Source organism: Carcharodon carcharias, chromosome 16 (assembly GCF_017639515.1).
Source record: "Carcharodon carcharias isolate sCarCar2 chromosome 16, sCarCar2.pri, whole genome shotgun sequence".
NCBI classification, from domain to species: Eukaryota; Metazoa; Chordata; class Chondrichthyes; order Lamniformes; family Lamnidae; genus Carcharodon; species Carcharodon carcharias.
Genome location: NC_054482.1, coordinates 8,849,279 through 8,993,457, shown reverse-complemented (window position 1 = coordinate 8,993,457; position 144,179 = coordinate 8,849,279). Strand labels below are relative to the sequence as shown.

The window sequence follows — 144,179 nt, the reverse complement described above, 5'->3', positions numbered from 1 at the left end:
TTTGGTGAGCACAGTACACCATCTGATCCACAGCAGGTGGAGGCAGGGACATCGGAGGCTGCCAGCACTCAGAGGACTGCTGGAGGCCATGATTCTGTGGCATCTGAGTTGATGATGAACCTCTGGACTCGGTCCTAAATCAGTTGTTGGAACGGCAAAGATAAGTACGGGAACGTCAGGAAGGGATGTCAGCTGCACTCCTCACATTGCAACACACGATGGAGGAGTCCGTCTGCCTACAGTCTGAGGTGAGAGCGGCAGCATGCCGATGCACTGAGGTTCACACTAGCAGGATGGCATCTGCCATGGAGACCTTGGTCCAGGACATCGGAGCTGCACTGCTGCAGGAGCTGAATTCCAACGCTGAAGCACTTGCTGCGATTCATCGGTGTCAACGTGAGAGGGCTGAGGGGCAGATTGATCTCATACCCCCTTCCCCTTATCCTCAAGGAGTCAGCCAGGGGCCATTGGGCACCCATAGGGGGGAGGACCATCATCTTAACACCTCAGGGCCATACACCCAGGTGACTTCGAGAGTGTCTGGGCGATCCAGATCCCTTCTTCCTGTGACCCCATCAGCTCCAGCTCAATAGACTGAGGAGGGTGCACCTAAAGCAGGCAGGGGCCCTCCAGCTCTCGACTCTCCAGAGGACGCTCGCCAAGGTCATCACAGACAACAGGGCATAGCGGTCAGCAGACTGCCTCCACCTCCACTGTGTATGTCAGGGTCCATCAAGGTGTAACAGCAGACTAAGGAAAGTGAAAAAATATACTTTGGCATGTGTATATAATGTTCACAAATGTAAATAAACTCACAATCATTTCATATCTCTTGTCTATGCTTCCTTCTTATGATGAACTGTGTCACTGTGATACCTTGGTTCTTGCATCACTTAAGGCAATGGTCTTTATCCCTCTGTGCAGTGTGCTACCATCTCACCACAGCGAGTGGTCCATTTCAACATAATTAATGCCTGTCCTTTCATGTTAAGTGTGCTTGTGGAACAAACCTCATTCTTATGCCTTATAGGGTCCTGTCACATGCATCTTGGCTCTGTATGATTAAGGCAGAGGTGTGCCCCTATCTCATCTGCATTCTTGAATGGTGAAGGTATAGTGTTTAAAGAGAAATGTGTTCATGCATGCAGAAGGCTCATTACCATCCAACTCCATCTGCCCGCCATCTCTTGGCAGGGTTTTGATGAGGTGAGCCTATACTCAGAGCTTATGTGTGTGCTGCCCTCAGCCAAACAGGTTTCCAACATTCCCAATGTCAATCTGCTGAGCTCATCAAATCTGGGAACGCCTTGTCACCTCGAGGTGATGAAGCAATGGCACATTTGTTTGCAGGCGCTGAGATGTCCAACCTTAAGCATCTCTCATCCTGTAGTTGTGACTATTGTGAGAAGGGTCTCGTCACAAAGTTGGTAGACAGTGCTGTGTGCCTCATTGCCTTGACACTCCAAGAGGTTACTGATGCTACTTTCAAATGGTGATTTCTGGAGGTCAAAACAGCCTTTAGGCATGCTCTGGAATCACAAATTGCTACTTCAGGCAAGGCGTAGGGGAGCAATGGGATAGGAGTGAGTATGTGATGAAGCAGAACAGTGCTTCTCATTAGCAATCATGCATGCCCTTGAGGGCTTTATCTTGTCTGATCATTTTGGACTTCGCAAGGGCCAGGGCTGGTCACGAGGGCACACTGGCTGTGAGCCTATACTTAGAGGCATCTCAAGATCAGGCAACCAAGTGTCTGACCTCGTCATGCTTAGGTGCACCGCCTTCATATTAGGGTTAGGAGAAATACAGCTCAGGGCCCCGGACTCAAACTGCCAGATGCCAGTGTCATTTGGGGACTGTCCCACAGCTAACTGACTCATGCCTAAGTGCAGTCACAGCAGGGGTATTTCATCAGCTGCCTTGCCCCAAGTGTAAAGTTTCTGATTCACCATCAATGTAACACTTCATGCATGGCTGCATTGGTTCCGATGGGTCTCTATGAGGAGCCTTGCCAGATTGAAGGCAATGCAACTACTAGCCAACTGAGGATTGTGCAAGTGACCCTGTGTCTTGAAGGTGCTGTTTCTACTGGGATGCTGGATGGACGTGTGAAGAGGCAGCACTTTCTGACGTATGATGCCAGGACACCCTCCTCCAGGTTGCACCTCGTCTCAGCATGGACACTCACCCTTGAGGCTTGCTTATCCTTCCCGGCATCAGGGCTATGTGAGCGTTCTGTGCAATGATGCACAGTCATCTGGAAGCTCATGGGTGAAATTAGAGAAGTCACAATGCTGGTGCTCATGCTGGCCCATGATCGAGGTGGGTTGTCCAGTAGGATCCTCAGTACATCTCTTCATCCTCCTCCTGGAATCTGCTGGCTTCACAAGTACGCCTGTCTCTATGGCCCGCGCAATGGCCTTTTCATCTACATCCTTGGTTTCTAAGACTTCATCACCATCATCCCCTTTGAGATCCTCCTCATTGCAGGAGCCATGCAGCTCCTCCATCTTGACATCTGCCAAGTCCTCCTCCCTTTGCTGCGCCAGGTTGTGCAGCACACGACAAGGCCCGATGATGCGTGACACCCCCTGGGGAGTGTACTGGAGCGCTCCACCAGATCTGTCCAGACATAGGAATTGCATTTTCTGGACTCCACCAATGTCCGAGTTGCAGCATGTGCCTCGTTATACCTTTTCCCAGCAGGACTCTGAGACCATCGCATGGGTATCCTCAGCCACATCGTTTGTGGGTAACCCTTGACCTCAAGGAGCTATTGCTGCATTCTGTATGGTCCCTCAAAGATGTCAGGGACCTGAGACTTACTCAGGTTGTATGAGTCATGGACTCTTCCTGGGTATCTGGTGCAAACATGCATGATGAGTTTGTTATGGTCGCACACCAACTGCACATTGAGCAAGCGGTAGCCTTTTCCAGTACTGGACTGCCTGTTGCCAGGGAACTTTTCTAGCCACATGAGTGCAGTTGATGGCACCCTGCACCTGTGGGAAACCGGAAATCTCAGCAAAGCCCCGTTTGATCTCTGTCGCTGTTGACAAAATTGTAGGCCTTTGCAAAAGTGGTGTCTGTGACCTCCTGCATGCATTTGTGGGTGGATGATTGGGAGATGCTGCAGAGGTCCCCAGTGGAGCCCTGGAAGGAGCCACTGGCGTAGATGTTGAGTGCAGTGGTTACTTCCACAGTCACAGGAAATGGGTGCCCACCAAGTCCTCGTGGGGTCAAATCCTGCAGAATGTGGCCAATGTGAGTCACCAGACCCCTTGAGATGCTGAGGCATCTGCGACACTGGTTCTTGCTCACCTGCAGATAACACATGTGACGTCTATACCCCATTGTTCTAGCGAGCCGCCTACGAATGATGACTCTCTGAGGATCAGCCTCTGTGTCTGCAGGAGAACCTGCTGCCCCTTGGTCTTGAGGGTTCTGCTCCTCCCTTTGGTGAGCCAGACACCACCCTTGCCTTCTTCTCATTCTTCCCTCCTGCCTATAAGCAGTAATGCAGGCAGTGGTAACACAATGCTGCATCTTTCTGATGGTCTCCTCACTGCAGTATCAATGAGAAACACTCAAGAGTCAGCGTTTGTTGCCAAAGGTCCACTTTCTGTCAAGGAATCATTTGTGATTGTGGGCTCAAGGCCTGTTTATGCATGTTAGAGAGTACTGGTCCTTGAAATGATGTCCAGTGCGGGTGAGCATGAACGTTCACCACAAACTCCGCACCCTAGCTCACAGACTGACCGCTGACAGCTTTGGCCAGGCGACTAGATGTTCTGCTTTCAGCCCAAGCACTGGGCTCATCTTTATCTGAACTCCAAGACTGCGCTGTTTGGGCTAAACATGAGGGTGAATGCTCAGTGACTGCATGAGATTAATTTAGGGGTCTGGAGGCTTCTCCTCTATGGGCGGTGCATGGGCACATTTCCAGGGGATTCTCAAGCTTGTCCAATTGCCCAATAGCTCTGCAGTTCCATAACACTCTGGTGAATTATAAGGCTGCAAGCAAGGGGTTAAAACTAGGGGAACAATCATTGCCGCTGTGAGGAATCAGTGTTGCATGAATGGACATTATTGTTTCACTTTCTTGACTCCCTGCGTGTCAATTGAACAGCAGCTATACTGTCTCAGCTGTGCCTCTGTCCTCATTTTGGAACTATCATTTCAGTTAGGTGGCCCTTTAGTGCCGTCCCACAGCACCCCCACCCCCACCCCCGCCACTAGTCTCAGGACAACCTTCCCTACTTGTTACCTCCAACTGAAGATCTGCAAACTAACCTCGGATCCTCATGTGAAGCTGCATATTGTTTAAATCCTGTTGTGAAGCAGATCGTCCTAATTGCACGCCGACATGGGCTCTCAATCCAACGTCAAGGGATGATTCGAGCGAGCAGGCATGATAATGAGATGCTGATTTATGCTAATGACATCCGCAACATTCAGCAGCAGGAATTGTGGCCCGCTATTGACGGCTGAAGGCACAACCGCTTTCTTGCTCTACGTTGTCGTACAACAGGTTTTGTGCCTTCTTGCGAAATTTAGCTCTAGCGCTTGTCATGACAACTGCCATTATCGGGAGCGGAAAATCCCGGCCAATGACTCAAACGTTGATCTGCTATGGTTCAAGGCTCGATGGATGGGTTTGTAACTAAGGTTCACAGTAGCAATTAGCAATATACAAAATGTGAGGTGGTGTTTATGCAACGTTGCAATGCTCTATCAATTCTAGTTTTTCCTGTTCTTTAGGGATTTTATTCTGTTCATTTTCATAAAAAGAGAACCAAAGGTTTTACCTGTTTGGATTTCAAAAGCTGGACTTGCCAAACTGGTGCAACTCTCATCCATTGCTAATATAGTTATACTGTATATCTGACCACATGGGAGGTCTACGATCTCACAGTTTTCCTCTGTTGTGTTGCATGAATACCTGTCTCCATCCATTCCTTCTGCAATTGCGATGTAATTCACTGCACCGTCACTCCGCTCCCACAATACTGATGCTGTGTGTGTTGTACACTCCAAAGAAGCACTTACAATCTGGGGACTGCAAGGAGCTGAAGATATCAGAGGAACAAGACAAATAAAGGTGCAGTCAGTTTTTTTTATTTAAAATTAACATTGTAACACTACTCATTTGTAAATGTTAAAATGAAGTCTAAATATAATTATTTCTGTTACCATGACAATGATCTATACACAGGAATAGTAAAACATAAAAAATTAAAGAACCTTATCTTGTTACTGTGTAAATTGTCTGCTGTTTTGAATAATGTCTCCCTCATTAGCACAATAATTATATTACATGAGTCTAATCTTAATTGTTGCACTACTTGCTCATTGAAATTGTAAAGTCATATTGCTCCAGCCATAAGGTATGATGGACTGCTAGTCTTTTCCTACCATTATTTTCCATGTTCCTTTTGTAGACAATGTGGATTTTCAGAAGGTCTTTGATAAGTGTCTCCTGTGTCTTTTTATATAAAAGAAATTCAGGCATAAGGTCGAAGTGGGAATGTAGCAACATGTTTAGAAAATTGGTTGACTGACAGGACATTATAGGAAGCAAAGCTAGTGAACACTGGTTGCATTGGAGGGGATTTGGAGTGGTAAACCCATGGTCAATGCTAGGTTCATTTTTGTTCTCTCTCTATATAGGATTGAGAATGCCTGCTCAATGGAAGAACATTTGAATAGAGAACATTGGAGTTAATGATACTTTTGCTTAGTATTTTAAACTAATATATTGCAGTATATACAAGTTAACAAAGCATGCTGCAAGTTTCCTTCATTTTGGACTATATAGGGCAGCATTTCTCAGTAAATCAGAGTTACCTGTTTGAAGTTCAATAACTGAACTCTGGGATTGGTTGCATGTGCTGTCAGATGCTATGACATACACAGAATATAACTGGCCACAGAGTAACCTGGGTGTTCTACACGATGTCTCTGATGTGCTGCACAATGTGATGTTCCCATCGCCTCCTTCAGCAAAGGCAGTGTACAACAGTGCACCTTTACTATAGTCCCACGAGACCAAAGCTGTATTTAGGTTACAATCCAGTCTTACTTCTACATTCTGTGGATCACAAGGGACTGAAAATAAGATTGAAAGTTAAAATGGATGGAAGATGACAGAATAAAACCATCAGTGTGATTTCAACTAAATAAAGGGATGCATGAATTTACTAAATAGTTAATAATTACGTTGGAACTTGTCATTCTATAAACACAGCAACTTGAATAGATAATTAATCATATGCGTGCATCACTCATCACTGACTAAAACAATAATGATGGTTTGGTCATTGTTTGCCACATTGGCCTGGACTTTCATTCTCGAGATGGGTAGGGCTTGTCAGGAGAATTCCTGGCTTGGTCTGCCTGCTTTGGGACAAAGTGCCTGCAAAGGCAGGACCTTCATTGCTAGGGGCCGAGTGCTGGCCGCAGTCAGGCCAGCCAGTGCAGGAAGAAGTTTGGAAGCAGCCACAGGGGCTGCCGGGTGCCGGGGTGGACTGTTTAAAAGGCCCCACCCATGTGCTGTGGGAGTTTGTTCCAGTTAAAGTAAAAACACAAAGGACCTCCTGCCATCACCACTCACACCCCCACCCCCCACCCCCACCCCCCTCACTGTCCAGACACTCCCCATGCCCCATTTTGCTCTCATACTGGATGACACATGCAATGTAGCTGATGGAAAGACCAAATATTCCCCAAGGGCCAATTGTCAACAATCTATTCCTACTCACTGCACTCATAAATATCTGTCGCTGTGGAACAATTTACAGGGCAGCCGAATCCAAAGCTCTTGAATTTAGTGCAAATTTTGGTCCCGTGCAATCCAAATTTGTCTGGAACTTCCTTGAGGGCTTTCCCGATTGGCATTTGACCTTCAAAGAAAGATGAGTGGAAAATGTGGCTAGACCCAGCGAAAGAGAAGATTTCTGGTGTGTTTCTAAGGACATAAGAAATAGCTGCTGGAGAAGGCCGCATGGCCCATCGAGCCTGGTCTGTCATTCAATATGATCATGGCTGATCTTGGTCTTCAACCCTACTTGCCCAGCTGCTCTCCATATCTCTGAATTCCCTGAGCAAATAAATATCAGCCTATCTCAGCCTTAAATACATTCAATGATGGCACATCCACAACCCTCTGGGGTAGAGAATTCCAAAGATTCACAACCCTTAGAGAGAAGCAATTTCTCCTCATCTCAGTCCTAAATGATCGGTTCCTTATCTTGGAACTGTGCCCCCATGTTCTAGTTGACCCAGCCAGCGGAAACAATCTTTCAGGGTGGGATCATTCCAGAATTGCACTAAGTGCGGCAGCGGACTTGAAAAATGACGTTTTACCCACTGGGCGCAAAGGCAGATCTTCACGCCACATCGTCCCCTTCCCGTCTCATAAACTATGCAGTCATGGGAAACACGCAGTCTCGCCCGTGGGCGGCCTCCGATTTTCCCACTATGCCATTGCCTCGTCGCTTCCTCACTCCGGACACTGTTATTAAGCTGCAGCGGCGTGCACAGTTCTCAAAGTTTGCAGCCCAGGGCTGCTCCAGTGAAGATGTGGTCCCATAAGCCAAGAAGAATGCACACTCCCGATTCAGTGATGTATCCCTGGATGCCTTTTGGACGCTGTGGAAGCCCGCCGTGATGTCCTCTACCCCAGCTCTGGCCGCAGAAGGCCAATCAGTCTCACCACTCCGGCTTGGGAGGCGGTGGCAGAGGTGGTCAGTGCCAATGCCGCACACAAGAGGTTGGCCATCCAGTGCAGAAAAAGAATGACCTCAACCGTGATGCCAGGTTAGGGTGACCATCTCATCAAGCTCAACTCATCCACCAACAAGCCCATCACACATTCACTGTCATTTCACTCACTGCCAACTCAAGGGACATCACTCACTCTCTCACACACACCTTCACATCTCCATCTGGCCTCATCACCTCTGCAGATCGACCTCATCCCATCCATGTCTCCACTCAGCACACATGCACACCTAGCATCCTTCACATTTGGCCTGTCATGCGCCTTGTTCACTCTCTCTCCATCTGTTTAATGCAGGACAACATCATGCACAATCAATGGGAGAGGTCCCAGACCAGGGGTGGAGTGCCAGGCATCAAGGTCCTCACTCCATTCGAGAGCCACGGGTTGGAGCTGGCCGGACAGGATGTGGGTTGTTCCTGCGATGACAGTGAGGTCATCGGCAAGCATCCCCGTGAGGATCCTGCACCAGATCATCGCTCTGTTAACACTACCCTGAGTCCAATGTTGTGTGTGTAACGTGGCTGTCAAGCACTAGTAATCTGCAATTTCTCTCCTAGACACATCTGCCACTTCGCCCTCAGGCAACCTTGACCCAAACTCTGGCACCGAGAGCTGCTCAGATGAGGACCCTGAGGGCAGCACCTTTGAAGACCCATCACGGCACTTACCCACACCCTCCACCAGTGCAGTGACGCACACCTCGATGGAACCTAGATGTAGAGCAGACTCAGGATCACAATCTGGTCAGCACAGCACATAATCTGTTCCACAGTAGGTAGAGGCCAGGACATCAGATGATGAGTCTCTGGACTTGGTCCTCAATCAGTTCTTGGAGCTGCAAAGACAATCACAGGGACATCAGGAAGGGATGTCTGGTGCACTCCTCAAATTGCAAGGGACAATGGAGGAGTCCGCTTGACTTAAGTCTGACGTGCTCATGCCATCATGCACTGAGGTCAACACTGGCAGACTGGTGGTCACCATGGAGACCTTGGTCTATGATGTCGCTTCTGCACTGTTGGAGAGCTGTACTCCATCACTGAAGCCACAATTGATCTCCAGCAGTGTCAACACGAGAGGGGTGCTGAGCAGCTCGATCTCACTCCAGTTTCCCCTTCTCCTCAATGAGTCAGCCTGGGGCTGTTAGGCACCCATAGGGAGGAGGACCAGCATCTTGACATCCAGGGTCATCCACCCAGGTGACTCTGGGAATGTCCGCCTGATCCAAACTCCCTCTTCCTGTGACCCCATCATCTCCAGCTCCACAGACCGAGGAGGGTGCACCTGGTCCACAGCAGGACACGCAAAACAGGCCGGGGCCCTCCAGGTCTGCATAGGACATCTGTCAAGGTCATCACAGACAGGGCATAGCAGTCAGCAGGCTGTCTGCACCTTCACTGTGGATGTCGGGGGAACATCAAGATGTAACAGCAGGGTTAGGAAGGTTAAGATGTTGCACAGCCTGGGCGTGGGTGTTAATCACTCGTACATAATGTTCACTATGGTAAATAAATCCTAAGAATGTCTCCCTGCCTATGGCTACTTGTTCGGATGGGCAGTGTTCTTGTCACTCAGATGTGAAATCTTGGTTTCCGCACAAGATAAAGGCAGATGTCTCAGTCCAGGGCCTCTTCCCTGTGCAGTGTGTAACTTTCAGAGCAAAGTGATGGTCCCGGCCTCACACTCACTGGACACATTACTGGTGCCTGCACCTCGACGGTACTTGTCATTGCTGCCAGAATGTCGTGGGCCGGCGCCACAGAGTTCTGTCATTCTTTCTGTGTGCTCTCAGCACCTTCGAGGTGGGGCTGGCCCCTCTTCTCTTCAGCATCTGTGCCTGGTGACACGGTGCTCCTGAAGGGTACAGGTGATGAAGGCTACCAAAGGATCAGGTGCACTTAAAGTTTCAGGGCTGCATCTCCCTGATGTGACCCTGATCACAGAGCACAAGCGAGCTGCTGTCAGCCACACAAGAATGAAGCATTTACAGAGGCAATGTGAAGATCTATGGTGTGCCCTCACTGCATATCATTGTCCTGGAATCTTGCAATTCTTAGGGCCTCTGCTGTGTCTCTGTGACATGAGCCTGAGCACTGAGAGTAGGTGCACTGCCATCAGCCACACAGAAGTCAAACGTTTACAGGTGCAAGGTGAGGATGTCAGGACTGTCCTCACTGCTTCTTGTCATCATCCTCCATGAATCTTGCGGCTATTAGTGCCTCCATATGATATCAAGAAATGGCTGAAAGCACTGGATACTGCAAAAGCTATGGGCCCTGACAATCTTCCGGCAATAGCACTGAAGACTTGTGCTCCAGAACTTACCACGCCCCTAGCCAAGCTGTTCCAGTACAGCTACAACACAGGCATCTACCCGGCTATGTGGAAATTGTCCAGGTATTTGACCTGTACATAAAAAACAGGACAAATCCAACCCGGCCAATTACCACCCTTTCAGTCTACTCTCCATCATCAGTAAAGTGATGGAAAGGGTCATCAACAGTGCTATCAAGCAGCACTTGTTTAGCAATAACCTGCTCACTGACACTCAGTTTAGGTTCTACCATGGACAATCGGCTTCTGACCTCATTACAGCCTTAGTTCAAACATGGACAAAAGAGCTGAACTGCCAAGGTGAGGTGAGAGTGACTGCCCTTGACATCAAGGCAGCATTTTACTGAGTGTGGCATCAAAGAGCCCGAGCAAATCTGGAGTCAATGAGAATCGGGGGAATCATACCTAGCATAAAGAAAGATGGTTCCTTCCATCATAAGGTCAGAAGTGAGGATGTTAATTGGTGATTGCACAATGTTCAGCACCATTCACGACTCCTCAGATACTGAAGCAGTCCATGACCAAATGCAGCAAGACCTGGACAATATCCAGGCTTGGACTGACAAGTGCCATGTAACATTCATGCCACACAAGTGCCAGGCAATGACCATCTCCAACAATGGAGAATCTAACCATTGCTCCTTGACATTCAATGGCATTACTATCACTGTATCCCCCACTATCAACATCCAGGGGGTTACCATTGACCAGAAATTGAACTGGACTAGCCATATAAATGCTGTGGCTACAAGAAAAGGTCAGGGGCTAGGAATCTTGCAGCAAGTAACTCACCTCCTGGTTCCCCAAAGCCTGTCCACCATCTACAAAGTCAAGAGTGTGATGGAATACTCTCCACTTGCCTTGATGAGTGCAACTCCCACAACGCTCAAGAAGCTTGACACCATCCAGGACAAAGCAGCCAGCTTGATTGGCACCACATCCACAAATATTCACTCCATCCACGACCGACGAACATTAGCAGCAGTGTGTACCACCTACAAGATGGTACAAGAACTCACCAAGGCTCCTTACGCAGCACCTTCCAAACCCACGACCACTACCATCTAGAAGGACAAGAGCAGCAGATACACCACTACCTGGAAGTTCCCCTCCAAGTCATTCACCATCCTGACTTGGAACTATATTGCCAATCCTTCACTGCCACTGGGTCAAAATCCTGGAAGTCCCTCCTTCACAGCACACATGTGAAGATCTATGGAGCACTCTCACTGAATATCATCATCATTGTCCTGGAATCTTGCAACTTTTAGGGCCTCTGCCGCATCTCCATGTGGTGTACCTACAACACATGGACTGCAGTGGTTCAAAAAGGCAGCTCACTGCCACCTTCTCAAGGGCAATTAGGGATGGGCAATAAATGCTGGCCCAGCCAACGAAGACAACATCCCGTGAATGAATTTTAAAAAGCACACCTGCCTCATCTGGCCAGTGCGATGGCATCATCGTCGCCATCCTTGCCTCATCCCCTTTCATGTCCTCCTTATCGGAGGAGTTGTGCAGCTCTTCCATCACCTCCTCAGCCAGGTCCTCCCTCCATTGCAGCACCAGATTGTGTAGCAAGCAGCAAGCCACAATGATGCGCAACACCCTCTGGGGACTGTATTGCAGTGCTGCACCGGACCTGTCGTGGCATGAGCCTCGTTATACAGTCGATCTTCTGCAGTCTGAGGCTGCCACACGGGCGTCATCAGACGTGTCCTCTGTCTCCCCTTGTCCCCAATGAGCCAACCCTGGAGCCCCTGTGGGCCCTGGAAGATGGCAGGAATCTGAGACCTGCTGAGGATGTAGGAGTCATGGGCACTCCCTAGGAATCGTGCGTAGACTTGCAGGATGCGTTTGTGGTGGTCACAGACTAGCTGAACATTCACTTGCTGTTCACATATTGGACTGCTTGTTGCCACAGAGATCTAAGCGCCACGTGACAGCAGTTGATGGTACCTTGCACCTGCTTCCTGGCTATCCTGATCCCGAGCGAAATGCACAAAGCTCTGTGCCTTCATGAAGATGGTGTCTGTGACCTCCTGGATAGACTTGTGTGTAGAGGCTCGCAAGATCCCACACAGGTCACCTCTAGAGCCACTGGTGTAAACATTGGTCACCTTCACAGCCACTGGCAGTGGATGCCCTGCATGTCCCTGTGGCACCAAATCCTGCAGCAGCTGGCATATGTGAATGACCAGTTCCCTAGACATGTGCAGCCTTTGGTGACACTGGTTCTCAAACACATGCTGGAATGGCAAGTGTTGTCTATAGGCCCTGGGTCTAGCGAGTCCCCTATAAGCCATGGCTCACTGTAGATCTCCAGCTGTGTGCATAGGAGGCCCTGCCACAACTTCATCTTGAGGGTGGTGCTCTTCCCATCTTCAGCTTCGGCTGCATCTCAAGGGCTCTTCAAGCATGCCAGAGATTGCGGGCCAGCACATGGATGGCCAGTGTGTAGTGCACTTCATGGCTGTCCAAAACCCCTCCCATCTCTGCCCATTCCACTTGACTGATTGGTGGCAGCTTCGACCACTGGACTGCATGCTGTGCTCTCAGCTCAGGCGCAGGTATTCTCCTAACCCGCACTGCAAAGCTGCACTGTTAGCTTGAACCTTGAGGGATACTGTTCCAAACCTGAAGACATTGAAAGCGGGTGTGAGCACCTCCATGAGTGACTATACCATGGTCGCCTTTCACAAGGGGATTCCACAACTTGCCAGTCGTCCAATTGTTCAGCAGCCTCCTAAAATGCACATGAATTTGCACCCGAGGGGTGAAAAGTTCTGGAGCATTTGGTGGCACATTCATCCTTTAGTGTTGCTTAAGTGGGCAGAAATGCTTCAGAGGCCCAATTCCAAGCATGTCAATGGAGCTGCTGCTGAACGGTCTCAGCTGTGGAAGAATGCTCACTTTTGACAAACTTTTCCAAGTGCGTGGCTGCTTCACTCACCCTTCTCTCCCCCTCCCCCAGCATGCGCTTGTGTACTTGCATCAGTCTGTGCTGTCTTGCCCATCCCCCTCAACCCCTAGCTTCACCTGCACCCACACCCTTGCCCAGCATCGCACTGAAAGCTAGTTGGGAACAAGTTACTTGTCTGCATCCCCTCAAATGCCTCATCCTGGAAGCCCTATGGGCGATTCTCTGTGCAAGGTTGTGTGCACTCACCTTCGAGTTCCCCTCGAAGCTCAGCTTGCCAGGTGCACGCCTCTTAAAGGCAGTCATGAATCATGCCAATCTGAAGTCGTGCCGACATGGGAGGTAAATTTGGTGTAGTGTGGGGGTTGGGGGGTGGGGGGAGGTGTGATTGTAGCTTGCAAGCACAATGATGAAATGCAAATGCATTAAAATTAAGCTCTCAACATTGGATCCCTGTAAACATGGCCTGCTATCGATGGGCAGGGCAGACGGTTACAAACTGGGTTCACGACGGCATAAAACTGATTTCTGACTTTCCTGCCGTATTGTCTGCTCACGCCACCAAACATGCCCACTGCCAACAGGAGCAGAAATTCCAGCCTCAACACCATCCATGTCAAGCCCCTTCATAATCTTGAATACTTCAAGGAGACCACCTTTCACTCTTCCAAACTCCAAAAAATACAGACTCAATTTACTCTTACTCTGATCACGGGATAACCCTCTCGTCCCAAGGACCAATCAAGTGAACCTTCGCTGCTTCACCTCCAATGCAAGTATATCCTTCTTTAAATATGGAGACCAAAACTGCACACAGTATTCTAGGTGTGGTCTCATTGCAGCCCTGTACAATTGTAGCAAGACTTCTTTATTCTTGCACTCTATCTTCCTTGCAATAACCATTATTGCGATTAGATCAAAACCATTTACCTCTATATGTGCCATTAATTCATCTGTCTTATTGTGGATTCTCCACTCATTCAGATAAAGTGACTTTAATTTTATTTCCTTACAACTATTCCTTACATGGAGCTGACTCACTGATGCACTCGTGCTGTTAAACTCTCTGTCTCTTCATGTCCTACTCAGCTTGCCTTTACTCACATCGATATACATTCTATTGCTTCTACTTTTACCTTTGGATTTCTAAATCTCCCTTTACCTGTCCTCGCTTCCTCCTCTGTTAGTTTAAAGCCATTTTTCATTACTCCAACCGTATTTGCTGATGCACTCCCTAACTATATTTGTGGTATACACGCTGTTCTTTTCTTTCACATTCTGGTTACCATTACCTGTATCACTATCCTGGACTATTGCCTTGTCCTTTCACTTTAACTTTACAAATTTCCCCTCACGTGAGCCCTCTTCCCTCCACCTCATTATTTCGTTTCTTGCTCTCTCCACAGCCCTGGTCACACGATTCACTAGTATACTAGTCCCAGCAATGTTCAGGTGAAGATCATCCCAGTGGTACAGCTCCCTCTTTCCCCTGTACTGACACCAATGCCCCAGGAATTGAAACTCATTTCTGCCACACATTCAATTCTCTGTCTTATTTGCCAAAGTTACACTGCCCACTATGGAGAACCTCAAGTGGTTTCCAAAATTTGATGAATAAATTTAATAAATTTGAACATCAGCATAAAAGGGAGGAAATTGGACCCATTGTTTATAAAGGAGAAGGACATTCATGCTTGATACACCTTTCCACATTTGTGCGCAAACGCTTGACATTACATTGCCATAGAGAGACAGTCATAGCAAAATTTCAGCGCATGACCACATCAAAGAAAATGCATCACACCCAACAGCTTTACTAAGCAGCTCTCTAAGAAGCACAAAATGGGCTTTGCCACTGTTCTCCACCAGGGCATTCTGTGTTTCATCCTGAGAAGCTGCATCTTACACAACGACATGCCAACACTCCTGAAATGAACACATAAGACACGATCTCTCAGCCAAATCCTGCCTCACATGCATTCTCGATTGTGAAATCTGATGATTTTGCTGCTGCTGACAACCAACCTTTTGCATCATGGCTATACTTTTGTTTTAATTACATTTCAAAATTCCTGCATGTGAGTAAATGGGAAGTGGTTTGGTAAACTGGAACTCTTTGCTTGCTTCAGATCTAGATCATGTATTCAGAGTCAGCAGCATTGAGAAAAAAATGTTTCGTTGTAGATCTGTTGGATTCATTAGCCGGTTCTGCTTATTAGAATGGTCATTTTTTTGGAAAACCACAGAATGGAGGGGGCAAAAATACTGTCCCTTACTTATCAACTATATCAACTATATAATTTTCTAACCAGCATCCCAAATACAAGCATTTGCTTGAAATTTAGCTCGGTTCCTAGGAAAAATCTAGCAAATTTATTCTAGGACCTGGTTAAATTTTGTCAGACTGTTGTTATAGGCATCTTCATCCCATTCTATCGAAGGTACCTTGCTTCTTGTATCAGCACAATCATTTTGTGCTTTCTCGATAACTTTACCTCTGTCACAAATCTGATTCTGTCATTTTCCTTTAGTCTAATTAGAATCTGCTTCAAGGTGAATTTGTGCTAAAAAGGAAAACCAAGAGCTGAATCTTCCGGTCGGCGTGCGAGGGCAGACCCACACGCCAACGCGCGATGATGTCGGGCGTGTGTCCTGACACCGTTGCAATATTTCGCTTAGCAGGCGCGCGCTAGAGTTGGCTGAGTGCCCGCTGAAATGTCAATGGCCTATTAAGGCCATTAAGAAAGTAATTAAACTAGTTAAGAACGCTACCCGTCCAACCTTAAGGATGGTGGGCAGCCGAAAAGCGGGATGAGTTTTCCTGAGGCTTTTACAAAATCAATAAATTAACTTTCCCACCCTTACAAATATGTCCCAACTCATGTGACACTGTCACATGAGGGGACATGCTTAAGTAAATTTTTACACTGTCACATGAGGGGACATGTTTAAATAAATTTTCACATTATTTATTAAACTCTCTATTCAATCTCCCCAAGGCAGCTCCATGCCTCAGGGAGATTGCTGCATCCTTTCGCACGCATGCGTGAAAGAGCCCAGGCCCCGAATCTTCCTCCTCACCCCACCCGCACAGGTAGTGCTGAGCGCTATCGGCCGCGAGTTACGCTGGGCGGGCCTTAATTGACCCGCCCATGTAAAATGGCAGCACGCAGCCGATTGCGGGCAGCGATCAGCTCCGTGCCCGCTCACGCCCAGCCCGCCCGCCATAGGAAAATTCCAGGCCTAAGCTTTAATTGCTGTTTCTGTTTTTACTAAATTCAGTATCACGGAATCCAGAACTAAAGCTGTTCAAAATACTAATGTAATTGTGAGCACTGACATCAAACAATTCAGGACTTGTATCAAACAAAATTTGTGGTTAGTTGTCTCTTCACAGGTTTTTTTCCCTATTCATTTTAATTTATCATCCACCGTGCATTCCAGAATTCTACAGTCTCTTCAGTCTGTCCTGTTCTGAAATGTGAAGTGATTCAGACTAAAGTTTATCCCTGAGCTGCAGACTACACTGAGTATCTGTTCATATGTTTGCATTAACCTAACTGATGCTGTCATATTTTGAATAATTCAAGTTTAGAGGTGATAATTGTTCCTCCACTGTAGATAAATAGATTTTTAAGGTATTAATGGGTTAAGCTGGGATAATTGGATTCAACTTCATGGGGCGAATCTTTCCTATGGTGGGCAGGCTGTTTGGGACACACCCCCCCCATACTATAGGGAGGCGATTGTTTCAGCCAATAGTCATTGTGGAAGGTGGATCCTTCTTTAACACATGTGGGGATCATGTGTAGGATTTTTAAAAAGTTTTTTTATAAAGCACTTCCATATGCTTCCCTTCCCTCCCCAGGAGCCCTCAAGCCTGACAGGGCTTTTCATTGAGGTTCCTTGCATTACGAGTCCCCTGCTCGCCACTGGTTTATTATCAGCAGTAGCAAAATGAGGCCTTTAATGGACATTAATCCCACTGAAAGGCTTCATTCAATTGGCGCCAAGGTAGGATGGCCATTCACCAGCCTTCCCACCCTGAACTTAATCAGAGCAGAGGCAGGAAGGAGGTAGGGTCCCCACCCAGTACCCTCCCACCCATTTAAGTGCCACCTTTGTCTTAGGGGAGGGCATTAGGTTCCACCCATAGTTGTTGTAAAGAGCTCTGAATTATTAGAGGTTAAATTAGCCATTGGCGAGGTTTATAAACCAATTTGTTGGTTTACGTTTCATGTTTGTAAAAAACAGAAACTGATGATTTTCATAACAAATCTCTGGACTGTTTTTAACAGGTTGGCTCCTGATTTATGAAATGGTAAAATTGACTTAACTGCGCACTGAACCCCAAGTTATTCCTCACCCCCTGGTGTCTCCACATCCCAAAAGCATTTCCTAAATTATATCACTTCAAAAATACTACATTCACTGTGCTTTGGGACGTCTTGAGTTTGTGAAAGGCGCTACATAAATAACAATTTTTCTTACTTTTGATTTCAAATGCCACCAGTGTCACACTCCATCCTACATCAGAAAACATCTTGATCAGGATTTTCACCTTTAAAAATGGCGAGTGGGACCTAAATGTAAAAGTCTCGCCCCCATTTTGAACAGATCCCATTTTTCACCAATAGGGTAAAGAGGGCCGGGCATTGCTCACGCAAGAAGGAAAGCTGAACTTAGCAGGGCCACTTGAACTCAGTGATGATATCAAACAGACCTAATTTTTGCTGTCGCAAGGGTTTTAATCTGCAGCGTGGGAGTCACAAATTTTTAAGAGTAGACATAAATGCTCTAGATGGGCGGATAAAGTCTGTAGAACTGTCATGATATGAAGTTATTTAAACTCACAGCCCTTTCAAAATTAAAAAAAAGCTAGCAGCCTGTGTCAGTGAGAGTTGAAAAAACTCCATCCTAGCAGCCACAGTGGCTGTTTGTTGATGTTTCCTTAAGGGCTATCATTATGCCATTGGGAATGCTTGGCTGCTTTCCATTAATTACAATTATCTCAGCAGTGGGTGTCCTAATTTCACAGTTAGATCGACAGCTCAAAGAGGTTGTTAAAAATGAGCTGTCTTTGATGTAGGGTTATGAATAGAAGTTGGTGTGTTTTTATAAGGGATTAGGCACTTGAGATTTAAAGTTATGAGTGGGCTTTCATGAATAGGAGTGTTTTCTTATATAGTGAAAGCTGTAATAGGTATTTAGACCTTTATTTTGTTTCATCTCAGCATGGTTCCTGAGGTCTGGCCAGGGTGGACGCTGAGTGAGTTGGTATGTAGGATGTATGGGCCGTGGGTGGTGGGTGGGTTGGCATTAGGTTGGCATGGGAGTTATAAGGGACCATGGGGATAGGTGGGGAGTATGGGTTGGCATGAATTGGGATTAAGTTGGAATGGGGGCTATGAAGACATGGAGATGGGCGGGGGGTATGGGTTGACATTAAATTGGCATGAGGGCATGGAGGTGGCATGGGGGCTGGGTGGAGGGACCGATGGGAGGGTGAGGGATGAGGGCTAGAGGGCCTAAAATTTAACAAAGCAACTGGGTCAAAGTTTTAGTGAATGGAGGCAGGCCTTTGAAACAGCCTGTCTCAGCACTCAGCAGCCCCTGTGGTCACCTCCAATCTGCACCCAGCAGCAGCTATCCCACAACTGCCACCCGGAAAAAAGATCAAGCCATCCTGGGGAGTTTCTCCCGAGGTGGGTGCAGCGAGCCATGAAATTTTCCGACTTGCGCTACCTGCCTTGGGAGTGAAAATCCCAGCCCTCAAGTCAACTTTCCAATTTTCAACCCCTATTCTTCTGCTTTTGCATTAATTTGTTATTCCCACACACCCAAACTCCCCCACTACCCACTTGCATGAGCCTTCAGCCATCGTGGACTTGTTGCGTGGAATTCATTTTGACTTATTATCTCCTAACCTATCATCAAAAAACAATCCATAAAACATAGCTGTTAGACCTTGCCTTCACTCATAACTTCTCCCAATTCCTTTTCAATATTCATAATCCCTGTCCTAAAGAAGTGTTCAGGATGTCTTATTATGTGGAATGTTCTATATAAACCAAGCTGTCGTGGGAATCAATTGTACCAGTTTTGAATTATTCTATTCCATACAAAAGGACTTACCAGTTCTGAATTCAAATATAGAGCTGTGTGAAGTGTCACATACACCGTCCAGTGCTGTTAGAGTTAAATTATACATCTGCCCACAGTGTAGGTTGGTTATTTGACACTGTCTGTTGGCTGTATCACATGACACTGTGTGCCCATCACTTCCTTCTGTTGTTGCAGAGTATGACACTGCACCTTTAGTGTGGGTCCATGACACAGAAGCATCGTTTGTGTCACAATCCAAGTGGACATCGAGATTCTGTGGGATGCACGATACTGAAAAGAACAAAAAGACCAGATGAAGGGCATTTAACCAGCAGCTGCTCAACATTTTGTAGAATTGTTGTTCTGACTAAAATCTTCATGCAAATATATTTGAGAGTTTTCAACGGAGAACAGTAATTTAGGAAGTGCAGGAGTAAGGCTGATGCAGAAAATAGTGATGCAAGGAATTCCACTTACCTGTTTTCATTGTGACAGAAGGACTTTCAGCAGTGTCACATGAATCATCGTGTGCACGAACGGTGATGGTGTAGGTTTCTCCACAGTTCAGGTCAGGGATATCACACATGGTTTCATTAGCGCTGCATTGTTGTATATTGCTTCCTTCAGCAGTTGCAATGTATGAAATTGCACCTTCACTTGATTCCCATGAGACTGACAAATATCCATCATCACAGTTCATGAGAGTATCAACATTCTGTGGGACACATGGTACTGCAAAAAGAGAATTCATGAATGTTATCTACTGAAAAAGTAATGAGCCACAAATTCAGTATTCAGGAGAAACATCTTTACTAAGAGAATGTGGAACTCAGTGTCTCAGAGTGCTACTTAGTGAATACTATTGATGTATTTGTTGGGGGCTAGATAAACATATGATGGAGAAGGAATAGAAGCTCGTGCCAATAGACTTAGATGAAGAAAGACAGGAGAAGCCTTGAGTGTTGTATAAACACCAGCTGACTGAATGGCCTGTTTCTGTGCTGTATATCCTATATGATGATAAGGTACAAAAATGACAATGCTCCATCAAACATGTATGGGATGGATTTTATGTGCCCGTGCTGGGTGGGTTTTACACCGGGGTGGGTGAGGGGGCATGTAAAACTGGGCGAGAGCCAACCCCACTACCTTCCTGCCAGCCCTGAGTTCACCCCCCACCCCCCCATAACAGGGTAGGTGGGCAGGTGGTGAAATCGGCTGCCTGCCATATTTAAATAAATAATCAAGGGTCAATTGAGCTTGTTAACAAGCCAATTGACCCCAATAATATGCTGCTCACACCATAATACCGTTGGCGTGGGCCATTGTGTGGGAGTGGGCAGCCCGTTTTTATAAAAAGCTTTTTAAAAGGACAGGAAGAAAGGGGCAGTACTATCTTCAGGTGGTGCCCCTTATGCAACGGGGGACAGCCCCCCTAAGATATTACCACCCCCTATTTCTTCCTACCTGCCTAAACCCATCACCCGCACCCCATCGCACCCCCCAACCCTCCTCCCTAAACTGGCCCAACCCTCCCAGCCCAACATTCTGGACCGACCTTGCTACTCCCCAGGGTGGGACTCCCTCTCCATTGAGGGGCCGGAGTTCCCCTGTCAGGCAATTTAGACCACCCACACGACATTATGGCTGCGGTGAGGGCTGGCCTGGTATGAGGCAGCGTCCCGCTGACTTTGCTTCCGGAACAGCGAGCTGTCTGCCCCACGCATAACATGCAGCAGGGAGGCGACAGTGTAGTGGTATTGTCACTGGATTTGTCACTCAGCAACCCAGGGTAATACTCTGGGGACCTGGGTTCAAGTCCCGCCACAGCAGATGGTGGAATTTAAATTCAATAAAAATTTTGAATTAGAAGTCTAATGATGACCATGAAGCCATCTGGTTCACTAATGTCCTTTAGGGAAGGAAATCTGCTGTCTTTACCTGGTCTGGTCTACATGTGACTCCAGACCCACAGCAATGTGGTTGGCTCTTAAATGCCCTCTGAACATGGGTGATTAACGCTGGCCTAGCCAGTGACACCCACATGAATGAATAAAAAGTATAGATATTTTAGAACTTTTTTACCTTAAATTCTTGTCTAGAATTACCTGTTTTAACTGTAACAGCAGAGCTTTGTGAGCTGTTACATTGCATGCGGATTGCCTTTACAGTTATATAGTAGCTCAGTCCACAGTACACATCTGAGATCACACATTCAGTGTCTGTTGCATCGCATGAGGCCCAATGACCATTGCTTCCTTGGGCTGTTACAAGGTATGATTCTGTGCCATTACTGGGATCCCAAAACACTGACACATTATTACTTTCACAGTTGATGTGAGCGACCACATTCTGTGGGATACAAGGCACTGCAGAAAGAAGAAAACACAGGATAGAATTCATAAACCATTGTATTTTTAATGTTACATATATATGACTAAACATTGTTTGATATGAAATCTTACCAACAGAACAATAGCTATTTGCATATTTATAGTTCCATTAACATACGAAAAAGCATCAAGCTGGTTTCCAGAGGCATAAAGATATAAATGAATGCTGAGCAAAGGTGGAGCTATTAGACATGGTATAAGTTTGGTCGAAGCTCCTGAAGGAGAGCTGAGTGAGTGTACAGGAAGTCAAAAGGAGAAAAAGGTCCAAGAGTTAAAACAAAAAGTGAGATAGAAATAAAAGGCTTAGGTCTGGTTCTGAAACCAAAATGTGCATTCAAATGGATACATAGCAAATTTGGATTGTATAGGCAAGGCAAGAATGAGAAGAGATATGCCTTGGTCTTATAATGAGTCCCTTCATCTATATTCCAGGTGCCAAGTAATGGATGGATGAATAGTTGTTAAACTCTGTATACTTGGTATAATAATCTTACAATAAACTGCTACAATATATGGTTAATCAACTCTCTGTTGTGAGCTTTTGGTTCAGTATTCGGAAACCTACTTCCGAGTCAGAAGGTGCAATTTTGGAACATTGCTCCAAGCAAACGTGCTGAGATTGCCTGGGCCCCTGATCTGAATTCTAGTTTGGCATCCAGTGGAATCACTGGTAGGTGTCACTGGCTCCCCTTCATCATATAAGTTCTGGGAGCCCATAAAACCTTCTGTGCAATACAAACATACAATCACTTGAATTAAGAGCAGGAGTAGACTATTTGGCCCCTTGAGCCTGCTCTATCATTCAATAAGATCATGGCTGACCTGATTGTGGCCTCAACCCCACATTCCTTCCCGCCCCACCCCCGGTTACCTTCAACTCCCTTGTTAGTCAAGAACCTTTCTGCCTCTGCCTTAAAAATATTCAATGACCCTGCTTCTGGAGAAGAGAATTCCAAAGACTCATGACCCTCTAAAAGAAAAAAAATTCTCCTTGTCTTTGTCTTAAATGGGAGACCCCTTATTTTTAAACTGTGTCCCCTAATTCTAGTCTCTCCCACAAGGAGAAACATCCTTTCAAGTCAAGTCCCCTCAGGAGCTTATATGTTTCAATCAGATCACCTCTCAATCTTCTGAACTCCAATGGATACAGGCCCAGCCTGTTCACCCTTTCTTCATAAGATAATCCCCCCGCATCCCAGGTATCAATCGAGTGAACCTTCTCTGTACTATTTCTAATGCATTTATATCCTTTCTTAAATAAGGGGACCAAAACTGTCTACAGTAGTCCAGATACGGCCTCACCAACACCCTGTACAGCTGCAGCAAAACATCCCTACTTTTATACTCCATTTTCTTGCAATAAATGACAACATTCCATTTGCCTTCCCAATCACCTGCTGTACCTGCACACTAATACTTTCTGTTTCATGTACCAGGTCCCTCTGCCTCAGAGTTCTGCAATCTCCCTCAATTCAAATAATGTGCTGCTTTTTTATTCTTCCTGCCAAAGTGATCAAGTTCACATTTTCCCACATTATACTCCATCTGCCAATTTTTTTCCCACTCACTTAACTTATCTGTGTCCTTTGCAGCCTCCTCACGCCCTCTTCACAACTTATTTTCCTACCTATCTTTGTGACATCAGCAAATTTAGCAACCATACATTTGGTCCCTTCATCCAAGTCATTGATATAAATTGTAAATAGTTGAGGCTCCAGCATTGACCCCTGTGGCATTTCACTCATCACATCTTGCAAACTGAAAATGAACCTTTTATGCCTATTCTGTTTCCTGTCCATGCTACTATGTTATCCAATGCGCCATGAGCTCATATTTTGTGTAGTAACTTTTGGTGGGGTGCCTTGTCAAATGCCTTCTGGAAATCTAATACAGCACATCAACAGGTTCCCCTTTATTCATGCTGCTTGTTACTTGCTCAAAGAACACTATTAATTTGGTCAAACATGATTTCGCTTTTACAAAACCACGTTGACTCTATTTGATTGCGTTGAGGTTTCCTGCCCTGCAATAACCTCCATAATAATAGATTCCAGCATTTTTCTCTATGACAGATGATAAGCTAACTGGCCTGTCGTTTCCTGCTTTCTGTCTCTCTCTATTCTTGAACAGAGGAGTCACATTCACTATTTTCTAATTTGACGGGACGTTTCCAGAATTTAAGGAATTTTGGAAAATTAAAACCAATGCATCTACAATCTCAGCAGCCACTTCCTTTAAGACTCTGGGATAAAGTCCATCAGGGCCTGGGGACTTGTCAGCTTTGAGTTCTAATAATTTTCTCAGCACCCTTTCCCTGGCAATTGTAATTGTTTTAAGAATCCTTCCTCCCTTTCATCTCCTGATTCTCACTTATTTCTGGGATATTATTTGTATCCTCTACAGTGAATACAGACACAATCTGTTCAGTTCATCTCCCATTTCTTTATTTTCCATTATTAATTCCCCATTCTTACTCTCTAGAAGACAACGCTCACTTTACTTACACTTTTCCTTTTTAAATACCTGTAGAAACTCCTACTAGCTGTTTTTATATTTTTAGGTAGTTTTCTCTTGTGCTTAAAAATTTTAGTCATATTTCGCTGTTCTTTATATTCTGTACAGTCTTATGACACGCTACTCATCTTTGCGGAATTATACAATTTTTCTTTCAATTTGATACTATCTTTAACTCCCTTAGTTGGTCATGATGGTGGATCCTTCCCTTAGAGTTTTTGTTTCTCATTGGAATGTATCTTTTCTGAGTATTCTGCATTATCTCCTTAAATTTCTGCCACTATATCTCTACTGTCCTATTCCTTAACCTAATTTCCTGGTTCACTTTACCCAGCTCTGTCATCATGCCCTCATAATTGCCCTTATTTAAGTTTAAAACACTAGTCTTAGATCCATTCTTCTCTCCCTCAAACTATGATTACTGCTACTTAGGGACACCTTCACTATGAAGTCATTAATTAATCCTGTCTCATTGCAGATTACCAGATTGCTCTCTGATTGGCTCTAGAACTTGAAACTCTAGGAAACTGTCCCATAAACACTTTATGAACTCATCATCTAGGCTACCTTTGCCAATCTAATATGTCCAATCTATATGTAGATTGAAATCACCCATGATTATCACCCTACCTTTCTCACAAGCCTCATTATTTCTTCCTGTATACATCATCCTACATTGTGATTACTGTTATGAGGCATATAAACCACTCCCACAAATGACTTCTTACCTTTACTATTTCTCATCTTCACCCAAATTGATTCTACCTCTTGATCTCCAGAACTAAAGTCATCTCTCTATTGTACCAATGTCACGCTTAATTAACAGAGCTACCCCTCCACCTTTTCCTAGCTTCATGTCCTTCTAAAATGTCATAGAGCCTTGAATATTTAGGTCCCAGTCTTTGTCACTTTGCAGCCTTTTGTTGTGAGGATGTGTTTTTTTATAAAAGGATATAATTTCTAAGTTTTCTTTTCCTGACTGGATTAAAAAAAGACATTAACTGTAATCCTATTAAGACAATGGAGGACTGCCAGCCACTTGCAACATACAAACTTGCGTTCCACCAAGTGGGGTGAAAGGAATAGACACACAAACCCCATGCCAAGCGTGAAAGACCCAATCTCCTGTTGGATTGCAGTCTGTCCTAAAGCTTTTCCAAAGCTTTCTGAGATAAGACATCAAAATACAATTACCTGTTCTAAAAACAATGACAGCAGCAGATATAAATTAATCAAATTCCTCTGGAATATACAGCCAGCAGGACTTTAAGAACTGTTTACCAAGCCAGAGAAATCAAAGGCCAGAATGTTATAGTAAAAGGCTCCAAAGAAGTTGCATAGAGCTACACTCAGGAAGACAACTGAGCAAAATGGCTACAACATGGAATCACCACATGAAGACCAGCCAAAGAACACTAACCGTATATTCCTTTGTTTTAGTTTCTTCACAAACTGTAAAAAGATCTTAAAGTCTATCCTCTTATCCCAACATCTGTACTAGTGTGTGTGTGGGCCCAGGGAATGTGTGTAATGTATGAATGGTGGTTGTGGTTTATCTAGATTTCTTTATTCAGGAAATAGTTTCAAACAACTTATCTTGTTCTTTGTTTAAACTCAGAAAACTTATCTGACTAATTCTTTATAATCTGAAAGCATACATAGTGGGACTTCTGCAGTATTGGCAAAGCATATCCTCTCTAAGTTCAGAAAAAACCCTGTTATGGTCAGACCTGGCATGGTAGAATATGGGAGTCATTTTTATCCCTTCTCACATGGTCGTAACACTTTTTACTATTTTTGTAACTGTGATGGACTAAGACCTCACAATGTACATTTTTATAAAATATATTTCTAAATTTTAAAACTGGACCTTGACTGAACAAGATCCTTAAAATGACTGAACTTATGTCTGTGGCCCCAGAACAAAAGATGCCACTTTGGAGTTTTGGGAAAACTCACACCTCGTTATCTTTGAACAGTGACTAATAATCACCTGGGGACTACACAGCCCAACTTCAAAGACAGTTATACAAAGGCAATTTGCATTTGATGACCCAGCCTTGCCATCAGGAGACAGAGGAACTACTAAGACAAAAGGCCTCTCAAGCATTCATTTCAACTCCTAATGGCTGGGATATTTAGCAGTCTTTGAGACCTAGCTGAATTCCAGACAATGGATACACATCCTTTGCTGTAGACCTGGTGGAGAGGTGGGGGTCATGTGACCTAGGCCTCTGGCTTGTGCAACAAGTAATGTTGCCATTCTGAAGTGTAGCTCAGTCTTCTCTTTAACATCTGACTAGCAGCCATGCAGAAAAGATCTGCCTAGGTTGAACACCTGGCTTCACTTACACTGCTTCTGTTGGAAGTTCTGTGCCATCACCTACAAGCGTGATCCATCTCTGTGTACCTATCTCATCTTGTGAAGTCAACACCACTGGAAAAGTGAATTCTACATCAGTTTTCAGCCTGCGGACTTCAGTGAAGGAATACCTAATTGGATTTTGATTCTGGACTCTGGACCTCATGTGAATCAATATTCCCACCGCCCCCCCGCCGCTGGTCTCTGTACTGTAAAACCTTATTTTCTCTATCCCACTCTTTACTGTCTGAGTGTGGAGGTGACATTGCAAACCCTCCTTCCCACATTTTGAGTGTGTGCAATTAAACTAACCCTTTGAGTTCATCCTATCTCAAGTTTGCTGTGAAATTTTAATAGAAACTTGGATTGCACAAAAATCAAGGGGTTGGGGAAGTAGGCCACTGTTTTTAAAGAGGGAAACAAATCAAAACACCTTTTTGTTTACGGATGGGTAATGAGAGAAGAAATTAGTTCTGTTTAAATTAATGTCCCTGCTGTCCATAACATAACCTCTAGCCTTATCTGCTAATGCGCTCTTAGGTTTGTACACTCTGTCCCTTCCTGACATGCTCTGATCACCATTTCCCTTATTGCTACCTTGCTCTCTTGCCTTGTCTTCTCTACTTAATTTATCACATCTTCACAAACTTGATCCCTCGCCCCACTATTTAGTCTATTCTACTACCCTAGTTATATGACTCACCAGAATATTGGTGCCAGCATGGTACAGATGAAAACCGCCCCAAGGGTACAGCTCCCACTTTCACCAGTACTGGTGCCAGTGCCTTGCAATGGCCCAAAAGGCACTAAGCCCTGTGCCATTATGAGCAAGGCAGCATGAAAAGAGGCAATTTGATGATAGAGTTAACTGCTGGAAATAGGAGTTTTTAACTAAGCTTATTTTAGCAATTAGCAATATACAAAACATGAAGTGGTGCTTATTAAGATATCGTATGATAATGCCATTTGATTTTTAAATTTTCCTGTCTTTTAGGGACTTCATTGTTTTATTTTCATAAAAAGAGAACTAAAGGTTTTACCTGTTTGGATTTCAAAAGCTGGACTTGGTAAACTGGTACAACTCTCATCCATTGCTAATATAGTTATACTGTATATCTGACCACATGGGAGGTCTACGATCTCACAGTTTTCCTCTGTTGTGTTGCATGAATACCTGTCTCCATCCATTCCTTCTGCAATTGCGATGTAGTTCACTGCACCGTCACTCCGCTCCCACAATACTGACGCCGTGTGTGTTGTACACTCCAAAGAAGCACTTATAATCTGGGGACTGCAAGGAGCTGAAGGCACCAGAGAATTAAGATGGATTAAAGGCACAGACAGATTTTTTTTACTTAGATTCAACAAAGTGAATATGCAAATAAAATTTCAAAAAGTTTCAAAGTAATTCTCCCTGTTATCATGGAAAAATGTGCAGGATTTAGAGTACGCTTAATGGAAGACATTGGATGGTGTGAGTCAATTGAGGGACCTTGGGGTACTGATACTTGTTGCATATTATTATAGGTCTATGCACTAGTTAATAAAACATGCTGGCAAGTTACCTGTTTGAAGTTCAACCACTGAACTTTGGGATTGGTTGCATGTGCTGTCAGATGCTATGACATATACAAAATATAACTGGCCACAGAGTAACCTGGGTGTTCTACATGATGTCTCTGATGTGCTGCACAATGTGATGTTCCCATCGCCTCCTTCAGCAAAGGCAGTGTACAACAGTGCACCTTTACTATAGTCCCACGAGACCAAAGCTGTATTTAGGTTACAATCCAGTCTTACTTCTACATTCTGTGGATCACAAGGGACTGAAAATGAGATTGAAAGTTAAAATGGGTGTAAAATGATAGAGTTAAATCATCAATGTTAGTTCAAATAAATAAATGGATGGCCGAGTTTACTAAAAAAATCAATAATAGCATTGGAACTTGGCATTCTATAAGCACAGGAACTTTAATAGAAAATTAAAGTATGCAGTGTGTCCAGACTTCATACAAATAAACACCATAAACGTAGACCTGCATTAATTCTGTATTGTAATAGCACTAACAAATGACTTTTTAAAAATTCATTCATAGGATGTGGACATCACTGGCTAGGCCAACATTTATTGCCCATCCCTAATTGCCCTTTGTCATAGGGCATTTAAGAGTCAACCACGTTGTTGTGGGTCTGGAGTCACAAATAGGCCAGACCAGGTAAGGATGGCAGGTTTCCTTCCCTAAAGGACATTGGTGAACCAGATGGGCATGACTAATGTTATCTAAGTGACTAGTGAGTCATATTCACATGTGGAAACTAAAACGTTCTCCAAGATAAAAGCAAAAAACTGTGGATGCTGGAAGTCCAAAACAAAAAAAAAACTACCTGGGAAAACTCAGCAGGTCTGGCAGCATCTGCAGAGAGGAACACAGTTAACGTTTTGAGTCCGAATGCCCCTTCAACAGAACTTCGGACTCGCACGCAACAAAAGCTAAATTAACAAAATAAAAATTTGTGCATTTAAATACTGCCTGTGAAATGTAATATTTCATTTGTTAAGATGTCACAAAATGCTTTATGGAAATGAACAATACCTGCGTGTACATTCACCACTGCACTCTGAGGACTTTTGCAGATATTGTCTGTTGCTAGAACAGAGATTATATAATATTCACCACACTGCAGGTGTGGGATTTGAGCCTTTGTATCTCTAGTGTTGAATAAAGCTGTGACTCTTTGACTATCTTGAGCAGTCACAGTGTATAACTTTGCTCCATCAGTGTCATCCCACGAGAAGGATACTGCATTCGAATCACAATTCAGCTCAGCTTTTAGATTCTCAGGTATGCACGGTGCTGTTTAGAAATTACAAATGAATATCAACCCTCTCTCTCTGTCCTGTGAGTATGCAGAATAAACAAATGCAAAACTATTTCCATGCTAGATATTATTTAAGCATTAATAGTATTACCTGTTTGGGTTTGGACAGAAGTACTTGAAATACTATTCCGACCATAACTGAGTGTTGTTACAGTTATGTTATAGGTCTGTCCACAGTGTAAATCCAAAACTTCATAGTGTGTCTCCTCTGTGTTGTGTGAGCGTGTATGTCCATTACTGCCTTCTGCAGTTACTTCATATGACACTGCTTTATTAGTCCGTTCCCATAATATTATGACTCTATTAGAATTACAGTTCACATTCACAATGATTTCACCTGGGGAACATGATGCTGTAGAAAAGGAAATATAAATATTAATGTGCACTAGGTTAATACTAAAAAAATTGCTTTGGTCAAGTGATCCTGCCAGCAGCTCATGGAACTTAAATAACTTTGATAAAGCATTCATATTTATAATTGTGTTAACTCAATACAGAAGATGAGTTTTAGGACCACTAAATTTCAACTCAAGATTCTGGGTCACTATGGTCTATACCCAGTTTGAGCTCTTAAGTCTACAAGTGTTTTCTCTGAAAGTTAAATCTTTGTTTTAATGGTGCCAGGTGGACATACAAGGATATGGATCCTGGATCTCTTGCTTTTTGCTGATATCCACAGTGAGTGAAAGTTGCTGAAGTGCAGGCTGAAGGGGGATGAAATCAGGGGAACGTGGGGCTGTGCTCCTGCCGCTGTGTACAGGAGCGCCCTGGGGCCTCACTGAAGGATGACAGCTCCCGGTCAGCAGGCAGGTACGTGTGCTGTTCAATTAAGTTGGCAGGGCAGTGGTTTTGTGTCCCGGTTTAGTTTTGGTTGAGATATCTGGTAGTCACTTATGAATAATTGCCATTTGAGCCAGTCCAGTGGTGGCTGTACCAGGGCCCTCTCTTTATACTTACAGAAGAGAACATTGTTTTGTAGGTCATTCTAATTCTCATTACCTCTGGCTATTTCATTATTCCAGAACCCGTGTAATGCAGCCTATGAATAATCCTTATACTACATGGGGGAAAATCAAAATAATAAAGGCTCACATTGAGTTTGTGGAGACTGGAGGACCATTCCTGCTCTTACTGACCCCACAAGAAACAGCAAGAACTCACCTTCGGGATCCACTTCAGCCAGACAATTACCTGATGCTGGCCGGAGTGAGCACTGCTCATGCTCCATCCAGCTTATTCTACAGATAGCAGCCCAGAACCTAAGTACATCTAGGACCCCATAAACAAATCAACAACTACAAATGTTTACATAGCATCTTATATAGCACCTTTAACGTAATGGCGCATCCCAAGGCATTTCACAGGAGCATTATAAAACAAAATATGACACTGAGCCACATAATAGATCAGATGACCGAAAGCTTGGTCAAGGATTTAGGTTTTGGAATGTCTTAAAGCAGAAAGCGGAAATTTCCTCCAATTAAATCATGGGAAGACTGAAGCCATTGTTTATTCAATCTGTACTCCAAACAGAGGTGAGGTGTGTACAGAGGGAATTCCAGAGCTTCAGATCTAGGCAAAACCAGGCATGGCCATCAATACTGGAGTAATTATGATTGGGAATGCCCAAGAGGCCTGAATTAGAGGAGCACAGATATCTCAGAGGGTTGTGTGGGTGGGGGATATTATAGGTATAGGGAGGGGCAAGGCTATGGAGGGATTTGAAAACAAAGGTCAGGATTTTAAAATCGGGAGTCAATGTAAGTCAGTGAGCATAGGGGTGATTGGGGAATGGGATTTGCTGCGAGTTAAGACAAGGGCAGCGGAGTTTTGGGTGATCTGAAGTTTACAGAGGCTAGAATGTGGGAGACCAGCAAGGAGTGCATCGGAGTGGTTGAGTCTAGAGATAGCAAAGGCATGGATGAGTGTTTCAGCAGCAGATGAAATGAGACAGGGATGAAGCGGAGCAATGTTACAGAGGTGGAAATAGACGGTCTTAGAGTTGGCACGAATAAGAGGTCAGAAGCTCATCTCAGGATCAAATGCAAAACCAAGATTGCAAATAGATGGGCTTAATTCCATACTGTTGCCAGGGAGAGGGTTCATACGAACATACAAACAAGGAGCAGGAGTAGGCCATTCAGCCCCTCAAGCCTGCTCTGCTACTTAATAAGATCATGGCTGATCTGATAGCAACTTGAAATCTGCATCCCACCTACCCCCCGATAATCTATCACCCCTTTGTTTACCAAGAATCTATCCAGCTCTGCCTCAAAAATATTCAAAGACTCTGCTTCCACCATCTTTTCAGGAAGAGGGTTCCAAAGACTCACAGCCCTCTGAGTGAAAACGTTTTGCCTCATCTCTGTTTTAAATGCACAACCCCTTATTTTTAAGTAGTGGCCCCTAGTTCTAGATTTTGCCACAAGAGGATACACCCTCTCCACATTCACCCTGTCATGAACCCTCAGGGTTAAGTCACCTCTTACTCTTCTAAACTTCAGCAGATACAAGCCTAGTCGGTCCAACCTTTCCTCATAAGACAACCCACCCATTCCAGGTATTAGTCTGGTAAACCTTCTCTGAATGCTTCCAACGCGTTTACATCCTTCCTTAAATAAGCTGACCAATACTGTACACAATACTCCAAATGTGGTCTCACCAATGCCCTGTACAGCTGAAGCATAACCGCCCTACTTTTGTATCCAATTCCCCTCGCAACAAATGATAACATTAGCTTTCCTAATTACTTGCTGTACTGCATACTAGCATTTGTGATTCATGCACTAGAACACCCAGATCCCTCTGAAGCTCAGAGCTCTGCAATCTCTCACCATTTAGATAATATGCCTCACTTTTATTCTTTCCTGCCAAAATGGAATATTTCACATTTTCTGACATTATACTCCATTTGCCAGATCTTTGCCCACTCATTTAACCTATGTATATCTTTTGTAGCTTCCTTATGTCCTCTTCACAACTTACTATCCTACCTATCTTTGTGTCATCAGCAAATTTGGCAACCATCCCTTCAATCCCTTCAGCCAAGTATTTTATATAAATTGCAAACAGTTGAGGTCCCAGCACTGATCCCTGTGGCGCACCACTCGATACATCTAGCCAGCCTGAAAAAGACCCATTTACTCAAGACCCCTGAACTCTCTCTTCCATCCTCCCCATTTTTAAAATCGCCTTTTATCAATATTCATTTTCATTTTTTAATTTTTATTTTTTATCCACTTATTTTTCTTTTTATTTATTTTAATTTTCATTCATTGTTTTATCCCTGCCTTTTACCCTATTTTCAACCATTTTTCCCACCATTGTCCCCTCCCCCACCCCACCTCCACTAGGACCATCTGTCACTTGTTCATGTCGTTCTTTCCAGAGTGCTTACCCTTGTCCTGCTATTATCACATTCTGCTTTCTGACCTTAATGCCACCATCAGCAACTCCTTTAGCCAGTACCATTACCATTAACACCCACTTTGTCCTTTTGTTCATGACGTCTTTGGCAATCTCTCCTTTGCCTGCACCTATCACTGGACATCTATAGCTTCACCTGCTCTACACCCCCCCCCCCTTAAACAGTATCACTTTTGTCACGTTTTTACTTCTCTTTAGCTCTGAAGAAGAGTCATGCGACTTAAAACGTTAACCCTGTTTTTCTCTCCACAGATGCTGTTAGACCTATTGAGTTTTTCCAGCTTTTTTTCAGATTTCCAGCATCTGCAGTATTTTGCTTTTAGCTCAGTACTGAGGCAGTGCTGGTTGTCCAGTGAGACTTTCTCCCAGGCTCACATCTAATCTGGGTGAAAGCTTACCTAGCAGCGGGGAGACGTTCTTACCAGCACTCATCTTATAATAAGTGTTGAAACGGATTAACTTATCATTCATTTCAATCTCTGTTTCGAGAGCTTGCAGTGAGTAAATTAATTGCTCGGTTTGCTTACACGACTACACTTCAAAAATAATCTCTTGACTGTGAAATGTGTCAAGGTGTCCTGAGAAAATGAAAGGTGTTTTACAAAGTCAAGCTTTTTTTTTCCATATTACCTGTGCGAATATCAGAACTGGAGTTTTGGATGCTGCTGCTGCAGATTTCACCAGATGCGAGTACAGAGATGCTGTATATTTGGCTGCAGTGAAGATCTGGGATTAGACAGTGTGTTTCAGATGTGGTACAGGTGACTGTGTGTCCATCGCTCCCCTCTGCTGTTGCAGTGTACGACACTGTGAGATTACTCGGCTCCCATGTCACAAAGGCTGTGACAGCATCAATATCAGCTCGTACATTCTGAGGGGGGCATGGGACTTTTGGGAGGAGGAAAGAGAAAGATATCATGAATTAGTGATATCAGTACAAAGTTTCAATGGTTTCCTTTGATGTCAAATTCAGAAAATAAACACTTAATGACGAGGTCCATAGTAGCCATGCCGTAATTAGATACCCATTCGGGAACATTGAAATATAATTTCTGATTGGGTCCTGACTCCGTGGGTGGATTGCTTCAATTTGCTGAGAAAATCAGCAGTTGAAGGAGGAAGTGTACCTGAAAAAGCACTCTGACGCTGATCCTCTTTCTCAGCAGAGCAAAATGAATCAATGGAATTGTCCAACTTTAGTGAACATTTAACCATCAGAAGATGTCTTTCATTTATTTTGATTGGGTCTGACACTGGTTGGGTGTTCTTTTTGTAAATGTGTTATTTTAAACTGATAAAATATTTATGTCATATCACAAACTTATGAGAGAGGGTGTTAGGTCCAACACCTATGATTCCTCTTGCCAGAGTATTTTAACTGTCTTGTGAATCATTCCAGGGTCTCATGAATGTCTTGATGATCCTTAGAGGATCATTGTAGAGACTGACCACTCCTTGGGTGATGAGGTACGTCTGGACAGCAGTTCTTAATTTGCCTTTCATTCATTCAGAACTGCATTCCTTTGTATTGATTTAATGGAAAATAGTGCACCATTTACCATTCATATGCCATTTCACGTCTTACATATGGCCTCTCTCATTTATCGCTTTTTAATCTCAACGGACCCAAGTTCTTTCAGACTTGCACATTAGGCAGTGGATTGTTTCTTTCTGCCCTGGTGGAAGAGCTGCTGGAACTGGATTGTGCTGGTTGCTACACATGAAACGTCAATCAGGAGCTAGCGCCATCGGACAAAGTGAGCCCAGCTCATGAATACCACTTACATCAGCTCCCTTTACCACCAGTCTTTCGACCGCACTGCAGAAGCGAAGTCAAGCCAGCACCCTGCTGCTCAAAATGAAAGGGTCTGCATAGCTTAAAAGACAAGTAGCTGCATATGGTGGCAATAGAAAATGATTGAACCTTTTTAAATATTAGAAATGCTTTTAACACATTTTTTTGCAAAAAAAATATATAGGACAGGGAGCTGAAAATACAAGGTTTGAAAACCCAGTAGGGAGGCAGGAAATGGAATCTGAGGGCAACTGGCAGTGTGGCATTCCCCCTAATCCTCCACTTAATGGCTTTCAAAGTAATTGGAGCACTACCTGTTGTACCTCCAAGTTCCCATTCCCAGGGGTTGACAGCAGGCAGTGGCCAGCAGGTTTTGGCCAGCGTTGCCAAAGGCCCAGAACAAGGCAGAGAACCACCCACCATCCTGCATCCCTCTAACCAAACTCTGCAAGCACCAACACAGATAGAAACAGAGGATGCAGTTAATGGGCACGAGGAGTTGCACAGATTGATTCAAAATGCAAATGTGGGAAGAAACAATTAAGTGATGGTGACCCAGGAAGAACACAACAGGACAGTCTCAAATTAACTTTTAAAGAAATTTCATTGCTAAGTTTGCAATTGAACCAATCAGGCACATAGACCTCCAAAACTAATTTCACAGCCCATGCTTCTGAGTACTGAGTCTCTGTTCTGAGAGTGGTACCTTGCCAGGCTGCCACTTGTGTTGGATCTGTATGGATTTGTGTTGGCAATTTACAGGTGCAGAAATTAGTAATGGGGGAGATGGCACCTCTTTAACCCATTGACTATTGACTATTATTCAGTTTTTAAAAATGCACAATTTTATTTAAAATCTGCAAAAATTATGTCACTTTGTATTTTGTTGGTTTCTGATGTCTTGTTTTTATCCACTGTGTGAACCGATTCTGTGGCAGAATATAGGTGCTTGCTGCTTTTGGATGAACTGCGCTAGTAATCTGTAGTTTCAGAGATAGTTATTTTTAGCTCCTCAGAGGGAGGAATGAAGACATTTCCATGAAGGCACATTTATCAAAACATCCATTTCACAAGTGAAAGGATTGTATTTAAACAATAGGACATATGGTAAGAAAGAAGAAAAGCCATAAGTAGCAGCAACTCCTAGCAGCCAGTGGTCACTTTTATTCTACAGTGAAAGATACAGATTCAGGTCTAGTTCTACAGCTATGTTAATGAGGAATCTTCACTGGTTATTGTGTTGTGTGATAATGGATAATAATCTATCAGGAGTTGTGATCTGGAATGTACTGCCTGAAAGGGTGGTGGAAACAGATTCAATAGTAACTTGTACAAGGGAACTGGATAAAGAAGGGGAGAAAATTACAGGGCTGTGGGAAAGATCAGGGTGAATGGGTCAAATCGTATAGCTGGCACAAGCATGATGGACCAAATAGATTTGTTCTATGCTGTAAGATTCTGTGATTCAAAGTACTGAGAAATATACGCTAAATTCTGCTAATTTTAATCACAGAGTTCAACTAATTAGATGAGCAACGGGATTTTGTCCAGCACGTTTTGTGACAGGTCTGCAAGCAACCGGGCCCTGCTCCGATAACAAAAATACAATATATTATTACTGGAACAACAGCAGACATTTGCAGGAGCTGTGGGTTACTAGGCTACATGGTGTCAATAAATGTGGTAAGAAAAGATGTTCTTGATCACAGAATGATAGAGAAAGGAAGAAGCCATTTGGTTCATCATGAATGTGCTAGCTGTATGGTAGAGATATCCAACAAAATCCTACATCCCTGCTCTTTCCCCATGGCCCTCTATTGCTTTCCCCCTTCGGTACTTATCCATGTCCTCTGGTTACCAACCCTTCTGTCACTGCAAGCAGTTTCTATTTACTCACTCTATCAAAACCACAAATGATCATGAATACCTCTGTTAAATCTCCTCTTAATTTTGGATTGCACTAAGGAGAACAACACCAGCCTCTTCAGTCTCTCCAGATGATTGAAGTCCCTCTCCGCTGGTAGCCCTGGTAGCATCCTGGTGAATCTCTTCTGCATCCTCTCTAAGCCCTTGACATCCTTCCTAAAGTGTGGTGCCCAGAATTGAACACAATATTGCAGATGAGGCCGAATCAGTGTTTTATAAAGGTTTAGCAACTTATCCTTGCTTTGTACTCTATCCCTCTATTACAGGACCAACATCCTTGCAGGGAGGCTTGCTAGTGCTGCTGTGGGTGGAGTGGAGGTACAGTAGAGGGTGGTGCACAACCAAATATAGAAGAGAAACTAAGTCAGTCTGGAAGGCAGAGCAAATATAGACCTGTTAAGGCGCAAGGGAATAATACAAGGCGGGTTGCATCTATTTTAATGCAAGGAGTCTTATAAATAAGGCAGATGAATTGAGGGCATTGATTAACACATGGGTATATGATATTATTGCTATCACAGAGACATGGTTGAGGGAAGGGCAAGACTGGCAGCTCAATATTCCAGGATAAAGAATCTTTAGGCATGACGGGGGTGGGGGTGATGTAAAAGAGGAGGTGGCATTGCACTATTGATCAAGGAGTCAATTACTGCAGTGAGGAGGGACAGTATCTTAGAAGATTCCTCAAATGAGGCCATATGGGTAGAACTTGAAAACAAAAAGGGAGCAATCACTTTGCTGAAAGTGGACTATAGGCCTCCAAACAGTCAGGGGGAGATAGAGCAGATATGTAGGAAAATCTCAGAGAAGTGTAAAAATAATAGGGTAATAATAGTAGGGGATTTCAACTTCCCCAATATTAACCGGGATTGTCTTAGTGTGGAAGGCTTAGAGGGGGAAGAATTCTTAAAGTGCATCCGGGGGAGCTTTTTGAGCCAGCATGTAGAAAGACCTACAAGAGAAGGGGCAGTACTGGACCTAATCTTAGGGAATGAAGCTGAGAAAGTGGTAGAAGTGTCAATGGGGGAGCATTTCGGGGATAGTGACCATAACTCTGTAAGATTTAAGGTAGTTATGGAAAAGAACAAAGATGGACCGGAAATAAAGGTACTGAATTGGGGGAAGGCCGATTTCAATATGATAAGCCAGGATCTGGCCAAACTGGACAGGGAACAGCTACTTGTAGGAAAGTCTACATCAGACCAGTGGGAGTCATTTAGAAGGGAAATAGTGACAGTTCAGGGCCAACATGTTCCCATAAAGGTGAAGGGCAGGACCAACAATTCCAGGGAACCCTGAAAATATCAGGGATATAGAGGATTGGATAAGGAAAAAATAGGAGGCTTATGGCAGGTACAAAGGACTGAAAACAGTGGAAGCTCTAGAGGAATGTAAAAAATGTAGGGGGGAGCTTAAAAAAGTAATTAAGAAAGCGGAGAGGGGGCATGAAAAAACATTGACTGACAAGATAAAGGAAAATCCTAAGGCATTTTATAAATATGTTAAGGGCAAAAGGATAACCAGGGAAAGAGTAGGGCCCATTAGGGACCAAAGTGACAATCTGTGCATTGAGCCAGGGGACATGGGTGAGGTGTTAAATGGTTACTTTTCATCTGTATTCACTATGGAGAAAGACGATGTAGGTGTAGAAATCAGGGAGGGGGACTGTGATATACTTGAACAAATTAGCATTGAAAGGGAGGAGGTATTAGCAGTTTTAGTGGGCTTAAAAGTGGATAAATCCCTAAGCCCAGATGAGATGTATCCCAGGCTGCTATGTGAGGCAAGGGAGGAGATTGCAGGGACTCTGACACTAATTTTCAAATCCTTCCTGGCCACAGGAGAGGTGCCAGAGAATTGGAGAACAGCGAATGTGATACCATTATTCAAGAAGGGTAGTAGGGATAATTACAGATAATTACAGGCCAGTGAGTCTAACATCAGTGGTCGGGAAACTATTGGAAAAAATTCTGAGGGACAGGATTAATCTCCACTTGGAGATACAGGGATTAATCTGGGATAGTCAGCATGGCTTTGTCAGGGGGAGATCATGTCTAACAAATTTGATTAAATTTTTCAAGGAGGTGACTAGTTATGTAGATGAGGGTAGTGCAGCTGATGTAGTCTATATGGACTTCAGTAAGGCTTTTGACAAGGTCCACCATGGGAGAATGGTCATGAAGGTAAGAGTCCATGGGATCCAGGGCAATTTGACAAATTGGATCCAAAATTGGAAGCAGAGGGTGATGGTCGAAGGTTGTTTATGTGATTGGAAGCCTATGATGAGTGGTGTACCATAGGGATTGGTGCTGGGACCCTTACTGTTTGTAGTGTACATTAATGATTTAGACATGAATATAGGACGTATGATCAGTAAGTTTGTAAATGACATGAAAATTAGTGGTGTTGTAAATAGCGAGGAGGAAAGCCTTAGAATACAGGATGAAATAGATGGGCTGGTAAGATGGACAGAGTGGTGGCAAATGGAATTTAATCCTGAGAAGTGTGAGGTGATGCATTTTGGGAGGACTAACATGGCAAGGGAATACACAATGAATGGTAGGACCCTAGGAAGTACAGAAGATCAGAGGGACCTTGGTGTACATGTCCACAGATCCCTGAAGGCAGCAGCACAGGTAGAGAAGGCGGTTAAGAGGCATATAGGATACTTGCCTTTATTAGCCGAAGCATAGAATATAAGAGCAGGGAGCTTATGTTGGAACTGTATAAAACGCTGGTTAGGCCACAGCTGGAGAACTGTGTGCAATTCTGGTCGCCACACTATAGGAAGGATGTGATTGCACTAGAAAGGGTGCAGAGTAGATTCACCAGGATGTTGCCTGGGCTGGAGTGTTTCAGCTATGAAGAGAGACTGGATAGGCTGGGGTTGTTTTCTGTAGAGCTGAGAAAGCTGAGGGGGGAACCTGAGAGAGGCATACAAAATTATGAGGGGCATAGATAGGGTAGATAGGAAGAAATTTTTCTCCTTAGTGAAGCTGTCAGTAACCAGGGGGCATAGGTTTAAGGTAAGGGGCAGGAGGTTTAGAGGCGGTTTGGAGAAACATTTTTTCACCCAGAGGGTGGTTGGAATCTGGAACACACTACCTGAGGAGATGGTAGAGGCGAGAACTCTCACAGCATTTAAGAAGTATTTAGATGAACACTTGAAATGCCATAGCATACGGGGCTATGGGCCAAGTGCTGGAAAACGGGATTAAAATAGATAGCTGCTTGATGGCTAGCATAGGCACGATCGGCTGAAGGGCCTGTTTTGGTGCTGTATAACCCTATGACTCTATGATTAATAAAATCAAGGATCACATTTTTTTTTAATAGCCTCCTCCACTTGTCCTGCCACCTGTAGACCCCCAAAGTCTTTCTGTTCCTACTTTGCCTTTAAAATTGTTATTGTGTTAATGTTGCCTCTCCTCCTCCTCCTTGGTTCTTGGTCTGATTTTTCTGGACAGTTCAGAGGTGAAGAGGTGACTGATTTTCAAAGAATAAACACATTGGTGAGGAAAATACATACATGGCTGTAAGCTCACCCCTAGGCTTTGCCCACGCTACGTCCATTAGAAATGTTTCTTTAGTTACCTGTTTTCATTGTGACAGAAGGACTTTCAGCAGTGTCACATGAATCATCGTGTGCACGAACGGTGATGGTGTAAGTTTCTCCACAGTTCAGGTCAGGGATATCACACATGGTTTCATTAGTGCTGCATTGTTGTACATTGCTTCCTTCAGCAGTCGCAATGTATGAAATTGCACCTTCACTTGATTCCCATGAGACTGACAAATATCCATCATCACAATTCATGAGAGTATCAACATTCTGTGGAACGCATGGTACTGCAAAAAGAGAATTCACAAACATTCCCTACTGAAAAACCACTATAAGATATAAAAATGGCAATTATCCAACTAATGTGTATATATTTTAGAATTTCTTATTCCAAATTCGTGTCTAGAATTACCTGTTTTAACTGTAACAGCAGAGCTTTGTGAGCTGTTACATTGCATGCGGATTGCCTCTACAGTTATATAGTAGCTCAGTCCACAGTACACATCTGAGATCACACATTCAGTGTCTGTTGCATTGCATGAGGCCCAATGACCATTGCTGCCTTGGGCTGTTACAAGGTATGATTCTGTGCCATTACTGGGATCCCAAAACACTGACACATTATTACTTTCACAGTTGATATGAGCGACCACATTCTGTGTGATACAAGGCACTGCAGAAAGAAGAAAACACAGAATAGAAATCATAAACCATTGTAGATTTAATCCTGCATATATATGTCTGAAAGTTCCTGGATCAAACATTAGTGCATTAGAATGAGCTGTACAACAGAAGCATTCAAATTTTGATTAGCATCTGATAGGATTAACTGCTGAATGGTTATGTTTGTAACTAAGATTAACGATTAGCAAAATACAAAATGTGTGGTGGCGTTTATTAATATACAGTTTGATTATGTTAAATCAACTCTGAATTTTCCTGACTCCTAGGGACTTCATTCTATTTATTTTCATAAAAAGAGAACTAAAGGTTTTACCTGTTTGGATTTCAAAAGCTGGACTTGGTAAACTGGTACAACTCTCATCCATTGCTAATATAGTTATACTGTATATCTGACCACACGGGAGGTCTACGATCTCACAGTTTTCCTCTGTTGTGTTGCATGAATACCTGTCTCCATCCATTCCTTCTGCAATTGCGATGTAGTTCACTGCACCGTCACTCCGCTCCCACAATACTGACGCTGTGTGTGTTGTACACTCCAAAGAAGCACTTATAATCTGGGGACTGCATGGAGCTGAAGATACCAGAGGAACAAGATGGAGAAAGGCACAGTCAGTTTTTTTTTTACTTAAATTTAATCTTGTGCATCTGAAACTGGCATTTAAATATTTAAAATGAAGTCTAAATGTAATCATTTCTGTTACCATGGAAATGAACCATATACAAGAACAGTGAAACATCAAAAATTAAAGATGTTGGGGTTGATTTTAAGTTGCCGAAATGGAAGCAGGCACTTAACAGAGACCTCGAGAGGTTCAAATGAGTAACTCCCTGAATGTGCAACAGCTGGCAGATAAAACCAGGAAAACATTGAATAGAAATTTGAATTTTATAAAGTGCAAGGGTAAAGAATTACTAGTGAATTTATATAAAATACTGGTTAGGCCACAGTTAGTTTTGCTGGTCCATTATAGAAATAATAGCAAAGGCAAAGGGGGCTAAATTCGATAGCCTGTTGAAACTAGGCACAGGGATCATAATGTATGATTAACCCGTGCCCGTTATCAGCAATGAAAGTTTCAGTTTTATGCTGTCTGCTGTTGTAAATGATTTCAACACCCAGCCAACACTGACCATGCTGTTGATTAGCTAGACGCCTGAGCAAGGGGCCAACATAACTAGCCATCAGTCAAAACCAGCCTCTCACCAGCACAGCATGGGAGGGAGTGGGCACCAAGTTTTCCGATGCACTGGAGGCCTTGTTGGAGGAAGAGCAAAGGAGGAGAGGTGTTCTGTATTCACAGGGGACAGGACAGCCCTCCGGAAGCACATTCAAAGGCAGTGGGAGCACACAGCCACCAAGGCCAACGTTGGGAGTCAAGTCCTGAGGACTGAATGCAGTGTCATTACAAGTTCAATGGCCTCACACAAGTGAACAATGTCAGTGACTGTGTCCTCAAATGCCATATCACACCAACTAGCCTCAGGCACTGCTCAAATCATCACATCCCCATCACTCATCTACCAACAACCGCCATCAATGACCTAACAGTCATCCGCTCCACCTCACCCTCACACACTTCACACAGCCGCAAGCCTCACCCCCACATCACACAGCTGGCATACACTGAGAAATTCAAGCACATCACCAAACAGATTGCACAGGCCCCATTGAGGTCAGACATGGAGGCGGAGGGGGCCTGAAAATATCGGCCCTGGCCAGCATGTCACTTTCCCAAACGTGCTCCTGGCATCATCCACCTTAGAGGAGGCAGGTTCGGGGCCCGGCAGCCAATTAGGCTCATTAAGAACCTTGTTAAGGGCAGTTAAAGGAGACCCAGAAGGATTTTCCAGTCAGCCTCCAGTTGCTGATGCAGCAGTGGGTAGCTTAGCTGCCTGGAGGTGTGCACCCAGGGTACAGGTGTAGCCAAAGGTTGCTCTTTAGTAGAATACTCCCCACCAACACTGATGGCACGGCTGATTTTATTTTAATTTTTAAAAGAGTTGGCAAGAAGTCACCTCCATTTTGAAGCGCCCTTTAGGTTACTTACCCTTTATTGCAGCCTGCTGCTCCTCTCAAGCTGGAAGACCTCTGATTGGCCGTTCAGCTTTGAGACCCTGCCTGCTACACTTAAAATCTTCAAGGGGAGAATTCTCGTTGGGGTGGAGGGGGTGGGGGGGCGGTGTTGGGCAGGAGTGGGCACCGGCGGGCAGCCGATTGCCACCCGTGATCAGTTGGGCGCCGCCATTTTACATGAGCGGGCCAATTAAGGCCTGTCCAACGTGACGCACGCCTGGAAGCGCTGAGCGTCCCTGTGCGGACGAGGGGGGTTGCCTGAGTTGGGGGGTGCGCTCTTACGCGCACGCGCATGCAAGATGCAGAGATCTCCCTGAGGCCTTAATAGGCCTTTGACAGTCTGGTGGGTGCGCAGCTGCTGAATGACTCGTGGTGTTATCGGGACGCACGTGCACCATTTTAGAGCCCCACCTCTGCTCGCCGACCTGAAAATTATGGCTCAAGAGTGACCATTCCTCCCCCACCCCCCCGTCCCCGCCGGGAAAGGGTTAGGGTTCCAGAAACAATCCCAACCCCTAACTCCCAACCGCACAGCAAAAATTCAGTCCCATGGTCTGCACTGATACACCTCTCTCTCTCGCTTGCAGGGCAACCAAATACAGCAGAGGCTAAATAGAAGGGTCAGGTATGTCTGTATATCCTGACCCCCATGGAGAAGAGTGTGCTGGTGTACGCAGACATCCATTGGTGAGCCATGGCCAGCAGAGGAGATCAAGCCATCGAAGGTTATGGTATCCTCGTATCTAATCCTTCTTCTCACATCCCAAATCCCGCTCATTGCAGACTTCCTTCTGATTTAAAAGCTGTGGATGGTAATTCTTACTTTCCCCATTCGCCCCCCCCCCCCCCAACCTTACCTTTATGTCTTTCTTTCAGTTACCTAAGAAATGCAACCTGAACATGTGATGAAAGAACAGCAAGAGGACAGTGACGATGAACACACACCATCACTTCATACCATACTCACATCCACCAATTCAGATACTGGCATTGTGCATATCTTAGAGGATTGCACGGAGCTAGCATCTGCTTGTGGTGAAACACTGGGCACAAGTGACCCACTGACAGGGCAGAGGACAAGGATAGTGCAGGTGACAGATCCCCAGAGGGAAAGATCACACGCAGACCCTGCAGCAGAGGGCTCAGATGAACTTCGATGGGGTAGGCCACTGATGAAGGCTGATGGTTATGTACAAGGAAATGGTTGGTGCATTAGGCAGCTTGTCAGAAAGCCTGCGGCCAAAGTTAAGGAGAAAGGAGGGGTTTGACACCGACTTGGCAGAGGGTAATGCACAGAGCTTGGAGCACAACCTTTCCAGCACGGAGGTGAGGACAACTCCATCTTTACAATTTGTGGATCCAACTGCAGTGCAGCAACTGATGGTCAAGGCCTCAGCTTCCATTGCAGCATAAGCAGTTTCCAGCAGAAGTCTGTGTGCTGCAGTAGAAGCTCAGGCTGCTGTCCTGCAATCCAGGCACTGGCATCGTGGTTTGGGATTACAAAGGGGCTTGCAGGATATCACAGCAATCCTGTAATCTATCCTCCAAAAGATTACTAGAGGGGGAGTGCCAGCAGGTCTCTGGAGTATGAGCCTGCTGTCGTCTCTCAAGAAGACATTTCCTGTCCTCTCTCCAGTGCCACTCTGCCAGTGGTCTTGCTGTTGCCTATTGGCCAGCCAGCCCAGACTGCCCATGTTGTAATGGCACAGCCTGCAACCAAGCTTTCTCATCCCAGAACTGTTTAAGTTTTCCCTCCAAGGCTACCTGGAGTCTCTCCCACTGAAAGCCAGCAGTCATGCTGCAGCCACTGCATTAGCGCTGTGGAGAAGTACTGGGTGAGCGTCACGGTGGCGTGGTGGTTAGTGCTGCTGCCTCACAGCTCCAGGGACCAGGGTTTGTTCCTGACCTTAGGTGTAAGTCTGTGTGAGTTTGTATGTTCTCCTTGTGTCTCCCTGGGTTTCTGCCAGGTGCTCCGGTTTCCTCCCACCATCCAACGACATGCTGGTTAGATGGATTGGCTATGGGAAATTGCCCCTTAGTGTGTTTGTGTGCCCTGTGATGGACTGGTGCCTGGCCTGAGTGTACCCTGCTTAGTGCCCTTTGCCTGTCAGGATAGGGTCCAACTCCCTGTGACCCTGAATTGGATGAAGTGGTTCAGGAGGAGTGAGTGAGAAGTACTTGGTGAGGTAAAATCACATTGAAGACAGGCACTAAAGGAATGAACAAGGGTGATTTATTGACATATGCAATATGGCATGGATAGGTTTATAAATTTGGTTTGGAATGTTTATTTTGCTTTGGCTATTATTTTTGCATTGTGGCCAAGTGGGCGCAGTGATGGTCAGTGACAGAGACAAGATAAGGGATGGAATCTTGTGCCCTCCGCTGTGGTAAGTTTGGCGGTGGGGGGGGCTTTTAATAGGATGCGAGGGTGGCCTGTTGGGGACCTGCCACCTTCCTGCCTCCAACCTGATTAAGTCTGTGGCGAGAATGCCCGGGGATAGCTTTCTCATCCCACTGCTTTTCCAATGAGATCACCTCTCATTCTTCTAAACTCCAGAGAGCAGGCCCAATTAACTCAGCGTCTCATCCCAGGAACCAGCCAAGTGAACCTTTGCGGTACCACCTCCAAGGCACATATATCCTTCTTTAAATATGGAGAGCAAAATTGCACACACTACTGCAGGTGTGATCTCACCAAAGCCCTGTACAATTGTAGCAAGACTTCATTCGTCTTCTACTCCAACCCCCTTTCAATAACTTGAACAAAAGATATTGAGCTGATTGTACTATAGCAAAATCTTATTTGATTACATAACATTATCAAATGCTCGTACCAAAATCCATCAGTTTGCACATGTACTTTTCACATTATAGTGTACCAATGTTAGATTTTTTTTTATACTCTGTACAGCTTACTAAGTTAAAATAGTTCTTTGCCATATTGATATATAAAATAGGCTGCAAGTTACTTCATTTTGGTCTACATAGGGCAGAATTTGTCAGCGAAGTAAGGAGTTACCTGTTTGAATTTCAACCACTGAACTCTGGGATTGGCTGCATGTGCTGTCAGATGCTATGACATATACAGAATATAACTGGCCACAGAGTAACCTGGGTGTTCTACATGATATTTCTGATGTGCTGCACAATGTGATGTTCCCATCGGCTCCTTCAGCAAAGACAGTGTACAACAGTGCACCTTTACTATAGTCCCACGAGACCAAAGCTGTATTTAGGTTACAATCCAGTCTTACTTCTACATTCTGTGGATCACAAGGGACTGAAAATGAGATTGAAAGTTAAAATGGATGGACGATGACGGGATGAAACCATCAGAGTAATTTCAAATAAATAAGAGAGCAAATTAATTTACTAAATAACCTATCTAAAGCAACTTGTCATTATAATAAAAATGAGAAGCAAAATAGAAAATTAAAGTATATGTAAACACATCAATTAATTGACAACAATAAATACAATAAATGGAAAAGTAAAGCTGCTTTAATTCTGGAATGTAAGAGCTTTAACATTGAGCATCTGACTAAATAGTGGGATGTTATGTCAATAATGTTATGACAATATTGACAGCAATTTTAGCTGTTCCCATTAATTTTGACTACAGGAGTGGTAATGTACATTAAATATAATTTGCAGAGTTGACCTTCCATCATGTTGGTAAGATCATTTGTAATTTTGATTTTGTGTGAGAATTGGGGGTGGTTAACACGATTATTATTGTTTGATTTTTAACCACGACTAGTTATATTAAGTGACAGAAAGTATGAAGACACTTGGCCCAAATTTAACTCTATACAAGAAAATGGGTTCTGAGTGAGTTAAAATTTTGCCCAAAATTTGTCTCAATACTGAACACACAAGAACACCTTAACCTGAGACCAGGGACTCAGGGACAGAGAAAATTAGCAAATATTAAAAAAGCAATTTATCTCTCATTTCAAAACTGATTCACTAGTTCCTGGTTCACAGTTAACACAATATCTCCTTACAATATTGTATTGTGATAATAAACCACAATATGTAAAATAGGTAATCGAAATGTTAAAAAAATTTGAGGTTTCTGTAAAATAAACAGAGTTTTCTTCAATTGCAATTTCCAAAATCACAGGCAATGAGGGATGTTGCAATATCTGACAGTATGACTCTGCACATTTGATATGCACATCAAGCCAATGTTTAATAGAAGGCCTTTACATTAATTGTGCGAGCAGGCCTGTGTGTGCTGTTTGCTCTGCTTCCAGAGAGTAAAAATGTGCTATAGTGTATTTCACTTATTTAGCTCATGAAGATCATTATATGTTTTGTAAGTACAACTCAAACTATACTGAAGGAACTGAAGGACTTCAAATATAATTAGGTGACCTGGATTCAGGAATCTTTGAAACTATAAACAATGTATTCCAAACAGTCAACAACGTAACAAGTAACTTTAGTTACGGAGTCTCTAAAATCATTTATACTACTGCACTGTGCATAGGGACCCATTTCCCTATGAGCATAAATTTAAAAATGAACAAAATCACACATAGCATTTAAATACTGCTTGTGGATCCAAAACTTCATTGTTACTAAAATTAGAAAACGCTTTAATGTGATGCATGGTACCTGCATGTACATTCACCACTGCACTCTGAGGGCTTTTGCAGATGTTATCTGTTGCTAGAACAGAGATTGTATAATATTCACCACACTGCAGGTGTGGGATTTGAGCCTTTGTATCGCTGGTGTTGAATAAAGCTGTGACTCTTTGACTATTACGAGCAGTCACTGTGTATAACTTTGCTCCATCAGTGTCATCCCATGAGAAGGATACTACATTCGAATCACAATTCAGCTCAGCTTTTAGATTCTCAGGAATGCATGGTGCTGTTTAGAAATTACAAATGAATATCAATCCTTTCTGTCTTGTAAACATACAGAAAAAATAAATGTAAAACTATTAACACAGTAGATATTAATTAAGGTTTAATAGCTTTACCAGTTTGGGTTTGAACAGAAGCACTTGAAATGCCATTCCGGCTATAACTGAGTGTTGTTACAGTTATGTTGTAGGTCTGTCCACAGTGTAAATCCAGCATTTCATAGCGTGTCTCTGTTGTGTTATGCGAGTGTGTATGTCCATCGCTGCCTTCTGCAGTTACATCATATGATATTGCTCCATTAGTCCGTCCCCATGAGGTTACTACTCTATTTGAATTACAGTCCAGGTTCACAATGATTTCACCTGGGGCACATGGTGCTGTAAAGTAGAATTTCATTAACACTTGAAGAGGTACTTTGATAAAAGTATATTGACATAAATGGATTACGTCATGCTGATCATATAATTAAAATCAAATGGTAATCTCTTTGAACAGACTAACTATTCATTTTGATGCTGTATGAAATCTTCTTTGAATCTATCCAGCTCTCTTACTTTTTCCAAATTGTTAGAAGACTATGGACATTAGGGTAGGTAGGTATCTATTAATGCCACATAAAATGGCATTCAGCGGAGAATATCTCAGTAATAACCATCTACTCAATTTTCCCTCCTCCCACTACATTGAACAAAGGACCAACAGTCCCTTCACAGTGATATGGGAAAAACGGCAAACTCAAGAGAAAGTTATGGGCATGAATCCACCCCTTAGTATAGCTGGTGAACTAGCTCAGTGCATCACTGACCTGATGTCACTGGACACTGAACACTAAAGACCTCATGAAATAATCTCAGTGGCCAGTTCAAGTGGAAAACACAAATATATGCATCGGTAGCATTTTCATTATATCTTTGTGCTGGATGTTCAGCAATAATTTTAAGATATTAGTTCAAACCTAGGGAAATATCGACAATATCACTTGGAAAAAGTTTAGACAAAAGCAACAGCATCTACTACCATAGCTACTGTTCAGCCAAATGGAGTCTCAGTTCAGGCAGCTCCCAGCTTACCCAGGAGTTTGCTCAAACCTTCCCTGAACATAATGATTGATGCAGTTCTTGCAATTCAAAATAAGTCTTTCAGATCCAGCAAACAAGAAGCACTCATACGCTTGTGGTTACGGTTATGACTGTTACTGATGAAGAGGACCTGATGGAGTAAAGACTATTATCCCTCCACTAGTTGCTAGATGTCCAACTTTGGCAAGTTTGATATTGTTCTCATGATAAAATTGAAGTTAAGTTTATCACAGAATATCTTCATGCAGAAGAGGCCCTTCAGCCCATCAAGTCTGCACCGACATGTGAGAAACACCTGACCTACCTACCTAATCTCATTTACCAGCACTTGGCCCATAGCCTTGAATGTTATGACATGCCAAGTGCTCATCCAGGTACTTTCTAAAGGGTGTGAGGCAACCCGCCTCCAACACCCTCCCAGGCAGTGCATTCCAGACTGTCACCACCCTCTGGGTAACAAAGCTATTCCTCATATTCCCCCCTAAACCTCTTGCCCCTCACCTTGAACTTGCGTCCCCTCATGACTGATCCTTAAACTAAGGGGAACAGCTGCTCCCTATCCACCCTGTCCATGCCCCTCATAATCTTGTACACCTCAATCAGGTCGCCACTCAGTCTTCTCTGCTCCAACGAAAACAACCCAAGTCTATCCAACCTCTCTTCATAACTTAAATGTTTCATCCCAGGCAACGTCCTGGTGAATCTCCTCTGCACCCCCTCCAGTGCAATCACATCCTTCCTATAATGTGGCGACCAGAACACATTACTGTGAGCACACAGTACTCCAGCTGTGGCCTCACCAAGGTTCTATACAACTCCAACATGACCTCCCTACTTTTTTAATCTATGCCTTGATTGATAAAGGCAAGTGTCCCATATGCCTTTTTCACCACCCCACTAACATGCCCCTCCGCCTTCAGAGATCTATGGACACACACGCCAAGGTCCCTTTGTTCCTCAGAACTTCCTAGAGTCATGTCGCTCATTGAACACTTCCTTGTCAAATTACTCCTTCCAAAGTGTAACACCACACACTTTTCAGGGTTAAATTCCATCTGCCACTTTACTGCCCATGTGACCATCCTGTCTATATCTTCCTGTAGCCCAAGACACTCAACTCACTGTTAACCACCCGGCCAATCTTTGTGTCATCCGCAAACTTGCTAATCCTACCCCCACATAATCATCTCTGTCGTTTATATAAATGACAAATAAAAGGGGACCCAGCACAGATCCCTGTGGTACGCCACTGGACACTGGCTTCCAGTCACTAAAGCAGCCTTCTGTGGCAGGATTTGAACCAGGGTCCCCAGAGCATTACCCTGGATCTTTGGATTACTAGACCAGCAACAATACCACTATGCCATTGTCTCCCACAAAGCAGCCTTCTGTCATCACCCTCTGTCTCCTACAACTAAGCCAATTTTGAATCCACCCTATCAAATTACCCTGTATCCCATGTGCATTTGCCTTCTTTATGGGCAGGATTTTACTGTCGGCAAGCAGGGGCGGGGCCCGCTCACTGATGCTTAAAATGACACGGGATGATGTCGGGCGGAACCCCTGACATCATCCCGCCCCATTTAAATTTTCAGGAAGGCAAGGGCACAGCAAAATCAGCTGCGGGTCCATCGCTCTGTCAACGGCCAATTGAGGCCATTGACAGGATCAATTAAGCAATTAAAGGACCTGCCCGTCCAACCTTAAGGTTGGCGGGCAGGCCAGGAGTCCAGGCGGCAACTAGAAAAAACATGAAACCTCATCCAGCGGCGGGAAGAGGTTTCATGTAGGGTTTTAAAAATTGTAATAAAGTTGTTATGGAAATTATGAACATGTCCCAACTCATGTGGCATTATCATATGAGGGGACATGTAAGGGATTTTTTTTCTCTATTTTTAATATTTTTAAAAGTCGAGCTGATCTCCCTGAGGCTGCACTTAGCCTCAGGAAAATGAGTGCCCTCTTTCATGCGCATGCGCGAAAGAGCTCACTCTCGATTTTAGGGCTTCCCCCCACCCGCTTCCCAGTGGATGTCGCACTGGGCGGGCCTTAATTGGCGTGAAAATGCTCGCTGGCAGTGATCGGGTCCGTGCCCACCTGTTATTGGGTCAGCTCCGCCCACCCAACGAATGGAAAATTCAGCCCTCTAAGTCTCACGTGGGACCTTGTCAAAGGCTTTGCTGAAATCCATATAAACTACATCAGTTGCACTACCCTCATCTATACACCTGGTCACCTCCTCAAAAAATTCAATCTAATTTGTTAGGCATGACCTCCCTCTGACAAAGCCGTGCTGACTATCCCTGATCAAACCTTGCCTCCCCAAGTGGAGATGGATTCTCTCCTTCAGAATTTTCTCCAATAGTTTCCCTACCACTGACGTTTATATTAACAAACAAGTCCACTTTCAGACTCCATAAAATGTGGAGAATAGAAAGGTTAGTTACTCTGCAACATTTCACATAATGCACTGACGCAATGCAACACCCTTTAAGAAAATCTCTCATAATCCACAACCTTTTCTATGAAAGTTATTATCATGCCCCAGCTTCTCAGTAACATAGACTCCATCTTTAGCAGCTCTTCATAAGATATTCCTTTTTTTTATAGGCAATGTACACCTAAGATGTCACAAGTATTAATAGTAATATATACATCATTACCTGTCCTAATATCATAACTGGAGCTTTTTTTGCTGTTGCATTTATCATCAAAGCCTTGAACAGTGATGGTGTATGTTTGACTACATTGAAGATCTGAAATTTGACAGTTGAATCCAGAGGTGGTACAGGTGTCTACATGTCCATCGCTCCCTTCTGCTGTTACGGTGTATGAACCTGTGTGATTACTGGGTTCCCATGATATCAAGGCAGTATTATTCTCACTATAAGCTTCCACACTCCGAGGGGCACATGGTACTTGGTGGAGAAAAAACAGAAAACAGAAAAATATATGTTATAATTATATCATCAGGGTACCAAGGTTCTAATTAAATAAGACAATGTTGGAGAATAAAGACTTAATGGTGTGCACCCTACTAGCTCTAGAGGATTGAGATCCCATGTAGAGAGACTGCATTTGAATCCGAATTTGAATTTAGCTTTTGAATTAGAAGCAAAATACCGCGGATGCTGGAAATCTGAAATAAAAACAGAAAATACTGGAAAATATTCAGCAGGTCTGGCAGCATCTCTGGAGAGAGAAAAGGAGTTAACCTTTCAAGTCTAATATGACTCTTCTTCAGAACTGGTTCCAAAGAAATTGATCTCAAAATGTTAACTCTGTTTCTTTCTCCCACATTAGCTTTTGAATTCACTGGGATCTTCACTAGCTTAAGAACCAGCTGCTTTTACTGGTAGCGCATTTTGTGAACTGGGGGGTGGTGTGGGGCTGGTGCCAGAAAGGAAAGAGGGAAGTGGCAGAGGAAAGGCAATGTTCTCCAAATGGTTGCTTTCTTCCCTCCTATAAAGTAAGTTTCTGGTTGTTAACATAGAATGCAATGAATAGCTAGAGTATGGAGACCATCAGTCCAGATTATTCCAAACTGCCCACGAAATAAAGTCACCATAAAGGCACTATGCATTTCATTAGGGAATCTTCTCTAAGAAATCCACAATGCCTGACACAGCTTGAGAGTGATGAGTAACACAATAAGCATTTCCAGGTCACATGCAGCATTGTCCAAAGTGAGGTAAAAGCCCCTTTATTCTGTCTTAAGCTTCAGCTTTAGAGGAATGCTACACTACTATGATATTTGCACTTCCCATCCCAGTCACCTTTATGTAATTTTGTACTATGGACTCATGCTTGCTGGACAGCACTGAGTGGCTAAATGTGTTTCACTCAGTCTCTTAATGCTCAGCTAGATTCGGATCAAGGTTCCAGAGATGAGAGTACAGTATTCTAACACACTGTGCTACTCATTCCATGTTAAATAGGGAATTGAGGTAGAATTATTTTACACAGGGAGTATGATGGCAAGTTGGCCATCACAGAAGGCCATTGAGCAAATAGACTCATGAGACAACTAACCATGTTTCTTGTAGAAAAGAAGTTGAACAATTATTACAAGGTAGGTAAAGATCTGTTAAAAATGTCATATGCCTTTTAAACCAATTGACTTTTCTTTTTCCTAAGATGTTCTTTATTGTTATCTTTACATGTCATTGTTTTCTTACATCTTCTACATCCCTTTTCAATCCTCCTTTTGGCAAACTAGCTTTGAAGTTAAATACCTGACTGAATTTCCATAGCTGAAGAGGGTAAGGTGCTACTGCAATGGCCAGCCCATGCTATCACAGTCACTGAATAACTCTTTCCACACGGGAGATGGAAGATTGCACAGCTTGTGTCTGTGGTGTTGCACGATAGTCTGTCTCCATTGTTCATCTCCAAAAATGCAATATACGAGTCAGCTCCATCACTTTCCATCCACTCCAATGATGCCACATTCAAAGCACAATCCAAATGAGCATCGACAAGCACTGGAGCACAGGGAGCTGTAATAATTCAGCAATTGCAGAAAAGAAGTATTATTTGCTATTCTGTGCATTAAAGATTTCTGCTAATTATCAAACTTTCATTTTTGACTGCTAAAGTTAGGTTTCTCTAATTAAAATGAGGTGATTTTTGATGGCCTTTGGTGATGGATAAACTTGGTTCCAGATAACAGCATTTGACCTTGGGCACAATCCCATTCTCAGCTGTGCATTGGTGCATAATATGGTAGGCAAGGGGTCAAGAGAAGCAAGGACTGCTAGGAAGTGGAACACAGTATCATGGTACAGAATTTTAAAAAGTATAGCCACTGGACCTTGAGAGAAGCACCTATTTGATAACACCGAGGGAAAAGGCAAAAGCAGCGGCTGAGAAATTTATTTCTCCTGGATTTGGTTCCCAACCAGAAAGCTGTATTGGTAAAAGACTTTTTGTTTGTCCAATCAGAAATCAGGGCGTGCCTTTAAAGGATTGATATAAGCTGGTTGAGTGTGCCATGAATTTCTGTTTTGTAATCTGCACCTTGTTCACAAGTGCTAGTTCCAGTATAAGGTAACAGCCTGAAGTTGTACTCTGAAAGTTGCAGGTCATGAGCGGAACAGATACTATCACACGGGTACATCCCGAAGCTCCATTACTTGGTTAAACCTCTTCATTCATTATGGTTCAGTTACATGACACAAGCTTGCGAATGCAGCAGCACCAGGATTTAAAGAGCATGGACACTGCTGCAAACTACCTGGGAGGAAAAACCTTTCAGGCATTGAAAAAACTATGTGCTTTCTTATTTTCTTTGAACAAAATATTGGAGGTAGGGTAATAAGCTATTTGACCAGCTGCGGGCAATATGAGCCATATGATGAAACCTTCAGGAACATGACTAACTAGGGCTGGCAATGCAAAGCAGAACTCTAGCCCAAAATTCCAGAAATACAGGAAAGTCTCTGCAGAAAAAAAAAACCTTCTTGGTGGCGTCTCAAAAATACAATGGTAAAATTTTTAGTTAAATTTAAAATCTTTTCCAGATTTTTTTTGAATTTCTTAAGTTACAAACCTCATTTATCTTTCTTTTGTATTGTTTATATTATGTATTATTTATGCAGCAATAAAATCTGCTGAGTCAGAAATCAAGATAGAACCAGCTTGAAAAATATTTCAGTAGGTTAATTGGTTGACATTTTGTGCTTACTCATCACTGATTGGTAGTTATTTCTCCGACATTTAGTAAGTTAACTGAGGATTGGTTCATTTTGCAGATGATATTGTTTGCTGATTGGCGCTTTCCTAGCTCCTTTCTGCCTATTTCTTGGCAACTGGGCTACCTTCAGTGAATTATGATTGAGTATGATTTCTTTTCTTATGGATTATATTTAAACTAATTAGGTACAACTGTGACAGACATAGTCTATGTGGGAAACTTTCTATATGCACCCATGCACTAAAATATTTACTTCCTCCTCTTTAAGCGTGTAAATTGCTGAATGTGTTTGCAAATATTGGTGGATTCCTAGTGAAGAAGGACCCCAAGCCTAGATGCACCTCTGGCGTAGATGGGCACAATACTCTGTGGATTACACCCAACCATAAATTACTGATAGAAAAAAAAATGGAAATCACAATATGTGAGAAAAACATGTTAAGTCCTTGTTCAATGCTTGTCTATGGATTTGTTAATGCAAAGAAATGATGGGCTAAATCCTAAAGGGTGCCATATAGAGAAACTTTTCTTTCAGAATATCCAGAAAAATTAGATGTTAACGTGGGAATGAATGTGAGAAAGGATGAGAATGGCAATTGAACAGAGAGTATTGGATTAAGTAATATTAACCTGACTCTCAAATATGGTTATTACTTATTTTACTACGCAAAACATTAAAATGAAACTGGAATGAATTAAATTCATCAACTAAGGTCTAAAATAAAATACTTTTGCGAATGCAGCAGCACCAGGATTTAAAGAGCATGGACACTGCTGCAAACTACCTGGGAGGAAAAACCTTTCAGGCATTAAAAAAACTATGTGCTTTCTTATTTTCTTTGAACAAAATATTGGAGGTAGGGTAATAAGCTATTTGACCAGCTGCGGGCAATATGAGCCATATGATGAAACCTTCAGGAACATGACTAACTAGGGCTGGCAATGCAAAGCAGAACTCTAGCCCAAAATTCCAGAAATACAGGAAAGTCTCTGCAGAAAAAAAAAACCTTCTTGGTGGCGTCTCAAAAATACAATGGTAAAATTTTTAGTTAAATTTAAAATCTTTTCCAGATTTTTTTTGAATTTCTTAAGTTACAAACCTCATTTATAAAATACTTTTACCTGTTTCAATTGCTGCAAAACTCTTGGAGGGTCGTAAGGTATTGCACTGTTCATTGAACCCTACTATGGATATGTTGTATATCTGGCCACATTGTAAGTTTGTGAGTTCACAGTTTGTGTCTGTTGTGTTACAGGAATGTGTCAATCCATCACTAGTTTCTGCAACCACAGCATATGACACTGCTCCATCACTGTTATCCCAGAAAACCTCAATAGTATCAGCATCACATTCCAAGTAAGCAGTTGGATTGATTGGGTCACACGGTGCTAGATAATGCAATTTTTCATAAAAGCAAGTTGTCAAAACAAATTATTAATATTTGCAATAAAAATCAGTTACAGTACATTATGTTTTGCACCTACACAATCACAGGTAACATTGCATGCTGTGTCAGATAGAGCGGTGTACTTTCATTGTACAAGCAAACTTGATTTTTTTCTAGTGGAAAAGTGCTTCAAACCCCTTCTAGTACTAAACTAGTGAATTCTGTTTAAGCACTGAAAAAGGCATTTGGAAGATAGAAAGATGCTGACCTGATTTTTATTTGTGTTGGCTGTCTAGATGGATTTGTTGCATACGAAATTTATATATTTTCTAATAGTCGTGAAAGCCAGCAACTACAAAGCTGCTTTCAACTTAGAAATAGTTGATCCCCATAAAAATATATATTAAAAAGCTTGCAAATGCATGTATTTCTGACTAAAAAACCTTACTTCCTGTTGTCATATTTTGACCACACTTTGCATCAACTTTTTCCCTTATATATTCTAATGTCCACATGTCACCTTTTGGAATTGTTTTTTAACCATTCTTCTATGAAAATTATTTGGATATAATTTGTATTAAAGTGTTGCTTTAAAATTGATGTGAATTGATAGATGTTTACTTACAGTTACAAAAGGGAACTGCTGGCATAAAGAGGTGATAGATATGCCAATAGACTCAACTGAGAGTCAATATACAGTCACTGAAACTATTTCTCATGATGATTTAAATTAGGATCGAGATCCATTATCGGGTGTATCTTGGGCCTACCTGTTACATTAACTAGTTTAAAGGTCTCAGCCTCTAAATGGAACAGTATTTTCAATTATACAAAACACCTCAAGAAGTGCATATGTGCTTAGATCCATCATCTGAGTAAATAGAAAATAATTAATTCTGAAAACTTTACCTGCTTTGATTTCCTTTTCTAAGCTTTGTAAGCTATTGCAATTTTCATTATGCGCTGTCACTGTCACATTGTACCACTCATCACAATGCAGATCAATGATTTCACACCATGTATTTGATGTGATACATGAGTGCTGGTGCCCATCTCTGCCAGCAGCGCAAGCCGTGTATAATATTGTACCATTATTGGAATTCCAGGACACCAATGCGATTTTAGTAGTGCAGTCCAGCACAGCATCAACATTCTGTGGGGTACATGGTTCTGAAAATATATCCATAAATCTCATTAGAATAAATCTGAAATCAGCCTCATTGAATACTGTTTATTGGAGGTCTTGTGGCGCAGTGCTAGTGTCCCTACCTCTGAGCTAGAAACTCTGCTTTCAAGTCCCATGCCATGACTTGTTGACAATGGAAGGGGTATTGATGACTTGGTTCAACGGGTTGATAATCAGCCTGGAAATCCTCCCACCACCTCCCCATTCTTCCCCAAAGGAAACAAGAGTGTGTGTGAAGAAAAGCCAAAAAAACACTGTTTAATCAGGATGGTGTTATGTACTGTTGGCCTGAGAATGGATTAGAATATTTACACTTGTGCCTGGCCTGATATGAGGCCAGAGTCTTTGGGTCAGGGTGTGGGGTCAGGCCTCGCTCGTCGACGCGTAAAGTGGCGCGTGGTGATGTCAGGCGTGCGTCCCAATGTCACTGCGTGTCATTCCGATTTTCAGTTCGGCAGGCACACACCAGAGTCAGCTGTATGCCCAATGAACTGCCAAAGGCCTATTAAATCCACTTAAATATCAATTAAAATACTTAACGGAGCTGCCCATCCAACCAGGCGGCCTTCGAATTTATCATGAGACCTCATCCGTGGGTGGGATTGAATAAAAGTTTTTATTAAAGTTCACTGACATGTCCCAGCTCGTGCGACACTCTCACATGAAGGGACGTGTCTTAAAAAGTTTTTTTTTCCTTTATTTAAATTATTGGTAATGAAACTAATCTCCCTCTCTCTGCGCCTCAGGGAAATTTCTGCGCTCTTTCACGCGCATGCGCAGGCCCCGAGTCAGCCTACCCCCACCCCACCCCACCCAACCGCTCACACAGGGAATGCCCAGCGCTTCCGGGTGCGCGTCACGCTGGGCGAGCCTTAATTGGCCTGCCCACGCAAAATGGCGGCACGCAGCCAATTGCAGGAGCCGATTGGCTGCTTGCCCGCCCATGCCCGCTCCCGCTCAGCCCCCCCCCACCAAATGGGGAGAAAATTCTCCCCTAAGTTTCCTGTGCTTCGACTCTCCCTTCAAGAGCTCAGGGGTGTTTCACTCACACAATGCTGAAATTGCAAGCTTGCCAATTTACTCAGGATGCATAAAGTTCAAATTTATAATGGTTAAATTCCCCAGTAATTCCTGTGCATTAATGTGGGATACTTTGTGTCTATCACAGCGTAGACATTTACTGCCCATCCCTAGTTGCCCTAAGATGGTGTTGACCCAGCTGAGCGGCTTACTAAGCTGCTTCAGAGGGACTGGAAGTCACAGAGACAAACTGGAGCAGGACAGCAGGTTTCCTTTGCTAAAGGCAGGGTTCAAGATACATGGGGGGTGGGGCACAGGGAAATTCACCCATGTAAGCCCCCAAAGAGCATGGGAAAGTTCAGTCATGGGGCCAACCAAGGAAAGAAAAGTCACCCCAGTACATGGAAGTGATAGAACCTGTAAGGAGCTGCTCCTCCAATCACATACTGTTTCGCCACTGTACTTGCAGCTGATAGGCTGAGATAAAAAGCCTGTGATTGGAGGAACAGCAGCGTATCAGCCTGAACAAAGGCAGTGAGAGGGGCTGCGAAGGAAGAGTTCCTCACTCTCTGTTTCCATAGTTCTGATATAGTCTATATATTTCATGACTTAAGTGAACAATTGCTTTCATGGCCCATGTTGATTATTTTCTATTATGGACTATTTTAATCACTGAAAGGAGGTAATCAATCACAAGTGGAACTCCTGGAGAAGTTAAATCTCAGTAAAGTTTATTTTTGGTAGCAGTCTAGTTGTTCTCTTTTTTTTATTACTTCTTTCAGGGCATCACTGGCAAGACCAGTATTTGTTGCCCAATCCTAATTGTCTTTGAACTGTTTGACTTGCTAGGCCATTATCAGAGGGCAGTTAACAGTCAACTGTGTTGCTGGAGTCACATGTAGGCCAGACTAGGTAAGGACAGCAGAATCCCTAATGGCAATAGTGAACCAGGTGGGTTTTTAATGATCACTATTACTGAGACTAGCTTTATATCCCAGATTTATTACTGGATTTTAAATTCCATCAGCTGCTGTGGTGAGATTTGAACCCATGAACATTAGCTTGATCCTCTGGCTTACTAACCCAGTGACTTCACCACTACATCACCATCTCCCTGTTTGTTATCTGCATTCCACTGATTATATTTCTTAGCAGCATAGGAGTTAATAGTTCTGTGAAGTATTTGATCACCGATTTATATCCCGAAAGTGGTGAATCCTAACTTTATCAAGATATTATTCAGATCTTGGCAAAGGATTTATTCACTAGAGCATTAATTTGCACATACACAGAAACTGAAAAGTACCTGTGGTGATATCAAAGTTACGGCTTGGTGTACTGTCACAAGAATAGGCTTGCGCAATTACGACTATAGTGTATGTCTGTCCACAAGTTAAGTCAGACATTTCACAGCTCCTATTTGTAGTTCTGCATGATTTTCTGTGGCCATTGTTTCCTTCTGCAGTTGCAATGTACAGCGCTGCTCCACTGCTCTGATTCCACGAAACTAACACAATAGCAGCCGCACAGCTCAGATCAGCTTCAACATCCAGCGGTGCACACGGTGCTGAGAAGTACCAAAGAAGAAAATCAGATCACATTTTATGCACCAAAAATAAAAGCATCTTTGTGCACCCAATCAGCTGCAAAATAAAATGTTATTTATAAATCAGTGAGGTATAAGGCTTGAGTTGTGAAAGCAGCCATAGAAAGTGTGCTGCTGCATCTTGATGTTACTGTTATGAGTGCTCCAATTTTGTTTTATAGAGAGAATGTGTGTCTGAACAATAGCGTCAGAAGGTCCTATTGTTGATTGTTATGCTGAGCTAGCTGATCTCAACTAATTACAATGGGAATGTTCTTACAGTTGAAGTACCCGCCAACATTCAGCGCCAAGGCTCACAGATTAGAGAATGCTCACCTGGGTCAGGTGAGAAAAGGTACCAGGACCTATGAAACCATACCTGAACAGCAGTCAACATGTTTAGGAGAGGTGCCTAAACCTTTGTGCCTCCTCTCTCCCTGTCCTCCTTTCACACCCTATTTAACATCCACCTCTTTAACCAAGCTGTGTCGCGCTTCCAAATGCCTTTATCTTTGGTTCAGCATCCATTATTGTGCTGATGTATCTGTGAAGCACTTTAGGTCTCTTTTTTTTACATGAAAGGTACTATATAAATGCAAGTTGCTATTGTTGTTCTTTAAAAGGTCCAAATGCATTAAGATGGATTGTCCATCTTTCATAGAGTCCTCCTGATTTTCATTCATTGATTTCAACAGGGCAGAAATCAATGGATTCTACAATGGGTGGGTGATCTGTTCTGATAGTTTCCTGCCTCAGCAGCAAAGTTGGAAATTGCTCCCGTTTTCTACACATCTGGCTCTTGGTCCATGTTACTTTCAAATGCATGATCTTACCACTGGCCACCTTGAGTGGATAAAGTGTTCCAGTGTCCAGCACTGACATGTTTCACCTTCATGAGGTCAAAATCAACAACATTTTTAAAAAGGCCTTTTAAGTAATTCAGATGTGTACTCCATTCATTATATTAAACTGTTGAGAAATCTGATTATAAAACATAAAGTATCCTATATATCAAATAAAACTGGTGTGAGCACTCCTATGACTTCCTTGGCAGATGCCATATGGGATACTCCTGAACAAACATCATAGAATTTATTTTGCAAAAGAATGTGACCTTCTGTCTCACCAGCCCAAAATGGTTTTACAATCCATCAGATTAATTGATATGCATCTTTATGTCATCACAAGTAAGCATGTGTGAAACAGAAATTTTTTAAATATCTGCACTCAACAACTATGAAACAATGTTACTGCAGTAATGGTGTTGAATTTGTTATATTTTGAGTACTTTATATTGACTGTCCAATCTATTGGATTATTTTCCAACTATAACAACCTTTGGCAAATCCATGTACAAGTGGTGTATATTTTCATTACATTTTAATAAATAATTTAAAAGTATTTTTGTTACCTGATTGGATTTCAAAAGGATCACTTTGTGCGCTGTTACATTTTCCATCCAGTGCTTTTACAGTTATATTGTATGTGTGACCACAATGCAGTTGTCTAATTTCACAATGTGTGCTTGATGCATTGCACCAGTAAACGTCTCCATCTTGATTTGTTGCTGTTGCGATATATGACACAGCACCCGCACTCTTTCCCCAGGATATAGTGGCAGAACTGATATTGCAATGCATAACTGCTGTGACATTGGTGGGGAGACATGGTGCTACACATTGGAAAACATAAATACAGAAGTAAGGTTTTAAATGACAAGCTAAGCACAGTAAAGTACAGTCTCTAATTTCACAAATAAAATAACAAGATATGTATTATATTAAAAGTTTTATATCTTCACAGAACTTTTCTCAACTTTTCCCATTATAAGTTCCTACGTCTGCGTTTATTATGAGAATTGCCTATGTAAACTTGTCACTGTAATTATACCTTCTTGCTGTAACACCTCTTTTTCCATCCCCTAGCTCTTTAGCTTCCGGTACAGAGAAACCCCTGTCTGCAACCAACTCTACCATTCTGTTTTCCAAATTTTGCTATTTAATAAAATGTCAAATCAAAAGCCTATGAAATAAGGACAAAATGTGTGACTTTGGGCGGGAAATGGGCAGGAAATCTGTTGTTTTCTGTCCCAGTTATGGGTACTCATGGTACCAGTACCCAATTTCACCTAAAAATTGCACTCGGGCTGGAATTTTCCTGTCCCCAATCAGACAGGAATGAACGGGGCCCGGCAAACAAAATGGCCACTGAGCAGTGAGGCTGGAGGTCCCGCCTCCCTTTCTGTCCTGCGTCATTTTCCCGAAGTCAAGAGAGGGAAGGGGGCCCCGAACAGTTCCGCTCCCATTAAAAAGCTCATTCACATCATGGCATGCTCATTAAAGAGTGTCTTTGGAAGGTTTTATGATTTTCAGCGAGGCAAACAGGGTTCAGCAGCTGTTGGCCCCCAGAAGGGAAAAAGCAGTAAAAACTGGGAAATAAGAATACTGATCCGAACTGGTCTTGCATACCTTAAAATGGAACGCCAGTAAAAACTGGGAAATAAGAATACTGATCCGAACTGGTCTTGCGTACCTTAAAATGGAACGCCAGTAAAACTGGGAAATAAGAATACTGATCCGAACTGGTCTTGCGTACCTTAAAATGGAACGCCAGTAAAACTGGGAAATAAGAATACTGATCCGAACTGGTCTTGCGTACCTTAAAATGGAACGCCAGTAAAAACTGGGAAATAATACTGATCCGAACTGGTCTTGCGTACCTTAAAATGGAACGCCAGTAAAACTGGGAAATAAGAATACTGATCCAAACTGGTCTTGCGTACCTTAAAATGGAACGCCAGTAAAAACTGGGAAATAAGAATACTGATCCGAACTGGTCTTGCGTACCTTAAAATGGAACGCCAGTAAAACTGGGAAATAAGAATACTGATCCGAACTGGTCTTGCGTACCTTAAAATGGAACGCCAGTAAAACTGGGAAATAAGAATACTGGTCCGAACTGGTCTTGCGTACCTTAAAATGGAACGCCAGTAAAACTGGGAAATAAGAATACTGGTCCGAACTGGTCTTGCGTACCTTAAAATGGAACGCCAGTAAAACTGGGAAATAAGAATACTGGTCCGAACTGGTCTTGCGTACCTTAAAATGGAACGCCAGTAAAACTGGGAAATAAGAATACTGATCCGAATTGTTTTTTTCCTTCTGGGGGTTTTTGCACCAGCTGCATGAAGGCAGGAACCATGAGATGGAGGTAGGAAGAGTTTATAAAAGGTAAACTAAATGGTTTAGCCTTCTTTACAGTTAATCAGAAAATTACGAGTATTGTGTCATGATTTGCTATAACCTGTTCATTAAGGTGAGTCATGACAGTGCTGTGAATAGAAGATTTAGCTACCCATTAAGCAATGTGTTTTCTAAATTTTTACTTGACATTAACAACAACTTGTTAATTAACAACACTAGCATTCTGTGTGATGAGCAATGAACAGCAACCTGGTTGCTCATGACAGCTCTTTTTGGACAGCAGTGGGGTGGTACCTGTGTGGTTACTTACCCATCCTCTGGAGAGATATGAATAGCAGCATATGAATGGGAGTTTTTTTCTCATAAGAGAAGTGGACATTAAACCAGATTCTTGCTGTTAATTATATCCTGGGCCTGAATTTCACGCTTGGCATATGTGCCAGGTCGGCAGGGGTGGAAGCGGTTGTGGAATCCGCTCCTGGCCATGGTTGCGTTGCAAACGTGTTTTCACGCTGGATGGTCAACTAAGGTCCGCCCAGCGTGAAACGCACCCTCTCAATGGTTGGGAAGGGCCGGACGAGGGTGGGAGACTATCGGGCGCCGGGTCCAATGGTGACCAGGCGGGCACTTTCAAACCAGCGGAAGTAGCTCCCTGAAGGCTGCCAGGAGACTGGAACAATGGCCTTACCAGCGGTTGGAAACGACAGGCGGGAGGGCAAGTCGGGTGGGCACTCGGCCCCCACCACCCCCACCCCCGTTTCTTGGACAAATGCCTCGCAGTCCTCATGGAGGTGGTCAGTGTCAGGCGGGACACTGTCGTACCCAGGGATGGCAGGAAGAGGCCACTGCACCTGACCAAAAAAGCCTGGGAGGAGGTGGCAGCCGAGGTCAGCGGCCATGATGTTGTGCGGCACACAAGGGATCAGCGTCACAGAAGGTTCAATGATCTGCTGTGCTCGGCAAGGGTGAGTACAGTGTTGGCAAGGATCAGTGTAGTGAAGTGTTAAGGGCTGTCCATCCCCCCATGGAGCTCAGGGATGTTGGAGTCTGCGTGCCAATTGTCACTGATACCAAAGAGGACCAAGGGCATAAGCCCTAGCTGCTTGGACTGAGTGACTTGGGGCTCGAGAGCCATGACTCAGATGTGCCCTGTGAGGTGCTCCTCAGGTGGGGTTGGCCAGACTGCAATGCCGCTGCAGGTAGAGAGTGAACCAATCAATGCTCCTCTGTCCTTTCAGAAGAGAAGCCATAACACCATTCAGAGGTCAAGAACAGGTGGAGGTCCCCCACACCTCCTCATTCTGACCAAGTACAAGATGGATGTCTTGGAGCTGGAGAGCCACCACCCACCTTGTTCAGCCGGTCATGGAGAGGCAGGGTCTCTGACGAAGGTAAGAGACCTTACCATCGCAGACAGAGGTGAGTGAAACAAAAACAAAAATACCTGGAAAAACTCAGCAGGTCTGACAGCATCTGCGGAGAGAGATACAGTTAACGTTTCGAGTCCGAATGACTCTTCATCAGATCTAAGGAAAAATAGAAAAGAGGTGAAATATAAGCTGGTTTAAGGGGGGGTGGGAAAGGTAGAGCTGGATGGAGGGCCAGTGATAGGTGGAGATAACCAAAAGATGTCACAGACAAAAGGACAAAGAGGTGTTGTCGGTGGTGATATTATCTAAGGAATGTGCTAATAGGGACATTAAGGATGGAAAGCAAGATGAGCAAGGGACAGATAGCCCTAGTGGGGATGGAGTGGGGGGGTGGTGGTGGGAATCAAAATAGGCTAAAAGGTAGAGATAAAACAATGGATGGAATACATTTAAAAATAATGGAAATAGGTGGGAAAAGAAAAATCTATATAAATTATTGGAAAAAGGGTGATTGGAAAGGGGGTGGGGAAGGAGGAGAGAGTTCATGATCTAAAGTTGTTGAACTCAATATTCAGTCTGGAAGGCTGTAAAGTACCTATGGGATGGAGTCCTTACAGGAAGTGGGGTGTGAGGAGCTGCAGCCGAGGTAGCTGTGGGAGTTGGTAGGCTTGTAATGAATTTTGGTGGACAGTCTATCACCAGAAATTGAGACTGAGAGGTCAAGGAAGGGAAGGGAAGTGTCAGTGATGGAGCATGTGAAAATGATGGAGGGGTGGAAATTGGAAGCAAAATTAATAAATTTTTCCAGATCCAGATGAGAGCATGAAGCGGCACCGAAGTTTACAGCGGTGAGTGTGTTGGATTGTGCAACCATTCTTGTGTAGTCTCATCATTAATGAGAGCTTCAACCCTGGAGTCCCCATTGATCATTGAAAGACAAGGGCACCATGATGTAGATCTCCATTGTCTCATCAGGGTGCCTGGCATGCACAGTGACAGTGTGATGACTTAAACTAATGACATCATTGTTCTCCCCGGAACCACTAGCTCGCACACAAACGCAAGACCCCAAAAAGTCACCCTTGATGCCAGAGGACCACTGAGCTTTAGAAGCACCTGTGTTACACCCCCTCCCTCAACCAGGCACCAATGCAGATACCAGCACCTCAGTGGGCATTAGATCGTCAGCTAGAATGCCACAGAGTGGTGAGGGCACTTCACACTCGCTTGAGGAGCAGGCGGAGGCAGAGAGCGCCCAGGGCGCTGGCAATTGGAGGACTGCTGGAGACCAGGGTGATGCTGAACTGAAGGCAGGTAACAAGCCCCTGGAGTCATCCATTAGGCAGCAGATGCTGGATGTCCAGCGGGATGTGCGGGAGGATCTGGCGGAGATCCCTGAGGGTATGTGTGCCATGGTCTCTGTTGTGGAGGAGTCCATGTGCAGCATGAGCACTACATTGACCCTCATGGCCAAGCGGGCTGCCTCCTCCATTGAGAGACTGGCAACTCTCATGGAGAGGCAGCTCCAGGAACAGAATGAGGGGTTCTTGGGGTTGTGCTCGGACCTGCAGGCCCTCACACAGGTACTGAGCTCAGGTGGTCAGTGCCAGTGTGGGAGATGGAAGAGGCACCCAGTATCCCAGCTTGGTGTCCATCCATCAATGGTGAGCAGGGAGGTCCAGAGCGACCTCATGTTGGCACGAGCGGCTTGTCGTCTCTACGGGCTCCTCTCAGGGTGCTCTGGATGACGACAGCAGCTCCTCTGCCCCTCTGCCAGTGACCGTGGCATCTGATGAGGCTGCAATGATCGGGGAGATGCCAGCCAGGGCACTGGCCATTCCTTTCCAGGCGGGACCAGCACAGGCTCCACTGGCCAGAGGACGACCACCAAGGTCATCAAGGCCAACAGGACAGCAGAGTCAGCGGGCTGTCAGGGGGGCAACAAGATGCAGCACTCGCGCACCATGAGCACAAGAGGGACTGTTCACAGGTGACCTTCTATTCTGCCTTGTTTTGTTAATGTGTTTACTGGTGTGGCTATTAACACCATATATTGTTATGTTCATTTGATGTGAGTGCCAACATGATATAAATTTTGCTTCTGGCTTAATGGCCTGAGTATACTTCACATGTTTTGTAGGTGCAGGGTACGCCAGTATCTAATGCTGGACGTGAGTGGCTCTAAACTTTATTGCACAGGCACTGAGTGGACTTTGGGTTCAAATGAAAGGGTCATTTCAGACATCCTGTTTGGAGGCAGCCCTGGCATGAGGTGGGAGCAGATCTTTGACAGCCTAGCTGAAGGAGCGTTGGATCAAGGCATCCCTGGTGTCCCTACCTTCCTGAAAGATCCAGAGGTCTGTCTCCATGCCCTCAGCATTCCCCTCACTGGGCTCATCTTCTGACTCACCACTGGATTCATCCTCTGTGGGCTGTGCAGGTGTGTTCAGTTCCTCTTCCTCCAGTGGGTCCCCCCTTGCCAGCGCCAGATTGGGGAGAACGCAGCATGCAGCCAAATCAGTGATACCCACACTGAGCGGGTACTGTAGTGCACCCCCTGAACGATCCAGGCATTGGAAGCGCATCTTCAGAAGACCTATGGTCCTCTCTATCACTGCCCTTGTGGAGGAATGACTCCTATTATAACGCTGCTCTGCCTCTGTTCTTGGGCGGCAGAGAGGTGTCAGAAGCCACCTCTTCAATGGATAGCCCTTGTCACCCAGCAGCCATCCATCCAGCCGGGCTGGAGCACTGAAGAGCCTCGGCACCTGGGAGTGTCTGAGGATATAGGTGTCAGGGGAGCTGCCAGGATACCTTGTACACGTTTGCAGAATCAGCATGTTGTGGTCACACATTATCTGGATGTCCAACAAGTGGAAGCCCTTCCTGTTGACGAAGAGACCTGCCTGACCCGCTGGCGCCTTGATGGCCACATGTGTGCAGTCGATTGCATCCTGGACACAGGGGAACGCAGCAATTGCTGCAAAGTCTCTGGCTCACTCAGCCTGGCTGGTCTCGTCCGGATGGTAAAGAATAAATATCATTACCCGCCTGAACAGAGCAACAGTCGCCAGCTTGACACAACTGTAGACAGGTGTTTGGGACACTCCACTGACCCCTGGAAAGAGCCAGAGACATAGAAGTTGAGGACAACTGTGACCTTCAGAGACACTGGCATGGGGTGTCCACCCACACAGTCAGGGCTGATCTCAGGCCCAATCATCTGACAATTGGAGGTCACAGTCTCCCTGGAGAGGCGGAGCCTCCTTCGACATTGCACCTCAGACATGTTGAGGTAGCTGCATCGCTGCCTGTAAACCCTGGCAGCAGGAAAGTGGCATCTTCTGCAGCCCCTTCCACCTTGGACTACCTGCTGGCCCTGCGCCCCTTGTGCCTGCGCCTCTCCTCCCACAGGTCCCTCCCCTGGAAGCTGCATTGGGACACCCGGCCTCCTCTCCCTTCTGCCCCTCTCTTCCTCCTCAGAGGAGGTGCCTCCAGCGGAGAGCACAATCCCCATTCCAAGGGTTACACAAGGCTGTCTGATACCTGGAAGGATCCACATAGTCAAAATCATCCAGGGGCCTTGGAGACACCAAAGAGTCCTGAAGTGAAGCCTAGAAATGTTAAGAATGAAGCCCCCAAACAGAAATGAACCTGTCAAGTTCAAATAAGCAACCAGCTACAAACTATCTCATAAGCTCCTTAGTACTCACAATGGCAATCCTGCTGACCCTTTTTATCCCACCCTTGGACGTGGCTTTGTTAAAAGTGGGCTGCCTACCTGCCCATTTTGCCTATTTAACAAGCCCAAAATCACCCGGGAAACATTAAATCGAGTGCAATTGGCTTTTTAATGGCCTTAAGTGGCACTTTAATTGTTGGTAGGCACAGCTCCGACACCCACATGCACCCGCCGATCTGAAGGTTTCTCACGTGCGAGATGATGTCGGGATGCTCGCCCAATGTCATCTCGCACTATTTCACGTTTGTTTGGGTCAGGCACACGCCCACCCGTGAGATGTAAAATTCTGGCCCTAAATTCTGCCAACTGGTAAGCTGTCAAGTAAAAAAACCAACATTGTAAATGTGGAAAAGTCTTGAAATGAATTTTTTTAGAAGTACATGAAATAAATGCTAAATTGCATTTTACAGTATCATAAGTGTAGCCATGTAAAGTAAATAACAATTTCTAATTTTTTAAGTACTTTTGATTGTTTTGATGTTTTCAGTTTAGATAGCTCCTGAGATTAACAGTTCTGAAGTCAAATTGTTGATTTGGAGGATTTAGGGGCTCTTGAGTATATTCCAGCTTTTATAATAGGATGTGAGTTCATTTGTTTATAAAGTGAATAAGGGATGGGTGGAGGGTAGGTGGGGATGAATGGGGGGTGGGGTGGAGATGGGTGAGGGGTATGGGGATATATACAGTCCATCTAATCTTAAAATACTTTTAAATACATTTTGAAGCCTTCGTTCACTGCTAATTCCATCAGGAGATCTGGGCTGATGTATTTGGGAATGGATGGGAGTGGAGGTGGGCCTTTTAACCTGCCTGTTCCAGAGTCAGCCCGCTTCCACTCCTTATGCGGGTCTGCCGGAAAGCAACAGACCCACCTCCAGGCCAATTAAGGCCTCAACCCTGGGGAAGTCCCACTTTCTGGCAGGCTGGCAACTCCGGCAGGATTGGCTCGGTTTGGCTCTGCCAACTGATTCCCACCTCCATTGGGAAAATATGGCCCTTAGTCTTTACTTCGTAGGGATAAAAGTCAACTTCAATGGGTGCAAAAACGGGTGGAAATGAATTGGCTGTTCATTTAATGGGGTACGGTTGTGTGTTATTGTTACTGGTGTGGTAACCCAGTGGCCTGGACTAATAACCCAGAAAAAGTGAATTGAAAGCCCATCGTGGCAGTTTGAGAGTTTGAATTCAGTTTTAAAAACCAATCTAGAAATAAAATAACTCTGGTGTTTGAGAGTGTAGTTATCTGATATGTAAATGTACCTTTAAGACAAGTATTATAATGTAAGGTCACATGATCTTATTGTCCAATAGCAGAGTAGCGCAGGCTATCTCTCTGTGAGAGAGTCTTGAGTTAGTCACTGATGAGTGAAGACAGAGTTTTATGTTGTGAGCACACAAGTGTAGTTGTAAGCTTAGTTTGTAAATAAACAGCATGTGTTTATTCTAACGATGATCTCCTAATGTTCTCTGTCCCTGTACCAACTCGGTCAGCCCGAAGAAAGTGTGCAACCCAATCCTTTAATCCCAACAAATCAAGGGCACTGGGTCCAACAAACTGGCAATGAGAGTAAAAGCATGAAAAATTAGGGGGAACAGCAAGGTAAAAAGCAGGAATAAAATTAAGGAATCCAGAAGAATTGAAATAGGGTTGTACCTCGCACGGTAGTCAAAATTTCACCTCTCTTCTATTTTTACTTAGTTCTGTTGAAGGGTCATTCGGACTCATAACATTAACTCTGTTCCTCTCCGCAGATGCTGCCAGACCTGCTGAGTTTTTCCAGGTATTTTTGTTTTTGTTTTGGATTTCCAGCATCCGCAGTTTTTTGCTTTTATCTTAGTCAAAATTTCCTTCTGAGCATTGAAGTGATCCCCTCAGAGCGCCCCGCAATTTGGAAGAGTGGAGCCTTTCGATCCAACCTCAGATGACTGGTCTCACTACGTTGAATGCCTCCTGTTCATCTTCCAGACAAACGACATTGAGGGAGGGGAGAAGAGGCGTGCGATCCTTCTGTCCACGTGTGGGATTAAGACATACGGACTAATTCGGAATCTGTCGGCGTCCAGTGCCCCAGACTCGAAAAGTTTTGATGATTTCTTGAACCTTGTAAAAAAATCATTACCAGCCCAAGCCATTGGTGACGATGCAAGGGTTTAAATTTAACTCAAGAATCAGAGCTGCGGGGGAGACAGTTGCTTTTTATGTAGCGAGTCTGAAGCAATTAATTGAATACTGCAAGTTCGGTACTTCAGTCAATGATTATGGTTAGAGATCGGTCGGTGTGCTGTATAAACAAAAACGCGATTCAAAAGTGGTTGTGGGCTGAATCAAATTTCCATTTTCAGAAGGCATTGGAAATTGCTCTTGCAATGGAAGGTACAGTGCAAATTGGCGCCATCCTGCATGTTGGGTGGGGAGCCTCAACCATAAAGAGTGCGAAAGTGCAGAGCTCTGCTCCGAAGTGGGAAGCAGCCACCGCTAGCAGACAAACTAAAAAGGAAAACTTTCCAGCATAAACATGGCATAATAGTGACAGAGGTGGAAGCAGACAGCCCTGTAGTGAAAAACAGTTTAAAAAGATTGAATGTGTTTTTCTGCCGTTGAAATGGATGCATCATGAGAAGTTGTAAAGAGCGAATCAGGCAGACTTTCAGACAAAAGCAGAAACTCAATGAGATAAAGAGTGTTGAAAAGCCTGAAGTAATAGATGCTGATATATATAATTTGAAGGTAGGGAAACCAGACCCTATCTATGTAACCACGACAGTGAATGAGAGGCTTCTCAGAAAGGAAGTGGATACCTGAGCAGCCACTGTGGTGATTGGTGAGCACACATTCAAATACCTGAATCGTGGAGAATGTAAGTTGAATTTAGAAATAACTGATGAAAACTTAAAAACTTACATAAGAGAAGACATACAAGTCAAGATCATGTGTGAAGTCACAGTAAACGATGAGGGTCAAACAGTGAGATTACCCTTGATGGTAGTAGCAAGCGAGGGACCTAGTTCCTCGGATGAAACTGGCTGAAATGAATTAAATTGGAATGGACTGAAATCTTCCAATTGAGCACTAATAGGTTAGCACAGCTACTACAAAAAAATGCATCAGTTTTCAAGGAACAGCATGGAAAAATTGAAGGGCTACAAGCAAAAATTCATGTAGCTCCAAAGGCAACACCAAGATTCATGAAGGCAAGACCAGTACCTTACACAATGCGGGATAAGGTAGACGCCAAACTGGACAGATTAGAAAAACTTAGGAATGATACAATCAGTACAATTTTCAGAGTGGGCAGCTCCAATGGTACCTGTTCTCAAACCTGACCGAAGCATTAGAATATGTGGGAACTATAAATTAACAGTTAAAGTGGCAAAATTGGATAGACACCCCATACCTAAAATAGAAGATTTATATGTGGAAAGGTCTACATGGAGTTAGATATGAGTCATTCCTCCCAGCAATTGGAGTTAAAGAAGGCATCTCGGAGGTTTGTCACCATAACTATACATAAGAGATTGTACCAATACACCCGTTTACCATTTGGCGTATCTTCAGCTTGTGCCATATTCCAAAGAACCATGGAAAGTTTATTACAGGGATTGCCCAAGTTGTAGTTTATTTGGATGATGTTCTCGTCACTGGACTCACTGAAAAGGAGCATTTGGTGAACTTGGAAGAAGTTCTGAAACGTTTATCACGGGTTGGGGTGAAATTGAAAAAGGAAAAGTGCATATTCCAGGCAAAAGAGGTAACTTACCTGGGTCACAAGGCAGGTTCACAAGGCCTACATCCAACTGAAGAAAAAGTAAAAGCCATTAAAGAAGCCCCAGAACCAAGGAATACATCCAAACTTAAATCATCCACGGGGATGATCAATAACTATGGCCGTTTTTTGCCTAATTTGTCGACAGTACTGGCACCACTGTATTACTTGCTCAAGAGAAACCAGAAATGGTCATGGCAAACAACACAAGAAACTTTCACAAAAGTGAAAAAGTTGCTACAATCTACACTGCTAGTACATTTTGACCCAAAGAAAGAGCTGATATTAACGTGTGACACATCACCTTATGAAGTGGGAGCAGTGCTTTTCCAGCAAATGGATGACAGATCTGAATGACCTGTAGCATATGTGTCGAGAACACTCGGTACTGCAGAGAAAAAGTACTCACAAATTGAAACAGAAGGCCTGAACATTTTCAGTGTTAAAAAGTTTCATCGATATGTACATAGTCACCATTTTACTATTTATCTACAAAACATTATTAGGACTATTCGGTAAAGACAAGGCTATACCCGCTTTAGCCTCAGCAAGAGTACAAAGATGGGCGTAGATCTTGGCAGCATGTGAGTATACTTTTATTCACAGACCCAGAAACCAAATTGCAAATGCAGATGTAAGTACATGGATGTTCCAATTCCTCAGGAAAACATCTTGTTATTAAACTTCCTGGACTCATCACTGATATTTGCTAAACAAATTAAAGATTGGACGAATCGAGACCCAGTCTTATCCAAACTGAGGAATCAAGCTCTTTATGGTTTGTCACAAACACAAGAGTCTGATGAAATGAAACTGTATTTCCAGAGAAGATATGAGATAACCAGCCAGGAAGGTATCTTATTGTGGGGAGCACCAAAAGGATGAAAACCATTGTTATCTGGGCTTCACAGTGCACATCCTGGAATTTCCAAAATGAAGGCAATAGCACGTAACTGTATGTGGTGGCTGGGAATGGATGGAGAAATAGAAAACCTAATGAGAAGTTGTATCCAGTGTCAACAAGTGCAAAAATTACCTGCAACAGCCCCATTACACACCTGGGAATGGCCAGGAAGACCATGGGTATGAGTACACATTGAATAAGTGGGACCTTTTATGGGAACAATGTTTCTCCTTATCATAAAATCTCATTCAAAATGGATGGATGTATATGAAGTGAGGTCACCAACATCTTCAGTGACAATAGACAAGCTACGACAAAGCTTCGCTATAAATGGATTACCTGAAGTGCTAGTATCAGATAATAGAACAGTATTCACAAGTGCTGAATTTAACCGACTTACAACCCTCAATGGTATTGTTTATGTGAAAACATCTCCATACCACCCTTCTTCAAACATACTCGCTGAGAGAGGAGTTCAGACGTTCAAATCTGGTATGAAGAAATTATCTGGAAATTTGATTAAGACTAAATTAGTACTATTTCTTTTCCATTATAGAATTACCCCTCATTCGACAACACCTGCTGAATTGTTGATGAAGCGCCGTCTCCGTTCAGGACTGAGCCTAATGATGCCAAATTTTGGGGGTGTGGTTGAGAGAAAGCAGGAAAGTCAGAAAATGGGACATGATTGTCACAGTGAGGACAGAACATTTAATGTAGGAGAGAAGGTATTTGTGGAAAACTTTTAGAGAAAGACCAGCACGGTTGTTCAGTGAAATAAGTGCCGTAATGGGACCTCTTTCCTACTACGTGAAAGTTGAAGATTGAATAATAAGATGTGTGGATCACATACGAACTGGAGAAGCCAAATATCCAGAAGCGATTCCACTGGTGTTCGAGACTGAATCAACATTTCCTGTTGAAAACTCAACCAAGTACAAATGTATTTGAAAGGTTGACTGTACCTGAAAGAGTCGAAGAAACAAATTTACAGGTACCTGTGGTAGAACCTGAAGCTCACACAACTTCAGTAAGGGGGCCTCCAAAGCAAACTTCAGAAGCTGTAGAGCTGAGACGTTCTACATGCATAAGGAAACCCCAGAGAGACTGACTTTGTAAATAATTGATCTGTGTAAATAACTTGATCTACTGAAAAATTGTAAAATGTATTTTTCAGTAAAAGTGCAGGGATGTAGTAATCTGAGATGTAATATACCTTTAAGACTAGGAAGGTCACATGATCCTAATATCCAATAGCAGAGTAGCACCAGCTACCTCTATGTGAGTTAGTCACTGATGAGTGAAGACAGAGTTTTATGTTGTGAGTACACAAGTGTAGCTGCAGAGTTTGAGTTTGTAACAGCATGTGTTTCTTCTAACAATGATCTCTGGATGTTCTCTGTCTCTGTGCCAACTCAGTCAGCCCGAAACAAATGTGCAACCTGGGTCCTTTAGCCCCAGCAAACCAAGGCCACTGGATCCAACAGAAAGTGACCATGAAGTTGGCAGATTGTTGTAAAATCCCCAACTGGCTTGTTAAAGCCCTTTAAGGGAGGAAACTTGTTGTGGAACCCAGTCTGGCCTGTATGTGACTCCAGTCCGACATCAATGTGGCTGACTGTTATACTATCCTTTGAATTAGTCCAGAAAGGCATTATTATCAGTTGTACCAAACCGCCAATGTTAAAGCCTATCACCATCTTCTCAGGGAAACTAGGGACAGCAATAAATGCCAGCCCTTGCCAGCGATGCCCATTTCCTAAGAATGAATGGAAATCAGACAGGGTGTGTACCGGCTAGCTAGTCCATAACCACTCAATTTGCACCCGTGATTATGACGGATTTCACTCCATCCCTCGGCCATGGGAGATGGACTAGATTATTAAAAAATACATTATGAAGCTAACAGTAGAGAATACAGTATAAAGTGTAAAATTCATATTCTAAATCATTCTTCTGTTTTTATCTTAAGCTGAAGAAAACAGTTGTACCAATATTACACATCTGTTGGCTATGTCGAATAGGTGTAACACTGCAGTTTACAGTGGTACTGACAATGAAAGTATTACCTGTATGAACTCTGAAACCAGAATTCGCTGTACTCTCACACACCTCATTAGCAGCTTTGACACTGAAGCTGTATTCTTGGCCACAGTGGAGCCCTTGGACTTCACAGAGTGTGTCACTTGTATTGCATATAACATTATGTCCATTGTCTCCTTCTGCAATTGCAATGTATGACTGTGCCCCATCAGTGTGTCCCCAGTAAACTGAAGCACTGTTTTTGTCACAGGCCACAGAGACGTCGACGTGCTGTGGAACGCATGGCGCTAGTTACATGAGGAAAAGAAAAAAAAATGCAGACATTGAAAATGACAGACAATGAGGTTGATTTATATTAGTGAGAGATGTCAACTCATCAACAATGTCCACCACCGCTGATTCAAGGCGGTGATAGATTCTTAATAACATAGAGGCAGAGCTATTGTACTTACCTACAAGTGCTCTGTCTATTTGTGTATCGTTTAAAGCACACACCCATCAACTGTAAATAGTGATGTCCACTGATTGTGAAGTTTCAAAATCTAGCTCAGCTTTTTTTTCAGTGACATTTTATGGTGAGGCAAATTCTAATGCTATAATGTAAAATGATGCTTAATAAAAAGGTACCAAATTGAAATACCAGAAGTTAAATATGCTACCTCATCCTCATAGATAATGCTTAGGTTTTCTTATTTAATTGTTTAGTTAATGCATACATTGTAATTTGTTCAATGTATATTTTGCAAATCATTTCTTAAAAAGATAATTTTTGTCCAAAGGCCTGTTCGAGGTGTCAGTGTTACAGGCCAGCAATTATCTCTCTGGAAGGGAAATAGTATTTTACTTTGCCTCATTTTAGCAAGGTATATATAGCACATTAATTTGATGTGATGCATGGCCTAACTAATAATAATAATAGTAGAAAACACTAAAATATATCACATTTGCCATGTATGTTGTGCATTCTTTAATTGGGAATCTCCATTCTGTGACACACAGTCATGTCTGTTACTGCATACCTTTACCATAAGATGGAGCTTCATAAACTGCAGCTCTCCATATTCACCCTTTCAACGTCACTAATGTCACTTGCAAGGAAATTTGTTTGTTTTGATATTTCACAGGCAAAGCCATGGAAAATCCTTTGATAATGGGAGCATGCCCTCCCTGACTGTTATATTGCACCTTTTAATAATTGCAAATATTTGACTGGGTAACTTCTTTATGTGATTCCATATTTTTGTTACTGAATTTATCAAACATAGGTGCATTTTGTAGAGGTTGAAAGCCTCCTGTGCTTCAACTCTGTTTGAACATACATGCACATTTTCATTCCCGAGATATATTGCTGCAAACAGAACATTTGCCCTTCTACTGAACTTATAAAGTGAATGGGATGCATCCAATCCTTTCAGAAAGTCATCCCCACCTGTTTGAAGTTGAATGTTGTGACTACTATTACTCCCGCAGGTCTCAGACACTGCTTTCACTGTTACTTCATATGTCTGCCCACACCACATCTCGGGCAGGTCACAGTGCGTTTCCGTTGTGTTACACCAGGTCGTGTGTCCATTGTCCGTTTGCGCTCTTGCAACATACAGTTCTGCCCCATCGCTCTGTTCCCAAGTCACGAATGCTGTATCACTTTCACACTGCAGAACAGCTTCCACAACCCCTGGAGCACAAGGTGCTTCAGAAACAAAAACATCGCCATAATAATTCATAACAAGGCCCACTTCACAATGGCTCTGTAATTTCATTTTACATGTAAGTCTCCTTTTTAAATTACAGCCACTAATAAAGCTTGATCAGGAAGACAGCTGTAAAATGTGCCAGTGAAGACATACACTGGCAAGAGGAAGGAACAATTTATTTCAAATGTGTTAGACATTAATGGGTTTTCTCTGGTTTCATTATATTCACATTTCCAATTACATTCCTTTCCTATCTGTTTTGCCTTCCAAGTTTAACCATGAAAATCCCAGCTTCTGTTCTTTATAATCTGCAAGTTTTGACATGGTCAATCCAATTATATTTATATATTAATATATTATACAAATGAAGTGTAGAAACTGTATGGGTAAATGATTCAAAACAGTGTTATGTGGACCACATTGATTCATCAGAGAGTTGCCAGCTGCTACCTGCATGGCCCACGCAGGTTTCCTTATTGATATCATTGAAGAAACCTGCAAAAGTCATGCAGGTAACAGCCGGCGACACTGGCTGCCTCGGGGGAATCAATGTAATCTACATAACACCGCTTTGGAGCAGTGCTATGCAGGCTCATTTCTAGCTCCCTGTGTCAACAAGGCAACACTTTTATGAAAATATATATAAAAATATATATTAAAAAATGGCAAATATTGGAAATACCCAGCAGCTCGTCAGAAGGGTTACCACTGAAACAAACTTTTCCCACTATGGATGCTGACTGCCTGTTCTCAGCATTCCCTATTTCTGTTTCACTGAAATGTGCCCAATTTGCCATCTCCATGTATAGATCCAGATGGCAGGGATATTGCTGCTGAGTCTACTTCTGTCCTCATGCTACTTCTAACACTGGCTAATGATCAAGAATGGAATCTAAGCTATGCTTTCCCCTTTCCTAGCCTATGCTGAAGTCGATGGTACTACGCAGGCTGAGACCAACTAATGCAGAATAGATCAAGGCAGCACATAATACCATCTTGGTCTGGATGGCCAAGTGTCTTAGCAAGTAGTGTATTTACTCTCTGCATCAAAATGGGAGCAACAAAACACTTTCTCATGAAGATTACACTGATTTAATTAATAATTTAGGACTACATTCTTCTCAGCAAAAGCTTTCATTTAATTTCAGTGTTTCACGTTAGATTGAAAAGTTTGAAATTGAACCATGAATATTTAATATTTAATTTTTTTCATTTAAAAATGCTTTTCTTTATCATTAGGTAATATTTGAAAGCATGAGACTGTTATTAGAGCCAGACTATTACCTGTCCCCATCTGCTGGCCGTAACTTCCAGAGATGTTACACATGTCGTTGAGTGCTAGAACAGTGACAGTGTAATTGTGACCACATTGCACAGACACTAATTCACAGTTGGTGCCTGTTGTCATACAAGAATCCATGTGACCATCATTTGCTTCTGCTGTTGCGATGTATGTCAGTGCACCATGACTGAGATCCCATGACACTATTGCAGTTCTTGTCTCACAGTCAACATAAGCTGTGACATTCTGGAGATCACATGGTGCTGAAATGTGAACAGGAAACATCATTTCTACTAGACACAAAGAAGATTATAGAAAATGGATATTTTATTACCTTCTTGCACCAGATGTAGCTTGTTAAAAGACAGTTTCAAAATAATGTGATTTTACTTGCATGTATGCTATTCAGTATCATAAGTTTCATAAAATTGGATTGGAAATAATTTGAAGTGGTTATTTGTTATATTTACCTATAAGCTGGATAATGGGATTGACATTAATGCTATATATAACTAAAATAGAACAGTAAGCCCAAATGGCCCCAGGGATAGTGCCTTACTTTGAATCTCTCTCAAGTTCTTGCTAAATTCTGCTGTCTGTCTGTCTCACCCTCTCTCTCTCTACACACTTATTCTCTTTTCTTTAACTCACACTCATTTGATGTACACAAACACACTGGGCCTGACTGACTGACTGAGCTAAATTCTTGCTCATTGTCTTTAGAAACACTTTTTATCCCTTCAGTTTGACAGCAGATCACATCAGTTGGCAATGAACCAGCCAACTGGCTTAGCAGATGCAGGCTTAACGAAGGGCAATGGTTTAACATTTTATAGCTTGTTAATGCAAAGAATTTAGCTAAAATCATACAAGAATCTAATTTGTGTCATGTTGTCAATCTATAATTATACAAATTAATCCAATCAGTATTCCAAAGATATGATTCAGCTAAACAATCACAAAAATATATTCCCAATCCCAATCATGTTTTATGCACTTATCGAAACAGAAGTAAGGATCTTGGACATTGTTCTGCCCCTTTTCCCCAAGACTCACATCTGTTGGTAACTAAACAAACTTTTCCATTTACATGCTGGTTTTCCTGTACTCCCTTTCACAAAATTGGTGAGGATTTGGTTGGGGGGGGTGGGGTGAGGATGGGGGTGGTGGGGAGACCAGGGGCTGGAAGAAGAGAATCTGAACCATCTTCTGAGATGACTATTTATTTTCCCAAAAATATCCTCTTTGGATGTTAACCTTGGTCTTTCAACACCAGATCAGTGCTTATGTTGGCATTTTTACGATTTTGCTAGTTTGGGTTGTTAGATATAGCAGTCCATTGTTAAGAGATGAGTAAATCTCACTACATCAAATTTTGGCGATATACGAGCTAAATAATGCAGGTTTCAATTTTGCATCTGATCAAGATTCAGTGCAAAGCTTTGGATTCTGACAAACTCAAATTTCAGTTCTCAATTTATACTCTGACTTAATTTACATACAGGTCTTGTCAGGTTTGCACAGAATTAAATACAATTTTACAGGACAGGAACAGGTCAGTCAACCTTACTGGTCAATGCCAGCGCTTTTATGCTTCACCCATCCCTCTTCATCTAACCCCATCAACATTTCCTTCTATTCCTTTTCTCTCATGCACTTATCTAAGTTTCTCTTAAATATATCTATGCTATTTTCCTAAACTGGTTCTTGTGGAGTCCCACTGTCTGGGTATCCTAGATTCCCTATTGGATTTATTGTTGAATACCTTACAATTTTGATTTTATAGTGTACCCAAAGATTATGAAAAGTAACATGTATTAGACAAAAAAGCTGTTTTTATTTATATATCATTTGTTTAGTAATGCAACTTGAATGTAAAGTAATTTTACCTGTTTCAATCTCAAAATGTGAACTCTGGGTACTGTTGCATGTTTCATCCATGGCTAATACACTGATGTTGTAATACCGGCCACATGCCAGATCTGTAATGGTGCAATTGAGATCAGTGGTGCTACATGACACTGTGTGCCCATTCCTTCCCTCTGCAGTTGCAACATATGATATTGCGCCATTACTGTGCTCCCAAAATAGGAATACTGTATTATCGTGACAGTCTACAGTCGCATCCCCTATCTGCGGAACACATGGCTCTAGAGTGGAAAGAAAACACAATTTATGTAATTCACATTTTTTCTAGTGACTCAGAGGTTTCCCATTCTTTTGTTTTGTTCCTCTGCCATGCATTTGTAGAGGGTTCAGTTGAAGCACTTCAGCCATCCTGTAACATTACTTGGAAACTGGCTACAAGGTGATGGAAGAGAATTCTCTGGAGGTACCTCGACTTCCTATTTTCCCTGTCAAGGAATGGCTAAAATTGGGAATTTATGGAAGATCAAAAGTGTAAACCTATCACTTTGCTCCACATACAGCTGTGGTATTTACATTAAGCTCGAGAGAGGGTTTGGGGGTTGAGCTATTGGCCCCAGTGGAACCCAAGCAGTGTAGAACAAATAAAATTGGGCCTATTGACTTTAAGGAGAATTTGACCAATTTATTCCACTTAGTCAACCCATCTCCCAGTAAAGAGGTGGGGATGCAACTTCATCACAGGATGCTAGTCAAGTTCTTTTATTAGTGTTGCCAGAATATACTATCTGCTTGCTCTTTCACTCCCTATTGAGGAAGCTCCCTCACCACTGCTTAGTGTGTAGCTTAATGGATCAACTCATTTACTAAAATGAACACTTAAAGTTTGTCAATGCACCTAGACTTTGGGTCACCAGCCCACCAAAAGCTATTTTTATTTACAGAGTGATCTTAATTATTACAATGTATATTTCTGTGAAAGGAAATGGTTATCCAAATAGCAAATTGGCTGATCTGAAAGGGAACAACGTGCATGAAAAAGTGTTTCAAAAAATACTTTTCTTTACCAACACAAGATAGTAGTGTGAAAAGAAAAAGAATAAAGCTGCGAATGGTGGGAATGTGGAATGAAAAGAACTGTGGGAAATACTCAAGGTGTAAGGTAGCATCTGAAAAGATACAATAAAAAATAAGTTGGAAGATAACTCAAAGGCCATCTCAGTCAGGTTGTGAGAAGACATTAGAAAGACAAAAGGAGACTTACAAGGTTTTTCGTTTTGGAGCGCTGACATTTACTATATTCGGCCCGTGACATTTATCCTTTGTTCTAATTACTCTTCAAGTTCTAAGAAAAGTTTTAAATATTAACTTTCCTCTCCTTTTTTCAGATGCTGATGAAGCTATTCTGTTTCCTCAGCTTTTCCTACATGTATTCAGTATTGCCTGTTTTATTGAAATGTATGTTATCATTCGGTCAAAAATGACACCTCTGTTTCAGCCCTTCTCTTTCCATAAATAAACAAAAAACACCTGAAGTGCTTTTGATAAAAAGTGTTGGTTTGGTCTCTGTTGGTTTTCTACATCAACTTTATTTATTTGCCTCAAACACATTTGGAATGAAGAAGAAGCTAAATACCTGTATTAAGCTGCAGGCTGGAGGATTGTGAGCTAACACAGTTGTCATTTGCTGCTTTCACTGTTATTGAATATGTGCGGCCACAAAGTAGCTGTGTGAATTCACACTCGGTGTTTGTGGTGTTGCAGGAGACTGTGTGCCCATCACTCGTTTCTGCTACTGCGAGGTATGATGTTGCTCCATCACTTTGCGCCCATGATACTGACAGACTGTTAAAGTGGCACTTTGGATAGGCAGAGATAATCTGTGGGGCACATGGTGCTAGCAATTCAAGAGAAAAAGAGAACATAAGTTTTGATGGCTAAATCGTAAAGTTATATTGGTATCTCTTAATAAGTTTGAATATGTCAGCAGTAAAGATAAGGATTTTTTTTAAAATAAGCATTGTTTGCACAAGTAATAAATAGTGCTGTAAAAATCTTGCATTGGACCTGAATTTTTGCACTGATGGACGAGCTCTCTGTCTTAGTGAAAATGGAGAGGCACAAATCCAGAAGTCCTGCCCATCCAAAACACAGGCCCCACAATTGGGGGAGGTGAATGGGGCAGGTTCTAAATTGCATATCTGTGATTCATGGATATAACTGCACATGTCAAAGTGCAGCTGCCTCAGTCAAATCTGATTTCGGCCAGTGCATGTCCATAACATGACTGGTGCACTTTATACCTGGTAGGAGAAGGTCTAAAGCTGCCAGAGTTCTTTTGGGAGGTAGGGTATCCTTTTGCATATGGTCCCAGGATATCTTTGGATGAGGTCAGGTGCTCTTTTGGGTTGTTAAAAGTAGACATGAATGCACATCAAAAGTGCACACACTTTTTGGAACTGTCAAGCTCATTGGAACTGTCAAGAGAAAAATCAAGGGAATTGTCAAGGGAACTGTCAAGCAAACCATCAAGTGGTCAAGGGATTTAAATCTCCTGCTCTTTAAAGATTTGAAAAATCTATCTGCAGTGCTTAAAAAAAGTGCTTGCTATTTCACTCTGTGCCATCATTACAGGATTATTGTTGCATGACTGATTTCACAACATTTCTGTATCACAGTCGTGTGCCTGTCAGTTCACAGTTTGACAGCTCCAAGTGATTACAAACTCTTTGAAGTGGGACTGTGAATCCCATTTTTATAAGGGATTAAGGGAAGTTAAATGCAGTGAATGGGTTTTTTTTTAATCAGAGTTTTTTTGAAATAGTGAATTAATCAATAGACACTTAAGAATTTTATTTAATTTCAGTGTCGGTCCTGAGGTCTACCCATGATGGATACTGGGTGAGTTGGGCATAGTAGGTGTAAGGGTAGTGGGTATAGGTTGGCATGAGGTGGAACTAAGTTGGCATAGGGGCTATAAGGGGCCAGTGGAGGGTTGGGGGGGCATAGGTCGCCATAAAGGATATGAGGGGCCATGGTGGGTGGATGGGGGCCATAGGTTGGAATGGAGCGTATGAGGGGCCATGGGCGTGTGTGGGGGAGGAGCTGAGGGATGAGGGCTGCAGGGCACTTCTGGTTTATTTTTTTTTTCATATCTTTGCAGCACCAAAGCTGGCCTTTAGCCCAGCCTGCCTTTGTACCCAGCAGACTCTGAACTCTTTACTATGAACACTTGTCCAATGACTCCCCTTTTCACCAACACATGCACCCCCCAACCCTGCCTCCCCACCCCACCCCCCCCCCCGCCACTCCCCTCCACCCCCTCCCCCAACCCGCCCCCTCCACCCCCTCCCCCAACCCGCCCCCTCCACCCCCCACCCCACCCACTCCCTGGACTGAAAATCTGAATTTCTGGGGCACTTTTTCCCTGGTCAGGTTTGTGGAGCCAGGAAATGCCTTGACTTAGCACTCCCGGCCCGGGAGTGAAACTCAGGCCCAGGTTTCTTCCTTTCTACCATGCTACGTATATTAAAAATCAGATTTGCTCGAAGAAAATGTCACAACTCGTTTTGATACAACCACCCCAGAGTATGGACAGAGTGTTGGGTCATGTGTCTGAGGGATGGCCTGAGAGTTTTAGTTAAGCCTTTAACCACTGTCCTAAATATACAGTGTGATTGTTTTTATTCACTTAATTACTCCATTTTTGATAAATCTGTTTGCAAGTTTACAGCCTAAGCCAGAGTCTGGTGAAGTGTTTAAAAAGGGGATTTCCGTTTAAATCTTAGTGTCACGCATTATCTAGATATGGGACGGGTAAACATGCACTTCATGTCATATATGGTAGGACCTGGTCTGAACTGCTGGCCTGAGAAAAATATTGGGATATGAAATGTAACTGTTGAGTGAGGCAAGGGAGGAGATAGCAGGGGCGCTGGCAATAATTTTCAATACCTCTCTGGCCACAGGAGAGGTGCCAGAGGACTGGAGGACAGCCAATGTGGTACCGTTATTCAAGAAGGGAAGAAGGGATAAACCAGGGAACTACAAGCCAGTCAGTCTAACCTCAGTGGTGGAGAAATGATTGGAAGCAATTCTGAGGGACAGAATTAATCTAAACTTGGAAAGGCAGGGATTAATCAAGGTCAGTCAGCATGGTTTTGTTAAGGGGAGGTAATGCCTGACCGATCTGATTGAGCTTTTCAAAGAGGTCACCAGATGTGCAGATGAAGACCATGCATTTGAAGTAGTTTACTTGAACATCAGCAAGGCTTTTGATAAGGGACTGATAAGGAAGGTAAGAGCCCATGGGATCCAAGGCAATTTGACAAATTGGATCCAGAATTGGCTGAGTGGCAGGAAGCAGAGGGTGATGGTCGAGGGGTGTTTTTGTGACTGGATGCCCGTGTCCAGTGGGGTTCCACAGGGATCGGTGTTGGATCCCTTGCTGTTTGTGGTATATATAAAGGATTTAGACTTGAATGTAGGAGGGTTGATCAGTAAGTTTGCGGATGACATGAAAATTGGTGGGGTGGTGAATAGTGAGGATGATAACCTTCGATTGCAGGAGGATATAGACAGGCTGGTTAGGTGGGCGGATCAGTGGCAAATGGAATTTAATCTGGATAAGTGTGAGGTGATGCACTTGAGCAGAACAAACAAGGCAGAGGAATACACGATGAATGGTAGGACCCTGGGAAGTACTGAGGATCAGTGGGACCTTGGTGTGCATGTCCACCGGTCCCTTAAGGTAGCGGGACAGGTAGATAAGATGGTTAAGAAGGCATATGGGATTCTTGCCTTTATTAGCTGAGGCATAGAATATAAGAGCAGGGAGGTTATGCTGGAACTGTATAAAACGCCGGTTAGGCCACAGCTTGCAGTGCAGTTCTGGAATCCACATTATAGGAAGGATATTTACCAGGATGTTGCCTGGGCTGGAGAGTTTTAGTTATGAGAAGAGATTGGATAGACTGGGATTATTTTCCCTGGAGCAGAGGAGATTGAGGTGGTGGCATGATTGAGGTGTATAAAATTATGAGGAGCATAGATAGGGTAGACAGGGAGGAACTTTTCCCCTTGGTGGAGGGATCAATAACCTGGGGGCATTGATTTAAGGTAAAGGGCAGGAGGTTTAGAGGGGATGTGAGGAAGAATCTTTTCACCCAGAGAGTGGTGAGAATCTGGAACTCACTGTCTGAAAGGGTGGTAGAGGCAGAAATCCTCATAACATTTAAGAAGTATTTGGATGTGCACTTGCGATGCCATGGCATACAAGGTTATGGGCCTCGTGCTGGAAATGGGATTTGAATAGTTAGGTGCTTGTTTGACTGGCGCAGACTCGATGGGCTGAAGGGCCTTTTTCTGTAGACCTCTATGACTCTATGACTAACTAATCTCACAACAGAGTGAACAGTGCAATACCTCTTTCAAGATTGACAACAGAACTTTGGTTGCTGCGACACTTTTCATTGACAGCAGTCACTGTTATTGAGTACTCCTGACCACACAGTAAATCTTTGATCTCACAGTTAGCTTGTTGTGTGTGACATGAGCGTATTAGCCCATTGCTCCCTACAGCTGTTGCTATGTATGACACTACCCCAGTGCTGGAATCCCATGACACTGAAGCAGCATTTGTAGTACAGTCCAGGTGAGCATTCACTGTCTGTGGAACGCAGGGAGCTGCAAGGACAGAGAGAAAGATGGAAGGAAAAAGACACAATTAAAATATGCAAATTACAATTTGCAACGAATTTAAATATATAAGTTTGGTATAAGTTCAGCTCTGCAAATTTGGTGTTAATTTACTTATTTATAATCAGTCAATCCATAACTACTTTCAATCAGAGGGGAGTAAGAAATAAGAGCAGGAGTCTTGTCGACCATTCAACATTATCATTGCTGATCTTTTGTCTCAACTACACTTTCCTGCCCATTGCCCATGACTTGATTTGCTTCACTTTGGATCTGCTCAAAATCCTTCTCTATTGTACCATTGTATTCAACAGAGTTTGGTTTTGTAGAATTGCATTCTTGCTGCTGTGTGCGGACCAGACTGGCACTCAAAGAAGCACATTACACAGACAAACACCTCCCAACTGATGGAGAACGTCTGGAGTGAGAAAGTCGGGGAAAAAATGCAAAATACAAAAGAAGAGCTGGGGAATAATTGGCATCAGAGTTTCTTTTCAAATTTGGAACCAACTGCGGTGAGAGAGGGCGGAGCTGCAGATCCCACAAAGGCTTACTGGGTAAATGCACCATGGCACTGAGCTACTCAGACCGCAATGTTCTGATTCACAATGTTTATAAAAACAAGTCCAGATTCTGCCTTGACTATCATTTCCATGCCTTGATCATTCTTTGTGTGAAAACTGAACAAGCTGGGCTTTTTTTTTCTTCCATAAAAGGGAAGGTTGAGGTATGACCCAATAGAGGTCTTTAAAATTATTAAAGGGTTCAATCTGTAAGATGTTTGGAGATGTTTCCATGTGGAGGAATCCAAAATTAGGAGTCATTGTTGCTGATAATTCCAATGAGGAATTCAAGAGGTTGAAGAGGGTTGACATTGTGGAATTTGCTACCAGATAGCACAGTTGAAGAAGGTGGCATAAATGTACTTGAGAGAAGCTAGACTCATGATTGGGAAAGGAGTAGAGAGATATGTTGATAGGATGAGATGAAGAGGATGGAAGGAGAATCATTTGGAACATAAACGCTGACACAGACCAGTTGGACTGTTTCTGTGCTGTACATTCTATGTAATTCTACACAGGTACATCCTGATATCAGTTATCAACTTACCTTTTACCAGTTTCTAATTAAGTCTTTTAACCATATATTATGTTAAACCAGCGTTCCAATTTACCTTTTATACTTTTCCCAGTAACTCACAGATCTACCTACTCTTCTATCAAACTTCTTTTGGTTCTCTTCAAATTGAAGCGTTTGGAGTTGGTTCAGACGTGATGGCCCAAATGGCCTCCTTCTGTGCCATTAAGATTCTGTGAGTTCTAGTATTTTCTTACAATTCAGCTTGCTGACAATAGGTGTTAGCCTCATGGTCCTTCTTAGTTCCATCTCCAGAATTTGAATGCTTCTCTTGTGACTGTTGGAGTATTTGAGCTGGGGCCTGACCAGACCACTATACAATTTCAGTGGGATGGACTTGCATACTACTGATTTGTAAAAAATGCTCAGCATTCTCTTAGCTTCATTGACCCATCGATGGCTTGCTAAACTCAGCCAGCACAACAGCATAGCAGTTGCAGATCTGCAACTGGTCTCATGGAAAGGGAAAAAGAATCATCCAGGGATCCCACTCCTAATAGCACTCTAATAACCTGTGCTGTGCAGTAAGATGCTAAATGAAGAGAGGATTATGGCCAACTGTAATTCTCTGTAATGGTTTTAAGAGCCTGCTGACATTCACTGCCAAGGGGTTCTGGTAGTCTGATGGAGTCATTAGCTAAAGAGATTCAATCCCTTGTCAGGAGAAAAATACTTGGGGAGGAGATTAATGACCAAAAGAGCGATGTTGGCAGAAGAATTTACTACAATTACCAGAGTCTCACAGCTTGTGTTGAACCAGAGCACTATTATATGTTTGACAAAGTAAGTTTTGTATTATCAAAGCCAACTATTATTGAATATTATTAGTACCTGTCTTAGTCCAAAAATGTGAGCCCATGGAATCTCTGCATTTATCACTGGCTGCTTTTATAATTATTTTATACACCTGGCCACATTGCAGGTTTGTGATTTGCCAGCTTGTTCCTGTGGTACTGAATGAAGTGTAATATCCGTCACTTCCTTCTGCAGAAACGTGGTGTGATCCTGCTATGTGGCTGGCTGTCCAGGTGACTAGGACAGCATTATTCTCACAGCTCAAATTACCGGTAACGTTCTGTGGATGGCATTCTGATTTAATTCAACATGTGGGGGGAAAAAATGGTGCAAATAAATTCAATGAGTAATTACAATGCAAAATGTGATGACTTTCCGTGCGGTAAAAACATATATTTTTCCACCATAATACATTTGAAGATTGCCTAAAGTAAATTAGCTTTGGTCAAGCACTTTACCTAAATTCACAGCTGGATTTATAATCTGTATGTGGCCCACGTTTTGGCTACTCTCACAGGTTTCACCGAGCGCTCGCACAGTTACGGAGTAATCCTGATCACACAGTAAATCTTTGACCTCGCAGTTAGCTTGCCCTGTGTTACACGAGCGAGTCAGTCCATTGCTTCCTTTGACTGTTGCTAAGTATGACTCCGCCCCAGCACTTGAATCCCATGACACTGAAGCAGTGGCTGTGGCACAGTCCAAGGTGCCATTCACATTCTGTGGAGTGCAGGGAGCTATGAGAAGAGACAATAAAATTAAATATCCATTTTAATTCCAAATAAGCTAAAAAAAATCTTGAATCAGGTTTCCAATAAAAACAACATGCACTTATATAGCATTTTTAACATAATAAAATGCCCCAAAAAGGTTCATAGGAGCATTATCAAATACAATTTAATACCAAGCCACATAAGGAGATATTAGAACAGGAAAAAACATATATTTTTAATATTTTAAGGAGCATCTTAAAGGGGGAGAGAGTGATCGCCAGCTGCAGAGATTTAGGGAATGAATTCATAAGCTTAGGAACTAGTCATCTGAAGGTACAGTTGCCAGTGGTGGGTGAAAGAAATCAAGGATGCACAAATTGGCAGAATTGGAGGGGCGCAGGATGCTTGGTGACTTTTAGGGCTAGAGAAAGTTGGGGAAATTGTGTGTGTGGTGGTTGGGAGGGGGAGGGATGTAGGGTGGGGTAGGTAATGGAGGGATTTGAACATGGAAATGAGAATTTTAAATATCAGATATTGTGACACACTCCCTCTCCTTTAACACAAGCCAGTAATGACAGCCTGGTGATGCAGAGCTCTTGATTCCTCCCATGAATGGCACCCCTTCTCCTCTCTTCACTCTGCAATATAAAGCAGAGCTAACCTCTCCTATGCATGAAGTGGTCCCTAGAGCTTGCACTGTCTTGCATATAATCACCTACATGTACAAGGTACCAATTAAAAGAATCAACACTGAAACGAAAGAGCTTTCAGGTCTCTGACATAATCTGGAGTGGCAAACCATTGAGTGACCACAGTTATTCATTGTCATTGTAAATTTCTTGGCCTTTAGAGTACAAACCACTAGGCTTCTCTATGGATGCTTTCAGAGCTACTGTAGGATAACTCCTTGTTAGAATGCTTCTCTATTGTCATAGTCAAAACAATCTGGGCAAAGAAGATCACAATAAAAAAGAATGGTTTTGGGACGCTGTGTGGATTAGCAAGTCTGTGAAATTTTCAGGTAAGGTATCCGTGAAATCCATGGAACGACTAAATAAAGAATTTTGATTTTCTAATAAGAGTGCAATTAGCTTACCAGAATTAAATTGAATTTCTGCTGTTTTGGAATGGTTGCATATGTCATTTTTGGCTACCACTGAGAAATTATAGGTGAGGCCACATTTTATCTCTGAGATTTCACAGTTGTTATCGGTTGCGTCGCACGAAAAGTTGGATCTGTCGCTTCCCTCCAGTGTTGCCGTATAGGCGAGTGCACCTTGGCTCTCGTGCCATGTCATCAAGGCAGAATTGGTGTTGCAGTTAACATGAGCACTGATGTTCTGGGGGATGCATGGACCTAGCAAATCACAACATCGCATATTTTATACATTAAAGTTTCATTGCAGAGGATATATGCACTATAAATAATTTAAGTTCTATCAGAGTTGGCAATCAGGTTAGTCTACATTAAATGCTGTCATGTATCCAAGGTGCAATGGAGAGCCATTGTAAATGAATGATTAACGTTGACCTAGATTAGCATTTTAAATAGATTTCATAGGTTAGTTCCCTCAGAACTGAGAACGTGACTTCAAAACTTGCCAATGTACAAAAACACAGAGAAATTGTTGCATTCTCTGATGGAACTGCCTCAGGGTTAAACTTTTAAGTGTGGTGGAGGGTATTCAACATGCAACTCTCGCTTATTTCGAAGCTAGTGTTGGGGGAACCTTGTCGGAGTTGTTGCATCATTTGACAAAAGTCAGCTTTGATTCAAAAGGCATAGGCTTCATGGTTGAAAAGATGACCTCTGCGTAAGACTGGCGGAGATGCTGTGATTTTAAAAGTACCTTTCACCTAGGATGGTTTACACAACAGGATATCATGCTGAATTGGACAAAAACAATTGATAAGTAGGAATTGCCCTTGTAGCAAGTGCCCTCTGTGACTTATACGCTATGTTATCTTTGAATAATTTACTTTGTGATTATACTACATACACATGTAACTTTGTACAATAAAAAGCTTTTCTATTATGAAAGGAAACACTTTTTGATGGAGCTTGGATAAAAGTCCAGCCTATACATATTAAATGATGGTTTTATGTTTATTTTGTGGTCTTTAAAGATTCCACGCTAAATGGCTAGATAATGTTAAACGTTTCCCAATGAATTTACCTCTATGGCACACTACCATCACCCCTGGCACTAGTTAATGCAAACAATGAATGATTTTGATAATATTCCAGTGAGTTAGAGGAGGAATTTTAACTCCCAAAATGGGTGGGTTTGGGTCAAGTGGGAAGTAAAATATTTTAAACCCAAACCTAACCTGCCTCAGGTTTTAATGGAGATGAGACAGAGGGCAGATGACCAACCCACTTCCAGGAGGTGAATCGTATGCTTAAGCATTTCAATGAGGCCGCATGCCCTAGATTCCTTTCTCTGAGGATTTTAATGTTGGCTGGTTGGGTTTCCTGGACCTTAGTAAACCTGGCAGACAAAGGGAGAAGGGGATTGAATAATGGAACAGGGGCTTTCCCAACGCTGCTTCTGGGTCAGAAGGAGCGTGAGTGACTCTCCCAACCCCTCGGACAAACCTGTTAAACATCCCAGTGATCCCATCCTCTTTCCCCCCCATAACCCGATGTCCTCCTGATGTTTTGCATGGCCCTCGATCTTCTTCCCTTCTCCCCGATATCTCTGGGGATGCCCCTCCCCACCACACAAACCCCACCCCCCAACCACCTCACCCGGACCCAATCTCTCCCTCACTCCTCGCGACTCTTTATCTGGGGCCTGCTCCTTCAGGCCTAGCCACCTCACACTTGACCAGTCACTCAGTCTGGCTGGTTGTGGCCAAAAAACAGATGGCGAAAATGATAATCAGGTTCTGCCTTTAAATTCAACAGAACCTGAGGGAAACCCATTCTTCTGGGTTTCCCGACTGAAAAACTACCTCCCCAGTAAATATTGGGACCAGAATTTCTAAAAGAAAAGAAACATGGTGATGTTTTGCAATTTCAAGCAAATAAAATGAACGCTATTCATAAATCCTCTGTATAAGGGAACTTGTTTAAAGTTAGACACGTATTTAGGTCTTAGAATTCCAAGTATTCTTTTTGTAAAAGTTGCTAATAAGCTGGTCTCTGATCACAAAACAACAACAACAGCAAGGTACAGTTATATAGCACTTTTAATATGTAATTAAATATCCCAAGGTGTTTCATGCATAGATGGAATTTCTAACCGAACTTATAATTAGAAAGGTTCCAGATTCCTCAGTGCTTATGTACTCTCAATCTTTATCTTATCCATTACAATACAAATATTACCTGTCTTAATATAAACAGGAGAGCTCTGGGAACTGTTACATTTGTAATTTGATGCACTGACAGTTGCAACATACACTTGGCCACACTTCAGGTCTGGCAGCCAGCAGCTTGTATCTGTTGATGTACACAGATGCTGTGTCCCATCACTCCCATTAACAGAGACCACATGGCTGATTGCACCTTCAAACTTGCTCCATATTACAACGGCCATGTTCGTTTCACAATCCACCCGAGAGTGAACATTCTGTGGTTGGCAGGGCGCTGGATAGGAGGACAATTATTTATTTAGAATCAGTTTATTGAAGCTTTTCTCTGGACTGTTACACTGCAATGTTAGATAATGACTTCTGAATTTAATCTTTGTATATCGCAACCTCTTCTGAATGTAATATCTCTGCTAAACATAATGATCTATTATTGTATCTACTAAACGTAATTGTATATCATGATCTCTTCTAAATGCAATAACCATATAAGTAAACATTGAAAAGCTTGTATAATCATAGCCATTCCTGTCATTACAAATCAAACCAATCTCTGCTGGATAGGTTCTAAGACACCACTGAATGTTGTCCTAGTCATGCGTATTGAAGGAGATGTATTGCCAGAAACGCTTGGCTTACAGCCTAGATATTCTGGTGTTCAATTATCACCACTTGTGCTAATGCTAAGCTACCAGCTCTCTTGCTTTCATAACACGCAGGGAGATTAGCAGGTAGAGCCCCTTTAAGGCATCAAATTGCAATTGCTGAAAATAAGCTACTACCACTAAATGCAAATCAAGGTAATTAAGGTCACACGTTCTACCTGTTTCTGTAATGTCATAGTAAGATCTGCCACTGTTACATTGATTGTCGAAAGCAATAACAAATACTATGAAACCTATCCCACATGGTAGCCCAGAGATGGCACAGCTGGTTGTAGAAGAGCTGCAGTTATATTTGTTTCCATTTGTCCCCACTACTTCTGTCTCGTACGACAGGGCTCCTAATGCCATTTTCCATGAAATTGTTAAAAAGTCGGACGGACAATCAGTGGAGGCTTTCACATTCTGCGGAATGCAAGGGGCTGTAAAAATATAAAATCATCGAGTCCATTACTGTGCTGGTAAAAAAAAAACAGAATACAATTCTAATAACCTCTCACTTCCTGCTCTATAATTTCCCTCTCCTTCCTCTTCCTCAACATTTTCCTTCTTGTCTTGAAGGTGCTGGGTCACAATGGGCATGATTCCACAGTGGTCATTGGCTCTCCACTATCTCACCCATGAGACCAGTCATGTGTGGTTGTGGACAGTGAGTTTTCTTTTTGAGCCATTTAGTGGTGGGTTTACTGAGTTGCTCAGAATCATGAACCCTTAGAGCTGATATTAGCCATCTTTAGCCTGAGGTTAATCCAGAGTTCTCAGACAGCCAGTTGAGAAACGCAAATTCAGCAAAGACCCAAGATGGAACCTGAGACCTTTCTCATTGGTCGGGTTCAGTCCCGCACCATAACGTGAAATTATCCACTTGGTTACTGCTCCAAATCTAACTTAATCCCTTCTTTGTCTGTCCATCAGGCTAATTTACATGACATGACAGAACACTAAGACACTCAATATGCTTTGTAATAATCCACAATTAGACTGAATATAAAGCACAATCTAAACAAGTCAATTTGATTTAAAATAAACCCTTCTTCTAAGGGACAATTTTCTAACTTCACACCTCTGCCAGGGGACCACATCAGGAACTTGGGTGTTCACTGTGCATGATTTTCTCACCATTCATTTAAATAATCAGAAAAATCATGCTGTGTGCATGCCCAAAATTCCAATATGTATTTTTGGCAGAGGAAGCTTCCCATAGTCAGCCCAAAATTGGAAAAAAAGTATACACACAAAACCCAGAATACGATATACACAGAACATGGTGTACACAAAACAGAGAATGAACAGAGAATATCCACTTTATTTCATGGTGAAGGTTATCTGCGTAATTTGCACAATTTCATTCTGTCACTTGCAAATAACAAGGCTATTTTCTTACTAATAGACTAAATTGTTATTTCCCACTGTAAAAGCGCATAATAATGGTGGCTAGATGATTGTGTAATGTGGGTCGCAGCCCACTTCACAGCTCTCCCTATTTTCATTTCCATTGAAGCCCATTCAGGTGTAAAAGGAGGTGCAGATGTGCAATCAGCTATTCTACTCAATTGCATAGTGAAAATCAAGCCCAAATGGTCACTGTTATGTTCACCTTTCCCACTTATCAAAATAACATTAGTTCACTGAACCTCAACCCCATTGGCCCCACAGGAGGGAAGTAACTGGCTGTGTTTAGCCTTTTTAAGCTGCAGGCCTCGGACAAATGGCTTAGAAATAAAAATCTCACACCAGTCCAATGTTGTTAGCACTGATGGTAACTGTTTCAAATACATAATGGACACTGGGTCATTTTAATCAGAGGTCAGATTGTGTTGAACTTCAAAATATAACAGAGATCAATTGATGTGAGATTAACTGGGTTTGCAGGTTTAAATCATTAATGACTACATCACTATTAATGGTAGAATTTCTAGTAATTGGAACTATTGTTTGCCCTGCTTGTATTTATCTAGTAACCTGCATATCAAGTAATTCCTAGCAGACACAAGGGCCTTTACTGTTAACTGATTTAAGGCTTTTATGAATTGTATCATTATCTGAGAGCCCAACTCTAAAAGAACTGAGTGCTTGTAAACAGGAAAAAGGTTTGGACAGCAAACTTAAGTTGAATCTCCTAATTTAATGAATAAGATATAGGCTGATATTCAAAGTGGCAGGAGAGAATCGAAGCCAGCAAAATTTGCCAGTCTTGTTGTTTATATTTATTCCAAACATTCATTCTGAAGTGTTATTAACCTATTACAGACCTTATCAGTAATGGGAGAATTTTAACCTAATCCACCTGTTGGGAAATTGATAGGGTCAGGTACAACACACTCGTTTACTCTCCATTGAAGTCAATGGACAGCAAAATTGGGCCAGGTATGAACACAGTATTGCATTTAATTCTGTGGACTTCTGACCCAGTGAGTTAGGTTAACATTACCCCCACTAGGGACAGAATTTTATGTTCCAGAGGTGGGCATGTGCCCGACCCGAATGGGAGTAAAATTGTGCAAGATGATAATTGGGTGAGCCCATTACATCAGATAGAGGAGAGGAGCAGAGAGAATATCAATCCCTCATGAAAAAAAAGATTGCTAGTTAATAATGTACATAGCACTGTTAACAAACTATGATATCCCAGCCAAATATGAAATAAGTTTCTAGAACAAAAACATCTGAGCTTTGTTGGAGCTGCTTTTGATTATATTGGTTCATGTACCTGTACGTATTGTAGTGGGGTCACTAATGTTGCTTTTGCATTGGTTTTTTGATATTGACACGACTCTCAGTTCATACTCCAGGCCACAGTCAAAAAATGTGAAGAGACAGGAGGTTCCCCTGGTGTTGCATTCATCATTTGTCCCATCAGATGCCTGGGCCGTTACCTTGTACAAGAAAGCACCTCCACTGGCCTCCCAGGAAGTCCACACACTGCTACTATGGCAGTCACGAGATACTTGAAAGTTCTGAGGACTGCAGGGTTCTACAAGTATTCAAGAAGAAAATATCATTCAATAAGATATAATATACATGTTAAATTAAATTGTGGATGCTGATGACAACTAAATTTTCCTGCGACTAATGTCAGAAAACATTGATTATCAGCCCGACACAAATGTATTTTGCTTAAAACCATTAAGATCTCAAATCTTCTTGGGCAGTGCAAAATTAAGGACAGCTGCTGTTAAGAGAAGCCTGATGAAGCAGACAGTGTAAGTGGTTGATTTGGCTTTTAATTCTCTGAAGGCTCCAAATTTCCAGGGTGTTTCTACATGGATGTATAATGTATTATGTACAATTGTGAGCAGAGAAATATTCCACACTTAAGAGTTACACTTTGCCAAATTCTTGGAACACACCACGACTGACCTGGTACTTTTTAATAATTACTCGTAAATAATGTTCTGTTGTTTTTAGCACTCAAATGTAGATTTTATAATTTATTCACTTTTATATTTGCTAACTTTTAACCATTCTAATTTCTGTTGATCAATTGATTATATTTTGTTTTATTCCTCATGCTTACCTAGCTTCCTTGCTTAACCATTTAGGTTTAATTTTATTGTTGATGGTATTACTTTACTCTTCCCCACTTTCATCAATTTACTACCTGGTTAGCATCTAGATTATAACAGATTCCATTTTATGCTTTGTGATTCTCGGTTCAGTTTTATTTCTATATGGACCTTTACAATTTACCTCTCGTTGCTTTGAAGTACCTCTTTTGAAATTCAGTATTAATTTTGTCATCTAGTTCATGATAAACTTAATGATATTGGGAATGCTGACACCCAATGGCTTCAACTGCCTCCCAGGATACAAATGTTCTACCATCTCACGCTTACCATTAGACCAGGTATATGCTCCTCCTTTTTTACTTTAAAGACTGAGGGAGATAGTTTCAAAGGGTGTGAAGCAAAGAGGGGTAAGTGAAGCTGAGGGACAGAAAAAGCCAAGATAGAATTCATTAGCAGTAAGGCTCGAGGGGCTGAATGGTCTACTCCTGGTTTTTTTTTTTAAAACATGTATCCTCTTTAAGATGAAGAACCAAGAAGCAAACCTGCGCTAACTTCAGGAATGTGGCTGTCGCTTTTGGAACTCCCTTCCACCATTACACTGAATTTTGGCGATACCATTGGAACTTTCCATTATCCGCACGGTGGGCAGAGTGACTAATCTCTGAGGTTAGAGGTGTGACTAATCTCTGCTCACACTTTCAGTCTGTCGCACACAATTGAGCAGATTTACGGGATTTCACAGAGATGAAAATCAGGGCCATGATGAAAACAAATGAAAAGTTTATTAGGAGCAATAAACTTTCAATTTAAACATGGCGCAGGATCGACTGTAAAATCTAAATAAAATGTGGGCTGTTACACCTTAGTGCCTTTCACATCAACGTAAGAATTCAACATATAATTTTCTGGCTAATGTTCACGTACTAGTTTCAAAAGTAGCAGCTAAACTTTCACTGCTGTTGCACTTGTCAGCCTGTGCTATAACTGTTACAGAATAGTGTTCGCTGCATTGCAATTCAGGTATTTGGCAAGTTACTGTTGACGCAGTGCAGTACTGAATCACACCACCAGAGCTTCTAGCGATTGCTCTATAGATCGTGGCACCAGGGCTGCTGTTCCATGACACTTTCACTGAATCTGCAGCACAGTTGTAGAGTACCTCCACATTTTGTACTGGTTTAATCCCTGTGGAGAGGAAATTTACAGAGTATTAATTTCATCTGAAATGGACAGCTCAGTGACAGGAAATGAAGCTAACCAATCTAAAATATTGACCCTCTGATTAAGAAATCCAAGTCTCAGTTTATCAGTCTATTAATCGGCATTCAAATATAGCTGAAGCTTTTTCAGTGTCAGTCGGCTGTCTGGTGAGGTACCTGTATACAGATACCAGCTGACAGCAAGATCAGGCTGAGCTCTGTACTCAACTCACCATTGTAAAGATTCTGGGTCACATGTGACCCATGAAGGGGCAAAACAAACGTTGGGCGAGAAAGCAGAGCTTTCAGATTCAAACATCTCTCTTAGACTTCAACATATGATTGAAACCAGTTTGGATTCTTCTACTCTTACTTGATTCTGGTAGCTGGGGGACTCTCCAGAAGGCAAGAATTAGGAAACTCTATCCTGGGGATCCTAAAGGGACCATAAACTCTAAAAAATGGTGAAATATATGAATGAAAAATAAAATGCCAATTTAGTAAGTCCTCTGTTTGCCAACCTTTATTCTTCAGTTGTTTCACTTGAATGGTCTGTACAAACCGCTTTATATGCCTCACTTACCCTCAGTTGTATAATATATTGAAGTGCTTTCCCCACGCAGGTTAAAATCATTCAATGACTTTAAGGTGATGGTATAATCAGTACATATTGCAAGGTTGTTTACTACTATGAAATTAGAAAATGTTCTTGTAGTTGTTAGATCAGGCCTTTCCATGGAATTCTCATGCACAGTTATTTCATATTTGAAAGCTTTAGCCAACAGATTCCAATCTAATCGGACTGCACTTTGATTGAGAGCTGTGACTTTGATATCAGATGGAGGCTGTACCACTGTAGTGGAACATAAAAGAAAACGTAAGTTTAACTCTCAAGGTACGTTAATGTATAGCAGCTTCTATCTGAGATGGTGGCATGGTGGTAACTGGACTAGTAACTCAGAGGCTCAGGCTAATAATTCTCTGGGGACCTGGGCTCAAATCCCAAAAAGGCAGCTGGTGGAATTTTAATTTGGGAATTGAAAGCTAGTCTCAGTAATGGTGACCATGAAACTATCATTTTCAGACGAGGCAGCGATTCACTTGCACTTCTTTCAATTTAGTCTGCTGCATTTGCCGCTCACCATGCAGTCACCACTACATCTTCACTCTGTCCACAAGCTTGACCCTGACTTTCCTGTCGCTTGCTGTTTCAATTCATCATATTGCTGTCATGCTCACATTTTTGTCCTTGGTCTGCTACAGTGTTCCAGCGAATTAGAGGAACAGCACCTCATCTTCCAGTTAGACACTTTACAACCTTCTTGACTTAACAATGTGTTCAACAATTTCAGACCATGAACTCTGTCCTCCATGTTGATATATTTTTCCCCAAACTCTCCCCCCACAAGGGCCAGTCTGTAACTTGCTCTCATGTTCTGCTTTCAGAGAGTGTTGACCCTTCTTCTGCTGGTAACGCATTCTGCTAACTGACCCTTACATCACAATTAACACCTGCTTTAGTCTTTAACAATGTCATTTCCACTCCCATTGTCTTATGACCAAGACATCTTTGTCAAATTTCTCCTGAGCTCCTACCTACCCCTGACCTATTTTGCCCTATCTGCTCCACTCCCTCTCTTCAACAGTATAAAGCCCATCACATTTCTACCTCTCTTCAGCTCTAAGAGGCATATGGACTTGAGACATTAACTCTGTTTCTCTCTCCACAGAAGCTGCCAGACCTGCTGAGTTTTTCCAGCAATTTTTTTGTTTTTATTTCAGATTTGCAGCCTCTGCAGTCTTTTGCTTTTGTGAATTTAGCATTGATTGTTGTAAAAAAAAAAATCTGGGCCACTAGAAATCTGCTGTCCTTACCTGGTCTGGTCTACATGTGACTCCAGACTCACAGCAATGAGGTTGACTCTTAACTGCTCTCAAGGGTACTTAAGGATGGGCAATAAATGCTGGCTTTGCAGCAATGTCCACATTGTAAGAACAAATAAAAACAAAATACAGTTGCTAGTAAAATGAAGCCCAAAACAACAAAGAAAGACTTTCATTTATATAGCGTCTCTCACAACTTCAGGATGCCTTAGTCCCACTACAGCCAATTAAATATTTTGAAGTGTAATGTGAGAAGCATTACAGACAATTTTCACAGGGAAAGATCCCACAAACAGCAATGTGATACTGACAAGATAGCCTCTTAGTGATGTTGGTTGAGGGGGTAAATATTGGCCTGGGAACTGAGGAGAACTCTCCTCCTCTCCTTCAAATTAGTAGCTTGTGATCTTTTACAATCGCCAGATGGGGCTTTGTTTTAATGTTTCATTTGAAAGACTGCAGTTCTGACAATGCCGCAGTCCCTCAGCACTGTACAGGAGTGTCAGTCGATCATACATTCAAGTCCTATTATCATTGAGGAGCAATTGTATTTTACTAAAAATGAGAAATGAATCACTATTGCTGTCAACCATGACAACTACTCCCAAGAATACAGAAAATGCATAATTGTAAATGATAAATTTAAATAGATACAACATGTCACAATATTTGTATATTACTAGCAGATCTCTTGTGGCATTACTCATGGTTTGGTAGCAAGGAGGCAGGTTAGGGTAGAGCTTCACTACCACCTAGTGGTTGCAGTCTATAATTCCAGTGTCACATTTACCTGGGGAATCCAGTTACAATTGATGACATAAGCATTTTCCAGCAAAATAAAGAAGAGGGCACACAACCTCGCGAAGAGACAGAGACCTAGACGGCAACCCTCCAGAGAAAGACAACTGGATGGCCACCGACAATGAGTACCCACCTGCTCCACTGGAAAAGAGGAGGCGGCAGACGTTAAGACAACATGCTTATACATTTAGACAGCTGATCCTCTGCCTGTAGATCCTGTGTTGGGGGTATTTTTGTTTTAATTTATTCACTCGTGGGATGTGAGCGTCGCTGGACAGGCCAGAATTGGTTGCCCATCCCTAACTGGCCTTGAGAAGGTGGTGATGTCACCTCCTTGGAGCTGGATCTCGGGGTCCATCCCCTCTGCCCACTGTAGATGAACGTGGCAGAGGAGAAGGCAGCTGGTGCCCGCGTTGCTTCTGTTGCTGCTCATGCTGTTGGTGTTCATATTACTGCTGCTCTGCTTCTTCGGCAGAGCTGCCAAGGTGGCACTGCATAGGCTGCTCCCATGCCCCATAGTGATAGCTGGGAGCGGGCAGGTGGAGCTGAAGGTGAACAAAGTGCAAGACAGGTGAAGTGACTTTCAAAAGGGGAGGGGGTTGGGAGGGAGGTGTGAGGGGGGAGGGGGTTGGGGGGAGGGAGGAGGGATGGGTAGAGGAGGTGGAGGGGGTGGGTGAAGGAGTGAGGGGGAGGTGTGAGGGGTAGGGGGTGAGGGGTGGGGGAGGGGTGAGGGAGTGGGATGGGGGAGGAGGGAGGGGGTAGGGGGAGGCAGAAGGGGAGGGGGAGGGGAGTCGGGAAGTGGTGGGGGGGGGGAGAAGGTGGGGATGGGGAGGTCACTCACTTGTCCAGCACTGAAAGCACTTCCTGCTGTGAGTAGTAGCCTCCCACCTGGTCATGGTTGCAGCTCTTCAGTCTCACTGATGAAAGGCTTCTCAGCCTGTCAGTTTTACTGAAGAAGCACTCCCTGCTGTGCACACCCTTCAGTGTTCCTGGTAAGTTGCTGACAGCTCAGGAAATAGGCCTTCTGATTGTTAGAGCCAGAATTCTTGGTTAAAACAGAACTTAACAACTCATTTGAATATTTAAACATCTGACTTGACAGTTTCAAGGGGCGTAAAGGCAAAATACTGCAGTTGTTGTAAATCTGAAACAAAAGCAAAAAATGCTGGAAAATCTCAGCAGCTCTCAGCAAATGACTCTTCTTAAGAGCAGAAGGAGAGACATAAGGACTCGAAATGTTAACTCTGTCTTTCTCGCCACAGATGCTGTCAGACCTGCTGAGATTTTCCAGCATTTTTTGTGTTAGTTTTAAGGGGGTTCCCTGTTTGCCTTCAAACTTGGCCAAATTTAGCCCAGAAAAGGGTGGGATGATGTTGGGCTCCTGAGCTGACGCCACTATTAGGGAGTTAACTCACAGCCCTCACCCCAAACTATCTCCCACTTGCCTGGAAATACTTCCGCGCAACCAGCCCAGCCCCTCATGTACCACCTCTGCCCTGCCTCATTCTCTTTCTCTCTGCTTCTTCCTCTCTCTGTCTTTTGATTTTCTCCTGGAGATTCTCTCTCGCACTCTCACTTCTAGTCTTCCAATCCTCTCTCTTCTCACAGTCTCCTGTTCTTCAATTGTGTTGATGAGAAACAAAAGCAATGATTCGAAAAATAATTACCTATATTAAATTATATCCTCTTTATGGAACTGCAATGTGTACTGGAGCGAGCCCACAGAGGGCAAGGGGAAAGCAGGATCAGAGGGAAGAAGAACAGGAATAGAAAGGCAGAAGATAGGAAGAAACTGAGAGTAGACTGAACACAAAGAGAGAGTGTGAACAGGGAGAAAGCAAGGCAAGAATAGAATCAGAGATAGGGAAGGCATGAAGGGATAGCTATTAGAGAAAGTGGGGTGTAGCAGAAGGAAAAGAATGGAAGGCTTGCTTACAAGATGATTTTCCCATTTTCAACTCCAAAACAGTGACCCTTAAATTTCTCTTCTTGGATGTGAGTGGATGCGGTTGTTAGTATGCTAGCCTAACAGTTCTCCATTAAATTCCACATTGTTCTAAAGGTTAGCTTCTGTTTGACAACACTTAGCTAAATGTTAGCTGGTATCAATGGACAAGGAATTCAAATCACTGTCATTTGTCAGGTGTCTGAAAATTAGGCAATGGCAACTGAAAATCATCAGGCTGTTTCCATAGAAACCAACAATATAGGGAAGTTGAAACTCCACAAGTCCTGCTCCAACCCTCAGTGGCCTGTCTTTGCCTTCAGTTTGACCCTATCCCATAGCTTAGGAACAAGAACAACAACTTATATTTATATAGCACCTTTAATGTAATGAAATATCCCAAGGCACTTCACAGGAGCATTATAAAACAAAATATGACACCAAGCCACATAAGGAGATATTAGGTAAAATGACCAAAAGCTTAGCGAAAGAAATAGGTTTTAAGGAATGTCTTAAAGGAGAAAAGTGAGGTAGAGATCGAGGCAGAGGTTTAGGAGGAAATTACAGAGCTTAGGGTCTAGGCAACTGAAGGCATGGACATCAGTGGTGGAGTGATTAAAATTGCTCAAGAGGCCAGACTAGACTAGCGCTGATATCGTGGAAGGATGTAGGATTGGACGGGATTACAGAAATAGGGAGAGACACGGCCATGGAGGAATTTGAAAAAAAGAGGTTAAGACTTTTAAAATCAAGACATTGCTTCACTGGGTGGTAATGTAGGTCAGAGAGAATAGAGGTAATAGGAACGTGGGGCAGCAGAGTTTTCAATGACATTCAGTGCATTAGAAAGTCATGTCTAAGGCTAATGAAGGCATGAATGCAAGTCTCAGCAGCAGGATCATTTAAATATGAGATTGGCCATTCACACGGGCGGGGAACAGAAAGACAGATAAAATCCCTCTCCCCAACCAGACACTAATTCCATGCCATGAATGGTGCAGAATTTCCAGGCCGCATTCCTAGCTAGGATCAAGTTCGCCCTTTCCGCGTCAACGTTCAAAAGTAGTTTGGAAATGGAATATTTTGATTGTACAAAAAAAAAACATTGCAGCATTTACGCAGGACCTGATTCTGTGAAAGGAGTTTTTACACTGGTATGTAAATAACAAAAACGACTACTCACAGGTGACGATGTGCCTTGTTTTGCTAGGACTTCCAACACCACCAGAATTTGCAGCAAAGACAGTAATGGTGTAGAGAGTGGATGGATCCAAACCAGAGACAATTCCTCTGGTGTTGTCAAATGTCAAATTAAAGTTCCTAGTGCTGGATTTCACATTCAGAAGGTACCGATCTGCTTCCCATACTTTAGTCCATTTGGCAATGATTACTGAACTTGAGTTCGATTCTAGGCTGAGTAATTTTGGGCTCAACGGCACTTCACAAATAAAAATCAAAAAAGGATTGTTAACAATCAAACTGCATTTATGAAAAGAAATGTAATTATTTTTCCTGAAACTGCTAGAAACTTGAAATAAGTGTAAGGTATTTTGCAGCCAATGTAATATTTTCCACAAACAGAAATAACAATAGTTTCACATAGGATGGAAGTATTGTTCAAACATTGTTACCAAATATTAGCCTCAGAACTTAATTCCTTTCCTCTACACTATGCATGTGGCCAATTGAGGGGACGCTGCAGTCAACGATAAGCCGTTGCTAATTCCACTCTACATCTGGTTGCCAGTGCCTGAAATCGACTCCAGCTGCCTGAAATTGAGCATTTGTCATGTGTTGGGCATCATAGAGTCATAAGATATTTACAGCACAGAAGGAGACCATTCAGCCCATCGAGTCCATGCTGGAGTAATCCAGTCAGCCCCATTTCCCCACTCTATCCCTGTAGCCCTGCAAGTTTATTTTCCTCAAGTGCCCGTCCAATTTCCTTTTGATCTCCACTTCCATCACCCTCATAGGCAGAGAGTTCCAGGTATTTATGACTCACTGCGTAAAAAAAATTCTCCCTCACATCCCCCCTGCACCTCTCACCCTTCTGCATGTTGCACAGTTGAGGTAAATGTACATCTTATCACATATTAGTGTATCAATGAACTACAATGTGGATTGTCTCATACTCAAAGAGTATTAAATTCCAACCAATTGTTATATTATCTGTGAAAAATACTGGGGGAGGCCCTGTAGTGGTATTGTCGCTGGGCTAATAATCCAGAGACGCAAGGTAATGCTCCGGGGACATGGATTCAAATCCTACCACTGCACGTGGTGATATTTGAATTCAATAAAATCTGGAATTAAAAAGTCTGATGATGACCATGAAACCATTGCTGATAGCTGTAAAAACCCATCTGGTTCACTAAGGTCCTTTAGGGAAGGAAATCTGCTGTCCTTACCTGGTCTGGCCTACATGTGATTCCAAGCCCACAGCAATGTGGTTGACTCTTAAATGCCCTCTGAACAAGGGCAATTAGGGATGGGAAATAAATGCTGGCCTAGCCAGTGACGCCCACATCTAATGAATATAAAAAAAAACTTCCATTTTGCAGGGAGACTAACAGTTCTGGATGATGTTAGCCCTTTGAACATATTACTTTCAATAATTTACACAGCAAAACTCATCTGATACCACTTTACAATTGTCATTGCAACTCCCAGTTGCCTCATATACAATACAAAGATGCAAAACTCTCTTTAGTTAGCATAATGCATTGGGAAAGGAGCCAAGTGCTGGTCAGCAACTTTCTCACAGGAACAAAGGCCAAAAGTGGAGGGAGAATCATAGCAGGATGGCAGTTAGGTCTGTTGCCACTTTGTCTACCCTCTTTATTCCAAGATGATAGTTGGCACTGTAAGATGGAAATGAAAGAGGGTCATTTTGACCCAACCTGTCAAGTAGAAAACCCACAAACTTGGATAAAATTCCAGTTTTACACCTCCCCCAGTATTACTCTGTTAGCTTCAGTTTCCTAACACTCAGGTTAATTTAACAATGCCCCCAAGGCATTTTTGCTAGTTTTCTGGGTTGACATGTGTGGAGCAACACTGAAGTATTTTTGAGGGCTTCAGTAAATAGGATTAATTACTGTAGTAAGATTGCCAGCTTATAATTAACTGGCTTCATCCCACTAGATAATAAGGACCCTAACCAACCACTGGGGGAATCACAGGTAGAATTCCCCCTCCTACCTGCTATAGCACCTCCTCAAAACATTTTAAAGAACTTCACACAATAAATTAGTTTAGGAACACCAACAATGCTCTCATATAGACAAACACGGTTGCAACATCTCACAAGCAGCAATGACATGCATTAGCAATTAATCTGTTCCCTTGGTAACAGTGGTTGAGCAAACAATGTTGGCAGGACAGCAGGAAGACAATCTGTCCTTTCAGCACTGCCAAGTAATCTTCAACATCCACCCGAACCTTGGAACAGACGGACGTAATCTTGGTAAAATACCTAATCCAAGTGGAGAACATCTACAAGACAGCAGAACTCTCTTAGCACTGCATTGAGGGGGTCAATCTGAAATATAAACTTATGTACCTGTTGTGGGATTTTAACCCACAGCTTTCTGACCTAGAGTGACCTAGAGGCGAGAGTGAGAAACATTAATCCAAGCTGAATCATGGAAGTTTGAAGGGGGGGGTGGGGAAAGAGAAAGGAATTCCAATGCTTGTCTTTATTAAGGAAGTGAGGATTATCTTACCCGTTCTTCCTGTTCGCCATGCAGTAGCGACTGCAGTAAAATGTCTAACAGCTTTGACTGTCACATTGTAGAGCACACCTGCTCTCAACCTTTGATATGTTTTTGTGGTGATAAAGGGAGGTGTGATGACAGTGAACGGTAGTTTTCTGGTATTTTTCACAATCCTTAGATCAAGAATGTAATAACCAACATTAGAGAATGGTGTCCATGATACTTTTAACTTGGATGGTGCCACTGATGTTATCTCTGTAATGGCAAATCCTGTGAAAACAAAACAGAAATCTCTTTTTTATGGTACAGTTTACACATTCATTTTCACATCATACAAACGATAACTTCTACTGAACTGAACCCATTAAATTTAGCCATAGGATAAATCAATTATTCCACTTAACATTCACAAAAGGGACAGCTTGCATATAAATATTACCTCAGACATATCCTTATAATTCTGAGGATTACTGTTGTAGATTTTCCAGTTTCAGTGTTTCCTTTCTTTTCCTTGTCATGCTAGTTGAGAATTCCACTAATGGGTTCTCCACTTACTGTACACCTCAAGCCTACTTCACCAGTCAATCCACATGTTGAGATTTGTATGGCTCCATGTGCTATAAGATTGGCTTTATCAGCAATCTTGTAATTAAGGACCTAGCCATTTGCTCACCTTCAAGCTTGATGCAGAAATAGAGTACATCAAAGTTATCCTGCGGGACAGTGGCTACCCTGATCAGGTCATTGTTCTCTGTATATCATGCAAGCTCACAAATGCATTTGGACCTGAAAAGTGGCCGGTCTACCTCAAATTACCTGGAAAGGCAAAGTATCCCAACTATTTGAACAACAGGTTAAGCAAGCCATTTCACGCTGCGACCATGCAGCGGCTATGCGAGTGGTATATTCCACTAACAGGATACGGCCAGCAGTACAAAAAAGACATTCTGCCTACCACACAATTGAACAACATTGTGTATGAATTTCAGTGCTGGTGTGATACCAAGTATATAGAGTATACACCCCAGCAACTGGCTGATCAAATCAAACAGCATGTTCCTTCCAATTGTTTGTAATAAGCAGAGCGCAAACTGTACTCAACCAGCCCATCCGTGCAAAACCCAAAACAAAGTGTTTACTGTTAGATGTGATTCTGCACTTGCTGAACAATCCTGAGTTTGCTAATAGCTATTGGAGCAACCAATTTAAGATGATCAGTTGAGCTCGTAACGTGGCTCATTTACGCTCGCTAGAAGAGACATACATTCATATGCAGGGACTCGTTCTCTGCAAACAAAAGGAATTTGTTCAAGCCTCACACCTTTTTTTGAATTACCCAGGGCTTGGGGAGCCTATAGTTCCCTGTTGCTTTCTCCATGATAGTCAGCCAGTCAGAGTTGACTTGCCAACCAACCCTATTCTCCTGTAGTACAAATTGTTGTGATCGTTTGAAATTTGGCATTCTTGTGTTTGTCCTGATGAGTGCAAGATGAAAAGCTTCAGCAATATGCCTCTCTTTTCAGCAATATTCAAGTTCTGTACTACCAAATGACTGTTTGTATACCTGAGAAGATTGTTGTTGTATATTGGGGAAGAGACCAATATGTGAGTAGTTGATGCGCAATTTCATTGGAAACAACATCACTGAGCTTGATTACAGACATAGCTGAATTGTACATGCATGCCAGCCCTCCGTGGACAGAATCAATTTTATCCTAATGGGCCCACAGTGTAAAGTTGTCTACAGATTACATCAGGAAGTCTGCAAAGATATATCAAAGAGGAGAATGGGAGCTTTACTCTGAATCTTGGCTGAGCTTTATTTTATTTGCAAGTGTTTAATACTGACATCGGGTGCGAAAAATGGAAAATCTACATTCCATCATTGCTGAAATGTTTCTGACATTGATTCAGATCAATGTTTGAACTGATTTCACAATGAGAACATTTCTGATTGGAATATTAAAAACCTTTGTAATGATTAACTCCTTATGCCCTTTTGAACTTAGTGACAGCTTCAGGACTAACAGGATACGGCCAGCAGTACAAAAAGACATTCTGCCTACCACACAATTGAACAACATTGTGTATGAATTTCAGTGCTGGTGTGATACCAAGTACATAGAATATACACCCCAGCAACTGGCTGATCGAATCAAACAGCATGTTCCTTCCAATTGTTCGTAATAAGCAGAGCTCCTTGTTGAGAAGCTGAGATTCTTGTTTCCATGTTGATCAGCAGAATGGCACTACAATTCCAGACCCTCAGCACACCAAGGGGTCTGAGCTACCCACCTCCTCCTAGTTACCAGAGTCTAAGCTCGCTGAGAAAGTTAGTCACTTTGTCACAGTCACGTGCCATCAAAATGCCCTATCACTTTTATAGCAAATTAGTTTATAAAATAAACTCTTTACAGCATGAAGTCATGAGAGTCCATTCTACTTTTAAGCTAAGCGAATTCAATCAATGCCATCAAGTGGACAAATTCAAGATGGTCAGGTGATCATATTATTTTCAGACAACGTGCACTTTTTTTTTATCCACATCTTTATCAGATCATACCATTAACAAATCCCCAGTTTACTATTATAGATTCTTATTAGTAGCATGGGGTCCTCTTGTTTGATAGTCAAAGTGAAAATCTTCTGAATTTCTGTCAAGGTAAGTGAACAACACTCCCTTGCTCTTAAATGAACAATTACCCAAATAAATCAATCACCCAAGAGCCTGCTGGCACAAATTCAGAATTTCCTTTGTGCAAGTGGTTGTTTTGTAACCAATACGGCTTGATATTGTTACCAAGAGATTAGTGCAACGATTTCTGTGCCGCGGTTCAGCTGGTCTTGCCAGAATTGAGGATAGAAATCCATTTGTTCCGAGAGATGTTGAAACTGCTGCTGACCTCGACTTGTGGCAATCCAAGCTCATTTCTCCATGTGAGATCTCCATGTTTATTTGTCTTTGGGTGATCTTGTTTCCAGCCGCTCATTCAAGAGAAAAAAAATCTAAGTCAAGCCGAGCTTTAGCGAACACTTATTTTGGTCAGTCCCTTGGATATCTTCAGAGGAGGCCCCACTTGAATCTCCCACTATTTATGATCTCCCTGGCCACACTTGTTCCCTGAAACAGCTGAATATAGTCCACGATTGTGTTTGCTCACATCGAGAACTCTTGAATCTAGCAAACCCACTCTCAGGTTTAAGGGTAAAAAGTTGGATCCCAGTTCCTCTCCCCTCCCCAACTCCGTTATCCCAGCTATCATCTTCATTATCCTAACACCAGGGCTTGAGTTTTCAAAGGGTCGCAAGGTCGCACCTCGGGTGCAGTTTTCAATGTTCAAAGGGGTGCTGGGAGGGAGTGGGGAACGTGGTGGTCGCCAATTCACGGCCCATTTAAGCTCCTTAAGGAGCTGGAATTATAGATATCCCAGCTTTGGATGTTTTTATTCCAGGAGTTGATGAACAGTGTTAAAACATTGCTGCACTCAAATAGCCTTCCCCAACCCCCAGTGTGAAGCAATAACCAAAGGTGCTGGGAAATTTGATATAATGATGTAGATTTTCAACTTGCCACCCAGCTAGTATGGTGGATCATTATAAAATTTGCCGATCCTCATTTCCACCAATTTCATGCCGATTCATTCATTCGGCACCGCAACTTTCAATGCTTTCTCGGGTGAGCCGGAACAGTTGTGTGCGTTAGTGCGCGGATTGCCTTTGGGCCTTGTCCGTTTCCCGTCCTTCTATCCGTGTGTTAAGCTATCCTTGCTGCCCATGTATCAAATTTCCCCATTAATTTCCTCACTAAGTACCCAGAGCTGAATCTCCCGTGATTTGCTCTATGTAAGGAGATAGAATGGTCTTGAAACTCAATTCCAAATGTTCAAAATATTTCACCAGCAATTTTTTCCCCCCCCCCTCAATGTTGCCTTCAACTTCCCTCAGCAGTTTTGATGCCCATTCAAAAACCAGCGCAAATAATTGAGAGGCCATCAGCCAAGCTATAAGGTCGGACGGACCATGTGTGTATGTGTAACAGAAATGGCTGCAGTAAAGAAATTCACTCTGTGGCCTCAATTTAATTCAGGTTCAGGAGTAGAAATACAAAGAGGGCGAGGGAAAACTGCAAAAGGCTGGAAATCTGGAAATAAAGACGTTAACACATCAAACATATAGACATCCCAGCTTTGGATACTTTTATTCCGGGAGTTGACAAGCAGTGTAAAACATTGCTGCACTCAAATATCCTTTTTCCTCACAAGTAAGGCAATAATCTTGTTAATGCAAGAGCCCTGGAAATGTTGATGTAATGATGTACATTTTCAACAATTTCAAAAAATTGACATTATGAATCATTATAAAAATTTGCTGATCGTCATCTTCACCGATTTTACGCCCAGGCAGTAAGTGGAAAATTTATATCAATACTTCTCTGCAACTGAAGTCAGTGACACTGACCTTCAACTGATTCCTCTCATGGGCCAATATCAAGTGGGACAATATTTTCTGCAAATTTGGTTCTGTTACCCTTTACATTATAATTTAGATTATTTTATTGCATGTTATTTACTGTTTTAAAGGCAGTTAATTTAAGCAAAGTGATAAATAGGCTTCTCAGCCTATAGAACAGAATTTTGTTCTCAGTGAGAAAATTAACATTACCTTGGAATATAACAGCAACACACAAATAGCAACAACTCCTAGGAAAATCATCCAGGGCTTACAATTAGTGGCGAGTAAAGCATTTGTGTGATATTTTTTCCATGTTAACTTTTGTACAATGTCAAAGAGATGGGGCCTCGCAATTTTAGATTCTTGCTACTACGTCATTGGTGCCAAGTCCATTGCAAAAGATGGACATGATTCTTGTTAATTGTGCTATTTCACATTAAAATGTTTAAAAACCACTAAATCAGTCAATTAAATCAACGAAGTTTACAGAGGTCTAACGTATATGACTTAGTTTATCTAAAAAAATCAAATTAGCTGTGCTCTTTGCATACCAGAAGTTTAAATAAACACACCAAGGCTCTTGGACAGCAGTTACCAAACCCACGACCACTACCATCTAGAAGGACAAGGGCAGCACTCACATGGGAACACCACCACCTGGAAGTTCTCCTCCAAGTCACTCACCATCCTGACTTGGTAATATATCACCGTTCTTTCACTGCTGCTGGGGTAAAATCCTGGAACTCCCTCCCTAACAGCACTGTGGGTGTAGCCATACCACATGGACTGCAGCGGTTCAAGAAGGCAGCTCACCACCACCTTCTCAAGGGCAACTCGGGATGGCCAATAAATGCTGGCCTCGCCAGGGAAGCTCACATCCCGTGAATGAATGAAAAAAAAATTCCTTTGCCAATTTAACTCAGCATTTAACTCGTTTATTTTGAATAGATTAATTTATCTGCTAAAATAATTAAACAACCTGAATCGTTGTCCATAAATAGCTCCAACCATTTTAATAAGACCACTCCATACCCTCATATTACGTAGTTATTCTTAAAAACGACTCACACTATTTAAATGCAACAATAGGTGGCGTTAAGACCTTAGCAATACACCTGCAGTATTTTGCCTCAACTTCGTGCGAGCTTTTTCCATGTTAACATTTGTACAATGTTAAAGAGAGATGGGGCCTCGTAATTTTAGGTCCTTGTTACTACTTCATTGGCGCCAAGTCTATGAGAATCCTTGCAAACGATGGACATGAACCTTGTCAATTGTGTCATTTCGTAATAAAATGTTTAAAAATCACACCAGTCAATTAAATCAATGAGGTTTACACAGAGGTTTAACATATATGACTATTACTTTTTCATTAAAAAAATAAACGTATCAGTCACGCTCTTTGCATACCAGAAGTTATTTTATCCAGGATTCAGGAACAGAATGACGCGAGGGGCCAAGAGCCCAGGGCTTGTGTCCAGAACGCCGCCCCCCACCCCCCCAAAAAAATCTGCCGAATCAATTTAAATGTCAACGTTACCTGTTGTAATCTGATTTGCTGAATTATAATGCAGTATGGAAACTTTCTGCTGGCCTCTTTCTTCGTGGATTTTTATCACATGGATGCATTGTGCTGATCTAGGAGGTGCAGAATGAGCCCCAAATATTCTTGGTGCCCAGCACTCTGAGAATCCTTAATCTGCCTCTGATTGTGTTCAGACTGCGCTTCCTGTTTCTTCCCCCCCCCCCCCCCCCCCAACTTATTGAGTTCGCATGGCCTTTATTATTTGGTAGCCTTCCATAAAATGGAAAGATGTTAATGGTTGAAGTCACGTTCAAGATTGTACTTAAATTCTCTGTTAGCCACCGGAAAGTTTAAATAAACACACCCGCCGAAATTGGTCGATTTTTTAAAAAAAGGGTTAAAATATTAACGTACCATTTTAAAAATTCACGAAATCTCGGTTAAAGCGTGCATTATGTAATTTACTGTTGTAGCTGCCTTCCTGGTATGCACTTGAGCCAAAGCCAATTTTTAATATAAAATTAGTGATTAGTAAGGGAGTTTATTTTTGTTGAATTAGATTTTATGTTTAGTTATATTAGTGTAACTTCCTCGGTTTGAGGGGGATACCTGTGCAGTTACCTTTCAGTTAGTCACACTGGGACAACCAGTGTCACCTCTCTTCGGCTTTATTTAAAATAGGCAACTCTCAAACAATGTAATTCGTTCTGCTGGTTTTCCCGGAGATCCAGTCAGGTAAGTATTTTTATTTGACTTATGTGTATGTGGTCTCAGTTAAATGCTAAACAGGGAATCTTTCAACAGGTGATAAATACTCAGAAGGCGGTTTAAACTACAGGCACTGCAAGGCAAGGGTCCTTAGAAGGGACAGGACACAGAAATAATTATCTGAAATACTGCATCCAGATCTGCTAAGGTGTATTCTCAATAACATAGGATTTGAAAAACAAAATTTACAAAGATATGCACTCTGCAGCACGCTCCATACACTGTGCAATGAAATGCTGCAGTCTCATCAAATTTAAAACCAACGACTACTGTAAAAATGTGCCCTTAACCTTAAATCCCTACTGAAACAACTAGTTGCTGGATCTGTGAATGTGATAGTGAGGCTCACTATCACTGAATGTGATAGTGAGGCTCAAAAGATTCAGGGAGACGCTCTCGTTTCTCTGCCCTGTTTCATAAAGTATTAGATATTTAAACTCACCAGACTGGCAATATGACACCTGCAGGGAAAAGAAAAACAACCTTTGAATTAATTAATACTTCAACAGTTTCGTAATGATTATAACTTTTCATTGATGTCCACTAAAACACAAGTGTAACCGTCCGCACATTATGTTAAATAAAACAAATTACCTGATATAGAGTAGTTAATATTAAGCATATTCTCAGCATATTTACAAACCCCATTGCATAGCTTTACATGGAGCTAACAAACAAGCTGGGATGACAGCTCTTTGAATACGAATGAACCCCCAAAGGACAAGGTGATTCTTTTGAAGAGTTTGGAAAGGAAATTATCACCAACACCTCTTCCATGAACCAATCAGGGAACTTTCCTGGGGCCCACCTCTTTAGAAACTCCCCATCCAAGGCTGGAGGCCATTACATGAGATAAATCACTTCTATTCAGTATCCAGCATTACCTTTGCTAATACTTCCTCAACAAGTCCTACATACTCAGATACCTTCATTACCTGTGCAAATATAATAATCTTAGGAATAAAGAAGGATTTTTCAAGTCATTAACCCTGCATTCTTGGGTTACCACAATGAAGAGGTATTTGAGAAATTAGGGCTTTCCACTGGATATTAGAAATTAAAGGAGTGCCAGTGATCCAATATTCTAAGAAGGTAAATAGCTTCTGGTGGCACTATGTAGACTTATGTTGATTCCCCAGGGGGCAGGCATTGCTATGGATCTCTATCTGCATGGCCCAAGTGGAATTAATCATTGAAATAGAATCAAAGAATAATTATAGCACAGTAGGTGGCCATTCAGCCAGCAGTGTCTGTGCTGGCTCTCTGCCATTCACCTAGCACCACTCCCTGCCTTCTCCCCGTAGCCCTGCATATTCTTCCTTTGCAGATAATAATCCAAACCCCACTTTAATGCCTCGAATGAACCTGCCTCCATCACAATCCCAGGCCGTGCATTCCAGATCTTAACCACTTCTGCGCGAAAAAGGCTTTCCTCATGTCACCATTGCTTCTTTTGCCAATTACCTTAAATCTGTGCCCTCTGGTTCATGATCCTCCCACCAATGGCAACAGTTTCTTCCTACCTACTCTGTCCAGATCCCTCATGATTTTGAATACTTCTATGAAATCTCCTCTCAACTTCCTTTTCTCCAAGGGAAAAAAACGGGTGGGATTTTCCAGCCCCACCCGCTGCCAGGATCATCCAGTTCCGCTGAAAGTCAGTGGGCTTTGGCTAGGCCACCACATCTTCTGTGGCAGGTCTAGACACAGCGGGACCAGAAAATCCTGGCCAACTTCTCCAATCTAACTTCATAACTGAAGTTCCTCATCACTGGAACTATTTTCATGAACCTTCACTGCGCTGTCTCTAATGCCTTTGCATCCTTCCTAAAGCGTGGTGCCCAGAACTGAACGCAGTACTCCACTTGAGGCCAAACCAGTGTTTTATACAGGTTTAACATCACTCCCTTGCTTTTATACTCTGTGTCCCTATTGATAAAACCTAGGATGCTCTATGCTTTATTAACTGCACTCTCAACTTGTCCTGCCACCTTCAATGATTTATGTACATATACACCCATTTCCCTCAGCTCCTGCATGGCTTTAGGATTGTACTCTTTATTTTATATTGTCTTTCTGCATTCTTTCTATCAAAATGAATCACATCACACTTCTCTGTATGAAATTTCATCTGCCACTTGTCTACCCATTCCATCAACTTTTGTCCTTTTGAAGTCCTACACTATCCTCCTCACAGTTCACAATGCGTCCAAGTTTTGTATCATCTGCATATTTTGAATTTGCGCCCTGAACACCAAGGTCTAGATCATTAATACATATCAGAAAGGGCAGGGGTCCTAACACTGACTCCTGGGAAACTCCACTATAAATCTTCCTCCAGTCCAGAAAACAACTACTAACCACTAGTCTCTGTTTCCTATCACTCAGCCAATTATGTATCCATATTGCTACTGTCTCTTTTATTCCATGAGCTCTAACTTTGTTCACAAGTCTACTGTGCAGCACTTTATCAAATGTCTTTTGGAAATCCATGCATTACCCTCATCAACTCTTCCTGTTACCTCATCAAAAAAATCAAGCAATTTAGTTAAACATGATTTACCCTTAACAAATCCGTGCTGGTTTTTCTTAATTAACCTGCATTTTTCCAAGTTACTATTAACTTTGTCCCGAATTATCACTTCTTGAAGCTTTCCCACCACTGATGTTAAACTGACTGGTCTTTTGGCTTATCCTTACACCCTTTTTGAACAAGAGTGTAACATTTGCAATTCTCCAGTTCTCTGCCACTACCCAGAGCCTAAGGAAGATTGGAAAATTATGGCCAATGTCTCTACAATTTCCAATTTCACTTCCTTCAGTATCCTTGGATGTACCTCATCTGGTCTTTTAAGTATGGATAGCCTATCCAATACCTCCTCCTTACCAAATTTAAGTCCTTTCAGTGTCTGATCTATTTTGTCTTTCACCAGTGCAGCATCATCTTCCTTGGTAAAGACAGATGTAAAGTATTCATTTAATACCTCGGCCATGCCCTCTGCCTCCATGTGTAAATCCCCTTTTTGGTTCCTAATTGGCTCCACTCATTCTTTTACTACCATTTTACTAATTCTTTGCCAAAGAATACTTTTGGACTCCCTTTTATGTTAACTGCCAGCCTCATCTCACACTCTCTCTTTGTTTTCCTTATTTGATTTTTCAATTCTCCCTGAGCCTTCTAAATTCAGTCAGGTTCTCAGCTACATCATCCATTTGACATCTGTCATATGCACACTTTATCTTTTCCATCTTGATCTATATCTCTTTTATCATCCAGAGAGCTCTGGATTTGTTTGCCCTATCTTTTCCCTTCATGGGAATATACTTGACTGTTCCCACATTATCCCTTCTTCAAAGGCAGCCCATTTTCAGCTACAGTTTTGCCTGACATTTGATCCCAATTTGTCTAGATCAGATCCATTCTTACCCCATTGAAGTTGACTTTCCCCCAGTTAATTATGCTTACTCTGGGTTGTTCCTTGTCCTTTTCCATAGCCAACCTAAACCTCCAAAATGTTCTCTTACTGATACTTGACCCCATTTAGCCCTCCTCATTCCCAAGAACCAGGTCTAGCAGTGCCTCCTTTCTCATTGGACTGGAACCATACTGCTGTAGAAAATTGTCCTGAATAAATACTCTACGAACTCTTTCCCCTCTCTGCCCTTTACAATACTACTATCCCAGTCTATGTTCAGATAATTAGAGCCCCCATTATAACTATATAATTCTAGCACCTCTCTGTAATTTCCTTGCAAATTTATTGCCATACATCTTCCCCATTAGTTGGTGGCCAATAAACTACACCAAGCAATATAGTTGCACCTTTTTGTGTTCCTTAGCTCTAGCCAAATAGATTTTGTCCTTGACCCCTCTGGATCATCCTCATCTGCACTGCAGTGTTCTCCTTAATCAATACCACCACCTCCTCCCTTTCCTTCCTTTCCTATCTTTCCTGAACTCCTAGTAGCCAGGAATATTTAATACCCAGTTCTGCTCTTCTTTGAGACAGGTCTCTGTTATAGCTACAGCATCATATTTCCAAGTAGCTATCTGTGCCTGCAACTCATCAATTTAATTTACCATGCTCCATGCATTCACATACATGCACAGTAACCCTAATTTAAACTTTATTACTTTCCCCATTACTCTGAGTCCATGTAATAACTTACTATTTCACCCTCTAGTGCTATCTGTCTCTCCCCTTATTCTGTGCATCTCGGTATTCCTCTCTAGTGTTACCACCTTGTTCCCACACCCCTGCTAAGTTAGTTTGAACCCTCCCCAATAGCACTAGCAAATCACCCTGCAAGGAAATTGGTTCCTCTTTAGGTGCAACCCATCTGGCTATATTGGTCCCATCTCCCCCAGGCTAGGTCTCGTTGTCCCAGAAATCAAAAGCCCTCCCTCACGTACCATCTTTCTAGCCACACGTTCATTTGATTAGTCCTCCTATTTCCATACTCATACCCGTGTGGTACTGGAAGTATTCGGAGATTACTTGCTAATTTCCTACCTTGCTCCCTAAATTCTGATTGCAGGACGCATCCATTTTTCTCTATAATTGGATGCCTTTAATTGAAGAGCACTTTGTTGGTCGTGTCCCGTGGTACTGCCTGTCCCTGAGGAACCGATGTAGCATGTGTAGAGCTGCTTCTACAAACATATTTCTCCCCCTAGAACTTTCTCCACTAAAATGCTGTTGAGATTAGATCAATTGATATTTTCAAAACTCAGATTGATAGATTTTTGCTCAGCTGTGTTGTTAAAGATTATAAAACCAAGCGGGGTAAATGGAATTTAAGTGAAGATCAGAAATGACCTGACTGAATGGATGAACTGAGGTTTGATGGGCTGAATGGCCATTTTCTGTTACTATGTTCCCATGATAGATTGTTTCCATTGGGAAGGGCAACAGTAGTGAAAGAGGGCAACCTTTAAGATAATCAAAAGCCCAAAATGAAACACTGACACTAAGAGCATTTAGAATGTGGCATTCTCTGCCACAAATTGCTGAAGCAGAATCCCGATTTTGTTTCAAGGGAATTAGTTAGTTGTTTGCAAAAGATTATCACTAGAAGATAAAGGAACAAACAAGAGGTAGCTAATTAGACTAATGAGAGCGGAGAAAATATGGGTGTGGGGGTTGATGGACCAGGTCAGAGGTTTCTGTGCTATATGTAACATTTTATGAAGATAGATACAATTGGATAACATTAGAGTTTCCTAATTATTTAAACAGCAAGACTCTAACAAACAGCTTTTTGTTGCTCAATTTCAATGTGCCTTGTATGTGTGCACCTTTAGATAATAAAATAATAGAAAGTAGCATCCAAACACTAAGGGCAGAATTTTTTGGTCGGTGGGTGGACATAATCGGCAGGCCCAGGATTGGCTGGGGAATGGACTGTCGACCACAATCGGCCCCCCCGACTGCGATTTCATGCTGGCTGGCCAATTAACAGCCTGATCAGCATGAAGCACACGCTGAGAAGGTCAGCACTGCCACAGTGGGGGCAGCAGGAGGGGGGGCACTGACATCAGCGCTGGCACAGATAGAAAGCTCGTTGAAGGCAGAGAGCTGCCTCAGGGAGCTGAGGACCTGAAAATGGGAAAAAAAAATGTCCAAGCATCACAATCATGATAAAAATGCTGTCCATAAGTTTTTATTTTTCTTTCGTTTAATAATGGAAACCCCAATCCGCCCGTGGATGAGGTTTCATAAAAAAATGCAAAGTCCGCCTGGCTGATTCGCCCATCCACCAACTGTAAGGTTGGACGAACCACGAAAAATCGGAGACAATTGCACCTTTAATAACCTTAATTGGCCTCTTAACTGTCTGCGGGCACGCCTCCGACTTTTGCCCCTGCCCGCTGACCGAAATATCGCGTGATTTCACTTCCGATCGGGTTGCCGCACGCCCATCCGATCAGCGTAAAATTCTGCCCATGGTTACCATTTCAGCTCAATCACCTTTCATCAGAAGCGGGAAAATGTAGAAACAATATTTTTTAAGCGGGGGAAGGGTGGTAAATGAACCTAAAGTAGGTCTGTGATTTGGTGGAAGATGGGAGACATTAAATGACAAAAGCGTTATTTGTGCAGAGCCAAAGGGAGTGGTAATGAAGCAAATAAAGAAACAATAGATGTGTCCAGAGGCGAATAAAGAATAGCTGCTGTCCAAAGCAAAAACAGGAGGGAAGGAAAGCATGACAATGAATGATTCTGATTTCCTCTTGCCTTGCATCTTCTACATTTCCCATTTTCTACCTTTGATTTTTCTTTTCACATTCCCCTGGTGGCCCTTATGCTTTTTGATCTTCATGTCCAATCCACCTGATACTTGAATGTGTGGATGTCTTATGCTTTCTAGTGCTCAGTTCAGCTGCCTGTGTCAACTTGGCTCTGGCCGAAGACTGCTGGAAACGTTCAAGGTCTACACTAGGTCTTGACTGTATAATCTAGGTTGATATTCTAGTCCTGTTCTGAGGGAATGCTGCTCATACGGTGACGAAAGGTAATCCGAGTTCTGGGAATTAAAGGTCATATTGCGCTATTTGAAGTGGAGTAGTAGATTCTGGACAAAATGTCTCCCTCAGCTAACACTATCACAGGGGATAAGTCATTTTATTGCTGGAATATGTTAGTGCAGAACGGCTGCTGAATTTTCCCATGATAACAAAATCAATTACTTGTGCGATGCGCATCTGGACAATCTAATATGCTAATAAACTATGCATATATGCAAATATCTCATCCTTTGCGCTTCTCTTTGAGTCTTCTCATGGATTTTCATGTATTCTTCCTCATTCTATCAGTTATCATCCTGTAAATTGCTGTACCCGTCTCTGCAGTGAGAGATCCAATGAATCAGTTGGGACAGTTCCAGTCTCTGTGGTATTTTGTAGTCACCCCCACTATGTACATTTTGAAGTACAGGACAGTTTCACAGTTTAACAATGTGAGGCACATTGCTAACTTTGATTCCCAGTAGCATTTTTGGTTCTCTTTTGTTGCCGAATTGATAGAAAGAAGAGCAGATGGATTTGCAGGGGCATATAGGAGAGAATCTTGGGGGCACATGGAGGGGGAGTTGAAAGCACATCTACAAGGGAAAGCTCAGGGGTTAATCAAAATAGCCTGCCCATTAACAAATGCATGTAAGGCACCCATCATTTATGTCCATCATTTGGACACTCAGAAATCAATCGAAACTTTATTGGTCCGACATGATCATTAATATGTTGATGTGTTCTTAATTGATGGTAAATTAATTCCATCCAATCCATGTTTGGGAAAACTGGTGTAAGCCCACTACTTCCAAACTTCTGGAGCAAACAAAATTTTAACAACTTGACATTAATTGGTAATTAATTTCTGCTAAACTTATTTTCTCTTCAATGTTTTGCAATATGCTTTATCTATTCTGCTTTCCTTTTCTCTTTCAGGCCACAGAGCATTCTCTGGCCAAAAATGTGGATAATAAACCTGTTCCCAGGGTTCTGAAGCCTGATAAATTAGTAAAGGGGAAGTATTTAGAAAGGTTGGCTATACTTAAAGCTGATAAGTCACCAGGACCAGATCAGATGCAGCCGATGATATGGATGGATAAGGGTGGAAATTGCGGAGGCAATGTCCATAACCTTATAATCCTCCTTATAAAGCGTGGTGGTGCCAGAGGACTGAAAAATTACAAATATTACATCTTTATTCAAAAAGGGTGTAAGGATAAGCCCAACAATACATGCCAGTCAATTTAGCCTCAGTGGTGGGAAAGCTTTGAGAAATGATAATCCAGGTCAGAATTAACAATCAGAAATGTGGATCAATTAACAAAAACCAGCATGGGATTTGTTAAGGGAAAATCATGTTTAATTAAGTTGATTAAGTTTCTCGATGAGCTGACAGAGAGAGTTGATGAGGGTGGTGCGGTTAATGTGATGAACTTGCAAAAATTGCTTGATAAAGTGCTGTATAACAGGCTTGTCAGAAAAGATGAAATCCATGGAATAAAAGGGACAGTGGCAAATAGAATGCAAAATGGAAAAGTGTGAGGTAATTCATTTGGGGAAGGCAAATAGAGCAGGGGAATACTCAGTAAACAGGAGGATATTGAGAGGGGTTGAGGAAGTGAGAGACTTTGGAGTGCATGTCCACAGGTCCCTGAGAGTGGCAGGTAAGCTGGATAAGGTGGTAAAGAAAGTGAGGTATTGAATACATATGCAGGGATGTAATGCTGGAACTGTATAAAACGTTGGTTAGGCCACATACACGGCTGGAATTTTGTGTACAGTTCTGGTCACCACATCATAGGAAGGACAGAATTGCTCTGGAGAGAGTACAGAGGAGATTTACAAGAATATTGCCAGGGTTTGAAAATTGCAGCTATGAGGAAAGACTGGATAGGCTAAGGTTGTCTTCCTTAGAATAGAGGAGGCTAAGGGCGTGACCTAATTGAGGTGTACAAAATTATGAGGACCCTATAGGGTAGACAGGAAAGACCTGTTTCCCCTAGCTGAGGGGCCAATTGCCAGGGGCCATAGGTTTAAGGTGATTGGTAGAAGGATTAAAGGGGACATGAGGAAAAGCTTTTTCACCCAGAAGGTGGTGGACATCTGGAATTGACTGCCGGAATTGGTGGTTGAGGCTGAAATGCTCAACTCATTTACAAGGTACTTGGATCTGCACCTGAAGTGCTGTAACCTGCAAGGCTACAGAACAGGTGCTGGAAAGTGGGATTGGAAAAAGCGGCTAGTTTTTTTCTTCTTTTCTCTTTTTTGGACAGCGCAGACACTATGGGCTAAATGGCATCTTTTTACACTGTAACTTTTCTATGGTTCTATGGTTGGCAGCATGGATACAAACTTGGCTGAATGACAGGAAACAGGGAGTAGTGGTGAACTGTTGGTTTCCGGACTCGAGGAGGCTATATAATAGGGTTCTCCAGGGACCACAGCTTTTCTTGTATTTGTTCATGTACTTAACTCTCGGTTGTTCGAGCTAAATTGGGCCCATGGCCATTGTCATGTGTGAATCCAAATTTGGAGCAGTGTGTGGGCAAAAATTTCCCTTATTTTCATGATGCTTATCAACAATCATTGGTTACACTTAGACAATTTATTAATTTCTGTGGAGGGAGATGGTTTCTGGGAGGGCATTTGAGGAAATTGGGCTGGGAAAGAGCAGAACACATTGACCACAATACCTGCCTATGGAGTCTTCTTCAATTTCCTTCCATTCACAGGGCCCACCACATGCACATTGTACTTAAATGAATTACACAAGTCCCAACAATGGATTTATCTTCCCGTAAACTGTGATTGCCCAAAATAAACAACACTTGTATAAAAGAGACATCATTGGTTGCTAGGTAGCAACACGTAGGAGGAAGTCTTTTTAAGAACCATATTCTTAGGCTTGTGTCCTTGGTAAATGCTGCTGCTGAAGAATTCCTTCTCTTTCTTGTTGCGTTCTTCCTCTGCAACTTGCTAAAAAAAACTCAGCATTGCTGCTAGTGTTATAGACTTTTTAAAATGCTATTTATTTTTGTATTCTCAGGCATGTAATACAGGACACAATCGTTTCCTTTAGTCTAATATTTCTTATTTACTTATTCATCCTTCTTCCTGGTAACCCTGAGGCTAAACCAGATCAATCGCAACTTTGGCGTCCTATTTAAACCTGAGCTGAGCTCCCAATCCCACATCCTCTCCATTGCCAAGACTGCCTCCTTCTATCTCTAGAACATTGCTTGTATGTGCACCTGTCCCAGTTCACTGGCAACTGGAATCCTCATCCATTCCTATATTTTCTCTAGACTTAACAATTCCACTGATCTAATTGCTGGCCTCCCTCCTTGCACCCTTCATAAACTTGAGGTTATCCAAACTTCTGTTGCCCATATCCTAATTCACACCAAATCCCATTCTCCCATCACCCTCCTGTTTGCTGAACTACATTGACTCCCGATATGGCAACACCCTGACTTTAAAATTGTCATCCTTGTTTCAAAATCACTCCATGGCCTTGCCTCTACCTATTTCTGTAATTTCTGCCATCCCTAAATCCTCTGGGATCTCTGCTTTAAATTAACTCCACCTTTCACCCCAGCTCTCCTTGGCCACTGCACTGAGCATCACCATGGGAAATCTTCTCTGTCTACACCTTTAGAAGCTTCTCCATATGGTTTGAGTATGGGTTGATGCTTGTGAAGGACAGTTGTAATAATGGGGATGGTGAATGGGGCATTGCTGAATTAGAAGGACCAGGTCACTGCTGCCATTCTTCCTCCATTTGTTGCTGTGACACATCTTGGGAAACAGAAAACAAAGGGAAATGAGCAGAGGTGGATAGCCATTGCACTTCAGAATAAGTTAAGAAGTATGGGCTAGTGAGACAGATGTGCAGGGTTTCCTGTCTAATCTGCAGCAGGACTTGGTCTCATCTGTTACTCACTGCTCTCACACCACCCACCCCCCACCCCCGCAAGGCAGACTCGGGCAATCTGGATAAAAGCAAAATACTGTGGATGCTGGAAATCTGAAATAAAAACAGAAAACGCTGGAAAAGCTCAGCAGGTCTGGCAGCATCCGTGGACAGACAAACAGAGTTAACGTTTCGAGTCTGTATGTCTCTTCCCCACCCCTCCCCTCACAGGGCCACCTGTCATTTGTTTCTGTGTTGTGCTTTCACAGATTGCAGACCCTTGTGTTATTAAGACATTCTGCTATCTTAACTTTATGCCACTCTCAGGGCCTTCTTTAGTCTTTATCACTACCATTAGCACTTCCTTTGTCTTGTGTCCATAACGTCTTTGTCAATCTCTCCTGAGCTTCCACCTATCCCTGACCTTCTGTTCTGCTCCACCACCTCTTAAGCAGTATAAAATCCATCTCATTTCTACTTCTCTTTAGCTCTGAAGAAGACTCATATATACTTGAAACGTGAACTCTGTTTCTCTCTCCACAGATGTTGACAGACCTGCTGAGTTTTGCCAGCATTTTCTGGTTTTATTCTGGGCAATCTTAAGCTCCTTATAAGTTGACAGGTTGGAAAGTTGAGTTCTTTCGTGGGTGTTGGCTTTGGTTATGGGCTGTTTCCTTCCTTAAGAAGATGGAAGAGTATGTGTAGGCCCACTGTTTGCTGTCATCTGGTCTGTAAACGGAGGGTAAGTATTCCTTCATAAAGGTGAAAACAGGTGCAAGAAACAAGTAAATATTGGGTGAATCTTCATTATTTCTCTTTATGTTGAGCTGAGAGGGGAGGAACATTTGCAGTGTAAGAAAATAGCTGTGAAGAGTCACTAATGGTTACTGAAGGATATTTAAGGGCAGCTACAGATGGTTCCAAACAGGGAAAACAAGGTCAATGGAAATGTTAAACCAGCTTCTAACACTAGGCATTCTAACAGTGGTTCAAATTACTGTCTTTTCTTTTGTTAGCCTGGTGAGATCACTATGGTTTTTAATCATTGAGTCAGCATGAAGAGGTTGCTGGAGGTGGTGCCCTGGTGCCTTTCAACATGCCCTCCCTGTGCCTCCTTCCCTCTGAGTCAACTTACTGCTATCTCCTTTGCTGGTAGTTTCCCAATGTTATTTCAATTGAATTGTGTGGGAATTTGGGAACTCTGTGTCCCAAACCACCAGACTCAGAGATAGTAACACTGCTCCAAATTGTTGCTGCCTTGGCCCTTTACATTTTGGAATGAACCAGGAAACAGACTATTTTAAATCTGGTAATGTGTAACTGGATGGGAGTAATTAATGACTTTGTAGTAAAGGATCCTCTGGGGAAGAGTGATCATAACATTATAGAATTTTGCATTGGGACCTGTCAGTCCCAACATAATGTTGGTGCATTGCGGTATAGAAAGGGAAGTACTCATTGTCAAACGAATGCCTACCAACTTAAAGGAGGATCTGCTGCAGAGGTGTAAAACTTTATAAAAGCTCAACCCTTACATTTCAGAATATTTTCTTCTCTACGTAATAGGATAGGAAGCAAGAATGTCAATCTGTTTCTCCTCAGGGAGGTTCAATGGCTATCACCTGACAAGGTTTTAGCACATTTCTTTAAACCTCACTTAAGGTTAAGTTATTCTTTGCAGACCATCCATTCCCAGTCTCTCACTGACACGGCCAGGGTCTCACATTCCATGAGAGCCAGGCTACTTATCAGACGTTCTCTCTTGCCTAAGTGAGTTACTCTAGGACTTCAAGGGCTGAGTGCAACCACCTTCAATGTCCAGGACAAAATTGAGTCAATGATAAAGCAAGAATTCTGGGCTGGCTTTTTGGAGGAAAATAAATTTTCCCAAATACGTATGAATCCCTGAAGGCAAATGAACTACAGTTGCAGGATAATAAAAGCAAAATACTGTGGATGCTGAATTTAATAAAAGCCTTAATGGAGAGAGAAACAGAGTTAACCTTTCAAGGCCAACATGACTCTTCTTGGGAACCCAGTTGCAGGAGTGCTAAAGGTGACATTAGTCAACACCTTCCTGAACTGATGAGGCAATTATGTGGTTATTTTCTCTCAATGGGGAATGCAAACAGCTGGATCCGCTACCCTTTCAAAGATCTTTCTGCAGTATCCATGCTGCAAATCTTGTCAATAAAGGAACAAGAGAATTTGCTGGACATCTCACCTGATGGCACCGACTCAAGATTCCAACCAAGGCAATTGGCTGAGTTTTGCGGCCAAGTGCGAACAGATATCCGCGGATTGTCAGAAAGGACTGTCAAGGCTTTAATACCATTTGCTACAACTAATTGTGTGAAGACTCTAAAATGCTATCAAAGTATCACCAGCACCATTGTGTAGAAAACAATTTATAACTCAAACTGTCACCTAATGTTCCAAACATACGGTCAAACAAACAAGCTCCTTTGTCACATTAATGGCGAGTTGTACTATAAAGTTATTGTTAAAGTTGTGGATTTGTATAATATAATTTGTAGAATGGGAACCACTGCTGTAGGAGATTTCCAGAATTTAACTAATCAATAACATTCCTATTACTCCTTAGTTCCCAACAATCCATACTCCTGTTTGGATTCTAATTGCATTATAGAAAGTTCAATAAAGGAAATGTTGCTTTGTTGAGCTGACCCAGTTTCCTAATAGGTCCCTAATGCCACATATTGCTTTCAAAATTAAATGTCAACATGAGGAAACTCCACCCCTGCAGCTAATTCAGTGAAACACTGATCTATTTGTTCGAAAATATCTGATCCTTATACCTGTGGGCTGTTAAAGCAGATGAGAGAAGTAACATTAAGACACTGATGTCCAAGTCTGAGATGATTATTTATTATAAGTGTTCCTGGAAATTCAATCCAACTTATTTATCTAATAAGCTAATTTATTTTTATGACCTTAAAATGTCATCAATGTACTGCCAGTTAGGTGCTGATGTTAAAGTAGAGATGTTAACCTGAAGTTAGGACTTGACCTGTTTCTAACTGAGCCTCCCTGAGTGATGGTGTGAGGGATTTACATCTCACATCTCTTCAGTTTCAAAACACATGGAGCATAAATCCAGTGCCAAGCCTGGTTTGCAAAATGTTTGAGAGGTTCAGGTAGGAGGAAGGGGTGAAGGGTTCTTGCTGCACCTATAAAAAACTTTGAGGCGTGTGAGGAAAAGACAATGGGATAGGACTAATTGGGTAGTTGTTTCAGAGAGCTGACACAGACACAATGAACTGACTGGCCTCCTTCCTCCCTGTAAATTTCAGTGTTTCCACATTATACCTTATTTAACCATTTAAATTTCTAACTTTAGAGAGACAGTGCTGGGATGTGTGTACTCAGGGATACACAAATTCTACCCTGAACGACTGGATTTTACATTTACAGGTGGGGTGAGAGGGAAAGAACAGAAAGTGATTGGCCTGCTTGCTCGAGACCCCACCATCTCAGAGCATCGAATCAAGCATCAGACAGCCAATTAGTGGCCGTCCAGCAGGAAGGTTCGCCACTGCCTCCCAAACCATTTTCCATCCAATGTTGAAAAATGAAGCAGGTAACAAAAAATTCCACACAATTGAGCTTTTAACCAACCCAATAGCTTGTTAATTGGTGATTTAAAAATGGCAGGCAGGCTTCCAATTCACACGCCCGCTCACCTTGCATAACATGTGAGATTGACATGATGACATATAGCCAACCTGACATCATCACGCCACATCTTATATTCGAGCAGGGGAGCAGTCCACCTGATTTACAGCCATAAAGTCCAGCCCATAATGTCAGTCTTGGCTTAGTGATAGTACTCATGTCTGAGTCAGAAATCCATGAATTCAAGACATAAGCATATTATGTAAATTGACACTTCAGTGCAGGACTGAGGGAGTGCTGCACTGCCAGAGGTACAGTCTTACAGATGAGGTACTAAACCATGGCCCCGTGTCCCCGTTTAGGTGAATGTAAAAAAGTTCCATGGCATTATTCAAAGAAGATTGAGACAGTTCTCTTTGTGTCTTGGTACTAATCCCTCAATCAATATCATCGGAAAGCAGATTATCTTGTCATTTATCTCAGTGCTGATTGTGAGATCTTGCCTTCTGCAAATTGATGCCTGGGTTTGTATAGAATCAATGATCATTACACTTCAAAAATACTTACTTGACTTTGAAGCGCTTTGGGATGTCCTGAGATCATGAAAGGCTCCAAATAGTTGCAAGTTCTTTCTCCCTTTCTGCATAGGTTGGTTACAGTTCCAGTCAAGCCATAAGTAAACAGGGTTCTGTCTGACTGATACTAAAATGCAGCTAATGGCCTTGGACTGGGGCCTGCAGTGTGACTCAGTGTTTACTACAGAAGAGGAATGAGTAAGATTTTGGTCCTTTTCATTTCCCTCTCTGGCTTAGCACAGTGTTTAGTGATTAAACACAGCACACTCCAATGATTATTTATGAATATTCCTCGACTGGATGAGACTAAATACAATTCACAGTCATCCCTGGCCCACAGCTCCTGATTTTCCCTCCATTGATTTAATTTTAAAAAGTGGAACGTTGTTGGTCCAAGAATTCCCAGCCCAGCTCCCAGTGAGTGCTGCTCCTTACTAGTAGAAGCCAATCGGCCAATTAGCTCTTGTAACTTTTTCAACCTGTAAAAAAAGAAATTAATGATATCAATCAATTTGGAACTTAATGAATAAATGAACAGGTGAATCACACTTAAATACAACTACACCAACCCTTTCAACCAGATATAGGGTGTAGTCCATCTATAAAGCTGTCTCATAGCCTTAATATCCTCCTCAATACAGTTCAACTAGTGTTTTTTAATTCATTCTTGAGTGTTGCCAGCAAGGCCAGCTTTGGTGCCCATCATTAATTGCCATTGAAAAGGTGGTGCTAAGCTGTCTTCTTGAACTGCTGCATTTCACATAGTGTGTTTTTTTCCTGTAGTGGTTTGATACAACCAAATGACTTGCTATGCCACTTAGGAGGGCAGTTAAGAGTCAACCACATCACTGTGGATCTGGACTCTTATGTAGACCGGACCAAGTAAAGATGGCAGATTTCATCCTCCAAGGACATTAATGAGCCAGATAGGTTTTTCACAACAATCTCGTAGTTTCATGATCACTATTAATGAGAGTAGCATTTTATTCCAGACTTAATTAATTGAATTTCAATTCCCTCAACTTCCATGGTGCGATTTGAACCCATGATTCCCACTCGTTAGTGCAGGCATCTGGATTGCCAGTTCAGTAATATTACCATTTTGCTAACATTCCCACTTGACTGCTCCCTTTTGCCTCTGTCTTAGTTTCTTATATGACAGTCTATGCCAATCTAGCATCATTCATTCTACTTAAATGTCTGAATAATCTAAGTTGCCTTCCGATAATTTGTTTTCACCACTATTTTACTTGGTGACAATGCATTCACATATTTTATGTTGCCTTGTTCATCATGGCACTTGTTCACCATTGTTTGATAATGCTCCTTTTAAGGGCCTCGGGAAGTTTTACCATGTGCTACATAAAAGCAAGTTGTTTTTGTTGCAATATAGACAAGTTCTGGTTGGCTAAGTTCTACAGCTCCAGATACATTTGCACACCAATGCCCTTATAAATAAGGTGATCCTGGCTTCAAAAGCAGTGTGAATTATACCAATGCTCCGTGCTGGTAAGCTGCGGGTTTAGCTGGTTAAAATCCAGGAACACCCTTGCGCAGGTTTGGGGGACCCTGAACCTTGGCATTTGCCAACCTGCCTTTAGCTTGGGTGAGAGTGTACATTGCATATCAGGGAAACAAAAACTCCACAGAAATGGATTGGGGATTCAGAGGCTTGAATAGACTGCCACATATTTCAATGATGCAATAAGCTTTGGAGTCAAGGCTGTTAGAACACAATACAGGTAACTTTACATTTTTAGTTCATACAATTCTTGCACTTGAGATGTTTAATACTGAGGGACTAGAAGTCAAAGTAAAAAAGTGTTCAGTTAATCTGCATTGACATCTCTCACCTTGATAAGTACAAATAGCTTTCTTATCCAAAAGTAATTACAATATTGAAATAATTACAATATTACAAAAGACAAATTGTTACAAAATGGATGGCAATCATATGGTTTTTAGTACAACGTAACTTTATCAGCTAAAAGTCACCAAAATATTCTTTGTACTAATATTTATGGTTGTAATGAGTACAAATACACACCACCCTCGTTATATAGCTCTCAGCTATTACATCAATGAGCTGGACTTTGTTTATTCATTGTTCCATTTGCGTGTTTTGCCATGTTATAGGATATGCACCCTCTTTAGAACACAGAACATATTCGATTCTCAAAGACAATGCTGTGATGAATATGGGCTATATCAAGTTTCCATTATAATGATACTATCATATATTCTTCCTGTTTCTTCATTTCAATTAGCTATAATAAGGCCGCATAAGGATCATACATATCGTCAAATTATTCTGCCATGTCTTTTCTAATGTCTGAAATCGTCTTTCCAAGATTGGCTGTAATTCTGTATCTAGTACTTCCTCTGTTTTTCCCCATTAGTAGGGAAGTGGTTACAACCCTGCACAATATTCAATCAAATCTAATCATTATAGCTTTCTCCGCAATTATTTTTTTCCATTCACTGTTTTCAACCAATAATAATGTTTTTGTATCTCCCATGAGCTGGAGATTCTTTGTTCCGACAAATCAAATGAAACAGAAATCAGTAAGAACGGAGAGCAGAACTATCAGTCTAAGCTTTCCACCTCTTCTTGACTGAAATACATGTCTGAGAGTAGGGAATCGATCATGGCAGCGTTATCATCTGCTATGGAGGTGCGTCACTGATCTGGCTGTACTTCCAGCCTTGGAGTGATTATCATATTGAAGTCATTCTGGTTGGGTCTCCTGCTGAAGACAGGGCAGAGTGTCATTATGCTGCAATACTGGGATGCAAGGAGCCCCTATTATGTCCTGTAACACAACAAATTTGTTTGAAATAATTTCCCCCTCCCTTTTGGGTTGGGGCATGGCAGCAATTCCTGAGCATTTTCATTGGTCTTGGCCGCTCAAAGATTTCTTTCCCCTCCTCTTCCCACCTATCATTGGACACAAGGGACAGACAGGCAAGGAACTTGAGCATTTCACTTGTGCAGCTCACTACAAATTTTATTCTTTCCACGCAGCCAGCAGACAAACAAAATTTTCAACCCTGTTTCCTGTGTTTAATCTATTATGTCACCTGGTCCTGCTTCCCCCCTACCTACCCCTATAAAAGTATGTGCGTTAAAGTAAGATAGGGCTCCAAAGCTGACTCCTGATGGCCTAATTTCTGCTCAGCAGGCAGGATTTAAAAATGCCACCAAATTCATTATTTGCAGCAACCCATGTCATAGTACTGAAAAGTTATTAGCAATTACTGGTACTCAGGAAGCTCTAAACCTTCATATTTACCATCATCTTAGGCTAAACAGTAACTATTAAAGCATTGCCTCTTCCCCAGTACCCTTTGCAACATTGTGAGATCCCTGTTATTAATAGCCTCTCTTTTGTAATTACACACATTTTCACCTAGTGGTTGAATAAAATTTTAATTTAATTCCTAAGGTTTCATAAATGTAATTCTTGACATCTCATGTTCAAATGTAGCCAATTTCTTTTGATAGCTCTCTGATTTCCCCATTCTTTAAGTAGCAGTACTTCCCTTTTCCTGCAACTAAATCTATCCCTTACCTTACTTTTCGATCCATGTCTCTACTAATGGAATTGTTCACCACAGTCACTTTCTATTATCGTGGAACTGTTTGTCGGCAGTTTTAATGACAGCTTCCCTTCTTATCAACCTCACATTTGATATTGTCTGTCTCTCTTTACTAACTCCTCAAGACCTTAAATGTCCATGCCATAAATAATTCTTCATTATAGCACCTCTATCCTTTGTCTCCCTCACTCCTTCCCAATCTTTACCAACCATCTAAGACTACTCAGGTTGAATTTACAGGACTCACTTTTCTAATACACTCCATTATCAATTTATCAAAGAATGCTTTCCCTCTATTATTTTCTATAAACAAACTCACTATAAATAATGTTACATGTTTATCCAACCTCTACCTCTCTCTACCATCTTACACAAAAGCTTTGCTTTCAACACTTTTCGTTTCATTACCTGTATTTTAGAGTCCAGCTAATCTATCATGCATACAAAGCTATTATTTTAAGAACGTAACATGAGGAGGCCAATAGAAATTCATCCTGGAATATTCATTTATTTATAAAAAGGATTTATTATATTAATATAACAATCTCCTGTGGGAGGAGATAATTTAATTTAGGCCAATGACAACAATGCTTCAGGCTTTGAGTCACCACTGGTATTGATAAAAATAACAGGGATCATTACAACTTACAGAAAATAAGATACATGATCTGGCCTAATTAACTTTAAAGGCTCTGTTCACATCCTCAAAATGTAGGACAATGAGCCATCTTTCTCTTTGTCCTTTAATAGAATTGATCCCTTCATAGCAATATGAGTTCTTTTGTACAGGAAAAAGCTAAATGTCCCAGCCAACCCCTCCCTATTCCAGTGAACAACCACAGCTACCTGCCTTCTTACCCATCTCTCTTAATCAATTATCCTCCCAGAAATGCCTTTTGAACTTATTTTTGCTGTCTGCTTCAATGATCTTTCTTAGTACTTAACTCCGTGACTTTGGGTGACTATAAAGTCATTGAGCCATAGAGGTCTACAGCACAGAAGAAGACCCTTCAGCCCATTGAGTCTGCACTGGTCAAACAAGTACCTAATTATTCTAATCCCATTTTCCAGCACTAGGCCCATAGCCTTGTATGCCATGGCATCGCAAGTGCACATCCAAATACTTCTTAAATGTTATGAAGGTTTCTGCCTCTACCACCCTTTCAGGCAGTGAGTTCCAGATTCCTACCACCCTCTGGGTGAAAAAATTCTTCCTCACATCCCCTCTAAACCTCCTGCCCCTTACCTAAATCCTATGCTCCCCTGGTTATTGATCCCTCCACCAAGGGGAAAAGTTCCTTCCTGTCTACCCTATCTATGCCCCTCATAATTTTATACACCTCAATCATGTCCCCACTCAATCTCCTCTGCTCCAGAGAAAATAACCCCAGTCTATCCAATCTCTCCTCGTAACTAAAACTCTCCAGCCCAGGCAACAGCCTGGTAAATCTCCTCTGCAGTCTCTCTAGTGCAATCACATCCTTCCTATAATGTGATTCCAGAACTGCACGCAATACTCTAGCTGTGGCCTAACCAGCGTTTTATACAGTTCCAGCATAACCTCCCTGCTCTTATATTCTATGCCTTGGCTAAGTAACCCAAATGCCTTCTAAACGAACTTATCTACCTGTTCCACTACCTTAAGGGACCGGTGGACATGCACACCAAGGTCCCTCTGATTCTCGGTACTTCCAGGGTCATGTCATGTGTAATTTTCCATATTATTCCCAACTTCAGTTTTAAATTTGTGTTTCTTGAACCTTTACCACAATGAACATTTTTTAATCAAGTTTATCAATTTCCCTCATTATCCAGAAAACTTCAGTCAAATGACCTTGCCTTGTATCCGTTGGAGTTTAGAAGAGTAAGAGGCGACTTGGTTGAAACATGCAGGATCCTGAGGGGTCTTGGATGGATGTGGAGAGAATGCTTCCTCTTGTGGGAGAATCTAGAACCATGGGTCACTGTTTAAAAATAAGGGGTCATCTATTTAAGACAGAGATGAGGAAAAAAATTTTCTCTGAGAGTGTTGTGAGACTTTGGAATTCTCTTCTTCATAAGGTGGTGAGGCAGAGTCTTTGAATATCTTTAAGGCAGAGGTAGATAGATTCTTGATATGCAAGGGGGTGAAAGGTTATTGGGGGTAAGCAGGAAGCTGGAGTTGAGGTTAAAGTTAGATCAACCATGATCTTACTGAATGGTGGAGCAGGCTCGAGGGGCTGAGTGGCCTACCCCTGCTCCTAATTTGTATGTTTGTAAGGATGTAAGTCTGCTCTTTTCCAAAGAAAACAAACCCCATGTTATCAACTTTTCCTCATAACTTAATTTCCTGGAATTATCCACATTGATCAGTTCTGTATGATCTCAAGGACAATAGTATTTTCCCTGTGATTACAAGAAAATAAATACCGAGAAGGAAAGCTGCGCTTACCTCATCCATCCAGCAAGACCTTCAATCTTCAACTGCAGAAACTGCCTCTTGGTTGTCGCTAACATGTTTGTCCTCGCTACAAAAGACAGAGCACTTTCCATGTGTTGACTATTTGTAGTGAGATCAGACTCTTACTGACATCTGACTGAATTCCACCTTTCTGCCAGTTTAATCCTATCGTCCATCACCCTACCACCATCTCCTTGAAGCAGTGCTCTGGATTTTCCTTTTCTGTACCATTTAATCTTATATCCTTCTATGAAATAATAGGAATCCCAATAGTGATCCTTGGGCACACGCCTCAGCTCTTCCCCCATTTTATACAACGGTCCCCAAAAAAATACACGCATTCGGACTTTGGTCAGGTAGAATATTTCCTTTCCCAAATCACATTGACTGACATTTCCTTGGTGATCGTCCTACAGGTTAATCTCAGGTAGGTTCCTGGTAATTCTTTCTATTGTTTTTCCAATTTTAGATGTAAGACTAACTAGTTCCCTGGAGTAGATTGGGGTTAACTTCCTTTCACTGCCTTTCATTCCCAGAAATATAGACCTGTATTTCCATCTACACACATAGGGCTGAATTTTGCCCGTGTCGGGTGGGCATGGTGGCCACACTCAGGGGTGGCCACAAAACCGCCCGCTGCACGCAATTGGGTCCAGACCGCCATTTCACGCTGGCGGGCCAATTAAGGCCTTGCCCAGTGTGAAACACGGCTCCGCAATGATCGGGAAGGGCCGAGCAGGAGGTGGGGGCCTCTCGGCCACCAGGTCCAATGACGACCAGCCGGCCTGTTCAAAATTGGCCCAGGCAGCGCCAGAGGTCTGTTCTGTGGTTTCAATATCAAAATGATGGAGTCAAGTACGGCTGGACATGGCAGGCACTGGTCAGGTTGGCACTCGGCCCCCCCCCCACCCCCCCAACCCCACCCCCACCACTTTTCCGATGAGTGCCTCGCAGTCCTGCTGGAGGAGGTGGCTGCCAGGAGGGACCCCCTTGTCCCAGAGATGGGAGGAGGAGGCAACTGCACATCACCAAGAAGGCAAGAGAGGAGCCGGCAGCCTGGGTGAGCAGCCATGATGTCGTCTGGCGCGCATGGGTCCGGTGCTGGAAGTGCTTCAATGGCTTGCTGCGCTCAGGGAGGGTGAGTACTGTGTTGGCATGGGTCAGTGCACAGAAGTGTTAAGGTGTGGCCGTCCCCGCCCCCCCCACCAACCCCCGTGGACCTCAGCAGTGCTAGAGTCTGAGCGCCAACTGTCAATCACACCGGAGCTGGCCAATGGGTGAGCCCTGGCTGCTTGGACTGAGTGCATTGTGGCTCAAGGGCCACGACTCAGATGTGCCCTGGGAAGTGTTCTTCAGGCGGGGTTGGCCAGGCTGCATTGGCGCTGCAGGTAGAGAGTGGTCTAATCAACACTCCTCTGTCCTTTCAGGAGAAGACAAGCCATAGCTAAGCAGAGAGGTCACATACAGGCGGAGGCCCACCCAACCTGCTGCTGCTCTTGAGGTTCGAGAAGGACCCTCTTGAGCTGGAGAGCTGGCACGTTCCCTGTGCAATTAGGCATGGAGAGGCAGGGGTGCCAGATGAAGGTAAGAGTGCAGTGCACAGAGGTGAGACTCTCGGATTGTGCAACCATTCTGGTGCAGTCTCTTCATTGTTATGAGCCTTGAGCCTGCCAACCCCATTGATCGTTGGAAGAAGATGGCACCGTGATGCAGATCTCCATTGTCTCACCAGAGTGCCTGGCATGCACAGTGACATTGTGATGACTGTAACTAATGACATGTCCTTGTTCTCCCTTTTAGGTTCACCAGCAGGCGTCCAATCTGCAGACCCCGTAGGGCCACCCCTGACATCAAAGGGCCATGGGGCATCACTGTCACCTGCGTCACATCCTCTCTCTGTACCAGGCACCAGCGTAGATACCAGCACCTCGGTGGGCATTAGTTCAGCAGCTAGTATCTTGGTCCACCATTGGTGAGGGCACTTCACACTTGCTTGAGGTATAGGCGGAGGCAGAGAGTGCCCAGGGCACCGGCTGTCGGAGGACTGCTGGAGACCAGGATGATGCTCAGTCAAAGGCAGATGATGAAACCCTGGAGTCGTCCATTAGGCAGCAGATGCTGGATGCCCAGGGGAATGCCCAGCAGCATCTGACAGAGATCCATGAGGTTATGCGTGCCATGGTCTCTGTGATGAAGGGGTCCATGTGGAGCATGAGCACTGTGTTGACCATTGTGGGTGAGTGCATTGCCTCCTCTAGAGGGGCGGAGGAGCTGCTGCCATCATCCAGTGTGCCCTGAGAGGAGCCCGCAGAGATGACAGGCCGCTTGTGCACCAACGTAAGGTCGCTGTGGACTTCCTTGCTCACCACTGATGGACAGGCACCTCTCCATGGAGAGGCAGCTCCAGAGAAAGCATGAGGGGTTCCTGGGGTTGCGCTTGGAGCAGCAAGCCCTCACACAGGCACAGACCTCAGGTGGTCAGTGTCTGTGTGGGAGATGGATGATGCACCTAGTATCCCAGCTGGGTGCCCATCCATCAGTGGTAAGCAAGGAAGTCCACAGTGACCTTACGTTGGCGAAGGAGCTGCCCGTCATCTCTACGGGCTGGATGACGGCAGCAGCTCCTCCGCCCCTCTGCCAGTGACTGTGGCACCTGACGAGGCCGCGGCGACTGGGGAGATGCCAGCCATGGCACTGGCCACTCCCTCCCAGGCGAGGCCAACGCAGCTCCACTGGCCAGAGGATACCCGCCAAGGTCATCCAGGCCAACGGGACAGCAGATGCAGCAGGCTGCCTCCAATGCTGGTGTCAACGAGGGGAGAGCACCTAGACATAGCACCCACAAGTGTAAGTTAAAGGCACCATGAGCACAAGAGGAACTGGTCACCGGTGATTTTGTTAATTTATGTTTCGTTAATGTATACTGGTCTGGGAGGTTGATGTAAGTAGTCTGTACTTGTCAAAATGATATAAATCTGGTTTTGTCCTCATGGCCTGAGTATGCTTCACCTTTTAACTTCATTGGTGAAAGGTACTCCAGTATGTAATACTTTTCTAAAAATTAATTCATGGGATGTGAGCTTCGCTGGCTGGGCCAGCATTTATTGCCCATCCCTAGTTGCCCTTGAGAAAGTGGTGGTGAGCTGCCTTCTTGAACCACTGCAGTCCATGTGGTGTAGGTACACCCACAGTGCTGTTAGGGAGGGAGTTCCAGGATTCTGACCCAGTGACAGTCAAGGAATGGCGATATATTTCCAAATCAGGATGGTGAGTGACTTGGAAGGGAACTTGCAGCTGGTGTTCCCATGTATCTGCTGCCCTTGTCCTTCTAGATGGTAGTGGTTGTGTGTTTGGAAGATGCTGCCAAAGGAGCCTTGCTGAGTTTCTGCATGCATCTTGCAGATGGTGCACACCGCTGCAGCTACTGTGTGTCGGTGATGGAGGGAGTGAATGTTTGTGGATATGGTGCCAATCAAGCGGGCTGCTTTGTCCTGAATGGTGTCAAGGTTCTTGAGTGTTGTGGCAGCTGCACAATTCCAGGCAAGTGGGAAGTATTCCATCACACTCCTGACTTGTGCCTTGTAGGTGGTGGGCAGATCTTGGGGAGTCAGGAGGTGAGTTACTCATCTCATGATTCTTAGCCTCTGACCTGCTCTTGTAGCCACAGTATTTATATGGCTAGTCCATTTCAGTTTCTGGTCAATGGTAACCCTCAGGATGTTGATAGTGGGGGATTCAGTGATGGTAATGCCATTGAACGTCAAGGGGAGATGGTTGGATTCTCTCTTGTTGGAGATGATCACTGCCTGGCATATTTGTGGTGTAAATGTTACTTGCCACTTGTCTGCCCAAGCCTGGATATTGTCCAGGTCTTGCTACATTTGGACATGGACGGCTTCAGTATCAGAGGAGGCGCGAATGGTGCTGAACATTGTGCAATCATCAGCGAACATCCTCACTTCTGACCTTATGATGGAAGGAAGGTCATTGATGAAGCAGCTGAAGATGATTGGGCCGAGGACATTACCCTGAAGAACTCCTGCAGTGATATCCTGGAACTGTGATGACTGACCTCCAACAACCACAACCATCATCCTTTGTGCTCTGTTTGACTCCAAACAGCAGGGAATTTTCCCCGATTCCCATTGACTCCAGTTTTGCTCGGGCTCCTTGATGCCACACTCGGTCAATGCTGTCTTGATGTCAAGGGCAGTCACTCTCACCTCACCTCGGGAGTTCAGCTCTTCTGTCTAAGTTTGAACCAAGGCTGTAATGAGGTCAGGAGCTGAGTGGCCCTGGTGGAACCCAAAGTGAGCGTCAGTGAGCAGGTTATTGCTAAGAAAATGCCACTTGATAGCACTGTTGATGACCCTCTCCATCACTTTACTGATGATGGAGAGTAGATTAATGGGGTGGTAATTGACCGGGTTGGATTTGTCCTGCTTTTTGTGGACAGGACATATCTGGGCAATTTTCCATATAGCCGGGTAGATGCCAGTGTTGTAGTTGTACTGGAACTGCTTGGCTAGTGGAGCGGCAAGTACTGGAGCGCAAGTCTTCAGTACTATTGCCGGAATGTTGTCAGGGTGCATAGCCTTTGCACTATCCAGTGCCTTCAGCCATTTCTTGATATCATGTGGAGTGAATTGAATTGGCTGAAGACTGGCATCTGTGATGCTTGGGACATCTGGAGGAGGCCGAGATGGATCATCCACTCAGCACTTTTGGCTGAAGATTATAGCAAATGCTTCAGACTTATCTTTTACATTGATGTGCTGGGCTCCCCCATCATTGAGGTTGGGGATATTTGTGGAGACTCCTCCTCCAGTGAGTTGTTTAATTGTCCACCACCATTCACAACTGGATGTGGCAGGGCTGCAGAGCTTAGATCTGACCCGTTGCTTGTGGGATCGCTTAGCTCTGTCTATCATTTGCTGCTTATGCTGTTTGGCACACAAGTAGTCCAGTGTTATAGCTTCACTAGCTTGACTCCTCATTTTTAGGTATGCTTGGTGCTGCTCCTGGCATGCCCTCCTGCACTCTTCATTGAACCAGGGTTGATCCCCTGGCTTGATGGTAATGGTAGAGTGGGGGATATGCTGGGTCATGATGTTACAGATTGTGTTTGAGTACAATTCTGCTGCTGCTGGTGGCCCACAGCACCTCATGGGCCCAGCCTTGAGTTGCTAGATCTGTTCAAAATCTATCCCCTTTAGCATGATGGTAGTGCCACACAACCACATGCTGGACGTATGTGGCTCTGAACTTTATTGCATGGGTACTGAGTGTTCCTTGTGTTCAAATGGTCCTTTCAAACATCTGGGATGGAGGAGGCAGCCCTGTCATGCCTTTGAAGCTGATCTTTGGTAGCCTAGCTGAAGGAGAGTTGGCATCCCTGGTATCCTTGCCTCCCTGGAGGTTACTGAGGTCTGCCTTCAATGCCCTCAGTGATCTCTTCACCATGCTCCTCTTCCGAGTTACCACTGAACTCATCATCAGTGGCACGTGCAGCTGCTTCAAGAATCTCTTCCTCCAGTGGGTACCCCCCTTGCTAGTGCCAGATTGTGTAGAGCGCAGCGTGCACCCACTATCAGTGACACCCACTTTGGGGGGTATTATAGTGCTCCCCCTGAACGGTCCAGGCATTGGAAGCTCACCTTGAGAAAGACCTATGGTGCTCTCTGTCATCGACTCGTGTTGTAATGTGTCTCTGCCTCTGTTCCAGGGTGGCAGAAAGGCATCATGAGCCACCTCGTCAAGGGATAGTCCTTGTTACCCAGCAGCCACCCATCCAGCCGGGCTGGAGCACTGAAGAGCCTTGTCACCTGGGAGTGTCTGAGGATGTAGGTGTCATGGGAGCTGCCTGGGTACCTTGCACAGACTTGCAGAATCTGCATCCTGTGGTCACACACTATCTGGATGTTCATGGAGTGGAAGCCCTTCCTGTTGACAAAGGCACCTGGCTGACCCGCTGGCGCCTTGATGGCCACATGTGTACAGTCTATTGCACCCTGGACATGGGGGAACCCAGCAATCACTGCAAAGCTTCTGGCTCGCTCAGCCTGGCAGGCCTTGTCCATACGGAAATGAATAAGGGTCAGTACCCACCTAAACAGAGCTTCTGTCACCAGCTTGATGCCACTGTGGACAGCTGATTGGGAGATTCCACACAGATCCTCTACTGACCCTTGGAAAGAGCCAGAGGCAAAGAAGTTGAGGGCCACTGTGACCTTCAGAGCCACTGGCATGGGGTGTCCACCCACACAGTTGGAGCTGATCTCAGGCCCAATCATCTGACAAATGGAGGTCACAGTCTCCCTGGAGAGGCGGAGCCTCCTTCAGCATTGCACCTCAGACATATTGAGGTAGCTGCATCACTGCCTGTAAACCCTGGCAGCAGGAAAGTGGCATCTTCTGTGGCCCCTTCCACCTCAGATTACCTGCTGGCCCCGTGCCCCTTGTGCCTGCGCCTCTCCTCCCACAGGTCCCTCCCTGGATGCTGCACTGGGACACCCGGCCTCCTCTCCCTTCTCCCCCTCTCTTCCTCCTCAGAGGAGGTGCCTCCAGTCGAGACCACAGTCCCCATTACCAGGGTAAGGGAAGGGTATCTGATATCTGGAAAGGTCCACACGATCTAAATCCTCCGGAGACCTTGCAAGACATCAATAAGTCCTGAAACGAGGTCTGGAAATGCTAAGAGTGAAGCCTTGAACAGAGATGAAGCTGCCAAGTACCAATAAGCAGCCAGCTGCAAACTATCTCCAGAACTCCTCACTACTCACACTGGCAATGCTGCTGACCCCTTTTATTCTGCCCTTGGATGAGGTTTGAGGAAACGTTGGCTGGCCGCCTGCTCACTTTGCCTGTGTGACGAGCAGAAAATCACACAGACAATTGCATTATTAAGGGCTTTAAGTGGCCTGTTAATTAATGGCAGGTGCCGCTCTAACACCCGCGCATGCCCAACGAGTGGAAGATTGCGAGAGTGAGTGATAACATAGGGAAGATCGACCGACATCATCTTGCACGATTTTACTCTTGTTCAGGTCGGGTGTGTGCCTGCCTGATGAGGGAAAAGTTCCGCCCATATCATAATTACACACTCATGCACACACACCTACATATTAAAAAGGACTTGTATTTATATAAGACTTTCCATGACTACCAGATGCACCAAGGTGCTTTTTAGCCAATGTAATACTTTTGAAGTGTAGCCACTGTTGTAATATAAGAAATGTGGCAGCCAATTTGAGCATAGTGAACTCCCACAAAGAGCATTATGATAACGAACAAATAGTCCAGTTTTGTGATGTTAATTGAAAGGCAACTATTGGCCAGGATACTGGGGATAACTGCCTTGGTCTTCTTCGAAATAGTGTTATGGGATCTTTTACATAAACCTGAGCAGACTGACGGGTCTTCAGTTTAACATTTCATCTGGAAGGTGCGATCGTGCACCTGTGATAGTGCAGCATTCCCTCAGTCCTGCTGTGGAACGCCAGCCTCGACTGTTGTGCTCAAGCACTGGAGTGGAACTTGAACCCGAAACCTTGGCCAGGATTTTTAAATTGGTGTGTGGGTGTGGGCTTGGTGTGTAAAATGATGCGCGATGACCTCGGGCCTGCATCCCAACATTATTGCGCTGTCTCGCGCTGTTTCGTTTGGCGGGCACGTGCCAGAGTCGGCTGCGTGCCCACCGATATTTAAAAAGCCCATTAAGGCCTTTAAGAAAGTAATCAAGTTCAACTTTACGCTGCCCGTCTAACCTTACGGTTGGCAGGCAGGCGAAAAAGCCAAAAGGCCTTTACGTTTTTAGGAAACCTCATCCACGGGCGGGATGAGGTTTCCTACAGCTTTTATGAAATAAATAAAAGGTTTCTCAGAAAAATAAAAACACGTCCCATTTCATGTGACTGACTCACACGAGGGGACGTGCTTCATTAAATTTTTATTGATTTTCTTTATTGTTTTCAAAAGCATTTCAGTCTCATTGAGGCAGCTCCATGCCTCAGGAAGATTGAAGCCCTCTTTCGCGCACATGCATGTATTACGCCGGGCGGGCCGATTAAGGCCCGCCCGCGTAAAATGGTGGCGCAAAGCCGATCACAGGCGGTGGTCAGTTCAGTGACCGTCCCTGCCCTCACCCACCGAGCCCAACCGACGCGGGAAAAGTTCAGGCCCTTGTGGTTCGGAGGCGAGAGTGACAGCAACAGAGTTTTGTGGATTTTATACTTATCATGTCATGATCACCATGTTGAGAAATCAAATATTTTCGATTTTGATGAACCAGTGTCAACATAAGGAATCTCAATCAGCTATAGTACGGTTAGATGTACAGGAGAGCTCCAACTACTCTGTCCCAGCAATATATCTCACCACCTCATTTCACTAACGGAACATTTTTCACGTTAGCCATCATGTGGCATGGAAGAATATGTTTGCCACTTAGTGCTAAGGTAGCGTTCGTTTTGTGAGTCCAACTCACTAGGAATTTTATTCTTTCCAATTAGCCATTGGACAGGGGAAACTTTCAACCCAATTTCCTGTGTTCAATTTATTACATTACCACTTCTGCTTAACCCACCCCCCATATAAGTATGTGCGCATTGAAATAAGATAGGGACCCTGAATTTGACTCCTGGCCTATTTTCAGTTCCTAAATGTCTCTTTTGTTGCCATGCCCGGAAGTTTCCAGCCCCTCTTGCCGGTGGGATCTTCCAATCCCGCCAATGTGAACAGAGATTTCAATAGCTCGCCGGCCCAGCCTCGGGGGAACCTGTCGTGGGGAGGGTGCTGGCAAATTCTGGCCTATGTTTCAGTTTTAAACCAATTTTCTACCAGTGCCATGACTCCTGTTCTGTGACTATTGACATTAGCCATCAATCCCTGGTATGGAATCTGACCAAAAGATTGCCAGTAAATAATTTTATTTACTTAAATTAGGAATATAATGTAGCATCAGCTGCTTGGTGAAGAGGGGATTGGATAGAGTATAAGAAAGGATAAACTAATGTTGGTAAAAATGCTCTGTCACTAATATTAAACAACTTGTTAGGGTTAAGCTGATGCCAGTATTGGGAACAATGTTTATGTGTCTTTTTTAAAATGTTTGCAATAGATACATGCGCATCTGAATTTAACTACAACATCATGGTATCTGATATTCACGTTTGGTGTCTGTCCTTCACCAGAACTGAAAAGGGCATTTTAGTAAGAAAATAAAATCATAAGATAAAGGGGGTGGGATGTGAAAGAAACAACAGGTATATTGATCAAAGAATAACCTTCATATTGCTCGCATCCTTTAACTTCATATTGGCGAGTTCTTGCATCCTGACTAGAGAGACTGTAGGTGGTGTGATAGAAATGAGGGAATTTGAGGTCTGCTCTTAGCTCGTATTTTGTCAAATCTGTTTTTTTTTTAACTGTATCCTTTCATATGGTAACTTGTAAAAAAAAAAGTCATTCATTTTACTATGGTTCTCCGACAGAAAGCTTTATGTGAGGCTCTGAAGAAGGGTCATACGGACTCGAAACGTTAACTTTGGGCTGAATCTTACCCATGTTGGGTGGGTTGGGTGGGAGCAGGTGGGGAGTGGGCGCGGAGCCGATTGCCGCCTGTGATCGGCTGTGCGCCGCCATTTTATGCGGGTGGGCCAACTAAAGGCCCACCCAGCGTAATACGCATTCCATAGTGCTCAGTGCAAAAGAGCGCAGCAATCTCCCTGAGGCACGGAGCTGCCTCAGGGAGATTAAGTTGATAATAAAAGTTTTTAATAAAGGAACTAAAAGGTTATTTAAACATGTCCCACCATGTGAATTTTGCAAAAATTTAATTAAATCATTTTATACCAGCTTCAGGAAACCTCATCCCGCCTGTGGATGAGGTTTCCTGAAAAATGCGAAGGCCGCTTGGGCTCTTCGCCTGCCCACCAGCCTTAAGGTTGGACGGGCAGCGTTGTTAACAACTTTAATTGCTTTTTTAATGGCCTTAATAGGCCGTTGACAGTTCAGCAGGTGCGCAGCCGCCTCCGGCACGCGTTCGCCGAATTAAATATCGAAATGACGCACAATGATGCATGCCCAACATCATCAGGCATCATTTTACATGTTGGCGTGTTGTGCCCGCCCCCCGCACGCCGATGGCAATATTCTGCCCTTTGTCTTTCTCTCCACCGATGCTGTCAGACCTGCTGAGTTTTTCCAGCATTTTCTGTTTTTGTTTCAGATTTCCAGCATCTGCAGTATTTTGTCAGATACCCCACGGCTGTATTGCACTCACCCTGCCTAACACCACCCTCAGCATCCTGTTTGACCCTCAGCAAAGCTTTTTGCTAACATCAGCAGACATCAGATAAGTAAGTACAAACCCCTGAATACCCTGGGGACGATGCTGGTCTGTATGGCTTTGTACTACACTGAGTGCTTCCAAACCACCAGGGAATAAGCATTCAGTTTTATAGATCGTTGCTTTTATTCGGATTTTAATTAGAAGTTTTTAATTATAAGATTTTAAACAACACGGTGGGCTGGATTTTATGGAGAGGTGTGTTCTCCGTCTCTCCTCCCCCCCACCCCCCACCCCGTAGTCCCAGCAAAGCCAGGTCCCACTGCTGTGACTACAACCCGAAACCTGAAGAAGAGGTTATGGAAGCCAGACCAAAGGTAAGTCCGGGGTATGTGGTTGGGGCTTAGCTGTCAGGTCCAAGCGAGGAGGGTGGGGAGATAGGGGGCTGGATTTGAGAAGCCGGAGGTAAAGGGAGTAAGACATTGGGGAGGTTGTCTCCAATAGGCATAGGGGACCTCCCCCAAGATAGTTCCCCTGCTTCCTGCCCTACAACAGCTCGCCCAGTATAATCTGCTGTGCTACCTGCTTGACCTAGGCTGCCCCTGCAATGGGTAAAACAGTGGCGGGTGGGGATGAAAACAAGAATGCAAGAAAGATTGATTTGGAAATGACCAACTAAGTAAACTTTAGCTTGTGACATTTCTGTTTCCCAGCTTGCTAAACTGGAAAAGTTACTCGCTGCAGATAAGTTGACCCTCTGGTGTCCTTGTTTTTGTATTTTTGTGTCTTGCTTGACAAGGGTTCCAGGTGTCCACTTAAACCAGGAAATGGCAGTTCCTATTCCGTCATTGTTCAGTGGTCATCAGGGCTGTGGTGCAAAATTTTGAAGTGCCGGAGCTCTAAAAAAAAAATGTTGGCAATATCATTTCTAAATCTACTATTATGTTGTTTTCCTGTGTATTAATCATTTGAGTCAGCAAAACTAAGATTTTTAAGTGAAAAATATTAGGGCCAGTAGGCATTTTATTTCGAACCAAGTGGTATTTTGAATCATTAATCTTTAGCGTAGTTGAAATTTAATAATTCAGCAGTTTAATTATTTAATTCACGCCTGTTAAAAACAGGGAAAATGTTGAGGAGTGGGACGAGCTGAGTTGCTGTTGCAGAGAACTGACACAAAGACAATGTGCTGAATGGCCTCCTTCTGAGCTGTAACTATTCTATGATTCTGGTAGAGATACATTCAGGGAACTTTGATAAACACATGAGGAAGAAAGAAGCTGAAGGTTACCCTGACAGTGTGATTGATCAAGAAGGATGGGAGGAGGCTTGTGTGGAACACAAACACCCACATAGATGAGGTGGGCCAAATGGCCTGTTTCTCTCCTGTGAATTCCATGTAAAGCTGTCAGCAGGGAATACAGACACTATACTGTGTTTCACATCCTCAGGCTATCACAGCCAAGGAATTATCGTTCAGTAGCCAAACGCAGCAGGGTGTTTGGGGATATCGATGCTGCTTTAGATCCCGGGAATCTTGAACTCCAAAGACCCTGAAATGCCTGTTCATGAGAAAGCTGTGTGCAGGGGGTTGTAAAGTCTGTTTTTTCTCACAGCCAGGGAGCTG

The 144,179-nt window shown here is 43.0% G+C and overlaps 1 protein-coding gene across 1 annotated transcript; it reads right to left on the bottom strand.

Moving 5' to 3' along the window:
- Window positions 1-91,021: 91,021 nt before the first annotated feature.
- LOC121289379 (fibronectin type III domain-containing protein 7-like) lies at window positions 91,022-134,859 on the bottom strand. Its single transcript, XM_041208757.1, has 11 exons — window positions 134,836-134,859; window positions 112,474-112,524; window positions 112,032-112,050; window positions 110,837-110,980; window positions 104,854-105,114; window positions 102,309-102,563; window positions 97,079-97,348; window positions 96,221-96,481; window positions 94,498-94,761; window positions 91,949-92,209; window positions 91,022-91,402 (listed from the first exon to the last, which is right to left on the bottom strand). The coding sequence occupies exons 1-11, from the start codon at window positions 134,857-134,859 to the stop codon at window positions 91,095-91,097; spliced, it is 2,118 nt and encodes a 705-aa protein (XP_041064691.1). The 3' UTR covers window positions 91,022-91,094.
- Window positions 134,860-144,179: the final 9,320 nt, after the last annotated feature.

What these genes read in the sequence shown, in the direction of transcription:
- LOC121289379 (XM_041208757.1), bottom strand. Translation starts at nt 134,859, where the DNA reads ATGACGGGCAGCTCCTTCGCCAAC. An exon ending in CCCCACTACAATACGTACAG is followed by an intron (nt 92,210 to 94,497) that starts GTACATGAACCA and finishes ATATTTTTACAG; the next exon opens with CCCCTTGCATTCCGCAGAAT. An exon ending in CTATGACATTACAGAAACAG is followed by an intron (nt 91,403 to 91,948) that starts GTAGAACGTGTG and finishes CCTCCTATCCAG; the next exon opens with CGCCCTGCCAACCACAGAAT.